The 142,437-nt window shown below is 35.9% G+C and overlaps 4 protein-coding genes across 6 annotated transcripts; 2 read left to right on the forward strand and 2 right to left on the reverse strand.

Moving 5' to 3' along the window:
* Positions 1-20,417: 20,417 nt before the first annotated feature.
* On the forward strand, positions 20,418-64,810 carry LOC149925351 (rho guanine nucleotide exchange factor 10-like protein). Of its 3 annotated transcripts, none has more exons than XM_090161129.1 (22): positions 20,422-20,705; positions 21,072-22,182; positions 23,983-24,114; positions 26,701-26,981; positions 38,273-38,372; positions 39,311-39,399; positions 39,550-39,627; positions 39,874-40,053; positions 41,172-41,288; positions 41,370-41,462; positions 42,319-42,543; positions 43,682-43,773; positions 43,857-44,035; positions 44,253-44,362; positions 54,552-54,768; positions 54,944-55,056; positions 55,484-55,857; positions 56,271-56,565; positions 58,824-59,013; positions 59,260-59,718; positions 61,599-61,872; positions 62,578-64,809. In XM_090161129.1, the coding sequence occupies exons 2-22, from the start codon at positions 21,189-21,191 to the stop codon at positions 63,059-63,061; spliced, it is 5,076 nt and encodes a 1,691-aa protein (XP_090017255.1). In that variant the 5' UTR covers positions 20,422-20,705; positions 21,072-21,188; the 3' UTR covers positions 63,062-64,809. The 3 variants fall into 3 exon arrangements, with proteins under 3 accessions (XP_090017257.1, XP_090017255.1, XP_090017256.1); XM_090161130.1 differs by having other exon boundaries at positions 38,276-38,372; XM_090161131.1 differs by lacking the exon at positions 23,983-24,114 and having other exon boundaries at positions 20,418-20,705; positions 62,578-64,810.
* A 13,706-nt stretch (positions 64,811-78,516) lies between these two features.
* On the reverse strand, positions 78,517-82,031 carry LOC149925352 (uncharacterized). The gene is made up of 2 exons (XM_090160425.1): positions 81,965-82,031; positions 78,517-80,961 (listed from the first exon to the last, which is right to left on the reverse strand). The coding sequence occupies exon 2, from the start codon at positions 80,930-80,932 to the stop codon at positions 79,127-79,129; it is 1,806 nt and encodes a 601-aa protein (XP_090016551.1). The 5' UTR covers positions 80,933-80,961; positions 81,965-82,031; the 3' UTR covers positions 78,517-79,126.
* A 1,345-nt stretch (positions 82,032-83,376) lies between these two features.
* ATP7 (copper-transporting ATPase 1) lies at positions 83,377-88,669 on the reverse strand. The gene is made up of 2 exons (XM_090159921.1): positions 88,298-88,669; positions 83,377-87,362 (listed from the first exon to the last, which is right to left on the reverse strand). Exon 2 carries the CDS (start codon positions 87,301-87,303, stop codon positions 83,626-83,628), a length of 3,678 nt encoding a protein of 1,225 aa, XP_090016047.1. The 5' UTR covers positions 87,304-87,362; positions 88,298-88,669; the 3' UTR covers positions 83,377-83,625.
* Positions 88,670-91,153: 2,484 nt separating this feature from the next.
* LOC149925354 (carboxy-terminal kinesin 2-like) lies at positions 91,154-100,470 on the forward strand. Its single transcript, XM_090160901.1, has 13 exons — positions 91,154-91,172; positions 94,485-94,566; positions 94,646-94,777; positions 95,854-96,096; positions 96,493-96,749; positions 96,892-97,027; positions 97,212-97,358; positions 97,415-97,540; positions 97,692-97,982; positions 98,044-98,229; positions 98,290-98,428; positions 99,436-99,572; positions 100,161-100,470. The coding sequence occupies exons 2-13, from the start codon at positions 94,510-94,512 to the stop codon at positions 100,356-100,358; spliced, it is 2,049 nt and encodes a 682-aa protein (XP_090017027.1). The 5' UTR covers positions 91,154-91,172; positions 94,485-94,509; the 3' UTR covers positions 100,359-100,470.
* Positions 100,471-142,437: the final 41,967 nt, after the last annotated feature.

The following is a 142,437-nucleotide window of genomic DNA, read 5'->3' on the forward strand; positions in this document are numbered from 1 at the left end:
AAAAATTATGTTTATTGTTAACGATAGTTACTTCACAAATTGGAACCAACACAATGATCATCGTCAACAACGTTGTTATTATGATATCATTTTTGAAACAAGGCGCCTTTGGAAGGGTTAGGGTTCGCCTTCCTATGGAGCTCCACCAGGCGCAGAAGGTACTGCTTCTGGGTCTCATCTTTTGTCATACTTTTATTATATTGCTGAATCAGAGTGACTCCCCTCTCGGCGCAGTCGTTTACCACCTTCATTTGTGCAGCGTTCTCTTGGAACAGCCTGTAGGTTGCATCTTCTGGCCACTGACTGGGTTCATTGAGCAAGAAACTCTCTGCGGACATGTTCTTGCCATTGTCCAAGACAACATCAAATATGTTGGCCGTTTTCTCTGTAACATAGGTATCTAGGGTGTTTGCAGGAACTAACAACTTCCCGTCCAGTCGTTTTAGTCCTTTGGATTTGGACGGCAGGAGCAAATTTTTCTGCATTCTCGATTTCGTTTCGACGTCGAGATCTTTGTCGAACAATGCTAGCCCGACAAGTTCTTCCGCAAAGTACCAGAGATGTCGTTTAAAACCTTTGAGTGCCACATCGGCCACTGGTTGTTCCGGGAACTCTGTTAGTGTAATGAGGAAGTCTCGGTCATTCCACGAAGCCTCTGCAGTAAGAGGAGCTTTATGCCAATATTTGGCATACATGAGTGCCACCAACTGACAGATCATTTGCAGGCCTTTCCGTTCACGAGAGGTAAGTATAATCTGATCCCTAAAGAGGTAGATTTTTAGAGAATAAATGGCCTTCGCCATCCATCTGGCATGGTGGAGAGCTCCAGGTGCTCTAAAGCCGATTTGTTTATTGGGAAACCCTCCGAGATAAACAAGGCTTTAATATTGCAGTACAGCGTCATCTCTCAGAAACCCTCCATTTTCGAGAGCAGTGGAGTAAAAACTAATGATTTCATCACGGAGATCACTTAGGACACCGGTGAATAGATCGTTTGAGGCAGCTACAAACTTTGTTTGATCGAGTGATATCCATTGAGTCCTTAAGCGTTTGAAGGAAGGATCTCCGCAATCGCCGGATAGTGCTACGTGAGAGAGAAGTACTGAGTAATAATGCTCCGCATGGCTCCGGCTCTGGCTCCGACTTAAACCCTTTCGGCTCCAGTTCCGGTTTAGGCCGGAGCTGGATCTGGAGCCACGGCTCCGGCTCCAAGTGTTTGTCTTAGCTTTGGGAGCGTCAATAAATTACGTGAGGCAAAGGTTAATCATTGCGTACGCAGTTTCTCAAAATCTCTGCGTTCGCAGTTGCTAGGACTGTCGAAGGGTTGGTAAAACCACCGTGCGACGGTGAGCGTTAACGGATTAGTTTGCGGTTGGGCTTGGTTTGGATGTTCCTTTACGTTAACGCTCACCGTCGTGACGGTTTTAACTCAGTTTGATTGGGTATTTCGTTATTGTAATGTTTATGCGTAGGTTGTGAATGTTGAGTTCGTGTTATGACGGTTGTGGGTGTTGAGTTTGTTGTGTTTGTGTTATGATGGTTGTGGATGTTGAGTTCGTGTTATGACGGTTGTGGGTGTTGAGCTTGTTGTGTTTTTGTTATGATGGCTGTGGATGTTGAGTCTTTGGTGTTTGTACGGGCTTTTTCTCTCCAACTTCTTCTTAATGACTTTGGGACGGACCGAGTGCTGAGTGTTATGCAACCTCTCAACGTCCAATGGTAGGGTTTCCACCAATTGTACACGGTATTCGTCTTAGTACCAATTTGCGATTCATTGGCGCCGGCCGGGAATCGAACCCGGGTCTGCCTCGTGCAAGAGATTTACTCTAACCAACGCTTGCTAAGTTACGGTGTTTTTCTAAAAAACAGCTTTGGCGAATGTCCTTTACAAAGTTATAACTTTAGGTACTATAATTATTCTACATCATTTTAAATATTTGTAAATTATGTTAATCTTATATTTAATTAAATATTTATAAATTATATTAATCTTACATTTATTTAATATTTATAGATTATATTCATCTTATATTTAATTAAATATTTATAAATTATATTAATCTTACATTTATTTAATATTTATAGATTATATTAATCTTATATTTAATTAAATATTTATAAATTATATTAATCTTACATTTATTTAATATTTATAGATTATATTAATCTTATATTTAATTAAATATTTTAGTATTTTAATGTAAAATTTGATCGTGATCAGGAATTGAACTCGGGTCGCATTGTAACAATGCGGATGGTTACCGTCGAGCCATTGACTTCCTTAGGAAAAATATTTAAGTAAAGGAACCATTATGATAAGGCGGGTTTTTTTAATAAACGGATTAATACAATATCTGTATATGGGTCATTCCACGTGAAATCGACAAGCGTTGTTGCTCGATAGTGACGGATTTCACCCATTTAGCCTAAATATGAAGTCGCCTGGAGTTTATTAAGTAACGAAACTCTAGCCAAAATGCATAAAATTTCAAAAAATCATAACTTTTCAAATTTTTGAAATTAGCCCGCTAAACTCCAGGTGACTTCATATTTAGCGTAAATAAACCATGGAAAAAATTTTGGGCGAAATCCGTCAATATCGAGCAACAACGCTTGTCGATTTCACGTGGAATGACCCAAATATTGTTTATTGAACTTTGTTTGTTTATTTTTTGGTACGGTTTTTTGTTTTGTTTTAAATTTTTGTTTAATTCTTAACAAAATTTCGTTAAAACACAAAAAGTAGTTCATTGTTACCTTTTAAAAACGCTTAGAAAAAGGATAATTATTCAAAACTCCCGCGGAAACTATATCAAAGTAATAATATAGCGCCACCGTGCGGAGAACTATCAATCAAACCGGGTAAAAAATATAATCTCTTCAATTTTTGAACTTCAGTCAAATCTCGACGGGTCAACAAAAAACACAAAATAAAAGTACATAAGGCCGTTGCCGTCAATATAGAAGATATAGTCTTTCTTAGTTCTTGGCTGTCAGACGAACTACTACAGGACAGGGTCCTGGTGTCGGTCAAAAGTTATGAGGTAACTTTGCGGTTTTAATTAGTATGTTCGGTCTTCGGTCAAGAAAAGAGTTAAATTGTGTTTCGCGTTTGGAACGTGAGTGAATGGACTTAAGTGTATGAACAGTGCGTGTTTAAGACTGAAAGTGTTAAAGTAATTGTGAACTAACTCAAGTCAGCTGTAAAATAAAATTGATTGTTATTAATTTTTGAATTGGAATAACCAAATTATACCCTTGAAATTATCAACTCAACCTGTGAGGCTAATTAAGTAGATTGGAAGAAATTAGTAGCGAACAGCTCTCATCTGTTAATTAAGACAGTTTATAGTTAGGTAGTTTGAATTTAGTTAAAATTACTCAGTATAATTTATGATATTTACTTAAGTGTAAGTGTGTTTTAGTTTATTTTTCAATCACGATGAACTAAGACAAATCTAGTCTTAGACACTTGAGTTCCAGTTCTGTACAATTACGTAGAAGGGATATATATTGTTGGGTTATTGATGAAAGTTAAATCTAGAACGTTCCATAGACTGTTCTGAATAAAAATAAACATTTATAATTTTGCATAATTCTGGTTGCCATTTTATTTCCTAATCACTCGCCCACAACATTACAATTCTGGAAATCCCGAATCAAATAAATTTTCGATATAACGGCGACGGGAAATTATTCTCGTAAATTTATCGCGCGGCCTTAGGGAATATTCTTTTAGCAAAATTTCGATAAACTATCGCTTAATTAAAATCGGCCCGATTCCGTTAAAATTATAAACCAAAAAGCGAACGGTCGTTATAATACCCTCTGTAGATATTTCTTTCATTAAAATTTGCTTCGTATTATATTCAACTGATAAACTTGTACTGTAAAAAGGCTTTAATTCAATTGTGCATTGTTATAGTACGTTGTACTGTTGTAACTACTTAACTTATGATATTCTGAATAAATTAAAATTGGTCGTTTCGTCTCAATTATTTATATTATAATTAAAATTTTATATAGAACTGGGATAACATTTTTAACAAATAACTCTAAATTGCGGAGATTTATCTTTAAGGGTTATCTCGAGAAATTAATACCACTAGGGACAATTCTTCCGAGGAGAAGTATATTTTGGCTTGCCAACTTGTTTGTAATGAATTTACGATTCCTAGCAGTAGCAGTGGTACACTGAACTGATTACTTGGTAAATACTAATGATAACTTTGTTATCTATCTTCTGTAAAAATAAAATAAAATAAAATAAAATATTTTTTCAGAATTGATGAATGATGATGTTGGGAAGTTTATTTAACGTTTTGATTAGCTTTTGAAACACAATAGTGTATTCTTTCACAGAAACATTAGTGTTTTCTTAATATATACATGCGCTTAAAAAGTAATTAGTGCAATCGGAGCCGGCTCCGGTTCCGACTCAAGGATTTTGCTTCCGGCTCCGGCGCTGACTTTTTAGGGGAGCCGAGTTTTGGCTCCTGCTACGGCTCCGACTTATCATCGGAGCCGAGCGGAGGCGGATCTGCAGAGCACTACTGTGTAAATCGTGTCCGAGAGCTTGGGCCGTTGCCGCGATGATAAACGTAGCTTTTCTGTCGCTGATGTGGACTCGGTCAAGTGTCATCGCCACTTCTTGGTCTGTTTTATATTGTGTGTAGCAGGAGAAGACATCGGTACTGACGGCTGGTATTAATTTTCATCTTCTGACGTCGACAAAGGGGAATTTGAGGAATTGACAGCAGACGTTGACGCAATTTTAAATAGTTGTTGATTTTCTACATCTGATTTATTCTTTCTGATATCTTCTGCCATAGATCGTTTCCTCGTTCTTGCCTCTTTTTCAGCTAGAATCTTGTCCTTGCTGCCAAAGCTAGCGCTGGATAAATCCTCTCTTTCCCCTTTGAACATGTCCTCCTTCATTCGGCAGCTGTCGTTCTGAACTGTCCTGCCCTTCTTCAGTTGCACATACCTTTCAAAACGTTTCTTCAGCTTTCCAAAACTTGATAACGGCTGTGACGGACAACTTCAGGCTTTCGCTTATGGGTAGCTTCTCCTCCATATGGTGGAACATAAACTTAGACAATGCATCTCCTTTTGATGGTAGCAGTGAGCCACATAAATCTCTATCAGGCTTCCCAATGAGCCAAACACTGGCGGAACTACGACGTGTTGTTTTCGCCATTACTCAAACGCTTCCACACTAACACCACCGCATAAAGGAGATATTATAGTTATGTGAACGACTGAAACGTACTAGTAACATTCGAATTTGGTTGCGACCTTAAAATATGGTCCGATTTGGCTGATTTTTTTTGGCAACATGTATATCAGTCAAAGGAACAAAGCCAAGCATAATCGGTCGACCGTTGGCCGACCTTCCTTTTTCTGTTCGAAATGCCCTAGCCGCATCGGGAGTGGCCGATGGTCGGCCGACAAATATTGTACGACCTTGACTGTTTGACCCTAGACCGATTACCAAAAGGCACTGGACCAACTGCCTAACGGCGTCGGGCCGACTTCCTTTTTGATATTTTATCTGACTGAAAAATTACCACGTAAAGTCGTAAATATAGCTATATATATATAGTTGGTGCAGTTCCATGAACGGGAGTGAAACAATGAATAACTGGTGGAGACCGATTTTTCGGAGGTCACGGAAGTGGGTAATCACTTCACTACATAACCGTCAATCGGAAAGCTCTAGAATCTAGGGTGCGGAATTCTGTATTTTCTTGGGATTTAGAAAAAGTAACAAATAAATCTTCATTCATAATATCTCACCTAACACATTTAATTATATGAATGTAACCTACTCGAGTTGAGAGATTTTTAAAAAAGCAAAAAAAATAGAGCTTCTGGAAGATGTTCCGTTAGCGACTATAGGCCGCGGATGTGGTTCTTGCACGATGGAGCACCACCACATTTCAGCCGTGCCGTGAGAGACCACCTCGATGCGACATTTCCTTTAAGGTGGATAGGACGAGGAGGAACTATTCCATGGCCAGCACGATCTCCCGATTTGAACGCTTGTGACTTCTATCTTTGGGGACATCTGAAAGACGTAGTTTATAAAACAGAGGTCCGAGATGTTGACGACTTGCGCCAGCGTATTATCGATGCATTCGAAACACACCAGACATCTGGTTCGTCAATCATTTTTACGACGTTGTCGTTTGTGCATTAGAGTTCAAGGTGGGCATTTCGAAAAACTCTTGTAAATAATGTGAACGGTGCGTGTAACCATGTGCTGCTGGTTTTTGTACTATCAAACACGACTAGGTTACAGTTAAACGTCGAAAACTATTACAAGTCTTGTTTTTAAAGCTTCTTCGTAAATTCACAATCTGGAAGGGCATACTTCCGTACGATATTGTAATAATCTTTTAATATTCGGCGATCCTTTTATCACTTTATCTCTAAACAAGTTGGCAAGCCAAAATATACCTCTCCTCGGAAGAATGGTCCCTAGTGGTATTAATTTCACGACACGACCCCCAAAGATATCTCCGCAATTCAGAGTTATTTACGAAAAACGTATTCTCGGTTCAAACCCTGCCCGGTATAAAATTTTAATTTTAATTTAAATAATTGAGACGAAACAATCGAGTTTAATTTATTCAGAATATTATAAATTAAGTAGTTACAACAGCGAGTTAGACTTACTAAAACAATGCACAATTGAATTTAACCCTTTTTACAGTACATGTTTATCAGTTGAATATAATACTAAGCAAATTTTAATGAAAGAAATATCTACAGATGGTATTTGTATTTTTCTCGCTTACGAAATACTTGCCGCATCTTTAACGCTCATTTTATTTCAACGCTCGTAGACTTCCAGTTGACGTTGACACATACCGCATGAAAAAGACCAATGCCGTCCAATTTACAATATCATATAATGACTCGCACACCCAGGAAATCATTGACTGCGTTAGAAATCGTAGATATCCAAATATCCACACCAAATATATTTACAAGAAGCAAAAACCTTACCATCAACAAAGCACAGAGAACCACTTGACTAACCGCCAGCTCTTAAAGCAATAAACGTTAAATTATCAGCTTTGAATTAACACAACTATATATAGGTCGTTAAGAATACCCGTAAATAAATAACAAAAAGTAACAAAGTCTACCCTTTAACCCTCTTATCTCGGCTGACCGCGCTAAAACAAGATTTAACCTTTAAAATTTCATTCGTAAAAAAACCAGATTAGGCCTTCATAAATTCATTAATAAAAAAAGACATTATTACCTATTATGCTTACGATGCGTGTCTTAATTTCAGTGAACCTAAGGAGCTATCGGTGGTTCTGTGGTAGAGCGCTCGACTGCCAAGCCGAATGGTCTGGGTTCGAAACCTGGGTGGCGCATTTGTTTTTAATCAATAGAGAAACGCTAAATTAGAATTTCTTCGATGCAATAATTTCAATTTCAATTCTATTTCGTACTCTATTAAATACGCTTCCGATAAAGCTGAAGGTCTAATTTTCAATAAGGCGTAACAAGTGTCGGTGGTTCTGTGGTAGAACGTCCGCCTGTCAAGCAGGAGGTCTCGGGTTCAAATCCCGCTCGATGCGATCGCAAATTGATACTAAGACGAATACCGTGTACAACTGGTGGAAACCCTGCCATTGGACGTTGAGAGGTAGCATTACACTCAGCACTCGGTCCGTCCCAAAGTCATTAAGAAGAAGTTGGAGAGAAAACGCCCATATAAACACAACAGACTCAACATGCACAACCATCAGAACACAAATACAACAAATTCAACACTCACAACCTACGTATAAACACTACAAAAACGTAAAACACCAAACCGTCACGACGGTGAGCGAAAAAACACCATCCAAACCAAAACGCAAATTAATCCGCTAACGCTCACCGTCACACGGTGGTTTTGCCAACCCTTCGAGAAACTGCGAACGCAGAGATCTCGAGAAACTGCGTACGCAGTGATTACACTTTGCACCGAAAATGCGAACGCGTTCGCAGGCCTGACAGACCCACAGACCCACAGACAGACACGGTGGTTGTATAACCCCTCCTAGGGGACTTTGTCCCCTCGGAGAGGTAAAAACAACCGATCATTTTAAGACCACAATTGTTATCAAGGCATAATAAGGATTTCACATTTGCGTGAATTTCGGTGTTTTTTTAGGTCAAATTTTGAAAGCTTGTATCTCCTAAACGGTACATTTTAGGACCGTGGTTCATTAGACATTTTCAACTCGTATTGACCCATAGAACACATTATAAAAGTTTCGGTACTCTTATCCGTAACACCCTGGATGTATATGTAGATATATGGATATATATATATATGGATATATATATATATATGGATATATATATATATATATATATATATATATATATATATATATATATATATATATATATAGATATGTATACTGGGGCTCTTAACAAAAGCCGATGAAATATAATAAAACGTCGTGTCTGAAAATCTACCGATACAGTAACTTTGTTATTGCCTGATAGATCTACTATTGATTTATTTCCTCAACACTATAATATACATAGAACTGATCGAATGACTCATGGAGCTGGTACGCTTATAGCTGTATTGAAGGGGATCCAGTGTATTCGTACACTAGGCTTGAAATAGGCCTAGAAAGCAAAAACAAATTATGAATTGGCAACATATATCTACCCCCTTCATATACAGTTGAACATTACTCCGACCTCTATCATAACCTTCCTTAGAAACACTCGTTCGTCCTATCAAGGAGACATAATTTTTCTGGGCGATTTTGATCTTCCAAAAGTATCTTGGTCTACTTGGAACGTTACTAATTGTTCGTATTATATAACTAAAAAAAGCGAATTCGTTTTCGACCTGGCGAATATCTGTAACCTTTCGCAGACAAACAATATTACAAATCATCAGGATAATATTTGGGATTTATGTCTTACAAATTGCAAGTCGTTTTAAGAGTTCACTCTCCAATTGTACATATAGACAAAAGTGGATATTAAAACAAAAAATATACTTCGTCACCCTTTCCTTGCTCCGTGTAACCTGAGAGATCCCTTCTCAGGGCCAAATTGCTTCCATCACCCTTTGCGTAAGGTTACTATTGACGGTCATCGCGCAGGAACATGCGAAAATAAGCTTTAAAATTGAAGAATATCTAGTTAAAGGACTTCCGAATTTATTCTTCTTTTCCGCGCCTTTAACTATTAATTTGGGAGAGCTACTTAATCTTCTAAACCGACTGAAAAATCTAGAAGATAGGTTATTATTTGGACTATCTTAATTTAGAAAGTACAAGATTTTGTATAAAACTTTGATTTATTTACTACGTGGTTACGGTGGTTAAAAGTTGACCCATTCACTTGAGTCCCGATGAGAATTCTGCCTTAAAGGCGTCGTGTAGACTACCAAGAAACATTTTTCCCTGGTGGCCAACATTTTAGAGAAAAGGGTATGGAAAGTTTTGGGGATTAGCGGGCGAGTACATATTAGCGCCAGAGAGGCTGGAGTATTTTTCGATGGGGTTTACTTTACATGTAGAAAGGGTCAGAGAATATAATATATCAATTTGTGCCGCTTGAAATCAGGAATTTTTAGGATGGGGAATTTTACTTTTGGAAGAGTTTGCTAGGGGCCATTTACAAATAATGGTTATAAAAATAAAATGAACACACAAACATTAATACATACAGTAAAACAAATTATACAATGAAACAAATTATACAAAAATATAGAGCCGATAGATTTTGCTTCCTAGGATAATTAAAGAAAAACTAAATCGCCTTTAAATTTAAATTTGTATTGAATCAGAGTTAAAATACAGTATAACTTTAATCTTTAGGGAATTAAAAAGATTTTTTTTTACAATTTTCTTTTAAAAAACTATTCGCCGATATTGGTCACGTATCTTACTTTTCAAAAATAATTTCTTTGTCGGTTACTATAAGCTAGGTGCAACAAACACAACACCCCACACAAGGAGAACGCAACCCGTCAAAAGTCGTGGATTTTCATGTGTACGTTTTTCATTGGCTAGACGCTTTAGCGCCTGCTGCCGTCGGAAGGGGAAAATTCGGAAATTGTCCCCCCCCCCGCCCGTAAAACATTCAGCGTAAAGGCTCGTGACGCTCGTCCAATGAAATTCGTGTTTAAAGGCTAGTTGCGTTCTCCTTGTGTTTGTTAGGATTTCGATTCGCGAAATTAATTTATATTAATAAAATGCCGCGGAAGAAAAGTTCAGATTGCAAAAACCAGCAAACACTTTCACAGTTTTTAAAGATTTTCGTGATGTAGGAATACAAATCTTTGAAACTAGGGCAGTCATAACTCATAACGTCAAATAGAAAAGGCTTAGATAAAGTTATTCAAACGGACGATATTGAAAAGAATCTACGCTGGGATCGCTAGTGTCGGATCTTACTATTTTGGAGAAAAAAAAACAAATGACGTGAGAAAGCGAAATCCTGATTGGTTAGTTCCAATAGGGAGAAGGGGAGGCCTCAGATTACAAGAGGTGTACGGCCAAAGGCTGGATTCGAATATCAAAGTATACTTTTTGTTTTAATATCCACTTTTGATATAGACCATTACCATCCCGCTTTCGCGGTTGTGTAATATGGTTTGGTCGAACGTATCACCAAAGAAATGGAAAAACACGTATCTTTTTAAAGAAGGTAATTATTTATCTCTGTATCGTCACCTAAAAGCAGTCGATTGGACCAGAATTTACCAAATGGAAGATCTCAATACTGCCGTTCAATTTTATAATTATGGTATTAAGGCTTGAGGGTTGTTCAGGTACTATATGCGTTCATAATAAGTGAAGAATAAAAGAACGTCGTCATATTTGCATATATAAAAATTTTATTATTTAATAATAAAAGCAATTAAATACCGTCTGACCTGTTTCGTCGGGCTTAGCCTTTCATAAAAAAGTTTTATACATGCAAATATAAAAACGTTCTTTTATTCTTCACTTAAAATTATATTATTATAAATTCAATGGATTTATCAATACCAAAGTGGTAACTCGACAACCAAGGTAACATTATAAAGGGTAAAAATAGTTGTGTTAGTAATATCAATATCAAGTCGTCGGTTCTATGTGCGGTAATGGCGCTATAAAAGGTCAAATATGAACCCTCAATTCAATTTGTAATATGGTTATTAAACGCGCTTATGAAATAACGCTAAATATAATTTTTCTTGAAAACCGTGCGAGGTAACTCAACAACCAAGGTAACATTCTAAATGGTACAAATAGTAGTGTTAATGGTTTTAATATCTGGTCGGTTCTATGTGCGGTTATGGCGCTATAAAGGGCCAAATTTGAACCCTCCCTTCAATTTGTAATATGGTTTTTAAACGCGCTTATGTAATGACGCTAAAAATCATTTTTCTTGAAAACCGTGCGAGGTAACTCAACAACCAAGGTAACATTCTAAACGGTACAAATAGTAGTGTTAATGGTTTTAATATCTGGTCGGTTCTATGTGCGGTTATGGCGCTATAAAGGGCCAAATTTGAACCCTCCCTTCAATTTGTAATATGGTTATTAAACGCGCTTATGTAATAACGCTAAATATCATTTTTCTTGAAAACCGTGTGAGGTAACTCAACAACCAAGGTAACATTCTAAACGGTACAAATAGTAGTGTTAATGGTTTTAATATCTGGTCGGTTCTATGTGCGGTTAAGGCGCTATAAAGGGCCAAATTTGAACCCTCCCTTCAATTTGTAATATGGTTATTAAACGCGCTTATGTAATAACGCTAAATATCATTTTTCTTGAAAACCGTGTGAGGTAACTCAACAACCAAGGTAACATTCTAAACGGTACAAATAGTAGTGTTAATGGTTTTAATATCTGGTCGGTTCTATGTGCGGTTATGGCGCTATAAAGGGCCAAATTAGAACCATCCCTTCAATTTGTAATATGGTTATTAAACGCGCTTATGTAATAACGCTAAATATCATTTTTCTTGAATACCGTGCGAGGTAACTCGACAACCAAGGTAACATTTTAAACGGTACAAATAGTAGTGTTAATGGTTTTAATATCAGGTCGGTTCTATGTGCGGTAATGGCGCTATAAAGGGCCAAATTTGAACCCTCCCTTCAATTTGTAATATGGTTTTTAAACGCGCTTATGTAATGACGCTAAAAATCATTTTTCTTGAAAACCGTGCGAGGTAACTCAACAACCAAGGTAACATTCTAAACGGTACAAATAGTAGTGTTAATGGTTTTAATATCTGGTCGGTTCTATGTGCGGTTATGGCGCTATAAAGGGCCAAATTTGAACCCTCCCTTCAATTTGTAATATGGTTATTAAACGCGCTTATGTAATAACGCTAAATATCATTTTTCTTGAAAACCGTGCGAGGTAACTCAACAACCAAGGTAACATTCTAAACGGTACAAATAGTAGTGTTAATGGTTTTAATATCTGGTCGGTTCTATGTGCGGTTAAGGCGCTATAAAGGGCCAAATTTGAACCCTCCCTTCAATTTGTAATATGGTTATTAGACGCGCTTATGTAATAACGCTAAATATCATTTTTCTAGAAAACCGTGCGAGGTAACTCGACAAACAAGGTAACATTCTAAAGGGTACAAATAGTAGTAAAAACGGAAAAATTATTCTGTTTCGAAAACAGTAACTCGAAAAGCATAATAGAGAGTAAGATTAGTTGTAGTACTATTCGAAAATTGAAGTCAGTTCTATTTGCGAACTATCATAGCGAAAATCGTTCTGCTAGGAGAAGAAAACACATTAATATATAAAATATAAACCAAAATAATAATATATAATTATCCTCATTTTTAAAAACGCTTAGTTTTTTTAAGTTTTAAGAGTTAGAAAAAACGTTTCATTTTTCGTTTATAAAAAAATGTATATTGTTTAATTCAGTCTTTGGTTTTTGATATTTTATTTTTGGTGCTGCAGGAGTCCAGCGATATCCAGAATATAAATATGAAAACGTCTCTTACTGCTTTCCCCCTTTTTTTCTGGCAGATTGACGGTGGTGAATTTAAAATATGAAAACGTCTCTTACTGCTTTCCCCCTTTTTTTCTGGCAGATTGACGGTGGTGAATTTTTTAACATTGGCCTTTTTCAGTGAATTTTCCCTAGGACGATTCTTTAAATTCCTAGATTTTAAAGCGTTTTGGATAACGTGGGGCTGATGACGAAAAAGAAAAATGTGGTAATGCAAAACAATACTAACTTATTTTTTTACTTTAGGTATTTTCGCCGTATTTCAACGCATTTTAGGGGTTTTGGCGGGGAAAATAGGTTAGGTTATCTCTATTACTAAGTTAGTTGGGTTAATATCGGGTTGACGATACTTGATGCGTCAGGCTTGGTGCTGTCCTCTAGGTTGCGTTATAGATGGCCCATAGCTTTTTTTAGTATGGGGTTGGGGAGGCGCCGCGCGCCCCCAGCGCTCGAGCGAAGTGAGTCCGCGGCGCCGTTAGGCGCCAATACTTAGAATAAATTCGACGTTGTATAAGTCAACATCACACAGAAGACATATCATATGACATTGTATGGTTAAGAAAAGCGTTGAAATACTAATTATCAACCCTTAAAAGTTAGTACTGGTTTGCATTTAAGCCTTTTTCTTTTTCGTCATCAGTCATACGTTATCCAACAAGGATTAAAATCTAGGAATTTAAAGAATCGTCCTCGTCCTCAGTCCTACCTCATCTAACACGTACACAAATCTCGAAATATGTCGTATTTTCCATTGTAAAAATTGCTGGCAAGGCGTCCGGGAGGCAGAGTTTGTGGAAGGCCGTGTGAGGACGACCACTAATCCCCCAACGGGTGGTTGTCATACTTCCGCCACGGGTGTCCCAACCCTATCCCCCAGTATCCCCCCCTTGGCGTGGCCGTAACACATATCTCGCACCTGATTAATCAAATGGACGAGCGGACTGTATTGTCCCACCCGTCACAATGGCTCATAACGAGCTTCTAAAAAAAAATAAAAAATTGCTGGCAAGTAACAATTTTACATTGATCATATATTTTAAATAATAAATTGCTAGTTAAAACTTTTTGCATTACTGTAATCCTTGACACATAACAAACCAAAAAAGTACCTATTGTTAAAAAATCCCCACTCGAATACTCAGTGCACTGCTCAATAACATAGGGAACAAAGGCTTAACTTTGAATTTCCATAACTCCACGAATAATTGTTTCCGACAAAAAAATATTTGCACCATTGAATCCCTAGCAATTTAACATTTTATTTAAAAATAAAATAAAAAAAATTGGGCTCAGGGACCTATAATTAAAAAATCCCAATTTTTGTCGTACGATAAAGATAAGTTATTTATTTTATTCTTTTATACTTGCACTTTACTTGGAATAAGATTCTAGGGTGAAATTCGATTTCTATCGTTTTCCCCCCCAAGGTATTTTCCTTAAGCCTAGGCAAATATTGCAGGAACTATAGGGTTATTTAAGCTTGGATTAATAATAGGACTACTATTAATATAAAACCCTTTTTGTCTTATTAAAAATTGCAAACTTATATTTTTTTAAACTTAACTTTTTTTGGCTTAAGATCTTTTAATATTTAAGTCTGAAGGTATTTTGCAATGTTGCAGAATGGTTAAAGTATAGCGACACCAGGGAACAGTCCACAAAATCATTATTTCCAACTGATGAAGATGTTAGAATGAAATGGGCAGAAGCGTGATAATGTAGCCATACAACAACTGGTGTTTTGCACAATACATATTTTATTAAAAAGCTAATGTGGTAGAGAGATATTTAAAAAAATTTGAGAAATCAGAATTTAAGTTTCGATTGTTTTTTTATTTTCAAATATTGTGATACTATGTACAAAATGAAGCAAAATAAAATATTTAGTTTTCCAAATGTATATTTACTTTAATAACTGGGAGCAACAAACACAACACCCCACACAAGGAGAACGCAACCCGTCAAAAGTCGTGGATTTTCTTGCGTACATTTTTCATTGGCTAGACGCTTTAGCGCCTGCTGCCGTTGGAAGGGAAAAATTCGGAAATTGTCTTCCCCCACGCCCGTAAAACGTTCAGCGTAAAGGCTAGTGACGCTCGTCCAATGAAATTCGTACACAACCCTTCGTTAGCGTGTTTAAAGGCTAGCTGCGTTCTCCTTGTGTTTGTTGCTCCTAGTTTAATAATAACTTTACAGAGGTGCACTATTACAATGAAAAATTCCTCCATAGGAGTTAATTATCTTGTTGGACCACGTTTAACATTCGCTATCTCATCAAGCACTTCTTTAGTTTTACCCTCCTGGCCAATGTATGATACGGAGGCTGCCTCGGGCAACAAAAATTGGTAGAAAGCACAAAATTGTTCATAGGATGGAAATCCAGTATAAAATGTAATTGTTTTATCGCTGCATAGAAATTTATTTTAAGTCAATTTCCCCTTTTTGCCTCAGTTTGAAAAACAAATTGGTACTTTAAGTTGCCAGTGATATAGTACTATAGTCAGATCCAATACATATTGGGAATCAATAATTGGTTCTTCAGCTTGTGGGATGGGATTTTCCAAGTCCTTGATAGAAATGTTTCCTGATCATCACTACTGTTCCATGGTTTCATGGACTAATTAATTAGTCCATGATGGTTTTATAGTGGCTTTAATAATTCTATTTCATGCATTATATGCCCAGGCTTAGGGGAAATATTTCGGGGGGAAAAACGATAGAAATCAAATTTTACTCTAGAATTTTTTCCAAGTAAAGTGCAAGTATAAAAGAATAAAATAAATAACTTATCTTTATCGTACGACAAACATTCGTAATGGAAACAGTCAAAAAACTGTCAAAACAAACGACGAGTGTAACGACGCCGCCATTTTAACAATCTACGATCAGAGACTACTCAATAATCGGTCAGAGCCCTCTGAATCTAATAGGCCCGCACAAAAACTCCATTGTCCCCCGATGAGCTTCCCCCTTTTCACCGCTTGGCGTAAATAGGAATATGGTCGGTTGTATATTTGTAGTAGGTTTACGTTTTGAAATTTGAATGAAATTCAATGAATCATATGTGCAGCTTTAATAAAGAAATACGATTGCTTAGAGGATTTTCAATATAATTTATTAAGATAAGATAAAAAGTTTTTAATTAATTATATTAAATTATTTTAAGAAAGTTCATATATTAACTATTTTTTATGTTATTTTAGACCTTTGTTACTTGAATCAGGGCCAGAGGTTAAATTAATGATCATTAATCCAAGGGTATTTCTGGGATAAATAATTGGAATATTATTAATCCAAGTATATGTTATCGAAATGGTTAACGACTAAAATTTTTGGTAAGTATTTGTTAATGTTGAACCTTAAGTAATTTGCGATCTAGATGTTTCTGGGCTTTGTCATACTTGTGGTTTAAATTATGTTTTTCCAATGTACTACGAATGAAAGTTGTACAAAAAAAATTATTATTTCTTTCAAGTAATCAACACATGGAACATGCTGATGGATCTCATCTTTTGAAATAAACCAAGATTGATCGATTGTTCTTGAAATAATTCTGGTAATCCTCTCTTTGACTTTATTCATTTGTATTACCATTGGGAAACGTTTATCAAACGTGTCCTTGATCTCGGATACGTAGCTCTGGAATCTTTCAGTTGGTATTGTCAAGCCACTGAATGTTGATGTATCACGAGACTTAAATGATGCTAATATATTTGACTGGTTGAGTGTTTGTTTGGTTTTGCATGATTCACAATTGTGATTTTTATTACAACCAGATAAGACATATCCTGAAATGTAAGATAGTGTGTTTTGTTTTCCAGGCCCTTGGCTTTCAAGTGAACTTTTACAAATTTGAAAGTCTTCCTCCGAACATGCCCTGGGATTATAATTATTTGCTTATGGAAGACTTTCATCATAATCATTATTATATGGGTCTTATATAAGTCAATGTTAAGAAGGAATTTGTCTCGATATTAGGTTTAGTAGCCTGCTGAATTTCAATTGTAGGAATTTCCACAGATAAAGAAAATCAATAAATCATGTTAAAATTTAATAGAGTTGTTTTGAATGAAACTGTTTACAATCCTGTCCTGTAGATATAGTTTTGCTGGAACTTGCTGCAACTGAAACACAGGTCCTTTTTGTAGGTCTATTGTTGCGCTCTTCAGGGGCGTAGGAACGTTCTAGAAGTTGGAGGGGGCAAAGTGAAACCAAAAGGGGTCTGGAGAATGTTTTTGAATTTTTAATGGAGTGTAGCTTTTCCGAATGCATTTGTACATTTTTTACTATATAAATTGGCGGGAAAAGACTGAAATTTAAACACAGTTGAGGTTCTATAAGCTTTATATGCTTTTAAAATGATAATTTGAGCCTTGCGAAGATTTCAACTGACAAAAATGTTGGAGGGGGCAATAACATTAGTTGCCCCTCACAGTAAAATTCTAGGGAGGGGCCTTGCCCCCCCTGGTTCCTATGCTCTTCCACCATTTCTACAGACCGTTTACTAGATTCTATTTGAAAATTGAGTTTTAACTTATGACCTCGTTACCAATGTAAAAATTTCATTGTACCAGTTGTTTTATGATAGTCCTTGAACCTTGATATAATTTTCTACTAAGTTCTCCGGAACCTTTACGTTTGAGCAACTAGCTAAATTATCATTCCCTTGGGAAATATGTTTCATTTAAATTAACTTATAAATAAACAATACTTAAAACTCAATTTTTACTTGTTGGCTTAAATTCATTCGAAAATATTGTTGGAATAGCGTTTGATGTCAGTCTGTTATTTGTTTTACTATTCATAAAACAAGAATCCTCAAAACGTAGGGCGCATATTTTATTATGATGTAAATGTATCGCATCTTTCAAATAAAGATAGCTTCTTCCGACATTATCAGCCATTTCTCAGAGCTAAGTTTATTGAAAAACCACATATTAAATATAGGCCTAAAAAAAGCTATAAATTAATTTTTCCCATCGTTCGTTCTTTTTTTTTGGAAACTTAAACAAGGAGATCCTTTGCTTTTCTTTGGAACTGTTACAAAATTTTACAGAACAATTACTTCTTTATTGATACAAACCCTCAAGATGATAATTTCTAAAACAAAACGCGTATATAAATTTTTGCGTCTGAAATCCGCTGTTTGGGATTTCGAAAAATACGCTTTCTCCCGGCCGTTAAGCGTCGCTCCGCTCAGGATTTTTTAAAACTCCGGAGTGTTAGTTCACCAGTGTGGCGCAGATGGCGTAACTTTCGTTGCCAGCCAAACGAAAAGCATGGCCCAAAGGCAGGGTTTTTTAAAAGTTCTAATCCGACCACGCGACAAAATTTCAAAAATCGGTCTAGTTTGTTATCCGATTTCTATTGAATTACCTAATCGAATTTGATTAAAGACGTGTAGGAGTTCCAGTTTGGCTTGAGGCCCAAGCGCTAGCAGACATTTGCCGTAGATATCATCTAACCCAGCTGATTTGCCCCGCTTAAGTTTCCTAAGGTACGACTAGCTCCAATTCTGCCATAGTAAATGCAAGAAACAGACTAGTGTTAAAAGGGTTGGGCGGAGCGGGAGGGGCTTTGGTCATAGAGATAGAAGAGAAATAGAGGGAAGATTACCGCATTAAAGGGAATAGAACCTCCAACGCGTTCTTTATGGAAGACCCCATCAATTTCCTTTATTCCCTTCACAATCAGCGATTATCAGCGCCGCATGTATGAAAAGCCACGGGAGGCAGCGGACAATATTGGAACCCTCGGAGGGCGACAGAAATACCAGAGGTTATATTCCCTTTAAGGCACCCCTGTTTTTGACCAAGGATATTCATCCCCCCCCCCCCCACGCATGTATGAAAGCAGAGATGGGCAGAATTTGCAACCATGGGGCTTGGAAAAAAGGTTTATTTCTAAACTGGTCTATTCGGACAGTGACTCCAAACTCTTGAATTATTTAAGTGGTCACGTACACCAGTTGGTTAATAATACGGTAGATAATTTTGAATTAATAAACTGCACACTGGACCAGTCATAGATATAAGAAACATATATAAAGGTCTGGATAAAATATTTCAAAGGGAGTGAATACGGAGGTGACAGCTATAGTCAGTTGCAGGCTAAGAAAGACCAAATATATAGTACAGTCGGCGCAAGGATACCTCAGACCATTTCCGGCCAGTCGACCGCGCGTAATTTAAATTTGACCACTTTACGGTCAAGTTCAAATTTCGTGAGTTTCATCGTTTTTTCGCGCCATCTAGGAACCGAAATTGGAATCTATTTTTTAATTTCATGTTGTCATGAGTTTAATTACTGAATGCAGCTAAAGAAGGTTCGATAATTGAAGCTCTAAATATTTTAAATAGCCCAAGAGGTTACTATAAAAAGCATGATAAAGGTTTATTGTTAACAAGTAAAGAGAAAAATATAATTTTAAACGTCTATAGCTCATTAAGACAACGTTACCCCCAAGAAAGCGTGGTAACTATTTTAAAAGAAACTGCCGATTTAAATGGTAAGACGTAGAAATAAAGAGAAATCAAAACGGACGGATTCCGGACGCCAACCATGATTACAATTTAAAATAAAATAGCAGACGACACTTACGACGAACTCTGCAGCCAAACAAAATCCATTCGTAATCCTTTACCCCTCCACAGCTTCCACAATACAAAATTGTAATCATGGTTGGCGTCCGGAATCCGTCCGTTTTGATTTCTCCTTCAGCCTGCATTTCAAGGAGGATGATTTCTGTTCAGGTTTGTACCTTTATTATGGAAAAAATTTCAGTCAGATAAAATTACAAACCGGACCTTTCTAAACATACAATATTAAAACTTGTTGAAACCTAAAATTATAATTTATTGCGCTTATAATATATTTTAACTTAATATTATTTAAAAAAAATGTTAAAATAATATATTTACCCTGAAGTTTCAGTGATCTTCTTTTCACTTTTTGTTTTATTTATTTATTTACATGTGTTTCAAGTATTAAACAGCAGCATCTAGAGGATGTTCTTGGTTTCTGTTTAACTCTTTTATAATTTATAAACACCGTTAAAAAATTTGAATCATGAAACAAAATATTGTACTATTAGTTAAATATTAACCTACATTCGGTTTAATTCAATGTTTTTCAAAATTTATTTAAAAATAATTGTTTTTTTGTGGATTTTTCCTTTCTGACTAACGTTAAATTTTGGTCGTAGCGAAAGCCTGGTGGGAAAATATATACACGGTAAATTCAGGCGATTTACGGGGATGCTAAAGCGCGGTACCCTTGATCGAAGTTGGCCGTGCCAGTGCTTATACCTGGCAACTCTGTCTGCGTTCTTTTAGGCATCTGGCGATTCTAATTTGGCAACATTGAAATTGTATTTATATTTCGAATAGGCGATATTATTTTGATTCAAAATGTATTTGGTCTGAAAAATTAAATTATTAATTAATAACGAAGACTATGGAATTGCATGTTCCTTTTTACCAAACTGATTCAACTATAAAATGATGATAAATGTGTAATCGGTGTCACAAAAAAGTTTAGTACAATTATCACTTCGAAGTTAGTAGTAGGACTTTGTTTGAAAGGGGCCTTGGTTTTTCAAAGCTCTATTTCTCGTGAAGCAAAGAATTGAATAGACAAGTTATTCAATTTTAGATAAACATGCGAATCTCCATCATTTGGATAAACGTAAGCCTTTTTTACACTTAGCTTGGCATTGTTATTTTCAGCACATATTTGAGTATGGTAGCTCTTCCAAAATCAGGAGCTTCAAAAAGCGAAATATGGTATAGTTTTATTTGGAACTTAAGAATAGTTAAGCAGCATTGTCATGATGACACTACTGTAGAAGCGTAGATGTATGTAATGTTGGGTGAATAAAATCTCCTTTTGTGTTCACAAGCAATTTCTAATATGGCTTACAATTGGGTTTATAATCTAACTTTATTTTTATTCATTATCAATATGTTTAAAGGTATTCTGCATGAAAATTTTAATAAACCAACCATATTTTCTTTTACCTTGACTTTAATTTTAATTTTTATGAATTTTTAGAGCTGTGATATTATGGAATCTCGCAAACTCACATCCGTTGATGTTACAAGGAGCTATGTCAATGTATTTTTTTAACTTCCCTCTGTGAGCAGTTACCATTACTGGTAGTGAAAAAAAATGGCAGGAAAAGTGCCGTACTATTACAGTGACCTAACTGGCAAAGCAGCAGCTGGAAAGAACCCTACTGAGGATCTTTTGGGTGATGTGGATGAAAAGCCACCACCAATAATTGAAGTGCCACCCACAAATATTCCAGAACCAATATACAGTGAGGATCCTGAATCTGGTGTTCCAGGTTTTTACAATCCATTGTTGTCTATTGAGCCTGACATTTCTATGGGTGATAGTCACGAGATGAGAAGAAAAATGTCATTAACGCAAAAGAAAAAGAAGAAGAAAAAGAAAAAACCTGGATATGCGTCGTTTTATAAGCAATCCAACAATGCCACCTCTAATGGAAGTTGTGATGTTAAGAGCCCTACTAGATCTGCACGTCTTCCTCTGCCTTCAGAACGCATCTATGGATTCAGAACACAAAGGAGAAATTCTGAACCTAACCTGTACGAAGAAATTCCTGAAAATGTTGTTGAGGAAGGCAATACTGTTTGTTATTCGGGGAGTTTAGCTGGCTTTGCCCAACATCACCATAGTCAACAACAACGACGAAAAAGTAGCGGTCCTCATTATTCCTCATCTGGTAGGCTACCTGAAGTTTTAGATGAGGTTCAAGAAGTACACCAGAAACACGCTTTAATTCTCGAAAACTTGAATCTCGATTTTGAAACAATGCTCATGCCTGAAACAGGGTCACAAACATCGGAAAGTTCCGTCAACCATAACTCCCCCAGTAACTTTCATAATAAGTTGTCTTTAGGTAAAAAAACGTCTTTAGCCTGCCATATTGGTAGCAAAGAAACAGCTAGTCAAGAATGTTTAGTTTCATCAAGTACTCAGTGGCCTACGGCTAAGATATACTCAGATCCAACCAATGGTTCTAATCGCCACGGAAATGAGTATACCATGAATCAATCTGAAGCCTGGAATCTCAATGCCTCATCTTCATCGGGAGAAAATGTCTACTATCAGCAAAATCGATGCCAAACTCAAAGAGGTACTATAAAAGTTTACTTTTGAAGATAACTTAGGGTGGTACTACCCTGTACTATCTCCCCAAAAACTTAAGGGATTTGGTATTAAACCCTGATTTGTAAATATGGCGAGGCTGTGTTGGTGCACTGAGTTTCAAATTTTATGTTAGTAATAGCCCTCTGCTGTATTTCTCTAGGCACACAATGTATTTCTGAGGGTGAATAGATTTCACTTAATAATAAAAGGGTTAATGTCAGTTAATATAGAGATGTCAGTAAGAAAACAGCAAGCAAGGGCAAAACTATATTTTCATTAATGATATTATGTATTCCTGTTTCCTTTTCAAAAAATTTTAAGCAGCCCTAATAGAAATTATCAAATCCATAAACGTACTTTGTTGATTTCTGTATTTAATATTGGTCAGCCAAATGTTAATGAATATTTTAATTTTAATTTAATTAATTCAATTAATATTATATAGATGTTTCTGTAAAATAAATTGAACAAAAAAAACTATGAAATGTTTCTGTTACGTCACAAGACAGATTTGTAGTATAACCGTAGCACCTGCACTAGAAAATCTGAAATTGCTTGCAAGTAAGAGACAGTGATGTAAAAGAAACATTAAACCAGAAGACCACCTTACTTTATAAAAAGACCTGTTTTGTTAGATAGGTCGCATAGTTAAATCAAAGGCTGGTAGGCACTCTCATTGTCATGTGGAAAACAAATTTAATTTCCTCATTAATGTATAGAAAATGGGATAATGTAATCACATTTTCTGTTCATGATGTGGGAAATGTAATCACCCTTTGTGGTATCACAGCTTTCGAGAACACCTGATTACGTTTATGGATTATAAATGTATAATGAAGCATAAATTACATTCTTTTAGGGTGCGTTATAGGGAAACAATAGTTGGGCACAGGGTGATTAAATAACTGTTGATTGGAATTAAATGTCATGGACTGGAGGGATTTTGATAATATAAAACCACAAAGAGGACCTCAGTGTCAAATGAATGGGATAAGAAATGTTTAAAACACATTCTTCTTCCAATAATTTTTCTCACCACTGTGCTTGACAACTAGGGTTGCCAGATGTACGTTCATGATTGTATTTCTAAAATAATTTTACTCCTGGTTCGATATAAGAGTCAAAGGTGGGATCCTATAATGTAAATACCATCTGATGACAAAATATAATCCAAATTAAAATCTTTATAAAATTACAACATGTACACAGCTTTATGAATGTTGCGGGTATCCTCGAATCTGTTCTACAGTAGCTTTGAGATGTGAAAACCCTTTATTTACTTTGTGTCTTAACTCACTTTATTTTCCAAATATGATCTATATAGAAACTACTTTCAGATTCCGAGCTCAAAATCTGGCAACTCTGTTAGAGGTTAGAGGGGCTAGACACTTATAGTAGGATTTTTTTTTTAAATTAGATTTTCCCTTCAAGAGTAATATAGCTATGCCAATTCAGTGTCATTGTTAAAACCCAAAGGTTCATTATCTCTGACCTAATAAACTATTTGTACGAGTATCTATACTCAAATGAGAAATTATTTGAATTTTGATCAGCTGTAATTTGTTTATATCTATAATAGCTTTACTCTAGTTTCTTTTGCTGCTTCCAAGCTGAGTCTCTTCAGCTTTCAAAATTCCTGCATTATAGTTCTTTAACACTCTGGAGCACCAGTAGCCACTTATTCTCGTACAAACTTTTACAGCGCAATTACAATTATTATTTGAAACTGCAATTCAAATCTATGGATCTCTTAAGCTATTCTTCACTAATCTTAAATTTCATGCAGGGCTTATTGCCAATCAGGCAAGTTCAATGGGTTCGTTACGTTCTCTTCGACAGCAGGGGGGATGTGAACCATTGTACATGCTCTATGATGATGCCCATAAACATGAGTGCAACAATATTTATTCTCGAGGAGGTTGGTGTTGGCTTGAGATTCACTTTCTATTAATTTGCATGCATGCGATTGCTTTTGATTTAAGCATTTGATATGTTTCATTTGAATGTGTTTTTCTGGTATTTCAGTTAGTAATTAAATAAATTTCAGCATGTTTTCAACATAATTTGTGACAATTTCTTACTGTATATTGCTAGATCTTTATCATTATAATCTGTCTGTTTGATATATAGTAATTTTTTCGTAACGAATTTGTAATAAAGTCTACTGTATTTTCTCACTGCCCCAGAAGTTCTTTTAAGGGACGCACCTATGACACACTATTACAAATACCTATCATTGGCGTTTTAAAGGCTTCTAATTAATAGAAATAACACTTACATTTAACTAACAAATAAATGCCGAAATATCATTGTTTCGGTTTTGGTATCAATCATTCCTAGCAAAAATTAGTCTCCACCTATTCGCAAGGTCACGCAATGAAAGACTAAAAAACTAACTTTATAGATTAATGCTTAGGCATGCCAGGTGTGTGGTTTAAGCTGGTTTTAATAACGCCCAACTAAAATTGTAGAATACTAGTTATTTGTAAAAAAATTCAAAGCAAAATGCACAGCTATCATTCAACTTCAATAAATTCAAACTTTGAAATTTCGTTTAAAAAATAACCATTCAATATTTATTCAATGCGGCTTCTGACATTTGACAAAACCCATTTGTAACTCGGCCACCTGAATCAATGGAATAAAAAGTTGATAGATAACTTGGGCCTAAGGTGGCGTTGCCTTGCGTATTAGCTTATCTGATTATTATTATTGTTATTATAACATGTATGGTCGTTCCATGAAAAATAAAACTAAACTTGATGGTGGATCTTAAATGGAAGGGCTTTGACCTTTTTTAATCAGAAGCAGTTTTATTTTTCTTTGGTGTATCCTAGTGTTAAGTGTTGGAGTTAAAGTTTACCGCATACTTGAACTTAAACTGATTTTTCATTTGCTAATAATTAATACAGTGTTTTTGAAACTTCATAGCAATAATAAATATTATTCTTGATTGGTGGTTGACTTATGCCTTAATTGAGATTGATGTAACATTTACAAAATTTGTCTTCAGAACATGAGTATCAAACTCGTTAAATACCCCCAAAAAGAATCAAAAGTTTATAAAATGAAGTGCACATTTAATGAGGCAATATTTTAGCTTTTTTCCAATGTGTTGAAAGTAGCAAGGATATTGCCAAAATGTACAGTTTTTGAATTTTTAGATTTGAAAATGCTTAAATAGGTGTTTCAATAAATGACGCTCTCTTTTTCATTCCCACATGTGCACGAATTAAGTGTTTATGTTAGTTTTATTTGTAAGGCTAAAGTTGATAGCGCGTGAGCATTTTTTTCTTTCAAGAGGCGTGATGATGAATGATTGAAATATTAAGCAGCGGGCGCTTTAAAATATAACACTTTTACATGTCGTGGCTCTGTATTACTATTTCTAGGGAAATCATTAGAGGTTTTATTTAAGCGTCTATTATCATTGGTAAATATAATTTTTACATTGGCAACAGATCACTTGTGTAATATGAGAAAAACTGCAGAAATTAAAGAAAAAATTATTGCTTCTTAAAAATTTAAATAATTTAGCCAGCTGCGTCAAAAACATGTTTTTTTTTAAAGTATGAGTGAGATAAATATTGCTAACCCATCCCAAAGATACATTGGCCCAATTTCATAAGAGCAATTACTATGTTTGGTGGTATTTATCATTAACTATTTATCTCAGACTGGAGTGAGCACAATTTCAGTGTTGCCACAGTACCTGGAGAAGTCAGGAAATTGGCTATATGGGTCCAAAAGTCTGAAAATTTAATAATGCTTGCAAAAGGTTGAGACTATCCCAGGGCATCATGTCCAGAAGACGGGGGAAGGAAAAATATAATTGGTGTATGCTTCAATCGTGGAAGCTTTAGGGAATAACCAATGAGATTTTAGGAGAAAGGAGCTTATTCTTTGTGAACATGAGTGGGATTGAGGGCAATGCTAAGAAATAGTCTTAACATAATGTTAATCAAATATTATTTTTTAAAAACACTGGTAAAGTGCTTAAAACCTTTTATCTTATTGAATTACATATATTTTTTTAAATACCAAAGCTTTTTTTGTTAGCGTATAATTTTTGGTAGCTGTAATAATAATGGTAATAAAAGCTTTTAAATTGAGATATAGTTTTTAGTAACTGGCACTGATTTACAAAAAGGTCTCGTACCATCAATTACATAAAATTAAAAATCTTAGCCTGAAATTTAAAACACACTTCATAGTCCTTTTATTACATCATAGAAACTAGCTAATGTGTTGTGTACATTTCGAGATATTGAGATTTAACTGTTCTTAGGGCATCAATAGTAATTTGATCTTTAGGGCAATTTGCCAGTGATACAACCTATTACAAACACCATGAAATTTAGTTAGTTAACTTAAAAACAAACGCTTATTCCCTCTAAATTGCATTAGTTAAATTGGACATTTCCTGAGGCTTAATTTCATGTTTTCATTATTGGGTTTAGAGATTTTACCAAAAAAATATTATTAATTTTAATGTTTTATACAGATTCAGTAAACAGTGGTGTCGTAGATGATAATATATATGAAGAAGTAGATCACATGGCAATACATGGGCATCATTTGGCAGAAAATGGGTCTTGCTGTCTCGGAGAAGAACTGGGTGATCATTTGAGTTGGAGTAGTACAAATTTCCTAGAGAACAATCTAGCTCATTCTGGCAGTGAACTTGAAGATGATGAAGCAGTCTCTAGTAGTCAGGGAGGCTTTGCAGCACGAATAATTAGTTTAAAAGGAGGAAAGAAAAGAAGCAAAAAGAAAGATTCTGATGTAAGTTGAATCTATTATGATTACTACATTGTATAGTAACTTATGATGCATGTTTCACATGACAAATCTTTTATCACACAAAATCTTACTAAGTAAATGTTTAACATTAATGTAGCTTCAAGTAAACTTAAATGAACAGCGCCATGCTATTCCAAATATCACCTAGTGTGCGATTATTTCACTTATTTACCCAACTTGTGCTATAAGATATCAGTATCGGCATAAGTTTATAATAAGGTCCTCTAAGTCTGAATCGAAAGCAATTTTTTGAATCGCAAGCGCCCTATATGAAGAGGAACGTACAAAATATATGCGTCTCCTGGTGGCATCCCTTGGTACCACATGTTTGAATATATTTTCCCCGCAAAGTCTCATAGCGATAATAGAATCATCGAAAATCTTTATACGCATGCTCGAGATTAGAAGAGTCAGATGGGATAGAATTGAATTAAAAGCGGGAAGGTATTTAACCAAATTAGAGTTATATTTAAAAGGAAAAGTAGTCACGGAATTACATATAAGTAATAAAAGAGGTGCAATATTTTCGGAATTAGTGGACAAAAAAGTGCATTTTAAATATTTCGGTTGGTTATTAGAATACCTTCTAAAAAGCATAAAAAATATTGAAAATGAAGTGAAGCCTACCCAGTTGAAAACACATTAAGAGGAACCCGCAGTTTCATTACCAGAGTCAGTTCAACGTTAAATTATTGACACAATAGAAAGTGTTATTAAAGAGAGGGTAATCATCTACGAGCATGAGAACATTCCAAGAGAAGAAGAGGAAAAAACCAGCTGTAATAAGTAGTTTAAGAATTGTGAAATTTAAAATTGAATATCTCACATTTGCCAAAAGCCTAAAACCTGAATTCCAGTTTGATCTAAAAAAAAATAACATTTCTTCAGTAGAGAGTGAGAAGATTTTTAATTTTATGGTTCCTTCGGTGCACGAGTTCAGTATGATGATTTGCAATGGAGAAGTACAACAGGCAAATGAAGTTTCACTTCTGGAGGTGGAATTACTAGAACATGAAGAGTTTGAAGAACTTCTCTCTTCTGACATTTATCAGTTAACTACATCCGCTGGTGAAACTAAATCCTGTAAAGATTTTCTTGTAGATCATTTTGCTACTCAATACGGAGAAGAATGGTTTCAGCAGTCAGAAATAGACTTTGAAATCACGTTGGATGAGGTTTTAATGGAAAATTCTATAGCTAGTAAAAATCTTAACTTTTCTGATGAAAACCTTTTCTCACTCTCTGGAGAACTGACTATACCAAAGAAGCTCACAAACTTGCCAAAGGGGCCATACAGTCAGTCAGCAAGCTTAACTGTGATAGGAAAATTTTTGGAAAATATATCAACTGATGCGACTCCCAAAAAAGGTCAAGATTTCAAGTAAAAATTGTAAGAAAAAAAGCCAAAGAAAAAACCTCTCTACTATATTTGAAGACTGTTAAATGAACCCAAAGACAAGCCCACCATTCTCACAGAGAAAAAGTTCAATTTTTTATTATTATTATGGCAAAATTAAACTAATAGTGAAAGGACTGGACAAAATGGTTAATGTAAAAACACATTAAGATTATTTTGAGTTTCTTTCCAAAAGCGCGTAAATTGATTTACTTGACCTTGGCTCTTAGGTAGTGATAATGGGTATACTGATAAACATGGCTTTTATCATAAGTAACATTATTATTCCCATAAAAGTTAAATAATTTCTAATATTATAAACCCATATAATCAAATATTTGTAATATTGTGGACTATCCTCAAGATAAGGAGATTATAAAATAAGAAATTCATATATAAAATAAACCCTCTTAGATACCCTCGCTTAAGTAAAGATAGGTGTCTCTAATGTTCTTATTATTTGAATTTCTGCCATGAATGTTTTTTCTTGTAAGCACAGCTTTCCTAGCAGTTGAATAGTTTACGCTTGATAGTTTACTACCCGTTGCATACTTCATCTGCGAAAATAAACTTTCTACAGCGCTACCATTAGTTCCAAATCAGCAAATAGTTTAGTGTCAATGACTTAAAACCTGGTTCAAGAAATGGTTTGTTGAAGGTTTTACACTACCTAAACTTGCATCGTTTCCTTGTGATGGGCTAATATCACGAACCGCTGGGCATTGGGTCCATTGATTACGCTGCGATTGCCGGTTAATATCATGAACCGCAGGGCATTGGGTCCACTGATTACGCAGTTTTCGGTTTGGTCAAAGTTGATAACACACTCTGTATATCTTTCAACACTTCACTTCCTCCCTCTAAATTACAACCTAAATAGCACTGTGTTGAAGCATTGGCTTTGTCAAAAATGGTTTGGCAAAGTTTTGACTTTTTGTTATTAAACTTGATACAAGGCTTAATAGGAATTTCGAAGTTGCAGGATACACTTTTGCTTTTTACTTGTAACTGAACTTTTTCTTGGAGAGATCACATTGAGTTGTTACTGATTTCTTCTTAGTATGAACAACTTGAGGTACATTTAAATTTCGATACATTTTCAAAGAAAATAGAACAAAGTGGAAATCATTGAAATCGCTAACCAGCCATTACTACTCCTAACTTCTGGTTATTTTTATAGCTATACACGACTAAGGTCCATTGTGCATCCCCAAACTGGGTGACTTAAATAAGTCTTATTGCTGACACAAAGCTTAAAATCTGCCTGGCTGTGATGTTAGAGACGTCATGAGTCTCCAACCGATGCATACCCAAATGCTCAAACCTCTGGGCTGCATAGTAATCGCAGCTACAGAGTACATGTGAGGCAGTTTCCTCCTCAGCTAGACAAGCTCTGCACCTTCCTTGGCCAAGGCGTCGACCCTTTCGTTCCCAAGATGCCCCTTATGCCCAGGTACCCAACAAAGTTGAACTTTATTGTGCAACCCAAGAGCACAGAGGAGATCTAAGCAGCTAAAAACCAGTTTAGAAAGAATACTAAATCTGGATAACCTTCCCATGATACCCCTGATGTAAACAGTAAGCAACACAGGTGCAAATGGCAAAAATTTCCACCTGGAATACACTAGTATGTATCCCTAGGCTTTCATAAAAGCCAAAATTATTAATAAGGCAATACATCCCCGCACCAGTGCCATAGTGGGCCTTAGACCCATCAGTGAACCAGACGATCTCTCCTCTGGTACCGAAGGTCAAGTTACTCCAATCCACATGGCTAGGGAAGTTGACCTCAAAAGGTTTACTAAAGTTAAGTTTAGTAACCATCATATGAAAACCCATTGTCAGAATCGGCATCTGATTGGAAATATCCCGATAGAGCTAGCTCTATCGGGATATTTCCAATCAGATGCCGATTGTTTAGTTATTGCCAGATTGTTCCTTTCACAACTACTATTCAATAGAGTTTTCAGTTCTTCATCTGTAATATCAATTGACATTTTTACCCTCAGCAGCCTCTGTCAGCAGATATAAATTGAATATAAAATGGAGACCGATAGGATTAGGATGCGCGTTTTTCAAGACAATGAAACTAATGCTTTCACAAGGTTGTGCAATACCAAGGAAACACGTTGGTAGTGTAGGGCTGCCAGATCTAGAAAAAGTGTATTTTTCATTATATTTTTCAGATCTGTAATGCCATAAAATTGTAAACTTTTGAGTACTATGAGGCGTATTCCACAATTTTATTAACCTTTTTTGGTTAATTTTGGTAGTATATTTTAATGGTTGTCCATTTTTATGGCACTGGGTTTTGGTTAATTTTCCATAAATCTATGGACTGGCAACCTCCATTATTTAAACCCCGCCGTTTTTTCTTAACTTGCCGATTTGCTGTATTATATATTTGAGATAAAAATTTGGTTTTACCATGAAAATTTCCAACAGAATAAAAAGGTGTCCAAGTTATAAAGATGGAAATATTTCAAGAGCCACGCGTTATCGTATGATTTCAAAGTTAAAAGCCCAAATGGGTACAAAGCTTAATCTGCCTAAAACAAAGAAAGCGCCTGGTAATAACATTACTGATTTTATTTTTAGCATAATTTTACTAAGACTTTTTCCCATAACTATAGTATTAACTGAAGCTGAAGAACATGCTCTAAGAGAGCCTATGGAGCAGGTGTACCACAAAAGAGATAATGAGAATGAAAGACATGTTATTGAGGTGCCGATAGCTAATGAGATGCAAGAGCAAGGTGGAGTCGAGTCACCGAGCGACAGTGAAGGAGGAGAGTCACCGAGCGACAGTGAAGGAGGAGAGTCACCGAGCGACAGTGAAGGAGGAGAGTCACCGAGCGACAGTGAAGGAGGAGAGTCGCCGAGCGACAGTGAAGGAGGCGAGTCGCCGAGCGACAGTGAAGGAGGCGAGTCACCGAGCGACAGTGAAGGAGGCGAGTCACAGAGCGACAGTGATGAAGAATCCGACGATGAACCCACTGATATTTTTTTAAATAATGAGGCTGGACCAATATACAATGGTGCTTTATTAACGCTAGTTGAAAGTGTATTGGCCATTTTTCTCTTTGCCTCAAGGCATTCATTAACTAACGAAGCAATAGGAGACCTTCTATTGTTAATTAAAATGCATTGCCCAAACCCAAATATATGCATAAAATCCCTCTATCATTTCAAAAAGTACTTTGAACATTATAATCCTTCAATGAAGCACCATAAGTTCTGTGCCAAATGTTTACATGAGTCAGTTAATAACCAAAAAAATTGTGAAAATTGTGCTGAAGATTTGAGTATTGATAATAATGTTTGCCACCAAATGGACCTATCAATAAAACACCAACTGAGGGCAATGATGAAAAGACCTAATTTCTATAATTTGCTGCAGACACGATTCGATGAGGTTGAAACTGGAAACATAAATAGCATTTTCAATGGATCTTTGTATAAAAAATATTATGACAACAATGGATTCCTTTCAAATCCAAATAGTATTTCATTTACTTGGAATACGGATGGTGTGCAGTTATTCAACTCATCAAAAAAAAGCATGTGGCCATTATATCTTTCCGTAAACGAGCTTCCTTATAAGGAGAGAATTCAACAAAAAAATGTTATTGTGGCAGCAGTTTGGATTGGTATGACGCAACCGGTTATAAATTGTTTTTTTACTCCATTGAACCAAGCTATCAAGAAGCTTTCTCAAGGTTTTCAAGTAACTTCGCCAGATCGAAATGAACCCTTTATTATTCGCAGTATGGTGCTTTGTGGCACTTGTGATGCACCGGCGAAAGCTAAAGCATTAAACATAGTTCAATTTAATGGAGTCCATGGCTGCTGTACATGCACCCAAAGAGGTGAAACGTTTTTTATTACAGAAACATCTCATGTCCAAGTATACCCATTCCAACATGCCATAAATGAACGTACCCATGATGAAACTATAGTTCTAGGGATCGAAGCAAACACTTTGGGTAGGCCTCTCTTAGGTGTTAAAGGCCCCACAATTTTAAGTAAAATAGTTCCTGATATCATTAAATGCACATCAGTAGACGCTATGCATGCTGTATTTTTAGGAGTAATGAGGAAACTTCTTTCTCTCTTGTTAGACAGCCAGTTCTCAGCGTTTCCATACTCACTAAATAACATTAGGGCATTAATTGATCAAAGACTACTTTCTATTCATCCACCGTCATTTGTTGAACGTCTCCCACGTTCAACCCTAGATTTAGCTTATTGGAAAGCTTCGGAATACAAGTTCTTTTTATTGTATTATTCTGTACCAATATTGCACGACATATGGCCACAAGTGTTTTTCCAACATCATTTACTTTTGGTCTACGCAATGTTTATTCTATGGAAGTTTGGTGCAACAATCGATGAATTACAAACAGCCAAATCACTGTTAATAGAATATGTTTCAAGCTTTGAGCAACTGTATAGTAGAAGAAATATGTCATCCAACATTCATGGGTTACTACATTTGGCTGACACATATTCTACCTTGGGTCCAATTATTGAAACTTCATGTTTCCAATTTGAAAATTTAAATGGGAAACTTACAAAAATGTTTCATGGAACACAATCGATTCACAAACAGATTGCATCATCGGTATCTGCTTTTGTAAGCATCCCAATTTGGTATGAAAAATTAACAGTGGGCTCAAATGCTCAAACCTTTTGTAAAAAAATGATGGAAAAGGGGAAGAAACATAAATTGTGTGATCAAATTGCTGAAAATGTGACAGTTGTCGGTCTTGCTAAAAGGGTTGAAAACCTACCATTTTATGTACGACAATCATTACTTGCACATATGGATATTATCAACACTTGTTATGTTTTCAAGCGACTTAAAATTAAAAATATTGTTTTTGAAAGTGAACAATATACAAGATGTAAAAAACGAAACACAATGTATATCAAGTGTTGTTTGCAAAATGAAAATATATATGGAAAAATCAAATATTTTGTTAAGCACATTCCTAGATGTACATGCCCAGCAAATTGCACATGCGTAATTACGTATTATGCCATTATTCAAATTTTTAAAATGTCGACTCCATTTCAAAGTGGCCCACTTAGGGAAAGGTATTTTATCCGTCACATAAGAAAAATTGATAGGGAATTGCGAATCCATGCATTCAATATTGCTAACAACTGTTTTTTGCCTTGTTTTTTTGTTACTCCTGAAAGAGAAGGAACAATGTTTTTAGTTGAGCCTGCTAATTTAGTAGAAGCAAACTGATAATTGTAATAACTGAAAAAGTAGTAAATTATCTTCAATTTAATTAATTGTCATTCATTATTTTGTAATCAATTGCCATTGCTTATTTCTATCTTAATCAATTAACCATTATTTTGTAATACAGCTAGACGAGCTAGACATGTATGATAATTTTCCCAGAAATAAAGATTGAAACTAATAAAGCATGTATCTTAATTATTAATAAAATAAGGTAGATCTCTCTACACTGATTACGCCAAATACCTTAACAACATCTTGACCAGGTAGAAACTCTGTTATCACCTTATAATTGAGTAATAGATTGTGTTTTGCACCTTTGGCTGTATTAGAGTTTAATAAGAAGAAACATGGGATTGACCTGGTACTTTTGGTTTGAAATTCTCCAGGTGTAAACTACCTTAACCAGTTTAAAACCAAATTACTACCATGTTAAAATCAACAAGAAAAACATGGGGGTGACCTGGTACTTTTGGTTTGAAAATCTCCAGGTGTAAACTACTTTAGCCAGTTAAAAACCACATTATAACCATGTTATAATCAACAAGAAAAACATGGGGGTTACCTCGTACTTTTGGTTTGAAAATCTCCAGGTGTAAACTACTTTAGCCAGTTTATAACCACATTATTACCAGGTTAAAACCAGGTAGATTATGACCATAAATCTTAAGTCAGCTTTATACCAGGCTAGTACCAATTTATAAAACGTTAAAAATAACAGGCTAGGTTGTACCAGGTTTATACTATTAAAAAAACATCTTATTTTAAGAAAACCAGGTGAAACCCACACTAAAACCAGCTTATTTTTTGGTAAGGGCTTGGTGTGGCTATGCTCCCAATTATTAGCCTTCCACCAGCCATTTTGGTTAAGCCTATAGGCACCTAAAAAGGCAGCTTCCTCAATAAGAAGGTGGAGAGGAAGCATATTCAGGAGAATTTCCTGAGAAGTACTTGGGGCTGTTCTCATGGCTCCTGTAATGCCGACACAAGCCAGCCTTTGTAGAGTGCGCAGATTAAACTGCACAGTCCTTAAAGTAACTCTTGGCCACCAGACCACAGCTGCATAAGACAGGATAGGTCTGATGATCATGGTGTACAGCCAGTACACAGCTCTGGGGCTTAGGCCCCAGGTCTTGCTAACTGTACTTCTAGTTCTCCAAAAAAGCATTTTGCCCTTCTTGACTATATAGTCAAGGTGTGGCTTCCATGTTAGTTTGCTATCCAGGATGACCCCGAGGTACTTCACCTCGGTGCTCTCCACTAGGTCCTTTCCAAATAAGGAAATACCCTCAAACATGCCTTTAATCCTTTTACGATAAAGGATAGACTTGTGGTAGGTGGTGAGGGTGCGTTTATAGGCATCCCAATTACGTCCCTTCTTTTCCCTATTATAGAGCCTACGAGTTTCTTTGTGCAGCCTGCCAATCTCGTTGTTCCACCAAGGCACTAATCTTGGCTGGTTGGCAGGCTTTGCCGGACAATTGCCGTGATAGGAGTCGATAATGCACTGCTGAATGCGATCAACAGCCAAATCAAAATCCAACACCGATGACAGCCGTGGCTTATCACCATTAAGGAAGAAACTTAAGTCTTCCCTGTAACCGGACCAGTCTGTGCCCCTAGGGCCACGAATAGCGGTACAAGCCCATACAGGTTTGACCAGAATATTAAAGCAAATGTGTTTGTGATCCGACAAAGACGGTTCGTTAGACACATGCCAGTTCTTGATTTTATCTGCGACATTCGCTGTACACAGTGTGAGATCAATGACCTCACTTCTGTTAGAAGTAACAAAAGTTGGTACATTGTTCTTATGTGAAGTCTTGTACTAACCAGATATTCCATTAAGTCATTACCATGCTGGTTGCATTCTGAGCTGCCCCAGATTTTGTGGTGATCATTAGCATCGCAACCGATGACCAGCTTCTTCCCCGAACTCTCACAGTAGTTGACCAATCTGACCATCCCCTGCGAGGGGGGTGGGAGAGCATCGTCGTACGGTAGGTATGGCGATGCCATATCCATCCGTGATGAGTTTTACCGTGGCAATATCCCTGGAGGTGTACATTGAGAGCGGAAGGGCATGAATGCCCTTGCGTGTCAGTGCACAAGCCCTGGGTGTAGCAGAGCTATAATCATACAATATATTACCTGCATTTTGGAGACCAAGAATCTTTCCATTGGCAGTCCATGGCTCCTGTATGAGAGTGACGTCGAAGCTCTCCACGGCAAACCTACTGCAGAGTACAGCAGAGGCTGCCTTGCAGTGGTGCAAATTGATCTGCAGCACCTTCAAACTCATTTTTTAGGTGGGGTTAACTTGGTTGCTGGCCAGCTCTGCCAAGCCGTAGCAAGTGGAAGATGTGGAGGCCACATCACTCCCACCGGCCCGATTAGCGTCCCCAGCCTACCCCCCTGTTGCTCCCTCCATATGAGCATCCTCCTTGATCTCGTCGATATCCGACAAGTCAATAGCAGTAGACACATCCGAACACAGGTAGTGTACTGCGCCTCCTTCTAGCTTAAAACTCCAGAATCGAGGTAGAGGGTATCCCATCTATCCTCTACAGAATCCTTCACTGGATGGTGCCCATCTCTTCTTCAGAGATGGTTCCCTTACCAAAAAATAAGTGGTCTTGTAACTTTTTAAGTTGGTTTTAAGTTGGTATTTGGAACAAATGCCAACTAAATACCAACTAAAAACCTACTTAAAAACCACTTTACACCAACTTTAAACCAACTAAAAGCTTTCTTAATAAAGACCACTTAAAACCAACTTAAAAATTACTTAAAAAGACCTCTTAATAAAGACCACTTATAGCCAACTTAAAACCAACTTAAAAATTATAAGTAATTATCTGACCACTAAAAACCAACTTAAAACCAACTTCAAAAAATGAGTATTTTCCAGCCAACTTAAAAACAACTTATTACCTCTTTAAATAGTTTATTAAAATATGCTGGCAACTTGAACCTACTTAAAACCAACTTAAAACCAACTTAAATGTGAAAACCTACTAAATACCAACTTAAAACCAACATAAATGTGAAAACCAACTAAATACCAACTAAAAACCAACTTATTTTTTGGTAAGGGTTTTCATGGGATAGCCATCAATAGTGATGGCCATCTTTCTGGAGTTTAAAGTCTCACTATAGGTCTGGTCGTGGACCTTAGACCTTTTGGAGACCTGAGACTGGGAGTCCGGAGTTTCGTCCCCCCTTGGTCTCTTGCCTTGCGTAGGAGGGGGGTCTTCCTTATTGGAAACCTCCCCTGACATTTGCTTCTCCCGGTGGCATCGATTCCGCCTTTGATTTTTACTGAGGGACGTTTTCGCCAGCTGGGTCTTGCCAGAGGCAGACCCTTGAAGGCTAGGCCGGGTTCTATTTGGGGACAGTCCCTCTTGCTTGTTTTGGTTTGGGTCGGGTCCTTTTGAACCCTCCCCCTGCTTTGGGTTGGGTCCTTTCGAACCATCCCCTTGCTTAAGGCTGGGTTCTTTCGAACCCTTGCCCGGTTTTTGGTTTTTTTGTTTATTTTGTGACTCCATTTTTGGTCCCACGCCCTTAATCCTCTGTCCGGGCGGAGGGCTAATTACAACGGGGTTTCGCCTGGTTCCCCGAGGGGATCGTTCATGATACCGTATTTTCGCTTCCCCGGTACCATTCAACCCTCAGCACGATACCTTACACCTTGGCTTAAGGAAGAAGCAGAGCCTTGGTTGGCCAGCATGGAGAGTTACCCCTCCACCTGTTACTCCCTTCCACCACGAAGAGGTACAAGGTTGAAGTTTATGGAAGGGTAGAATGATGATATGAGACCAATGCAGTCTACAAGGGAGCTTATTGGCGATTCAGACTTAGAGGGACCTTATTATAAAGATTTCTGAATCTCCAATATCGGTTTAATAATTGGTATTGCTATTGATACATCCTCAAGATCAGAATCGGTTAAATTACAATATTGGCCAACTCTAGTTATTTCCATTTAATTTTCAATCTTTTCCGTTTGACAGCCAATTTCTTCTAAAAAGGCTTACATACCTAACCCAACCACAGAGCCACACAGTAGAAGACGCTAAATTAAATTATATAGATTAATACTGAGGCGCTTTCCGTGTATGTGTGTGCTTTAGGTCGGTTGGCCTGGCGATGGATGATCGGAGGATCGATGCTAATTGTTTGTCAAAATTGCAGATAAGGGCGCAGCTGTCACTCCAACCTAAATAATCCAACCTTAAAATTTAATTAGAAAATAACTATAATATTTCTGCCATTTGAGAAAACATTTCCATGGTCCTTCTGACAAAAATAAAACTTTAAGCTAGTCAGGCATAATATATAGGTTGATTTTCTACAAATCTGTTTGTCAGACAAAATCTCCCTTTTTATTAACAAAATTCACTATCATACAGTGTTAATAAAATAATAGGCTAAATTTTTATTTTATTTACTATGTATTTTTAGCTTATTTTAAGTTCATTTTTTAATTTGACACTTAACCTATTCAGAAGTATTATAATTTTATAAATATTAAAATAAAGTGCTTTTTAGGAGTTTTTGGGGCCATAGTCTGGTTTACTTAAATTTGTAATAATTTTCTATTTACTTCTCCTTAAAATTTAGCAGAGCATAACAAGTGGCTTCACAAGATGGTTTTCCACTAGGAGGAAAGAATACGAACTTGAAAAGATGAATAAACTAAATATTAAACCACCACCAACTGGTATGAAACAATAATTTTTAAGAGCTCTTTAATAATTTTACATGGTACATAATTATCATGGTGCTGTCTGGAAAACAATCATTTTGACTTTAATTTTAATCAGAATGTATTTATTTATTTATACTTAGGGAGCAGGTCTTATTTGGAGACGGTTATTAGTATAATCCTTAATCCAGCTTATGCTTGGAGAGTAAGCTCCTTCCCCAAAATAAAATCCAATCCCCCCAAAAGAAAAAAAATATTTAATGATCTATTTGTTTTACGATTCAGCCATAGTATTGTCTAGTGTATGAAATACATCGTCATGTTCCTTTGTCCTAGTTTCTAAAGAATATCCCCTATTAAAATAGCTCTTTAAAATGTAAAAAAAAAATTGTACTTTCGAGAAAACAAGAATGGTTTAATATGTTTTAAGCTGTTATAGAAAGTTGAAGTAGTAGTGTTAGTATGCGTGAAAAAGATTTTGAGAGTGGAACAAAGCAATTCCAAAATTTAATGTAAATAATTCATTGAATTTTTTCAACAGAATATTGCATAGCATTTTTTTTTTAATCCTTAAGTTCCCCCATTGAATCTCAAACCAGTACTGGCAAACTTAATTTTGTGTACCGCAGTTTTGTCAGCTAGAAGCAACAAACACGCAAGGAGAACTTAGCTAGCTCTTACTAGCCCTAGCCCTTTCTTGCGTAAAATTTTTATTAGACGCTCCTTTTGGCAAAGCATTTTATGGACATATTCAAACTTTCCCCTTCCGATGGTGGCAGTTGCTAATTTAAATGCTTACGAACATGCATGTATAAAAACACATTGTGTTCGCCTTATCTGGGGTGTGTTTTGTTGCTCCTAGGTGTCAGGCAGTATAATTATTCAGTCTATCTAAATATGCTACCTAAAATTTCAGAAATATTGCAAATTTTATATCCATTTTCTTGTTTTAGAGGACAATTATGGTGACATTAAAATGTCCAAAAAGCAAAGGCCACCGTTAACGTTACCGCCTCCTATCTCTGGGCTAAACCATGAGCAGGTGAGTTTGATTTTTCTATCGACAAAAGAGGGCATGCGTTAAGAAAAAAGTTTCCCTATTGAGTATTTGATAATTCGAGTTTTAAATATGAAAATGTATATACTATGGTATTTTACTAATAAGAAAATTTTAAATCGTTTATTTTTAAAGGTTAAAAGGCGACTGATTATTCAAAGCATTGTAGATAGTGAAAATTCTTATGTGAGCTCACTACAAAGACTAATTAAAGTAAGTTTTAATTTTTTATCAACGAATCAGTCACTTGAAAATTGAACCTTATTTAATAGAAATAAAGATATTTAGTTTTTAAAGTGTAGTCACAGATCCCAATATAATACAATATTAGAAATATTGAAAAATATCACTTATTCAATTTATCTAATGACATTGATGTTGACCTTGCATGTATTTAAAGGAAATCTTCCAACTCATTCTTTATGGAAAACGCCTTTCTTTAACCCATTATATTTTTAGGATTATAAAAGACCACTAGAGGAGAGTAGTCCTCCGATAGTTAGTCCATCAAAACTCAGCCTCATGTTCTACAGAGTTGAACAAATTCTTCAGTGCCATAGTATATTTGGTATAGCTTTAACTCAATGCGTACGAGAATGGGACTATGCTGAGAAAATTGGAGATGTTTTTGTTGCTTCCGTAAGTTCATCATGGACATTCTATAGTTGGAACCCTCATACAGAATTACGGTCACTTTACATTTAATTAAATATACCATGTGTTAGCACTGTTAAAATCCCCACAAAAAAAAATCTGGAAAAAGAGTTCTTTTCAAGGGCATTAATTTGAGACCATTTTAGTTGTTTAATAATTCAAAACTCTACTTTTTGGTATGGGTATATATTTAGTGTCTTGTGGAGATACAAGCTAATTAACTGAAAAAAAATCAAAATCAGCATTACAAACAGTAAAGATATTCCACAAGGGAGGCACCCATAGGGAAAGTGTTTAAAACCAATGCATCGTGATTGTGATACGCTGCGTTAAATACTCAGTAGAACAAGATTGTCTAAAACTTGAGCATTCACAAAAAGTCCATATCCTAAATATATTTCATAGTGGCCAACACTATGCATTTTAATCCGACCACCTTAATTAAAAGCATTAAAAGTCGCTAGCTGACCTGGCAATAAGGCGGTGCCTTGGGTATTAGCCTAGCTGATTATTATTATTATTATTGTATTCCAATTGTATTACAATCTAAATCGATTCAATTTTGATTTGCGAATTAGTGCTACAATACCCATTATTTCCTCAATTTGTTTAAAACGAGTCCAGCTTTGAATTGGCTGACAAATGAAGGCTATTTTTAATATATTTAGAGGTTATTTTAATACAAAAATTTACCAGGCCAATTAATGTGAAAGTATTAGTTAAAGTTTTTTGCATTTTTAAGCTAGTTAGAACTAGGTCAAAACACTGTAGCCAAACTATTTTTGCTACCCAGTTTAAGAATGTCAACATTGCAAAGTGTTTAACATCACTTTAGCTAAACATTATATTAAAAACCTAGAATGCGAGGAAAACCTCTAAGTATCAGGTAATTAGATCATTGACCTAAAAAAACAGATATAGCAGCGAAACTCCAAATATTTTGTATAAATTAGAGAAATTTGAAGGCAGGGAATGTTTTATCCAAAGACTATCATAGAGGAATACTTTACATGTTGTATGAACCTTGCGTTAGAGCAAATTATTAGCTAGTTTACACCTTTATGCTATGTACCTAATATAACTTAAATAAATTTGTTTTTTAGTTTTCCAAAGCCATGGTGCTAGATATATACAGTGATTTTATTAACAATTTTTCAATGGCCATGGATACAGCAAAGCAAGCATCAAAAAATAAATCCGCTTTTGCTGAATTTTTAAAGGTATGCAGTAATATTGATGTTGTTTGGTTGGGAATACCTAGTAAGAAATTAATGCTTTTGCGTCAAATTTAAATTTCCTAGGCTAAACAAGCCACTAGTCCTGATCGGTTATCCTTCTTTGGTCTTATGGTGAAACCAGTCCAAAGGTTTCCTCAATTTATCCTACTTTTACAGGTAAAAATATTTTTACTTCTTTTTATACAATTATTAAAGGTATCAATCTTTTAAAACTTATGATTATTAGTAATTAAATGCATTAGATGATATAGGCCTGCATAGATGCTACAGTAATAAAATACCAATTGGTTAACAAATAAGTACACTTCATTATAATACCTAAAAGTACATATTTTTATACCAACAATGACCAGAGAATATCTGATGTCCCAGAGTTTCGAAGAAGGAGAGCCTTTACTCCTCGCTTATTGTAATGCGCTTGTACGGAAACTGTTGAACTCATTAAGTAAATGACGTTTTTAATTTAAATTATTTATTAGTCTGACATATATGATCCAAAACCCCGTAGCCAGAACTAGTAGACAATCTTAGCAGGTCTGCCAGGCATCATTACCGTGTAGGACATAGTTACAATATCTAAGTCTATTTCCTATAGAAACCAATTCCACCTGTGGTATTCTTACTTGTTGCTTAATTTCCAATCGGATATTCCCTATCTGTCACAATATTTATCTGTTGGGGCACAAGATAATGTACTGCCAATCTTTTAGCTATACTTACATGACAATTCTATTGATTTTTTTTTAAAAAGATAAAACAATTTGCGTATATATTTTTTTTGCGTCTGTAACTCTTTTTAAAATGTTAAAATACCCAGACAAGTTTCGATTTTAGACATAGTCCCTATCCAAATTTAAAAGCTGATGAAGGACCACGGTCGTAAAGCTCTATGTTTAATTCATGTTTTTAAGAAACTTAAATATTTTAAATCCATGAAGTAGTAGTGTTTTTAAATTAAACATAATTATTTTACGGTAGTCCTACGTTTAAACAAAATATTTTACAATTCTAGGATCTACTGAAGCATACTCCACCTGGTCATCACGACCGAATGTCACTACAACTAGCCTTGACTCAATTAGAACTGCTTGCAGATACTTTAAATGAGAGAAAACGAGAATCTGAACAGTATCATGCAGTTCGCGAAGTTATGAAGCATCTTGGAAATAAATTTGCTTTAAAATCTTTGAGTGATGGTCAACATTTTCTACTCAGGCAAGATGATGTAATACAATTGGTATGTATTTACTTAATATTTGTTAGTGTTGGTTTTGGTCACAAAAGCATGAATGAATGTAAATAAATAAAAACTTAAAGGCGCCTGAAAAATTTAATATTAGTTTTGTACTTTACGTTATTGAAGTTATAGTATTAAAGAAATAATAAAATTGGATACTGATTTGCAAAAATAATTTTTTTTTTCGAATTTGAAGTTCTCGTTCATTACTAGGTATACAAAAGAAATATACAAATACATTTTCGTACCTAAAATTCAAATTTAAAGAACGCGGATCGATAGGTCTTCGAGGAGGAGTTTTAACATAATTTGTTGTTTTTATTAAAAGTCTCGTTTAATGAATAGTGAAATAATTAAACCAGACAGCTTTGGGCACTATTACTATTCTACCTTGAATAATCTGTTTAAAATGAATCCATAACAGAGAAATGTATAATAAGTGTATTTACAGAGGTTCTTGAAATGTTTATAGATAACAACATTAGAGGACTAAATCAGCCTTTGGTTTTATGTGCCATTCGCACGCGTGAGACAGCACGTGTAATTAATAAAAAAAAAGTAGATTTGGTCCCCTAATGTTGTGCAGCTCCCCCTTTTATTTAAAACATTTCAAGAACTTCACTTTATTAAACTGCTATCGACCAGCATTGTAATTTAGATATTAATCCACTAGGAATGCAGAAAGTCTCCTAGTTCCAAAAAACGATTTTCAGCACACCTCTATGTCGTGTAAGCTTATATTGAGTTGCATGGACCTTCATAAATACCAAATTTATGAGAAAATCCATTGTTTGGATCAATGGTAAAATATTAAATTTAAAATTTTGGAACGTTGCATTGGCGAAAATATAATCCTCTATAATTAATATTCAATGTTATCATGAATGCATCCATTGCAACCATGAATATCGAACTGCATTAAGTAGTTTGCCTTGAATCGCTAGGATGGTAGGGGCTTTATTATTATGTTGACCTTTAATAAATATTTATTGTTATAAGCTGCTTCTGTTATATTGCTAACTCTTGACTCTTTTTTTTTTTGCTTTCAAATATGGACTGAGGTATCATTCTTTAGTCCTATAAGAATTTTGGCTAATTGGTCTCGTAATTTTTCTTATGATAAATTTTGCTATAATAGGATATGGATCAAAATGGAATGGTTATTAAGTCAAAAAGCCGACGTATTTATTTATTAAATGATCTATTAGTCTGCGTCTCGGTTACTCCAAGGTGTGTTGGAAATTCAAACTTCTAAGAATATATGTATTGGTTCAAAAAGCTATTAACTTAATTAACTGTCTATATTCATATAGGGCTACAGATGGTGTGAATTCAACTGAGAGATTTAGTTTAAAATGGGCAGTTTCCCTGAATGAGGTTGAAGTTGAAGAGGATGTAGCTCCTGCAACAAAAAATTTAATGGCTGCAACAGGCAGGAACAGAAGTACATCAAATAGAAGCAGTGGCGGTTCAATTAGCGAACGAAATTCTGGTTGGTATAAAATATTTATTTTTAAGGTTTGAAAAGAATTTGAGTACACCATTTAATCCAATATTCAATTTGTGATTATCAGTTTTTCCTATTCAAAAAGTGAAGTAGTGGAAGAGGGGTGTAGAAAATATGGGTTGTAGCCCTATGAGAATTACTAGTTATTTGAGTACGATTCTGTTACCCAAGTATATTTTGTATAAATTTATGCATATTTCAGGTTCATTAGCAGTTCAGGCTCTTTATGATGATCTTAGTGATTTAGTTCATGATTTGGAACTTATGAGCCGTATTTCATCTCTTGTTGGAACTCTAAGAAGGCCTTACATGGTTGGTAGCTTGTTTTTATTTTAGTTTAAAACATTTTGTATTTATAAAAATTCACAGAAATTGTTATTAAACCTTTGATTAATTAATATAGGGATGTTTCGGTGTCACTGAATTTCTATTGCAAATCTCAAAGCCTTATTCCATCCCTCTTATCAGGATAAATAGGTGAAACGCAAGTGCAGAGGTATCACAATTTAAAGAACAATAGACACTATATCATTTTAATTTTTAAACATTGTCACTTCTTGTGATGCCTTCGCACATGTGCATACTGAGTTAGTCATTTGTGTCAAATGTTTTAGTAGAGGCAAAACATCCTTTTAGTAATTAGCTCAAGATTGAAACAATCAGTTTAATTACTTGTATTCGATTGAACCATCCAGTTTAGTTATTTGTGTTCGATTGAACCAACCAGTTCAGTTTCTTTTTATGTGCTTACATAAATAGTTGTTGTTCAATTAGAACAAATCGCTACCTGCCAATAAAACAAAAACCCAAGTTTTGAGAAAAATAAAGTTTTTAGTTTTATATCTATAATAATTGCAATGGTAATCCAATAATTGTAATATGCTAGAAAGAATGTTAAAGCAACATAAAAAAAATTAATGTCTAATATAAAAATACTCAAGGATTCTAATTTCGCTTTCAGATAGCTAAATGTTGGGGGCTGTCATATCTTATATGGAAATAATCTGTGAAGTATTTTAATTCTAAGCATGCAAACTTGTGAAGGTTGAATTTCAATAACAATAATGAGTAGAGTTTAGGGGAGGCACTAATTTCAAAGATGGTATATCATATATCGTATGAATATCAACACAACAACCCACGTCCCATTTTTAATTTTTTGGGTACTTTAGAAGATACTCTACATTTCTGTGTCAAAATTATTTTGCGGAGATGAAAACACGCTGAGATATTAATTTTTTTAAATTAACGTTTTCTAACCCCATTTTCCATGTGTGGTATAGTAGGATACATGAATTAGCGATGTTCTATTTTTTCGCGGGAATATGTCCTCTAGATCATAATGCTAGACAGCTCATCATGATTATCAAGAATGGGGCCAACACTTAGTTTACGATTATATTTTGGTATTTGTCTATGGAACTTGGTAATAAACTCCCATATGGGCCTAAGCAAGATAGTGAGTTTATACGTCTTATTTTTAAATTTAGGGAAGACACCTTGATAGTTATATAAACAGTTTATCACTTCATACCATTACGGCTGCCACTGAGCTATTCTTCATTTGCAATTACTCGTAAGGCTTCGTTTCTGCTAGTCTCTCTGACTATCTAGCTAAGGGGCTCCTATATATACAGAAAATTATTGGCGCCAAGCCAAGGGCCTTCTACGTCACTGACTAGCGCCCCCTACATCTTCCCCCCTTAAAGATGAAGACTAGCTCAGTTTATACAAATCCAAATTATTACAAAAATATTATTATGATTACTTTCTTTTTGTTGAGTTATACAAAAATTATACAAATAAGAATTTAGCAATTTGCTTTAAAAATGTTTTTACTTGACTCTCGTCAATGTCTCACTGCAAGTCTTTAATTACGTGGTAAGGATATGGCATTTGATCTTGAGGAACATATGGCAGGGCATGACTACTTCGTTGTGCATGTGTCCTTGGTACTCATCTTTCAGCGGTGCAGTATCTCACCGGATGGCTATGTCCACACCGGAAGCAACGACCCCGGAAATGACGATGAATAAAACTAGTCTCTTCAACAGGACAACGAATACTTCTTGAGTGAGATCTGTGACGGTCTTCTTCCAAATACCTCCTGGACGTAGTCTGAGCAGTTGGTGTTGTAAAGTGAACCCGTCTCTCAGGTCTTGGTGGGGCAGGCTCAAAGAAGTCTACGAACCGTACCACTGGGCTGGCTTTTCTGTTAGACTGGTCGTCATGAACGTATAAGCTGCTGCGCTAGTCTGAAATTGAGTATCGTTCATTAGCTCGTACTCAGAAGTGCAATCCAAAAGTATAATATGATTGTCGAGTTTAATGGATATTCCTGTCTTGGTGGTGATGTGTCGATCGCCAAACGATATCAATATTGTCACGGTGGCCATGACTCCTGCAATGCCATATTTTTGTTCAAACTTTTCTTTGTCCACAATGGTTTCTTGTTCCCGATTCCTAGGAAGTTGGTGATAAATTTCTCTAGAGATTATTGGAAACGGTAGCTCTGGGTAATTTCCTCCTCTCCCAAAAAGAATATTGCAGGGTGCATCTGCAATAATAATATTATTAGTGATGGTTTTATTTCGCATTCCTTAACGTTTCCTGATCTGGAGTGGCCCCGGGTATTGCTTTGGGTCTAAAACAGAACATGTCAGTAGTTAGATTAAGTAACAACCCAAGATCTGTCAGCGGCTCCCACATTCTTTCCAGTTCCTTTTTAGACCGGATCTGTTTCTTTAACGGATTAGGGGCAATATAATAAACGTCCCCCAAACGACCCTTAGAATTACTATTAGGCTTGGGCTTTCTGATTACTATTTCTCTTATCCATTCAGCTTCCAAAGGGGCAATGTAGATTGATGGTGGTTCTTTGGTGCTTTCCTCTGGATCTTCAACTCCTTCACTTTCTGTGCTATTGGGCCCTTCAGCTTCCTCTCTACTGCTGCTGCTGTCTCCAAATGGTTTGGGTTCAATCAGACTGCTTTCAGCTAATTCTAGCTCCGATGTTTCCAGTACGGACGATTCAGCTGTTGGACTTAAGCTCTCAGGTGGTTCCTCTAGTTCAGCACTTATAGTATCTTCGTACTGAGTTCCATCATCTTGTATCATATAAAATTTCAATTGGTTAACATGCCATTTACCGTACCTTACCAGTTTGAAGTTCGTAGGTGACTGGCTACATTTCCGGATTACCTTCAACGGCCCTTCCCATTTGGGTAACAGCTTTGCCATTACACCTGCGGCTGTATTGTATAACTTGTGATTCTTTTTCCATACTAACTGTCCAACCTCCAACTCTCCCCCTTTATATTTCTGATCATAGTAAAATTTTTGTTTGTCTTGGGCAATTCTGGAATACCTATGAGCGTCGTCTAACGCGTTTTGTAGTTCCGTGAGAGGGCGCTTTTCATATACCTGTAGAACAGTGAGGTCCAGATAATCTGCTACTGCATGGATGTCGTCCGTATCCCAAGGTAAACGTACTATAGGTAAGATATAGAATGGGGAGTTTTATATGGTTACATGATGGACAGAGTTAATGGCAAGTTGATGTAATTCGAGCCCTAAGTCTCACTTGTTGTATTCATATCCTTTGCAACTATTAATTTAGGCTGGCAATCCTGCTATGTGAATGACGTCGTCTGCTAAAACGTTGTTAGTAAGTGAGATATGCCAGAGCACTTCCCCATTAGTTCATTGTCGTTTTGTTCGCCATGCAGCTAGTCACGTAATACTAATGTAATATTAATTATTTAATTTAATTCGTTAAATAAAAGAGTTTAATAATGTGTCTTTAATGTAACTTGCCACATCATTCAATAACATTGACATCTCTGCTGGGGATGGCAAGTGGACGTTTTAGACACAGTCAACGTGTTGTAAGACAAGGCTTAAAGTAGGCTTAGCGGAATTAGAGGCGATAAGCTGTGTTACGATGGCGGAAGGAGGCGAATTGGTTGCTGGGCAAATGGCCAAATTAACTATGCATAATTTCAAGAATTGGAAATATGAAATGCAGATGTCTTTAAGAAACAAAGGCTTATGGGAATTGGTTAATGGGACTGAGACTCCACCATCTGCTACAGCTAGTGAGGATACTAAACAGAAGTTCCAACTAAGGAAATCCAAGGCTTATGCGATGTTGGCATTAGCATTAAGTGAAGATTTACGGTGTATTATTGAAGAGGATAATACCCCAGAAGGAATATGGGCAACATTAACCAAAACATTTGAGCCAAAATCAAGGGCTCAAATTGCCATGTTACAAAGGGAATTCTATGCACTTCAATACCAAGACGGAGAATGCATGTCCGCCTTTATTGGTCGAGTGTATAGCATCAAGAAACAACTAGAAAATGCGGGACGACCAGTAAGCAACGACGATATATCATATATACTGATTGGAATGTTACCAGAATCATATGAGGCATTATCATACCAAATATATCAGTCGGATGATGTGGACTTTACGCCAGAACAAATAAAGAAACTATTGATAGCCGAACAGGGAAGACAATTACAGAAAGAGTCGACATATGATAACGCGGCAAATGCTTTTCCAGCCCAAGCAAAGAAACAAAACACCAAGTCAGAAAAGAATATAAATAAAAGGCTGTTTAATGGCGTTTGTTATGAATGTGGTCCACACAATGTCAAATTAAGCGGCATTGAATTAAGGCACCGGAGAATGGGTCATGTGAACGAAACAGACTTAAAATATATGGCCACTCATGAAATGCTAAATGGATTGAGTCCATTTGAGGCAAAGCTTGACACGTGCCTTCCTTGCAAGTTGTCCAAGAGTACCAGACAACCGTATAAGAAGACTGCCGGAATAAGAAGTGCTGAACTGCTTGATTTAGTACATTCGGATGTTTGGGGGCCATCACCAGTTACCACTCCAGGGGGAGCCAAGTATTTCATCACCTTTATTGATGACAAAAGTCGATTGACAACTGTATTTCTCATGAGCAAGAAAAGTGAGGCCATAGATTGCTTCGTAAGGTACAAAGCATCTGTAGAGAGACAAACAGGAAGAAAAATTAAATCTGTACGTACAGACAACGGTCTTGAATATTGTTCTCAGTATTTTGAAAACATCTGTAATAAAGAAGGCATTAAGCATGAGAGAACAAATGTTTATTCTCCCCCCATGAATGGGGTTGCTGAGAGAACGAATCGTACACTGTTGAATCTTGTCCGAACGCTGATGGAAGATGCTAAATTACCTACAAATCTATGGGGTGAATTCATTCAAACGGCAGCTTATTTACGAAATCGTTTACGAAAGGCACAATTAGACAAAGTACCACTTGAATATTGGATGCGTCATAAACCAATTGCCAAACACCTTAAACGCATTGGTAGCCTAGCATTCGTTCATATACCAGCTCAACGCAGGAGAAACAAATTTCAGAATCGTGCCAAATTGGGGGTCCTAGTAGGATATGCTGTGTATACTCGAGGCTATAGGATATGGTATCCGAAGGAAGGGAAAGTGATAGAAACCAAACATGTCACCTTTGATGAAGATAAGCTGGGCGTAAATAAACAAAGTCCCTGCAGGTAACATCGAATTACTGCAGTGGAATGATGATCAAGGAGAAAATGATCTACAGATTATTGACGAACTACCGGGAGCTTCCAAAGACAATGAAGATCTAATACAGGCTGATGAAATGGCGGACAATCTAGAGGTAAAACGGGAAACGTCCTTAGATGATAAACCAGTGGATAAACCAACAGAGAAGAAAGTAGTTGAACTACCAGTAGGATGGCGTAGAGAAGTTAAGTTCCGGCAATCAGGAGAGTCCAAGGGCATGGCTGATATATATTATCATGAACCTAATGGAACTGTTTGGAGATCCAAAAAGAGTCTAGTTGAGCACCTGAATAACAATAAGATACCGATTGATCCAGAAGTATTTGATTTTTCAAGAAAAAATTTAGCGACAACTTTGTTCACAAGTATAACAGAAGATGATATTGATGATGTATTCCAAGTCTATTGCGCTGAAATCAAAATCCCGAACAATTATATAGAAGCAATGCAATCTCCTCAACGATTAGAATGGAAAGCTGCAATGGATGAAGAGATGAAAACGCTAGAACCGAGAAAAGTCACTGAAATTATCCCTAGACCAATTAACAAAAAGATCATAGGTTGTCGTTGGGTATTTGCACTTAAAAAGAAAAGTGAAGGGGAGATCATCAGGTACCGAGAAAGAATAGTCGCACAGGGATTTAACCAGATCGAAGGAGAGGATTACGAGCAGAGTTTCTCGCCTGTTATAAATTTCTCACTGATACGACTCTTTCTTGCAATCTTTGTGGTGACTCTTGGCTGGATTCATAATCACATGGATATCAAAAATGCGTACCTATATGGAACATTAGATGAGGAAGTATTGATGAAACTTGTACCTGGGTATGAGAACGAAGATCCGGGGAAATATTGTTAAAAATTGCGGAAAGCACTTTATGGCTTACCACAGAGTGGCCGGCAGTGGTATTTGAATCTGGATGCTGCTTTCAAAGACTTGGGATTTAACAAATTGCTAGGAACAAATTGCATTTACTTCATTCCATACAAGGTAATAATCCTGGTTTACGTGGATGATCTGGTCGTGCTAACTCAGAGTGAAGATATAATGAAAGAAATCTATTAACTATAGGCAACCAAATACGACATTAAAACGTTGGGGCCAATTAAAACATTATTAGGAGTCAACTTCAATTTCAAGATAGAAGGTTCATTGCAAATGAATCAATCTAAGTATATCCAATCAGTCAGTAAGAGATTCCAAATAATTGGAAATCCAGTCAGCTTGCCTATCCCGTCTGGTGTCAATCTAACCAAAAGTCATTGCCCAGATAGTGAAGGAGAAAAAGAGGCAATGAAGGATATACCCTACCGAGAATTAATTGGGTGCTTACTTTTCATTGCGCAAAAGACAAGACCCGATATTTTGTATTCGGTTGTAGTCCTATCACAATTTAACAGTAACCCTGGTCAGGTCCATTGGATGCGGTTATGCCAGTTGATGCGATACGTGATCTCAACATCTGAATATGGGCTGTACTACCAGCGTAACCCGAATTCTAGTTTGACTGTATATAGTGATAGCGATTGGGCTGCGGACATTGATAATCGAAAATCCATGTGCGGTTATGTAGTATATTATGGCACATGTCCTATTTCATGGAGATCTATGAAACAAAAATCAATCGCTCTTTCAACAATGGAAGCGGAATATATAGCTATCGCAGAAGCCGTTAATGAACTGTTATGGTTAATTCCAATCATAAATGAACTTAAGATTTTCAAGATAATTACAGAAACACCAGTATTATATTGTGATAATAAGGCAGCCCTAAACTTTTTGCTGAATAATGTTGAGAATCAACGATCGAAACATATAGACATTAAATTTCATTTTATCAGAGAAATGTTATCACAAGGTTTGTTTATAATGAAGTATGTTAGATCAAATGAGAATGTAGCAGATATTTTTACAAAGGGCTTAGTGAAAACTACCTTTAAGAATTGTGTTAAGATGTTACAACTAAAATAATAGATTGTCAAAGAGGGGGAGTGTTGTATTCATATCCTTTGCAACTATTAATTTAGGCTGGCAATCCTTCTATGTGAATGACGTCGTCTGCTAAAACGTTGTTAGTAAGTGAGATATGCCAGAGCACTTCCCCATTAGTTCATTGTCGTTTTATTCGCCATGCAGCTAGTCACGTAATACTAATGTAATATTAATTATTTAATTTAATTCCTTAAATAAAAGAGTTTAACCATGTTTAATAATGTGTCTTTAATGTAACTTACCACATCATTCAATAACACCACTTATTATGTGCATTTCCTACGTTCATACTTAATTGCTCTCCCAGTACCCGGTTAACCCGTTAACTAAGATTTGTTTGTGGGTGGTATGGCGTGGTAAAGGTAGGGTTGATCTTCATTAAACGGCACATCTCCTTCCAGACTGATGAGGTAAACTGTGTTCCGTTGACTGAGAGAACACGTTCTGGGCATCCATGGCGTGACACATACTTCATGAAAACATTTGCTATGGTGCATGCTGTAATGTTGCGAATGGCAAAAAGTTCTACGTATTTAGTAAAGTAGTCTACTATCACGACGCTATACTTGTTTTGCCGTTGTGTTGGTAGCATCGGCTCCATCATGTCAATACCGACCAGTTGGCAGGGCCATCGGTTGAGGTGTTAGCAACTATCTTTCCCATAGGTTTTGTGTTACTAGCCTTGTAGTGCATACATGTGGAACATTTCTTTAACCAAGCCTAGATAATCTTTCTGAAGACTGGGCAATAGTATTTCTTGGTGATCTTTAATTCGGTGGCTCTGCGTCCTTGATGTCCGGAGATAGGGTGATTATGATACATATCCAAAATTCGTTCGTGAAGTGCCCCTGGCAACGCAGCTCGGGCAGGCCTAAAAGGAGTTGCCTTTCTGAAAAGAATATCGTTATGCAAATCGTATAAGTCATGCTCTGTTCCCTTCCTAAGGAGGTCCAGGATTTTGATCCATTCGTCATCAGCTTCTTATGAGGCTTTTACTTCTTGTAGCGTCACAGGCTCTAGCAGTTGGTTACCAGAAGCTAGGTAAATTGTCATTTGACTTTTCAACGGAATTGCTTTTTCTGTACCCAAGTCTTCAACTGAGCGTGATCGCGCGTCCGCTACTCGGTTGGTTTTCCCCGGTGTAAAGATTACATCAAAGCTATATTCTTGAAGTTGAATTGCCCATCGGACCAACTAACTCTTCGGTTTCTTCTGATTAAACAGCCAGGTTAAGGCCTGGATCCGTTACAAGGTTCTCGCTGTGACCTGGTTTAACAATTTTGCCACGCTGGTTTTTAACGCTACTATCTGTTCCCTGACTTGGGCCAGTTCTTGATTCTCTGCAGTGGTGTAAACATCGTCGACAGGAGTGGATATATTCGCTGTGACATCCGCGGTTGGTTCCTGGTGGCCGGAGGCATCCGCTGAAGCTGGCGATTCTGCTGATGTATCGGTACTGTCCTGAAGGAGATCCGTACCCAACTGATCGCCATAAGCCTCAACTTGTCTTCCATACCTTTAAACCAACCTGCCCAAGTGATTAAAAATTCTCCACATTAGTAATATTAAACAACCCAGATAAATAGGGAATACTTTCCATATAGTTATTCCACCTTTCACAATCGGCAAACTTGGCCAGAACCACAGAAGTATACGTAAAATTAAATAAAATACTGTCCAACATAAGCAAAGATAAATACCAAAGGCAAGGTAAAGCCCCCATGCTACACTAATATAAAGCCACGAAATCCATGACCAACAATATATTGCCAAGTCTTGAATCTGTGATGTAAAACCGCCGATAAGTTCGTTAAATTGTTCAAACTTCTCCATTGTGTTAAACGTACCAAAATATTAGTAAATGAATTATATATTAAAAAGAATGTAAAATTAACTAGTCAAAAACGAGATTACAATACCATTGAATTCAAACAGTTACGGCGTGGCTGCTACGGGACAAAGAGACTTTCAACTAGGGCGGAGAGGTTGTTGTTTTATAAAATAAAACACAAATGGCTTCTTCTCTGAACTAATTGGATTAATGAATCACGTGCCCGGGATTTTGCCTCGAAAACCGGCTGCTTAGAAACAATATGGCGTCGAGTGAAGAACGCGTGGTGCGACGTAAAAATACGAATCTGAACGCAAGTGAGGCGAGTTTCTACCTTATTCAATCGTAATTATATCTCTTCACAGGCATTCCCTTCATGGGCCACCATCTTGTAATAAACTCCCCTATGGGCCTAAGCACAGTAGTTAGTTTATACGTCTTATTTTTTAATTTAGGGAAGATGCCTTGATAGTTATATAAACAGTTTATTACTTCATACCATTACGGCTGCAACTGAGCTATTCTTCATTTGCGACTACTTGTAAGGCTTTGCTTCTGCTAGTCTCTCTGACTATCTAGCTAGGGGGCTCCTATATATACAGAAAATGATTGGCGCCAAGCCAAGCGCCTTCTACGTCACTCTGACTAACGCCCCCTACAACTTTTTTACATTTGTGTGTTCATAGCTAGGTGCTTTACCAAAATTTTCAGAGGGGTACGTGGGCAGAGAATCCTGTATCAGGGGTCCACGCGAATCGTATAGAAGGACTATAGGATCACGGTAAAAGGGTCCTTCCTCCTGTAAGGCCAAAAGGTGGCACCACGGAATAATAGTCGAGGTGGTGCCCTCTGGATCACTGGTCGTTCTATTATTATGCGGTGGCTGCCAGAGGTCAGACATCTAAATTTTCTAAAAGTATTTAAGAAATTTGGTAATTTGGGTAAAACTTGAAATCAAAATGAAAATCGATCATGCTCCAAAATCTCCCATATGAAAAATTTGCGTTGTGAATGTGATTTTCTGTTTTTATACATAATTTTGTTAACACATTTTAATTAATTTTAGGGTTTGACGTTAAATACCGTGCAAGATGTGTCATTGAGCATTCAAGAAGCTATAAGAAAGAAAGACGATGAGATAACGCTGTTAGATAGTTGTTGTCTACAGCTAGTGATTCCAGTGAAACCCAAAGGAAACAAAGAAGTTCTTTGCTTTCAAATGATGTCACCTGGAATTAAATTAGATTGGATCACAGATCTTCGCTTAGCGAAGCTTGCAATGGGTAATTACTTTGGTGTTCTAGTACCATTGATTTGGTTTATATTAATAATTTAATTTATATGCCCCTGGTATAGTTCACACTGTATGTTTTTTTAGATAATGTGACAATTTTAAAATTATTTTAAGTTAAACAGAAATTCTTATTATTATTGAATAATTAATTATAATGTTTTTAGATGCTAGCAATGCCCCTTCTTGGGATGTTCAAGAACAAGAGAAAAGACCCAGCAGTAAAATGCCTTTATTTGTGAAAACATTTCCAGTCCATTCCGGAGAAGGAAATTCCGAGGTAGGTAGTGTTCTTACATATTTAGTAGAAACATTTATTGACTCGTTGAGTAAAACCCAGTTAAAAAGGAGAGTTAGCACTGGACGAATATTTATTTAATTAACATAATACATTAATACATAAAAGAACGAGGGTCATCGATTTCACTTTAGCCTTCTATTAATAAACTCTGTTGATGGGAACATTCAGTTAATCTTAAGCATTAGTATAATAAGTGACATTCTTTTGATATTTACTATAATTTTGGGTAAATTGGTTGCAACGGATTATAAACCAAATCCTCCAAAAATTAGCCTAAATAGTTGCAAAGTACCGTGTATCGAATGGTGAATCGCACCCACATTTGTTTCCCCATATAAACCATTGTGAATGTGTTGTTGGTTTTTATTAATTTCCTTATGGTCGTGTATTTAATCTTTACTTAAAGGTGAAATGTGGCTGCTATTACGCTGTTTGTTCATCTGATGGTTCTGGTGGTCACTGCCAAAATCTTGTTTGCTTAGTAAGCGGTGATGGTATCAATAGTCACATTGTTATTATGACAATTCGTCTTACCCAAGTGAAAAGGATTGGTGGCGTTACGTTGAATGAAGTTTATATATTAGCTCTTGAGGCGGCTCCCTCGTTTACTACAGAAATTAGTAACATCTCTGCTGGAGTAGGGAGTTATCCACACAAAAATATTTATGGAACTTCAGTTCCTGAAAACCAACATTCATCAGATAAAGGGTTTGGCGAACAAAATGAAGCATTTGTTGGAGGTCTTGAAGAAACCCTTTGGGTTGGAACTCAAGATAGAAGGTAGATAACCAACAATTTTTTTTATATATCCCAAATTTTGGCCAATTTCTTCAAGTAAAATATTTTTATTAAGCTCATTCAAAGTTTAAAACAAACCTAAAACTCCATTTAGAAAAGTACAAATATTCCTAATATAGTAACAATTTTTGTGATTATGGGGAAATTGATAATAAATGTTTGGTATTGGGAAATTTGGACATTTATTACTAACATCTACCATTTTAAGCTCCATAAAATTGATTCTTCATTGGTTCTGCATGTAGTAAATAAAAAAAGGTTAGACTTAACTATTTCATACTAGCTTTGAAGCAGATCTGAATTTTATACCCCACTTTAATGTCATATTTTTTATTTACAAGTAATATGTAAACCGATGTAATAGATGGCTAAAATGTCTTAATATTTTGTTTTAGGATTTTACTAGTTGAAGGTCGTCATCCAGAAGAGTGGCAAGAACTTGGGGAAGTGTCTGTGGCAGCTCCTGTTCTTCACATTAAATATCTATGCCAGCATGTCTTTGCTGCCCTTTCAAATGGGTCCGTTCTCATCTTTCATCGAAATGCTGGTGGAATATGGAACATGGAAGGACCGCAAATTGTAACATTAGGAACAGAAGCTGTGACGTGTTTACTTCCAATTGGACAGTCTCTGTATTGTGCATGTGGCTCAAAAGTTTGGGTTATTGATGCACCTTCTCGAGAAGTTCAGGTACAGATTCTTTGCAGTTTCTGAAAAAGTTTTCATTTGTTAACTTTATCATTTAATAAAAATAATCTTAAATACAAACCTGATGATAAACCAAATTATGTTTCAATAATCTAAAATCTGTTTTTAGAATGCATAAAATAATGTCAATTTAAAGATTTATCTTACATAATTTTGAATTTTTGACTGTGTTCAGTAACTAAAAATGAAGCTCATATCTGAAAAATTACTGGATGGGCTTTTGGCTTTTCATCTTGATGTATATGGCTCCTTAAAGTAATGAATCTAATCTGATGGCAATCAGAAATAGTGATGTCACACTCATTTAAACTAAAACCACTATTTAAAATCGCATGGGAAAAATAAACTGTACAACAACTTTTGACGTAATAATTATGATGCTCATAAGTGAAATCAGAATCACTTTTTAATAAAGAGCTTTTTAGATGATTTGGAGTTACTGAATGCAGCAGTTGTAAAAAGTGAAACATTGCAGTTAGCATGCAATTACTATGCTTTTTTATCATGGATCACTTATATTAAATCATAAATACATTTAAACTATATGACCTGCCATAATAATAATAATAAAGCTTTTTTATTGGATATCTCTTATCAGTTTGTAACTGGTTTACATAGAGGTCCATTGAATTAAAAAATTAAGTTAAAGACAATCATATATATATTTTTTCAGAGTTCTCTGGAACGCTAAGAGCGTATCTTCGTTTTTTAATGTTAGAGGTAGTGAATTCCAGAGCTTGATACCACTAACTCTAATGCATTTCCCACTATATTTGTTGGTTTTCTTGGAGACGTTGAAATTGATTTTCGAAGTTCTTGTGCAATAGGTGTGGTTAGTGTTGAGTGTTTGTATGAATATGTCGGTAATGTAGACTGGGCAACTTTTATGATAAATTTTATACATAAGGATTAGCGTGTGATATATTGCTCTTTGATTTAAGTTCATCCATTCTAACTCAGTCCTGGCGTTTGTGGCAGATGATCTGGAATGTTTGTGTAGAATGGAACGGGCACTGTTGTTTTGTAGGATTTGCAGCTTTTTTAATTTAGACTTTGATGCGTGGTTATAAAAAATATCACCATAGTCGAGGACTGATTGTACCAATGAGTTATATAAAATACAAAGATTGCTTTTACTCAGGCTATTGAGAAAAGGTTTAAATATCCAAAGCTTTTGCTTTGCTTTGTTAAAGGTGTAGTCGATATGATGTGACCAACTAAAGTCCTCATCAAAATATAACCCCAGATATTTGTAGGCAGAAGTTCGTTTTATGCTGGTGTTGATAGATTTAAGATAGGAGCAGCAGTCACCTTCTTATGTTTGTCGGGGGAGAAAATCATTAGAGCGGATTTGCTTTCGTTTAGGATAAGGCCCTTAGCCTGTAGAAGATCTCGTAGCGCGAGTACATCTGTTTCAAGGTCTTTTAGTGCAACCTTGAGATTAGCATTAGAATTCAAGAGTGCGTCATCATCCGCATATTCTATAGAGATTGAGTTATTGATAATTTTATGGTTGTCGCTTGTGAAAAGATTAAACAAGAGCGGGCCAAGGATACTTCCTTGTGGTACTCCCGACTTAATTGTAAGTGGGTGTGAAGTTTTGCCATTAACAGATACAATTTGCGTACGGTTAGTTAAATAGGATTTAAACCATTCGAGTGTAGCTGACTCAATTCCATTAAGCTTTAAAATTTCAAGTAGTAATTTATGGTTCACCCTGTCAAACGCTTTAGACAGATCCAAGAAAACAACTGCCACAAATTTACCCTCTTCAAGGTTGCTAAGGATGCGCTCATGAAGGTTTAGGATGCCTGTTGAGTGGCCAGGAAGAAATCCTGATTGCATAGAGTAGAAAATGTTATTAGTAAGGCTATACTCTAACAGTTGATCATTAGCACATCTTTCTCCTGTTTTAGATAAGCCCTGGAGATTAGAAATTCCTCTGTAGTTGTTCGGGTCTTTTTGGTCGCCGGCTTTGTAGATTGGAATGACCTTAGCCTCTTTCCATCTTGTTGGGTTTTATTAAATGTCTGAAATTTTTTGCCATTTCAGAAAAGTCTCATCATAATTAAGATTTTACACATTCTTGGTAGATATTAATGTTAAAAAGCTATAGATCCCCAATTTGATAACGAATATACTGTAATTTTGATTGGACTCTGTAATAATTTTTAATATAAGTGTGGAATTATAATTAAATGTTATTAGTGTAAAATATGTTAAAACTCTTATAATTACAGCGAAGTTACTCCTTGGGGCAAGGTCATGATGGCGAAGCTAATCTTTTAGCCCATTCTGGAACTGGTCTGTGGATATCTCTTCAAAATTCTGCAACAATTTGCCTGTACCACACTGAAACATTTCACCATTTGCAAGACATCAATATAGCTTCTAATGTAAACAGGCTTTTAGCTGGCAACCCTATTTATGGTAAATATAAATTTATCTTAAGTTTTCCTCATTTTAATATCGGGAATATAGACTGCATTCCCTAAAAATGAGTGTAAAAAAAGAGTTATGAGGTACATAAAAACCTTACCTCAAAGTATTGCTTGTGTTCAAACTATAGGCTCGAAATTTTGTTAACACAGTGTGTTTGGTTTGTTTCAGTATTTGTGCCTCAGACACAATCTAGATATTCTTATTCTTAATGAGACTAATTTTATATATTTTTAGCACATTTGCAAGAAACACCTGTAAATCTTCCTGAAGTTCATGTAACATCTTTGATGGCTACAAGAGGCTTGTTATGGGTAGGGACCAATGTGGGAGTTGTGGTTACCATTCCAATGCCACGATTGGAAGGAGTGCCAATAATCACTGGGAGAAGCAACGTGGCCTATCACGCCCATCTTGGCTCAGTTTCCTTTTTGTTGAGTCTTCAGCAGAGGACAGTCGTTACATCGTCTACAATACCTCTTCTGCCTGCTGATAATGAATCTAGTGCTCCTGGTTCTCCCGATGGAAACCAAAGCCTTGACAATGAGGCGCAAACTACTAGCCAAGATAATTCCCATATCAAGACTGACACAGACGACCAAAAACTTTCTGAAAGTGACCAATCACACTCCAAGGTTCAAAAGCAAAAATCTGATTCTTTGCTGCCCTCAGGTTGGCTAGGAAGGAAAATTATGGGTGAGTTTACTACCTACCTACGAAAATTATACGTAACATCTATTAGTTCTTTATCCCTTTTTATACCTATTGTATGAATTTTGTATGTATTTTGGACACACTTTGGGGTCTAGTACTGTCAGATCTATTTTTAGTCTCCACCCACAACTCTAAGCTTGTTTAAAAACACATTTTTTAGACAATATACAAATTATTAGACTTTTAGGTATTCGTAACAATTTATTTTGCCCGCTTAAAATAATAATAATAATAATAATGTTATACTTATAGCGGTAGTAGCACTTATGCAAAAAATCAAATAACTACTTAGTGTATAATACATTTAATTAAATACACCAACAATTGTAAGTGGTAACCTGTTATTTGGTATTTCAAAAATACTTGGGAATTGGGTATATATTTTATCATAAGTTTATGATACCTCTAAGTAGTCAAATAAGCCTTTTTAAGGTAGAATCTTTGTCTAGAAAACGATATGTCAAAACTTGTCTCTTCAATTCCCGCAAAAATGAAAATTTAAAAAAATCTGAGCCAGTTCTGCTGTGTGGTCGAGAATGAAACTATATTGAGAGGGGCTAATTTTACTATGCGGAGCTTAGTGGGGTGGAAGAGGAGAGAGGGTTCGTTATGGTTATTTAAGTGTCGTTGGCTTGCGTGGAGTAAGAACCGTCTTTTCTCTTCATCTAGTGGGCGTGAATGGAATAAGGAAGTTATATTGAAAGGGAATTGGAGAGCCAAAATTATTGATTAAATACCACATTTAATTAATGAGAGATTAAATCAACTTGGGATGATTTTTCCCAACACTTCATCTGCAAGATTGCACTGAGTTAGTTTTACACACAAATTAGCCATAGTAAAATTATTATAACTTGAGAAATTTAAACTTCGAACACATCAAATATAAACACCTCTTCTGTTCGCTCATTAAAACTGTTGGCTATTTTCATTAGCCAATAACCATCACTTTTTAGTTGAGTCATATCATGAGAAAAATAAATCAATAGAAAAAAAATTATTTTTTTTCTATGTGAGGAGAACAAATTTTCCGAGGGAATATCAAAATTATCTATTTTGAGGCAGTTCCAACTAGCCTTAAGGATTAGAGAAACGTCGGCTTTGGCAGTTCAGGATTATACTAAGACTACGTTGACATAAAAAATAAGTTGGCTAAAAACAACTTAAAACACCATTATTTCAACTTGGTTTTATAAGTTTGTATTTGGGCCAAATAATACTTAATAATAACTTAAATCATCTTTAATAACCAACTTATTTCCAACTAGACCAGAATCAACCCCTTACTTTTAACTACCTAAAACCAACTTAAAAATAATATGTGATTTTCTGACTACTAACTAATTTCAAACTTAAAAAAAGAAGTATTTTCCTATCAACTAACTGAATAACAACTTATTACCAAGGGGTCGGACATTTACCAAAATCCCGTACACTTTGTCTAAAATCGCAAAATCTTTCAACTCTCTCTTTAGTAAATTAACTTTGAAATCCCAAAATCACTTAAAAAAGTAATGATAAAATCGCCAAAATCTCTCTGAAATCCTGAAATCCCGTACAAAATAATGGCAAGTGTCCGACCCCTCGCTTATTACCCCTTTAACTAGTAACTTGAAATATGCTGATAACTTGAGCCTACTTAACACCAAGATAATATTAACTAATAATGTGTATGCAAACTAAAATCCAACTTATTTTTTGGTATGGGTATTTTGACAAGCATATCCGCCAAAGGCAGCATAGCCATTTGACTACTTAGAGGTATCATAAACTTTAATTTTTTTTGTTTCCTCCAACAAACAATTTCATTCAGTGAAAACTTAAATTTTAACTGGTACTGTTTGTCTAATTTAAAATCATAGGACAAGGTCAAAAACCAAATTTTCCCGCAACTACAGGAGAAGTTCATATGTCTGGAGCTAAAACACTGCCTCGTGGAATGACATTCTGTCGGCCAAATTATGTAGCCACACCTCATCAAACTATGCCAGATAGTGATAATGATGTGTATGGTCTCTACGCTGACTTAATGAACGTACAAGACTATGAAAAAGACAGTCAAGAAAAGCTTTATGAAAGATTAAATCACAGTGATCCAGAATTGGTTCATTTTCATCTGACCACTTTAGACCGAAGGTAATAATAACTATTATAGCATTTTCATTAGAATCTTTTTTTTTCTGACTTGAAAGGCATTATTTTCTAAAAAAAAAATCACCCTCTCTTATATTGTTTCAATATATAAAAACCTGAAATTTAGTGCCGTATAAAACCTCTTTGACACCACCGAAGTTTTGCTTAAGACAAGGTTCTATTTAAAATTAAAATTCTTCAAAAAGGAAAAATACTTTGGTGAAATAATGAAAAATAATTGAATTGACTGTTAAAAACACTATTTCACATAAAATGGTTTTCTGCCAAAAAAATAATTCAAATGCTAGCTTAAATATTTTAAAATTTAAATTTACTTAAGATCATTTTTATTTAAGTAATTTTATTGGTTGTTCCCATAGTATATAATGCAGTGGCATAGCGTCAAATTTTGGTCCCGTCCGTATAATATTACAAAGGACCCTCATTAAAAACCAAACTTGTCTATTATTGTTAAGAAATGGCTTAGTTGTCATATTGAACAATGAACAAGAATAACTGAATTCATAGAAGTGATTTTAAATTGTAGTTTTTAGCACTAAATTTTCCAAAATTTAAAATTGTTGAGTATTGATTGAGCTGCCACTTGCTTTAAGGCCCCCAGTATAGCGAATAATAAAGGCCCCCGTGGTTGTGGGGTCTGCAGGTGCTTAGTTACAACACTGATATAATGTTTTATTTTGAAATTAGGTTGAATGGCAAATCAGGACGGCCAAGGTCTTGGGATCTCTCAAATATGGCAGTATCTGAAGATTCAGATTCATCTGCAGTTTATGACATTTCTTCAGTGGCACCCTCCAGCGTGTCATGTCCTGAAGCTAGAACAATACAACAGCAAAGCGGGCAACAATCGCAGCAACCAATTTATCACCAAAATCTCCGTGCCACTCATCATCATCTACAGCAACCAAAAATTCAAATTCAAAATCAGCAAAAAGCTCATACAATGGCTATGACAAACACTGCTGTGAATGCTGCAATGGCGAAGAGCCATACTGCAAGAGCGATGCACCGCAGATTACCAAAACATTTGATTGATCCCGCTCAAAAAACTGTGTTAGTTTTAACAGGAGGATCTGGTTATGCTAATTGGAGGTGGTGCGAACGGGACCTAGCATCAGATACCAATAGGGGTGGTGATTCGCATGTAATTCTCTGGGAGATGAAACTTTGATAAAGTTTCAATTTACTTATATACAATCAAATAATGGTATTTCCAAAATTATTTCGCACAGTTATTTAGAAAATCATATAATTTGTTCTTATATATTAGAGATTTTGTAGAGTTACAGATATATCTATCTATCTACTAGATTAGTACCGGTTTTAAATATTAGTTTTGTCGTAAATATATTTAAAAATATATAGAAGGCAAAATTAACTATATAAGTTTTAGGCTGCTTTAGTAAGGTACCAGTATTGATTAGTGATTATTAGAGGCAAAAACTTTTTCATTTACATTTAAAATTCTGGTATTTTCCTTATTTAGATAAAGTAAATTATAATTCCATGGTGATGTTTAGACAATAACTCTGGTCCAACATTGAAATCACCATTTTAAACACTAGTTTTACTATTATAACTGTCAAGGTAATTCTAGTGATCTGTGATTTTATGCCATGCCCGGTACCTTCTGCCAGTTGTTATATTTTTTCTTAAAGTATCTTTAAAAACTAAATAAAAATTATTTATGTGAAACACTTAATTCTTTTTTCTATTAGTGCCATAAGTTTAAAATTCTACAATTAGCAAAAATTACTTTAGGCGACTGGTGGTTAGTTTCTATGAAACGTTTGGCACATGTTTTGAACCATTTAAATACTGATACTGGTATCAACTGAAGCATTTTGTATAAACTAGAGGATTTTGCCAAAGATTACTTGAAACAAACTTTTTTGTAAAAAAAATAAAGTTTGAATATTGATTGTATATTTTTTTGTTATTTTGTAAATTAGAATTATGTGAAATACCGTTAACTCATTGGGTACTATAAATTTCTCATTATTATGGAATTTGTGTAAAAATATATCATAGTCCCTAATGGGTTGAAAACTCTCGGTAACTGTGTATTTTCCATTTAGTACTGACTACTGAGTTTCAGTATCTGATTTCAAGTAGCTTTGTACACTTTTTGTCTTAAATAGTTTTAATTTTAAAGGCTTGGTATGTAACACCTGATAGTTGTACCTATAGTCTTCTATATAATGCTAAAAGAACTATTTAAATTATATAGCAGGCATTTATATAAACATTTTTATGAAAATGTACACTTTTTTACTGTCTGTAAAATAGAAAACACGTATAGTACCAAAGTTTAAAAAATTATTTTATAGCACTTTCCTAATCCTAAAAATATTAAAGATTGAATGACCATAAAAAAGCAATATATGGGAAATCGTATATAGAGTAAATGAACCGGGTTATGAAACTTAATATGTAATTAAGGAGGCCTTGTTAAGGTCGATTTCTATAGCCATAATATCTAATTCTTTGAACTGCCAAACGGATCTATTCATGTCTTACATCCACAAATGTCTATTTTTCTTTATTTGACTTTTATTTTAAAATTATTTGTGTCATGCAAAAAATAATTTTATAGTAGCTTGAATTAATCTTAAACATGGTTACGCTAATCAAGTTAAGCATATCATTGTTACTATATTGCAATCTAGTCTGTGCCTATTTTAGAGTTTGCCTTTCTATTTTTTTCATTTGCCGCACAATATTTCATATTTATAAGTATTCATGTGTATATTCAAGCACGAACAAATTTTACTGGCCAGATATTTCTTACTCAAGATTTTATAAATTTCTAAACTTTTTGTAATATCATTTTGGTCAGGCCAATTTTACGCATTATTTTAAAGCTTTCTTAGTGATATTTATATTCATTCCATCATATTTAATTGTCCCTCTTTTATCTAGTAGATAAATCAGAGCACTATATATTGATATTTATTTTAATAATACAGTAATTGGTTACCTCTTTAGTTAAAGAAATTATTTCTGAAGAATTAATAGATTGTTAATTAAACAACATATATTTCCTTGTGAAGAATAGTAACTTTTAATTTTTAACTGACAAAATTTTGATAAGCCTGTAGTATAAATTTTTACTATTAGTTTAGTTAATAATATCAGTAGTATATAATCTCGGATGAGAGAAGTATTAATCTACCTAAAAAAAAACCTGTTCATTTTCCAAAAAACATTTGGTTAGAACCAATAGTGCTAGGGAAAGATTGTTATATATTGATTTTCTAATACTATTTTACAACCATACATAGTGTAATTTTTACAATTTGTATCCTTCAAAGGTACATGTTTTATTTTAATGGCCTGGATGGAGACTTCTCTTGTAAAAGATATTATAAACTTATGATATCAATACTTAACACATTTGATTTACTCAATCACCTTACTTTAATATAAGTATATTATCCAAAAAAGCTAAGTACTAGGAATATAATTGCAGCTTTTAAATTAAAAATTTAACTTGTCATATTGATACTCAATATTTTTAGTTTATACTATTTTCTTTTATATTTTTTCACAACATATAAAGAGCAAAACAGGATTGGGCAAACCAAAAATTAACTTTAACATATACCAGTAATTTACTTATAATCTGTCTTATTTAGTTATTCGCAATCTTAATTTGTTTTAAAATAGTTGAAACAACTTTTGCTTTTTATTAACTTGAATTGTTGTGCATTTTACGAGTGTATCTGGCACTAGCAGTATAATACAAATTATTTCAACTTGCATAATCTACTTAAAATTGTTGTGAATAACATATTGCAAGCTAATACTAAACAATATATTTTATTGATTTTTTACTTTAGAGAGTATATAAAAAAATTTACTATGGTAAAAATTGTTTGGCAGCTGCTGTGTATTTAAACGTGAAAACTAAAATTCAACAATGATTTATTTCTGATCTGAATATACAAAAGTCATAAAAATATTTTTTTGGAAATACTGGTAATAACTAAATTAATTTTATATTCTGAAATAATACTTTGAAAATGATCTTTATCCAAAATATTTTAGTATGATTTTATAAAACGATTAAAATTATGGAATAACAAATTATAACTAATTTATCATCAATTTATAAATTATGGCTGTTATACCATAATGTAGGATTAATATTACGATAAAACGTTTTGAACAGTTTGTATCTGAATACCGTAAGGAAAATTTTTGTACCTTTATTTGTATAGATATTCTTTGGAATAAAATATTCGCTGCTGAAGCACTTGATTTTATTTAAGGAGATGGGTACAAATTTGGCATTACCACCTTGGCGCCACCACTGATTTGGAGACACAAGTGGTAGGCTGGACTGAGTATAGCCTACCTTGCCCAAAAATGTTTTTAACAATGACCACCTTTTGGGGTTAGCTTCAAAATTCGGTACATTGCAAGTTAAAAACTTGTCAAGGTTAACAGTAATAGTTAGTGTAGGGAGCTATTGGCTTGCGTGGCATGAAGGGCTTGCCACCACCATCCTACGCATTGTAACCCGGCCACCTGTTTACAGGCATTATAAGTTGCTAGTAGACTTGGGCCTAGCTGATTATTATTAGTTTTTTTTGGTACAAGATGATGAAATGCGTGATTGAACGAAACAAAAAGAAACAAAACTCTACTTCATGCTTACTATTTCGCCTTCGTAATACAATTTATACCCTTTTTGTGTAATTGGGGGTCATTGTGTACCATGCTTTACCGCAAAAGAAACTAAGCTAATATTGACCAATTCGTAAAAACAGCCCATTAAACAATATAGATCCCAATTAAAAATGCACATCAGTTGTCGTTCGCTACTGTGCTTTCAACATTTTCTACAGAGTTTCCAGTGTAACAATGATTTTTTTAATGTATATTTTGGATAAGTCCAAGTTTTTGAACCTATTTATTTTTCTAGTGGTCCCCATGCCCATTTTAATTATTATTACTAGACAGTTTCAGCTAGGAGCAACAAACACAGCACCCCACACAAGGAGAACGCAACCCGTCAAAAGTCGTGGATTTTCTTGTGTACAGTTTTCATTGGTTAGATGCTTTAGCGCCTGCTGCCGTCCGAAGGGGAAATTCGGAAATTGTCTCCCCCCCCCCGCCTGTAAAATATTCAGCGTAAAGGTTCGTCCAATGAAATTTGTACACAACCCTGCGTTAGCGTGTTTAAATGCTAGCTGTGTTCTCCTTGTGTTTGTTGCTCCTAGGTTTTAGCAACTCATAAAATAGGTGTAAACAAAACGTCTATGACTTTAACTAAAATTGGTTCCAACTGCGGGAAAAGTCGTAGACATTCGCCTTTTATGCCTGTTTTACGAGTTGCTGAAACTATATTATTATTAGTGATGTAAGTCGGGTAAATACCCAGTGGGTAGGGTATTTTTAAATAGGTATTTACCCCATGCACGGGTAAATACCCAAAACTAGGGTTTTTATGATTAGGGCGTTAGTTAGTATCGGGTCGAGTGGAGCTATCTGTTATCCTCCTTGTCTACATCTTTTGCTTGGTTTGGGCTTATTCGGTAGGGCAATTTGGGCAAACTACATTTTTAAAAGCACTTTTATATTAGTCAATTTTATTTCTAGCCTGGGAGTTATTCAAAGATAAAAATAAAGGTGTTGCTTTCATATATATTGCTGTAAGGAATACAAACATTCTAATGTCAACAAAATGACAAAGTATATCAGGAAATGTTTTAATGGCCCACATGAAATGAATAAAATCTTTAATTGCTCATGTTACTGTTAGTGTTAAGCCGGGTAATAAGATAGTCATGATGAGGAGTCTGAGGAGAGCCAGGGGCAGCAGAGACTTAACTTTCAAGTGATCATCCAGATAATGAATAAATAATATTTAATAGTTATCTCATGTGTAATATTACTATGTAAAATTTGCAAAAAAAGTAAAAAAACAATAATTAATATTTAATATGAGAATAACTTGATGTGTTTGTGGGTTTTTCAATTACCGTATTCTTAATTGAATAAATTAAAAAATATTTAACAAAGAAATTAAAGGTGTTTATAAACACCTGGGTATTTATGTATTTTGGGTATTTACCCGGGTAAGTACCTAAGGTATTTACCCTGCGTTATAAATACCCGGGTATTTTACATCACTAATTATTATTATTACACGTTTCAACCCCTTACCAAAAAATAAGCTGGTTTTAGTGTGTATTTCACCTGGTTTTCTTAAAATAAGGTGTTTTTTAACAGCATAAACCTGGTACAACCTAGCCTATTATTTTTCACTTTTTATAATTTGGTACTAGCCTGGTATAAAGCTGACTTATGATATATGGTCATAATCTACCTGGTAATAATGTGGTTATAAACTGGCTAAAGTAGTTTACACCTGGAGATTTTCAAACCAAAAGTACCAGGTCACCCCCATGTTTTTCTTGTTTATTTTAACATGGTAATAATGTGGTTTTGAACTAGTTAAAGTAGTTTATTCCTGGAGATTTTCAAACCAAAAGTACCAGGTCATTCCCATGTTTCTTCTCATTAGACCCTAATACAGCTAAAGGTGCAAAACACATTCTTTATGTCGATTTTCGCGCCGCGTGGCTCATATACTTCTCGTAGCAATTTTTGATATTTTAGTGATAAAGTTTTAATTATATATCAATAATGTCTGAACCTTCAGATGAAATATCAATAACATCTGAACCTTCAGATGAAGAGATAAAAGCTTTGTTAAATAGAAGTGTTCCATAACCTTTAAGAAATAGAAATGCTAAGGCTTAGCATTAGTTTTTTGGCACAAAGACCAAAAAACTAGTATTGTGCCTTTAACACATTTAAAAGAAAAGGATAGAAAAGATGGGAACATTTGCCACAGTAATTAAAATTGGACTTGGTAAGCTATATTTTTGAATTATGATTTTTCACTTGTTTATTAGTGCAGTTCATTTAGACATGAAGTTCGCATTAAATGTAGTAGTAGGTTTCACTTTTTTATGTTCTTAGGTTCGGTCCCAGTAGTATATACTCAATTTTGCAACTTCGAAATCCCTGTGCTAACTCTGGGGTACGCTAAAAACCGCGAGTTTTTTGGACTTTTTTCCATTGTTTCCTCATAGCTCCACAGTTATGCTTTTAAGCGCATAATTCCCTATCATCTTTTTAAACTAGAGTACATGTTCTACAATTTGAGCACAAAACGAGCTCTGTAAGTCTAATAGTGTCTGAGATACAGCTCTTCAAAAATAGGCAATTTTTGCCATAATTTTGGTTTTTAAACTATCATCTATGTTTTGAGCCAAATGTTGCCATAACGACGTGTCCTACGACCCTTATGTTACAAAATAGTTTGTAGGAAATTTAATTAGCTTTCATTGAAGCACAAGTACCTTCCTGTAGGCCTACTAGTTCTCGAGAAAATGATCAAATAGTTAAATTACTGTTTACCGCTAAATTAAAGCAAGTGTCGGCCCTAGTGTAGTTGTGTTCTGGCTCATTAGATGTCGCCGGAAATTTTTGCCAAAAAGGTTTTTTTTGAACTACCGTCCATGTTTCGAGCCAAATATCACTACAACGACGTGTCCTGCAACCCTTCTAGTTTGTAGGGAATTTAATTTGCTTCATTTAAGCACAAGTACATTCTCGATTCTTATGGTTTTATTTATTTCCTTTGATATATTATTAGTACTACGGTTTCCGTTTAATATATCTTATATATATTATAGATATTTACGTATATTTCTATATGTTTTATTTATACAAACTTTATTTATTTTATATTTTACTATGATTTTTCTTTTTGTTTTTGTTTGTGAGTTTTTGAATAAGAACATACAAAATTACAAGAACAAGACAATACTCTAAGAATATTTCGGTTTCTTTGATGGGCCATGTGTGTCCTCAAAATCTTCGGCATGTTTTGACTGCGCCAATTTTGTAGGAGGTGCTAGGCTTAGGTCTTCTTCGTCAGATTCTTCCATCTCGATGGCTGGTACGTTGACGCAGATAGGATCTGCAGATAGCAGAGCATTTCAGCCCTTCTTTATGGAATTTACACCTTCCACCATCACAGCCTTTCTTGCAAGTGTGTCAGAATTTATATTCCCGGTGTACCTAGTAACAAAGACCATACCACCGGAGGTCTATCATCATAGTGCCCTACGCCAGCGTCCACCTAGCCCGAACAGGTGACAAATCCAGCATGGGTAGCAGAACTGTACTACTGATGGTCGCACCTTTGACGCAAGCCACTCAACCCAGCAGAAGGTACAGCAATTGTAGCCAACTTAGTCAGTGGCAGCCATATTTGTTAGTAGGCCAAATGGCCAAAACCCATTATCTTATCAGGCCTAACTCCCAAGGGCACCGGTGGTGGCGCCAGTGTGGGAGTTAGTATAAAAGGAGGTAGGAGAGAGGCATTAAGAGCATTCAAGCAGAACTGTAGAGTCAGTAGTTAGAAGCAGTCAGGAAATAGTATGGGAGTGGTTAACTCCCAGCTAGCCCACTAGTCAGTTGTAGTTGGTCCCCCAGTGGCTGCCTGGTTGCATTCTCTTCCCTTGGTGGGAATATCTCATTATAATAGGATAATTATTGTATAGTTCGCTCTAAGGCCTCCGAAGGCACGTTACCAACCCTCGAGAGTAGAGTGGCTATACAATGGGCGGACCAATTCCCACTTCGCACACAGCAGTGGGATTAAGAGTGGATGCTGTAGCAACTCCAGCCGACACCCTACCTACGGAGAGTCAAACCCTTTGGAGAGAGCTCCTAAAGATATAAACGACGGGCACACAGCAGCCCAAGTAACCTGGCACAGCTGGCATCGGAGATCCCGGTTTGACCCCAAAAGGCCGGGAAACAGGACCGCCATGGCCTCATACGGAGGCCCGCCGCCCCACAGCAGGCTACCCAATCCACCGAGGCAGCCAGTTTACACGGACCCTCTCCGTTAGCCTGAGCCGAAGCTCAGTATCCAGCCCAAACCTAACCGAAGTCAGAGGTGGAGATAGGACAATTTGATCAGAGAAATAGCGCAAATGGAAAATATCTGCGCAAGGGGTTGGGAGAAGAAAGAGACCAAGATGGATGGGGATGGGAGAGAATCCAACAAGGGCTGATGCCTACTACGATGAAGAATGACCCTGCCCCTCAGAAGCTCCTCAAAGGGCTCTCGTGCACTTGCAAGAAAGGCTGTGATGGTGGAAGGTGTAAATGCCAGAGAGCAGGGCTGAAATGCTCTGCTATCTGCAGATCCTGTGAAGGGAAGCGTTTCGTCAACGTACCAGCCGTCCAGATGGATGAATCTGACGAAGAAGACCTATGCCTAGCGCCTCCTACAAAATTGGCGCAGCAAAAACATGCCGAAGATTTGGAGGACACACCCGGCCCATCAAAGAAACCGAAATATTCTTTGTGTTATGTCTTTTTCTTGTAATTTTGTATGTTTTTCATGTCCACATATGTTCTAATAAAGATGTAGTTTTAAATGGCACAAAAACCACTTTGGGATTAATTTAATTTACAATACTTTTGTAATTTTGTTTAGTTATGTACGTTTTCAGTAAATTGTAAGTACGTATATCGTCTGTAATTAGCTAATGACTGTACTTGAATAATTTGTTTTTAACACTATTTTCCAAGTTTGGCGCATTGTTCTTATTCAAAAACTCACAAACAAAAACAATAAGAAAAATCATAGTAAAATATAAAATAAATAAAGTTTGTATAAATAAAACATAGAAATATACGTAAATATCTATAATATATATAAGTTATATTAAACGGAAACCGTAGTACTAATAATATATCAAAGTAAATAAATAAAACCATAGGAATCGAGAACGTACTTGTGCTTAAATGAAAGCAAATTAAATTTCCTACAAACTATAAGGGTCGTAGGACACGTCGTTGTAGCGATATTTGGCTCGAAACATGGGCGGTAGTTTAAAAAAACATTTTGGCAAAAATTTTCGGCGACATCTAATGAGCCAGAACGCAACTACACTAGGGCCGACACTTGCCTTAATTTAGCGGTAAACAGTAAATTAACTATTTGGTCATTTTCTCGAGAACTAGTAGGCCTACAGGAAGGTACTTGTGCTTCAATGAAAGCCAATTAAATTTCCTACATACTATGTTGTATAATAAGGGTCGTAGGACACGTCGTTATGGCAACATTTGGCTCAAAACATAGATGATAGTTTAAAAACCAAACTTATGGCAAAAATTGCCTATTTTTGAAGAGCTGTATCTCAGACACTATTAGACTTACAGAGCTCGTTTTGTGCTCAAATTGTAGAACATGTACTCTAGTTTAAAACTATGATAGGGAATTTTGCGAGTAAACGCATAAGTGTGGAGCTATGAGGAAAAAACTGAAAAAGTCCGAAAAACTCGCGGTTTTTAGCGTACCCCAGAGTTAGCACAGGGATTTCGAAGTTGCAAAATTTAGTATATACTACTGGGACCGAACCTAAGAACATAAAAAAGTCAAACCTACTACTACAATTAATGCCTTTTTTTTGTCTAAATGAACTGCACTATATGGCTTGAGATTTCAATTGAATTGTTCTTGTAATTCTACAAAATTTGCGTGCTTCACTAGATAACCTTCAAAAATGTTACAATAAAAAAATTGGTCTAAATTTGGTTGGTAATCATGTATCTGTCGAAGTACCAAATAAAACCAAAAGGAAAAAACTTTTTGAGAAAAAAGAAAGTGATCAAAGCAGCTAAAGCCAAAATAATCACCAAAAATGGTCAGGATATTAGTACACTTCAAAATCCATGGGAACATATATCAGAAACAGCAACTGCAACCTCAGGAAGTGTAACTGTACCTTACTCAAGAGAAGCAGTTGTTACTTCACAGTCATTAGTTCCCGCTTCTACTTCATTTCCCTCGAAAGCACTTGCTGTCTCAACTGCGGATTAATATTCAGCGGAACCAGGAATATCATGGTCAGCGCAACCAGCAATATCATGCTCAGCGCAACCAGCAATATCATACTCAGCGGAACCAGCAAATGCCTACTCATCAGCTCCTACTATTTCAACTGTCATTCGATTACCCACAGAACCCGCAATGTCATGCTCATCAGAACAATCATCAACACGTCGATACTCAATACAGCCAGCTTTACAGGAATATGCTGGGTCGAGTGAACCATCCCAACAAAATTTTGGTAGTTTAATACAACAAACGCAGTTACTGTTAGATTGAGGCTCAGATTTTCATGTAGTTATTTAATTTTATATGATAACATTTAGTGTTTAAATTAAAGTACTTCAATTACTACAGGAAACAAATGCCAATTTACATTTAGTAGAACAAGATTCCGAGATGATGGAGAAAGGTATGTAAAACAATTAATTTATTTTTGAGCACTGACGGGACATTTTCTTAATTGCATATGATTCAACTAAAGCTACATACGTCTTTAAACAACTATTCAATACTGTGTAATTATAGTTAAATATTTATTCATTGATCAACAATTATAAGTACTATTTTGTTTCTAGCACCTGACACAAACAGTAATAAAGAAATACATTCCGAAGAAGAAAGCCCTAACAAGTATTATGTTCATTAATTCTTGTTTAGAATAATTTAATTTGAATTTTTCCTTTACATCTTTAGCTGTAATACGTTTAACAGACTGAAAAAAATAGGTATGAAAAATTAAATTTTTTATTTTATTAATATTTATTTATTTGCAATATTAGCAGGAGATATGACAAGGAGTTCACAGCGTCTTTCCCTTCTCTAACTTTTACCCCCCAAACCGTGGTATCTCCAGTCTGGGAGACGGAGCCGAGATGAAATATTTTAGTGACGCTCTCTAGCGAGGATTGTGGGAACTACCGCTGAAGAAAAAACCAGTTCTGACTGGGTTGTAGAGCTGCCTCAACATGAGCCCGCAAGAAGGGTTTTTTTCTCCTAGAGGGCGGGATGTTGATAGTATAGTATCTCACGCGACGGCCAAGAAAAAAAGAGAACGCCAGAGAGAAAATTCGAGGGGTGGGTAGAAAGCGGGATTTATTGGGAAAAACGGGATTTGTGTTCACCACGCCGAGGCCCATTCACTGCGGCAACCGCTGTCAACTCCTAGTCATGTCTCCTGATATTAGCTATACCCAGTAAAATTGGATTTTTGGAATTAATTCTAACAAGTTTAAAAGAGCCCTTACCAAAAAATAAGTTGGTTTTATTAAGGTTTTAACCTGGTTTTCCTTAAATAAGAAGGTTATTATATAGTATTCACCTGGCACAACCTAACTTCATACTTTTTGAACTATTTGTTAATTGGTATTGAAATGGTATGAAGCTGAATTTTGATTTTTCCACAAAATCAACCTGGTTTATACCTAGAACTAAAATCATCCTTACCTAGCCAGATAAATCTTTAAATTTATTAGGTGGAACATTAATGGTTTTAACCTGGTTTAAAAACCATCCCATCAAGTTGATAGATTTCGACATGGTAATAACGTTTTTCAATTGGTTAATGATTTTAGGTCAGAAAATTACTGTATGAAACTAGTTTTTACGTAGTATTTGCACCTGGTAATTTAAAAATATTTTATGCCTGCTGATTGCAAGAAGGTATAAGCATATTGCAAATTAAAATTTTATTTTAAAAAATGCGTACATAATTAACTAAATTTAAAATGTTATTTAATAATAAATATTCCCTAATCGTATAATGTTAAAAAATAACTAATTTTCTAATAAAAAAAGCATGACATAATTAATTTATACATATACACTTGATTGATGGATTAAAATAAATTAAATTAATCTAGAGCCATATTAATTAATATTGCTCTAGCTTAATTTAATGAATTTTATTCAAAGTGTACGTATTAATTGCATTTTTATAGAAAATTAGTTTCTTAACATAAATACAATTTGGGAATATGAAAAATAAAATTTTAATTTATTAAAATTTTAATAATTATAATTATATGCATTTGATTTAAAGGAAGTTCATATTTTATTGATGGATAACTAAATACAATTAATTTGCTTCAATTAAATTGGCAGGCTCAACCAAAAACATTGTTCCCTCTTTTTCAGGAATTATAAAAAAACATGGTAAAAAATTCCAATTACCAGCAATATTGATTGCTTGTATTGTCAATTCGCTATCAATCTTTCTTATGTGATTTACAAAATATCTTTCCCTATTTGGACCATTTTGGAAAGGTGTTGACATTTTTAGTAGTTGGATTATTGCATAATATGCAATAACACATATGCAATTTGCACGACATGTACACTTGGGAATGTGTTTTACAAAATATTTAATTTTACCAAACACAATTTCATTTGGACTACTACACTTTACGTACATTGTGTTGCGTTTTTTGGATCTTACATATTGTTCGCTTTCAAGCACCACATTGTTAATTTTTAGTCGTTTGAAAACCTGAAAAATATTTATTTGATCCAAATGAGCAAGTAGTGCTTGGCGAACATAAAATGGTATATCATTAACAATTTTAGCTACACCTACAACTGAAACACATTCTTTAATTTGATCAGATAATTTGTGTCTTTTTCCTTTTGCTAACATCTTTTTGCAAAAATACTGGGAATCTGAGCCAATAGTTAATGTTTCATACCAAATTGGTATGCTGACAAAAGCAGATACAGAAGATGCAATCTGCTTGTGGATAGACTGCGTTCCATGAAACATTTTGCTTAATTTTCCATTTAAATTCTCAAATTGGAAACATGAAGTTTCTAAAAGTGGACCTAAGGTAGAATATGTTTCGGACAAATGAAGCAGCCCATGAATGTTGGCTGACATATGTCGTCTACCATATAGCTGTTCAAAGTCTGAAACATATTCTATCAGTAGTGATTTGGCTATTTGCAATTCATCGATTGAGGCTCCGGACTTCCTTAAAATATACATTGAAAACACTAGAAGTAAATGATGATTAAAATAAACTGGTGGCCATACATCGTGCAAGACAGGCACAGAATAGTATAACAAAAATAACATAAATTCGGAAGCTTTCCAGTATGGAATATCTTGGGTGGACCGAGGAAGACGTTGAACAAATGAAGGTGGATGAATGCAAAGCAATCTTTCGTCAATTAATGGCCTTATATTATGTAAAGAGTATGGTTGTGCAGAATACTGACTGTCTAGCAATAGTAAAAGAACTTTCTTGGTAACACCTAAAAATACAGCGTGCATGGCATCTACTGATGTTGATTTAATAATATCGGGAACCATTTTGTTTAAAATTGTGGGACCTTTAACCCCTAATAGAGACCTTCCCAAAACGTTTGTTTCTATACCCAAAGCTACAGTATCGTCATGAGTCCTTACATTTGTAGCATGTTGATATGGATAAATGTGCACATGGGAGGTTTCTGTGATGAAATATGTTTCACCTTCTTGTGTACATGTAGAGCAACCAAATGCTCCATTATATTGAACCATATTTAATGCCATAGCTTTTGCTGGCAAGTCACAAGTTCCACATAGCACAAAACCTTGCATTATGAATGGTTCATTTTGATCTGGTGATCTGACTTCAAAACCATCAGAAAGCTTCTTGAAAGAATGGTGCATTGGTTTAAAAAAACTGTTAATAACTGGTTTTGTAACCCCAATCCATACACCTGCAACAATAACATTTTCTTGCCTAATTCTCTCCTTATAGGGGAGTTCATTGATAGCAAGGTATATTGGCCACATAGTTTTCTTTGAAGAGTTGAACAATTGAACCCCGTCTGTATTCCAAGTAAAGGAGATATTGTTTGGGTTTGAGAGTATTCCATTATTTACGTAATACTTTTGATATAAAGAACCATTGTAAATAGCAGAAATATTTCCATTGTCATCCTCCCGAAATCGATTCTGCAGCATATTATAAAAGTTTGGTCTTTCAAGCATTGCTCTAAGTTGATGTTGTATGGATAGGTCCATTTGATGACAAACATTGTAACAGGCCTAGTATGAAATTGGTATCAACCTGGTATATTACATGGTTATCAACCTGGTTTAGGTATAGTATAGGCCTGGAATGAACTGGGTATCAACCTGGTTTAGGTAGGGAATAGGCCTGGAATGAACTGGGTATCAACCTGGTTTTGGTAGGGTATAGGCCTGGAATAAACTGCGTATCAACCTGGTTTAGGTAGGGTATAGGCCTGGAATGAACTGGGTATAGGCCTGGAATAAACTGGGTATCAAACTAATTAATGATGAGTATAAGCCTAGTATAAATTTGGTATCAACCTGGTTTAAGACTAGTATTGACCTAGTTTAACTGGGTAGCGACCTTGTAATGTAAAGGTTATCAAATAGGTATTGACCTAGTTTTAAACCAAACTATTTTGTCAATATGGTATGAAGCTGGTTATGAAAGGTAGTATTTACATAGTATTATTATGGTACTTGAGACATATCCAAGGTTAAAACTAGGTACTAACCTAGTACATATAAAGAGCTATTTAAACCAGCTTATTTTTTGGTAAGGGAGCCAGAAAATGGATCCCAAGAAATGAACTCACTTGTGGTTAGTTTACACCAAAAAGGTTAAGAATTTAATATTATAATATATAATAATTAAATTATACTAACCAAATTTACAGGCTAGCGCAAAAAACAATTAACTTATGCGTCACCAAAAACGATCCATATTACTCAGTCAACCAAAAATGGTAAAAACTATGCCTGTAATTATTTTTAACTGAAATTAATATACTGTTATAGGTTGAACTGGTTAAAGGAATGGGAGTAATGGTCTCAGTTTCTTTTTTAACTGAAATGTCATTTACTCAAATTAAATTTCATTTAAAACAGTTTCTTTTTTAACTGAAATGTCATTTACTCAAATTAAATTTCATTTAAAACAGTTTCTTTTTTAACTACTATTATAGATCACTGAATTTCCAATGACCTAGTATCGAAAGAGTATAAGCCTTTTTTAGGTAGGGTATAGGCCTGGAATAAACTGCGTATCAACCTTGTTTAGGTAGGGTATAGGCCTGGAATGAACTGGGTATAAACCTGGTTAAGGTAGGGTATAGGCCTGGAATGAACTGGGTATAAACCTGGTTTAGGTAGGGTATAGGCCTGGAACTAACTGGGTATAAATCTGGTTTAGGTAGGGTATAGGCCTGGAATGAACTGGGTATAAATCTGGAATAAACTGGGTGTCAACCTAGTTTATGATGAGTGCCTAGTAAAAATTTGGTATCAACCTGGTTTACGACTAGTATTAACCTAGTTTAACTGGGTAGCGACCTTGTAATGTAAAGGTTATCAAATAGGTAGTGACCTAGTTTTAAACCAAACTATATATTTTGTCAATATGGTATGAAGCTGGTTATGAAAGGTAGTATTTACATAGTATTATTATGGTACTTGAGACAAATCCAAGGTTAAAACTAGGTACTAACCTAGATTTAAACCAGCTTATTTTTTGGTAAGCGGCTCTTTTAGTTCTTACAAATAAAGAGTGCTAGAAACGAGTACAAATTAATGTTCAAGTAGTTAACTTTATTTTCTTATATTAGCAATAAAACAGGTAACAAAAACTTAAGGAAATTTAATTTTCCATTAACATTTAAAAATTAAATGTTAAGAAGATAAAACTTCCATCTGTTTAACTACGCATCCATACGTTTTTAATTATAGTAAAGCATTTAATTTAAAATTTATTAATGCTTACTTGTTCCACACTGACATCAAAATGCATTTAAGACTACATAATTGCCCAAAATTGACATTGTGACTGCGAATTTTTTTCATTTTCTATCTACTGAGAGCTAAAACAGATATCAAGATTGGAACCGATTTTCATAACTGAAGTATTGATGAATGTAATTTATACTTGCCACCCCAGCAATTGCTGAGAAATCCAGGCTAAATTTTATTTTTACCTGATTTAAATCATTTTCCTCAATTTCTCTGCTTAATAAGTTTAAAATTAATTGGAAAACTAATGAATAGAAAATATTTTTTTGGAACACAAAATTTGAGGTCAGGGTTGAAAATCTGCAGATACACAACTTACAGGGTAAAAAGTTTAATTAGGCTTGCCCAACTTGTTAATTTTCGTGCTATTTTCTTTTCAATGATGCCCTACAACATTCATTTGACATAACTGATCTAGCACCTGATGGTGAAAAAGGAATTTTTTTTATAAAAAGTAAACATTTTCAATAATAATAATGCCATTTCAGTAAAATACATTACAAAGAAACTTAATTGCAAAACTATCCATGATATTCAGACATTACAGTTACAAATTCATTTAAGAGATCTTGAAGGACTTTTTCGGTTTCTTCTTGGGGTAATCCACACCATATTAAAAATCCTTTGGCAACAGTAAACTTTTCATTATTAACCAGTTTTGCGCAATAACTAATAGCAGTTTCGTTCTCAACTATTTCGCGTTTAAACCGTTCTATGCATTCGCCTGAATTGTTAAAACACCATGAAATGAAACTGTCCATTGTCTCTAATGAGTCATGGTTGACCAACAACACCTTGACTATGAAATAAACTTGTCCTTCGTCCAATAAATTAGTTTTATAAAGCTCTATATCTTCCTCTGAAACGGTTGACCATTGCACAAATTTTAAAAACAAATCAAATTTGTTTTCAAGTAATAAATAATTACTGAGTGAATCTTTAGACTGAAACAAATTTTTACGAAAATTGTCCTTATCCTCATCAAAAATTAAGGCTCCTTCTAAAAACACATCCAAGTACTCAAACTGCCCCTTCATTATTAAATCACTACATCGTGCCACACCAAAATTTGAATTAATAATCTCATTTTTCTCACTAGCATTAAGTGTATTTAAAACTAATTTTAAGACACTACTATCCTTAACTGCCAAAATTTTCCAAAAACCTTTGCAATTTGCTATTAATATCGAACGTCTAAAAACTGCCGTATTTTTCTTAATGAAAATTTCCAGGGCAGCTTTGTACTTTATGATTTCTTGGGATGAAGGATGCTTATCAATTACACCCATCAACAGCGCTTCAATATCCCCATCTATAAAATCAACCCAATAAGTAACAATCCTTACGAAATTATCATGCCATAACCAATGAAGGTAAAAACTCATGATAAAATTATAAGCATTATTTGTCAAAATTTCTGTTAGTTGATGATCTTGCAGTTGCAAAAACAGAAAAGCATTAATATTTGTGTACAATTGTGCGTAATCATTGGCATACAAATAACGTCTATTCCTGTTAATTTGAGCACCTCTACTGAAGCAGTTCATGGAATTGAAGGTCGAAGACACATTGATGAAATGCACAATGTTTTTGTACCTCTCTTCCTCAGTCATCTGTGCCCAGAAAAAAAGAAAAGCATCTTGGTTGTTGTTCATAATCGACCACAATGCCAAATACTCATTTATGTTTTTATCATCCTCATGCCAAGCAGCAATTTTGCCAGTTTGTCCCACAAGTAGAAACGTCCAGTACACAAACAATGGGTTTATTTTTTCCCCAGATAAATCTAAACTATCCATACCAAATAAAGTTAACAGAGATGACCTCTGATCCACTGTTAACAATTGATTCCATAATTCTGAAAGTTCATTTTGGCAACAAAATATACAAGCTAATTCGTATCTTTTAAGAGTAGAAATTTGTTTGCACAAAATTATCTGGCTGGCGGAGAGCTTTTTGTTAATTGTGCCTAAGTTTGTCCATGCTAAATGATTCAGGAAATACTTCTTGGTGTATATAACCAAATGATCTTCGGTACTTTGAAACTCATAATTAAGAAAGTTAACCCAGTCCAGCAGTTGCCAGCCTATTGGTTCAACCAATTGATTTAGAGTTACATATAGAGGCCCTGGTACTGCAAGTGACCCCAGATTATTCCTCACAGCTTTGGCAATATTTTTTAATTGTTCCTTTCTAAACTCTTTACCACTATTTGGCACCGGTATCACCTCATAAACAGAATCAGAGATACTTTTGGAGTTCCACAACACTTCCAATAATCTGGGAATGCACAACTGTGTCAATGAAGTGGTTTCAAAATAATACATGGCCAAATTTATTTCGTGGGGTTGCAAAGCTAAAAAAATAAAGAGAATTACAATAAGTAACATAATACCAATAAGTGACACTTCGTATTATTATAATCCAAAATTTTACCGAAACTATCTTTGACACTAATACTATAGACCAGCTAATTTAGCATACAACCTAACTGAATAGTATACTATCATCCTTGGTAGTAGTATATTTCAACACTAGGGGGCTCTGTGATGAACTAAACATCGATTGTGTAATAACTCTGAAAATCAGTTGGGTGATAGTTTTTACTAATTGTCAACTTATTTAAACTATGTTACTCAAGGTATTATGAAAAACAATTGAGTTTTCCAGGTGTTTTTATAGCATATAGCTGTCAGTTAAAATTTTGCCCGTTATAATTTATTAATTAGAATTTTGATCATTGTTGACCAAATTGACCAACATAATTTTTTTTCAAATATATTATTCCGATAACCAATAATCTATTTCAATCAATTCCTAAAAATTACAATCGTTTTAGATCAAAATTTATTGTTTTTTATTAAAAATAATTAATTTATTAATATTTTTCAATTTTGAAAAAATAATTTACTTCAAACAATTTTAAAATAATTTTTCAATGTTTGTACTTTAAATTTTCTCTCACATTTTTCCAATTTTAGCCATTTTGGTTCATTTTCACCCATTTTGGTCAAAAGTTCATCAATTTTTATCTATTTTTAGCATTTCCAAAATTTTGAAATTTGCTAAATCTTTCACAGGTCAGAATCCCATGTTATTTAATTTCAATGGAAAAATTCCAATTTGTTGTTGTCAAAAACATTTTTCGTTGCCATGGCAAAACGGTTGCCCATTTAAAAAATAAGTTACATGAAGGTCTATCATTTTGATCAAAATCGGTGGGTTACACTTCGGGATATCTCCTTGTAAGTGATATATAACACAAGAAAAATTAATCAATGGCTCAGCATAATAACAATATAAAACTTTCATAATTTATAGTATTATTACTATAAATTTCAAATAAAAAAATTACCAACCCAAAATTGTATATACCACAGATGACCAACTCCAGAACGTTTTGATCTTTAAATACCACAGTAGCTGTAACTTCTAGAGTCATAAAACACACCTATATTATTTTGTTGGATAGTTTCCCAAACCAAATGCTTCAAATAACCCAGCAGCTGTAAAAGATACATGTACATGTACTTTATCTTTTTACACACAATCTCTAGAGATTTAAGTATTAGTGTTACGTACAGTGTAGTAGTTGCTGTATCAGTCATAACATTTAAAACCTCTTAAGCCATTAGGATTAAAAAGATACGTCAATCTACAAGACAGTGCAAGGCCTCGATATAACCATACTCATAACTTGGTTGTGAGTGTGGCTTGTGTCCATTGCCACGGTAATGCATATAGGTCAGCCACGACATATATTATTATTTCACAGGATCGTGATGTGAAATTAAGGTCATTGCCACCATTTCAAAAAGGGGCTTAGCTACAACACATTTCAACAACGCTACATACATTCCTAAAATCAATTTTAACTTACGCCTTGACAATCCGGTCAAGTAGATGACGCATGTATTGTGTGTACCCAAATGTCCTCGGCATCTTGTTATTCCTCCAAAAGAGCTATTTATATAACCAGGACGTTTTGATGGATCAACGGGAAATATATCCATAAACTACAATGTTTCCAGATCACTTGATTGTCAAAACACTCTTAATTAATAACACTTTAAATACGTTAACTTTTAATTATTTTCTTTGAAATTGATATACAATGTAAATCATAAAACAAGTTGAGCAAGCTAAAATATTACTTTTTCATAATTTACCAATTTAAAAAAATTGCAATGTAAAATTGACCTCATTTAATTCTTCGTTTAACATTACATTTAAAATTAACATTTATTATTAGGGCAGCAGTACATAAACCTAATACAATTATTTATGAAGAATAATGAACGATAGTAATAATACTAAATGCTTTGGGTAAAGTCTAGAATAGCTGCCCCCCCATGAAACTTTCCCAAAGTAGTCACAAATTATTCCTTGGTACTTCTTCTGTGCTAAGCAATAAAATTATTTTTAGCAACACTTATTATTTCACAGAAATTAATGGTTGAAATAAAAAAAAATTGTGATATTTCAAGTGATTTTAGAACTAAGTAGGTTTAGGTAACTTAACATAAAATGAACTATATCAACATTTAATTTTTTTACAACTTTTTTTGGAATTTGAGCCCGAACGTTGCTACATTTTGAATCTCTTTACTGTCATCAAACTAACCTTTCAGTGACAATTAAGTTTCCCGCAGTTCTTATTTTATCAGAAATCTGTTACTAGTGATACTAGTACCGCTCAGAAAAAAAATTGTAGCGCTAAAGCAGTGAAAATATAAAAACACATGTAATTTCAGACAAGCCATATTTTATTTTCATTAAAAATAAAACACAAAATAGTCACCAAAACGGACATAAGTATAAAGGTTAAAGTGAACATATTTAAAAAAGGTTACCCGTACTTTAAATGTATACAGTCGTAAAAATGAATGCAATAGAGATTTAGTTCATTGTTGAAATAAAAATTTGATTTTTTAAACACTTTAGTAGTATAAAAATATTCTAAGTCATATAATGTTAAGTTTCCCCACGACAAAATTAAAGATCGGGTAACTCATGAAATTCAAACCCTATATTGTTCATTTTGACTATCATTACCATCATCTGTACAATTAATATTGGCACTTTGGTATCCTGATTTCGTGTGTCGAATATTAAATATGCGACTCAAATTTACACTTAATATAGAGCCCATTGTCTCTCTTGGTGGGGCTATATCGTTAAGTCCAACGTGAATAGATAAATCATCATTTTCAGTTGATTTTTTCAGTTCCTCAAAATATTCGTTGGTTTCTAACAAATTAGAGTCTGGTTTGCGATACATTTTAAGCATTAATGAAGAACAGACTACAGAAACTGAAGAAAAAGCCATAGCAGCTGAACCCATCCAGGGTTTTAGGACAATACCCCAGGGTAGGAAAACTCCAGCAGCTAGAGGGATACCAAGTAAATTATATATACTAGCGAAAAGGAAATTAAGTCTAATTCTTTTAACAGTCATTCGTGATAAGTCAATAGCACCAACTACATCTAAGAGATTGTTTTTAATAAGTACAACATCTGCTGCTTCGACAGCTACATCAGTGGCATTTGCTATAGCAATACCAACATCTGCTTGGGCAAGAGCTGGTGAATCATTAACGCCATCACCAACCATAGCTACTTTCATTTTTTCTTGAAGTTGTTGAATTTTCTTCACCTTGTGGGATGGCAATACCTCTGAATACACGTGATTAATCCCAACTTGTTTCGCAACAGCAGCAGCTGTTTTCTTATTATCACCCGTAAGTAATATCACATCAAGCCCCATTTTCTTTAATGTATATACAGTGAGATGGGCCTCTGGTTTAATTTTGTCCGCAACTGCTACCATTCCAACCAAAACATTTTCAATCGCACATAAAACCGCAGTTTCACCACGACTTTCATGATCTTCCATGAAATTGTTTATTTCTTCACCAATGTAGATTGAATTCTTAGCCATCCATGCTCTGTTGCCAATTAAAACCTTGATACTTTTGGGACATGAATCATTGTCAGTATTTACTAATGGACCAGATATTTCAAGGGTGTTCATTAAAGTGGAAGCTAAATTGGATGCGTTACTTTTAGCATTTTCAATTTGCCATCGTTCTATTAAAACTCCTTCACTTGAAACGATATTAAATTCCTTTCTGTGCTTCTTTGTAGAGACAAGTCCTTCTAAGTTTTCATTGTTTAATACAAGGGATTCATAGTTTTCAACAGAGCAACTTAGACCGTATCCAGGAATTGTCAAAAAATCTTTGCATTGACCCAAAACATTCATTTTAAAGGCTTCCTTAGCAAATTTGGTAATTGCACTTGCAATAGGATGCTCGCTGCTACCTTCAGCAGTTCCGACTAAAGCTAAAAATTTGGCCAACGATAATGCTTTCTCATCGACAAATAACTTAATACTGGTTACTGAAGGAACACCATGAGTCAGTGTTCCTGTTTTGTCAAAAACCACAGCCTTAACTTTGTGAATAGTTTCTAGAGGCTCTGCTCCTTTTATAAGAATACCATTCGTAGCACCAACTCCTGTTCCAACCATAACTGCTGTAGGAGTTGCTAGACCCAATGAACAAGGACAAGCAATAGAAAGAACAGTAAGTGCACACTGGAAAGCAAACTGGAAAATTATCTCAGAGTTTGATGTGTCCTTCCAACGTACTTGATAAAATCTTTCAATAATTGTTACATCTGCATATCCAATTATAACCCAAACTATGGTAGTCAGACTAGCAATAACCACAACAGCTGGTACAAAATAGCCAGCAATTTTATCTGCCAATTGTTGAATTGGTGCTTTGGTAGTTTGGGCCTGTTCAACTAACTTCACAATTTGAGCCAGCGTTGTATCTTTCCCCGTATGCGTTGCAATCATCAGAAACATTCCATTAACGTTAACAGATCCCCCTATAACTTGAAACCCTGGTTTCTTTGCAACTGGAAGAGATTCTCCAGTTATGAGGGATTCATCTGCCATCGAAGAACCGTGAACTACTTTTCCATCAACTGGTATCTTTTCTCCAGGCACTACTTTAAGGATATCGCCTCGTTGAACTAACTCCACATCAATGAACTTTTCTGATAAAATTTGGAAGTTTTCATTTACAGTTACAAGGGTTGCTTCAGTTGCTTGCAAGGACATCAATTTTGCTAGAGCTTCAGATGTTTTTCCTTTGGCTATATGTTCTAGCCATCGCCCTAATGAAATGAATATTAGCAACATTGGAGGAGTTTCGAAAAATGTCTTAGGACTGTGTTGAGCACCAACAATAATAAAATAGACAACAACAGCGATACTATAAAAATAAGCAATGTTGGTAGCCAACATAATTAGTACATCCATATTTGCCATTCCATGTTTAAGGGACTTATACGCTTGTATATAAAAGTATCTTCCACCAATAAACTGGACTGGTGTTGCTAGTAGAAATAAAAATAGGTTTTCCGCAGATAAACCTGGTATTACGCAACACATTTTAGTCATATTGCGACTCATGTGCAGTGCCATAAAGTACATCATTACCACCATGGATGGAACGCCAAATATTAAAGACAGTAAAAATGAATTTCTCCATTTCTTAACTTCTTCTTTCTGGGATAAATAATTGATGTTTCGGGAATGGTCTACTATCACATTTGCTTCAAAACCTAAACTTTTTAAAAGTTCTACTATATCTCTAGGGCCAATTAGTTCTGGTTCAAATGAGAACTGTCCTCGTTGAGTTGCAAGAGATACACAAGCGGAAGTAATACCTTCTTTTTTCATAGAGTTGCTTTCAATCGCATGTACACAACTGGAACAGGTCATACCCCTAATATGAAGCTCAACATTTCCATTATTAGAAGCAGACTCTGATATGACAGTGGAAGGAAAACCTAGCTCTGATATAGAATTGGCTAACTGATAAGGCGTCACTAAACTGGAATTATATTTTATTTCCGCTTTCTGGGCCATAAGAGCTATTAAAATATAATTAACACCTTTCAATTTATAAACATGCTTTTCAATGGCAGCCACACAACTAGCGCAGGTCATCCCAGACACAGTTAAAAAGCAGGTTTCTAAACTATCAGCATTTCCACTTGAACTATCACTGTGGCTTGTTTTAGATTTTGCAGATATTGAAGGAGATTTTTGATTTACAAAATCATTTTCATTAGAAGTCATATTAACCATAGGTATATAATTTTCGTTGTTAAAATTATTAGATTCTGATTCTTGTTGTAAGTTTTTCGGTTCTTCAAAAATCTTGCATTCAAAGCCCATGTCATAAATAGTTTTAATTATTTCGCCAACCTTTACTGTGGAGTTATAAGTAACAATACCATTGTTCTCTTTCAAACTGACTTTTATATTTTTGACACCATCCATTTCACCAACACATTTTTCTATGCTTTTCACGCATGACTGACATGTCATCCCCTCAATGCTAAGTTTACATGATTGTATTTCTTCTTGATCACCAAATATCTCCTTTCTTGAAAATTCAGCGTCAAATCCCATATCAAAGATAGCTTTACAAATAGTGTCTGTCGTGCATTTTTCATTGTTGAAATTAATCTCAGCTTGTCCTTTTCCTAGTGAAACTTTGATCATGTTGATACCATCCATTTTTGAAATTTCACTTTCTATACTTTTAACGCAGGAATTACATGTCATCCCACTAATGTTGACAGTCACCATTTCATTTGTTATATCTGTCTTCATTTTGATAAAAAAAACTTTAATGGAGCAAGTATGAATAGCCTTTTCAAGTTATTTGATACCTGAAATTAAACATTAAACAAACCTTTAAAAACTAAAATAAAAAACTATTAATAGGTGTTCTTAGAAAGAAACGTCGCCTTGTTTGAATGTAGTTCTTACAACCCTGTCTTTAGCTTTTATGAGCAGTAGTATCGTAATTATTTTCTAGAGCAGGTGCGAATCGCATGTGTTAAGACTTAAGACAAATAAACAAAGCTCCGTCTTGTGACATCAGAGCAGAGTTTCATATAAGTTTTATTAATTTCATTTTATAGAAGCCTTTATAAAACTATAGGCACCAAATGTTGATTAAAATTACAAGCTATGCCTATTCAAGGAAACTTCAAATCCGATAAGCTCTAAATGAAGAATCTCTTTGGGTGGGGAAAATAATCAACATTTTTAATTATGGGACCTTATCTCGCATACAGTGTAGATTAATTAAAGTTACAGGTATATTTAAAAATAATAATCGTCTGGTCTAATACCCAAGTCATCGAGCCACTTTTAATGCATTAATTCAGGTCGCCAGGTTACATTGCATAGGAGGGTGGTGGCAAGCCCTTCGTGCAATTTGTTAACCGAAAATGAGACAGCAGGTTTTGGGAGAATAATGGAAGCAGGTTTAAATAATCTTGTCTGACCTATAAAGCCAAGGTTGCTATAAAGCTACCTACCTCCATTTCTAGGAAAGTTCATGCATGGACTAATTAATTAGTCCATGGTTCATGTAAAATAAATTACGTAGGGCCTAAATAATTTTGGATGTATGAATATTCAAATGTTAAAATAAGGGGGAAATATAAAATAATGGGGCAATTAATTATAGGTGAGTACCTGCCACTTCGTCATTTCTAAACCTAAACAAAGCCTTGACCCTTAAGTGAATTATAGACAAATGTATTAACCAAAAAATAAATTATTATTTATAAAAGAACAAAAAAACTATAAATACCTTTCTTTTGGAAATATTTATATCATAAATGATAAAACAACTCGACCTCTTGCATTTGTTTAATGAAATAGTGAAAATCCTCCCACCATGACGTTATCCAGTTCCCCTCTAAAATTTAGAGTGAAATTTAGAGAAAATAAAAACACAACACGTTTAAGAAAATAATACGGAAGTTCGCTGACTCGCTGAGTTTCCGGCCGTAACTGAGGCCACTTTTCGCTTTTCTCTCTAAAAGTAAGGAGCAAATAGTGGTAAAAGTGGATAATAGTGGTGAATAGTTTCTAATAAAGTAATATTATGCATAAAATCCTTAAAACAAATTTAAGAAAAAATTATTTTCAAGTAGTAACATCGTACTTCAGTCTATTAGCAGAGTACAGGGCCGGACTCAAGGTTATTAGAGAAAATGCACTGGGCCGGGCTGGCTAGTAGTTGGCCCCACCGGCTATGCAATCGTTTGGGCCCCATTTCCCATTAATGCCAAATTTTTCCTCTTTGGCCCCCAATTTGAGTTGGCCCCGATCTGACCGGTGATCGCCGGTTAGCCGCCCGGGTTAGTCCGAGCCTGGTAAAGTACAACAAAATAGTATAAGTGGGATTACTGTGATTCAGAAGAAACCTGCTCTCAGACTGTTCCTGAACGCAGCCATAATCGAGACCGAATTAAGTATTCGGTCTCGGATTCCAAATCTACATTACAAAACTCTAAGCCCCTTTCGTCGCGTTATTTACTGATTCTCATTCGCGACTCTAACGTGGCATCGCCGCGGGTACCCGGAGGTACACACCGAAGGTATGCCTAGTGCTTCGCCTTAATACTAGGTCATTGAGCATATTTCAGAAATCGGGTCTAACGTGACATCGCCGAAGGTAATTTCTCTGTGTAAAACCCGCGGTCGTTGCGCTTCGCCTTAATACTCAGTCAAGTATACATTTGGTCATTAAGTTTGTTTTTCGAATTTCGGATCGGATTTCGCGCTGGCTCGAATTTCGCACTGTAAATCGGGACTCAATGACGAGCGTATTTTAATTTGTTCGTCATGAGAGTAATTCAGCCATTGGATACCAAGGTAATTATCATATCGGACAAGGGGGGAGGGGTACCACGGTAGTTATCACATGGGAAAAGGGGGGAGGGGTCCCACGGTAGTCATCACATGGTAAACGGGGGAGGGGGTACTACGGTAATTATCACATTTGAAAAGGGTTGAGGGGACACCACGGTAGTAATCATACGGGAAAGGGGGATGGAGTACCAAGTTAACTATCGCATGCGAAAAGGGGGGAGGGGTACCACGGTAATTATCACATTTGAAAAGGGTGGAGGGGACACCACGGTAGTTATCATACGGGAAAAGGGGGATGGAGTACCAAGGTAATTATCGCATGCGAAAAGGGAAGGGGTACCACGGTAGTTATCACATGGGAAAAGGGGGGAGGGGTACCACGGTAATTATCACATCATGGAAATTATCCCCTAGGGAAAAGGGGAAGGAGGCCTTATGGGGTAAAGGATACCACGGCAATTATCGCGTGGAAAAAAGGGTCGGGGGCCTTACTACGGTGGTTCGACTATGGGGTAACGGGTGCCACGGTAATTCTCGCATGGGAAACAGGGGGAGACGGCCTTACTGTGGTGGTTCGTATATGGGGAAAAGGGTGCCTCGAAACACACCACTAGCTGAAGGCCCGCCTGTAATGCGGCCTTCTCAGCTAGTTTGTATTAAAATTCATTGACATCTGAGTGTGTTCATTGCTCCTTGCTGCCCATAGACATATGATTGTCTATGTCATAGAGATAGAAAAGAAATAGAGGCACTATTGTATCTGGCGAAGTTGACCGCGAGTGCCGACCCCCTTTTCGCCAATGTAGGAAGCCATGAGATGGGCAGATTACGTGGCGCCATCGATGCGCGGTGAAATGAAATACATTATGCCTTTCGGAAACTCAATTGTCATTTGATGTAAGCAAAGGAAGGATAGATGGCGCTGCAAATTCTGCCCATCTCCACTTTCATACATGCTTAAGGGGGGGATGAATTTTCCCTGTCAAAAACAGGGGTGCCTTATCGCGGTAATCTTTCCTCTATTTCTTTTCTATCTCTATGGTCTATGTTGCTGCCTTGGCTCTGAGACTGTGTCCATACACAGTAGGGTATATACTGTCTATGCTGTGTTCAATCCAAGTTGCCAGTTGGACATTTTCCCGGCCTAATAGGTGTTTCTATAAAATACGGGAGGTCACGTGTAAATGTTTTTTCTAAGGCACTCTATCTCTATGAAGTCACTAGCTATAGTTATTGAAGATAGAGAGCGTGCGCTCGAGTCGATAAAGATTTTGGTATTTGAATTTGACGTGCGAAACGCGCGTGCCAATAAAGCACTAAAAAGCTTAAGCTCGTGACGCGGGGAAAAACATTTTATACATTTAATTTTTTTATTGATTTATGTTATAGTTTTTTTTTAATAAAAGTACGTTGCAGGTGGTTTTTTCCGCTTGTTTTGGAGTACTTAAATTATAGCCATGCTTATCTTCTAATACAATTTTTTATTTAATGGTTAAAATTTTAAATCTAAATAATTCGAAAAATTTAATTATTTTTAAAATAGTTTTATCCCGCTGGCTACATTTTTAGCTAGTTTTATTTCCATTTGGGATAGGGACGTCACTGATACCTGCCAACACTGCGTCCAATCATATGCTGGGGGTGCTGTTTTGAAATGTACTTAAACCGTTGTCGAAAATGAAATCTATTTTTGAATTTTATGCATCAGTTCGCTCTTTCTTAAATATCGAGTTTTTTTAGAGTATTTTATTATTTTCGTGTATTATTTATGAGTATTTCTAAATATAAGGATAAACCGTATCTTGAACGTAAGTTTAAACCGAAGTTTTTTTATTTTTAATAACCAAGGGGGAAGCATGGAACTAATAAATAGCTATTTATTAGTTCCATGGGGGAAGCAAAGGATACCAGTTTATCTCATTGTAATTAATTTCTCTTACTATTTTTATTTCGTTCAAATGCCCTTATGCTGTGAGACACAAAAGGGTATTTAGGATGGTCTTAATAAAATACTAAAAAGTACTGACCAACATTCTGGTAGGTTACCCAAACATTTGCGCAATAATTTTTATAGCTGGGGAGTATTGCATTCAAGAATCAATTTTAACGACTTCTTTCCATTATCATGAGACCAGTATCAACACTAAATTTCTTGATTTGATTATTTTGTTTAAAATTGATCCAAACCAAAGTTAATTGTAAAATAAAATTTTAGTTTTTATATTTAAAATTGATTTAGAATGAACCTACAATTGTCTAGTAAGCAATAAATTAAGTAACCTTCTTTTTAATTTTCAATTTTAATTGACATTGAATATTGTGGCTTATGGATGGGTAAATTTTGAAACTGGCTTTACCATGCAACACTGGATGCTTGATTTTGTATGTGCCAAATTTGGCAGTTATTGGTTGAATGGCTTGCAAACTTTGCTATAATTCCAAACATGTTTAGTAGCTAAAAAGGGGAGTGTTGTCATAATTAAAATTAATGGAGGGTGTTATTATTCCTGGAGTAAAACATTTGGCTACAAGACGTGCTGACACACGTTAATTCATTCAGTCAGTGTTCAGCGATAGATACTTTTATCTATAATTTGAAGTATCTAAATGCGGATCTAGGTATTTTTTTAAAGATAAATAAAAAATTTAAAATACTACCTTAATTTGTTTATCAATTTTTTTATATATACTCAATTTAAATAAATAATAAATAAATAATTATTTTTCTTGATACATTTATCTTATTGTCCATTTCTTAAGATAACTTTTACTTATGACGAAAATATTATCTGTACTTATCTAAGAATTTTTTTTTTGGTAGCTATTTGTCATTTAAATTAGGTACAAAGATTATTTAGAATTTTACCAAATGGAATATATACTTTACACTTAGTTTGAACACGCTTTGTACGCATTGGAGTACGTGAGATAAATCCAAGTATGGCGGATGCTAATAATATCAGAGTCCTTAAAAACGGTAATATTAATGGTGAAAAAAGTGCTGGTAATAAAGACGAATGGACAAGTACAAATGAGCTCGAAAGCAATGACCAGAAAAATGGTACCCTTCCTTACCTGTTGGACGGTGAATTTTTTGTTACGGACGGGGAATGCAGTGCTGAAGATGGTCCAATAAGTGTACAATGTTTAAGTTGTTCTGGCACTAAAGTCTTGAAAACATCAAGGACATCTACTGGCAACTTACTCAAGCAGCCTGCAACGCCGGTGACCTAACCAATATATATCCACGGCCTCGCTTAATTGTATTTACACTTATTAGTTACTTCTGTGGTCACACGTTGAAAGTATCGTACTTATTTCTTACTTTTTGGTGGTATCACATTGAAAGTGTCACACTTATTTGTTACTTCTGTGGTCACTCAATGAAAGTGTCACACTTATTTGTTACTTCTGTGGTCACTCAATGAAAGTGTCACATTTATTTCTTACTTCTAGTCATACGTTGAAAGAGTCACACTTATTTATTTTTTCTAGTCATACGTTGACAGTGTCACACTTATTTATAACTTCTAGTCATACGTTGAAAGCGCCGAGGATTATTTGTTACTTCTGATCACACTTTTTTTACTTCTGGTCAGGCATTGAGTGTCAAACTTAAGGCTCATTCGCACTATCTAAATTTAGTCAGCTGACTAAATCAGGCAGACTAGTCAGTCTGACTTTTGCATTCACACTATCCAACTGACACGTTCACATTACCCGCCTTGTTCGTCCGACCAAAATCATTATAGTTGTCAGCTGACTAAAGTTGGATAGTGTGAAAGAGCCTTTATTTTTTCTGGTCATACCACGAAGACTAGTTCGATCAGTGTCATACTTAATTGTTACTTCTGGCCATACATTGAAAGCGCGGCCTTAACTTTCATGAAAATTGGACTAAAATTAAGTAACGTTGTGCAGACTTTTAGGCGAAAATATAAAACCACAAAAATTGGGGTTCCATAAATTACCCTGGAAACTATACTTAATTTTAATATTTACTGATGTAACCGAAAGTGGAGGTCCACTGAATCCTAACCTAACCAAAATATTTTTTAAACGTTATCGGACTTAACACAATATAAAATAATAAATTAGGCAAATGCCCAACTTCTATAGGGCTCGAACGAAATATCATTGACTTTTCTAACTCTAACTGTTAAAGAGATATGCGCGACACGGCGGCATCGGCATCGACATTGACATCGGCTACACTATACGTAAAAATAATACACACAAATCCCAAGGATTGTGTATAAAAACTTTCAAATTCGAAATCAGTATCTTATTGCTATTTTATCTAGTTACAAATATTTATATCTAACGGTAATGTGTCAAATAAAATAGATAAAACTATTTTCAAGTAAAAATTCAAAAAGATATTTTCCAATATTCTTATTAAAAATAAATAAGTTTCTAAAAATAAAAATAAAAATTGTTTAGATTTTCATCGATTAAAAAAGTATCTTTTTAAATTTTACTGGTAGATACCTTCGATAGTTTGGCATTACGTAGTTTTATCTTTTTATCTACTATCTGATATCTTTTACCTAGATACCGAATCGCTGATCACTGCATTCAGCGTAGCATGTGTGTGGCTTTGGAAATCTAAGGGCATCGTAGACCTGTTATTACTCTCTCATATAAAACACTGTTTAAAAATGTGTAGACAAAACTCATTTAGTACAATGAACATGTATGTGCTCTAACTAAACACTCCTTTTTTTCTCAATGTTTAATCTATCGCGAGTTAATTGGATTGTGTCACTTGAGATGTGTTGCGTGCCATTATAGAATTTGAAGCAGGGGCGCTCTTCTGTTTTGTACAGTGGCGTAAACCAGGGGGATCTCTGGGTCCAGACCCCTCCCCTGTGGGCCTACCTTTGACTACTAAATTTTGACCCCTTCTCGACCCCCCCCCATGACAAATTTCTGGCTATGCCACTGGTTGTGTATTTCAATCTTCAGCATAGTTAACAGTAAAAAGTTTCGTCACTGAATTTTTTACTTCGTTATAATTTTAATATATTTCAAATGAATTAATTTTTGATAAACTTTAGTGAATAAAGTTCACAGTCGAGAAATTGAAATTTTATTCATGATGGATTTTCTATCAAAAGATTAAGATTCATTCCTGATTGTGATATGAGTTCATTGAAAGCACCTGGTATACCAGTACTATCTAAATTGCCATCGTATACTGTAAGTGTAGCTTTATTCTGAATTTACTTTAAGTGCTTGTACTATGATTTTTTAAAAATTTAATTGATCATGGTTTTAGGGACAAAGGACAACCAGAGGTGCGACTTGTACTATTACAAAACCAGATTCCCAGTCTGCCACGGAAACCGGTAGAAAAAGACATGTGGATGAAGCTGACATACAAAACAATTTATTTGGTCTTCCGCAAGGGGTAAAATTGATAAATAATTTTAGGAGTTTATATGGGAAGATTTTTTTTACTAGGAAAATTTAGGTTAATATGAGGTGATAATTAGCACAAATTAGGGTAAAGTTAATTTTTTGTAATTTGCTACAGAAGTATTTATTCGAAAATAGATCATCAAATTACCAGAATGTTAAAACAAAAATTAACCCCATAGGAGAAAATAAATCAAGGAGGCAATTGCATTATTTGCCACTCAGTGACATTTGGGCCCCTCTCTGGTTTGTGTTTTTGTCTAGACTTATATTCAGCAACTTTCATCAATTCAAATTCTAGCATATTATAGCGAACTTACCAATATGAAAACTGTGAATTTCTATGAAATATCATTTACTAATCCTTTCAAATTTATTTAACCGTGTTCTTTAATTAAAGGGTTAAAAAAAACATACGCCCCACTGGAGCTGCCCCATGGCAAAACCTTATACCCAAAAATTTCTGAATTTTTTATTTTTACGCATCAGTATTACTAAGAATGTATTTATTTATATTTAGGAAGAATTATTATGTTGCGGCTATCGCCGGGCACGTTGAATGCCTTTCCCCCATCTCGCGCGGAGGGAAAGACAAAACGTCACCGGCGTTTGATTACTATCACGCTAGGTGACATAAATTTTAAGCAGCCAATGAAATACCGGGACTATTCGTTTTATTTTAAACGGGGGAGCGTACTGGGGGGAACAACGGTTGGATTGAGAGAAAGGCTAAAAACTGTCTCGCCATAGACATTCTCCCTAGGTATAAACAAATACATTCTTGGTATTACTAAGGCATGTACAAAAGTACTGTAAAAGTTTCAGGTAAAAGTCATAAATATTTAACTATTTATGACTTAAAAAATGGTTTTGGATTTTATAATTTTCGCATTAAAAACCATGTTAAAATCTTTTAACTTAGGTTTTGAAAAAGTCAAATATCTCTGTTTCGATAGTGTTGGTTAAAAGGTTTTGCCATGGGACAGCCGTCTGGTTCTGATATATATTTACTCCTACCGATTTGAAATAATCTAACTTGTCTCTTATATTAAAGATTTTTTTTTTCAGGACATTCAAGTGAAACGTTTGAAAGTTGATGGAGCTACTGCAAAACCAGTGGTTGCTATTAAAAAGAAACGAGTTTCAATGGCTCGTAAAATGATTAAAGCGTCTCAAAGACCCAGAATCACTTCTAACAAGGGAGCAACTGTTTCAAAACTCTCGCCAAAGAAAACTGCCAAGCCAGTACCATCAGCTTTGAAAGAAATGAAAAATGTAGTGAATGCCTCAAAGAAAGATGCGCATCCGCAAGTAAATACAGTTTCTATATATTTTGCATGAGAAAGTACGTAAAGGTCGCAATGACCATTAATTTTCTTTGACCTCGGAGAGTTTCATACAGCGATCCCAAAGGTCTGTGTGAGGAAGGGCAGGTGTGCCTTTTTTTTTTTAAAAACTGAAACTAAAATAATAATATAAGAAATGAAGTATTATAATTTGATACTAAAACAAAGATTTTAAAATGACTGAATGTAATCTAATTACAGGAAGCAATCGTTTTTCTTGACTATGAGTGAATTTTTTGGCTCCTAATGCCCTTAATACCTTTTTAATTGTTGAAGCAACCTTAAAAGTTGGGAATGGTCAATTACAATTTCAATAAGATAAATATTTAGAGTTTGAAAAAATTATTTTCTTTCATTACAGGCAAAAGCTACAAAGCGAGCGCCGTGGGATTTAAAAGGGAAATTACAAGACTCCGAAGAGAAGAACCGAAAACTGATGCAGGAGATAAAAGATTTAAAATGTCAGCTTCAACAATTAGAGAAGGAAAAAGACAGCATAATTGAGGAAAGTGCTAGCTCGATTCAGGATAGAGATAGAGCTATTGAAGACAATAAAAAGAAAACTGATTCAATTCATAGCTTGGAGTTAAAACTTGAAGATACTCAATCAAAACTAAGGTAATTTTTAAAAGCTGTTAAACTAAATTTAGGTAATTTAATTTTTTGGTATTATATTATTTACTGTTTAGAGTATTATAATTAAGTGGCTGAAATAACAGGGTTCTTGTGTGTAACGATCTTTTAATGTCTAATTTCTTAGTGATCTTGAAATAGAAATGCCTGTGTTGAAGAGCAAGATTGCAGAAGTGGAATCGCTACTTGGCAGCAAAAATACCGAGCTTCAGTCTGTGAATGAGAAATACCGTCTTTTAATAAAAGAGAGTGAAACGTTAAATGTAAGCACATTTTGATCTTTAGTATTGTTTTCTTCTTTTGTGGTTTTTTGTGTACATAGGGAAATAGGACCTTTATGTTTTGATAGGAAGAGTTCGTTACTTTCTTCCTAGTTAAGAACATTACTGTTTTCACAAGATCTTATTTCTATTAAATGCTATTTTCATTTTGACTTCTTATTAAAAGGTTTTCTTAGAAGATTCAACAAATAAAAATAACAGATTAGAAACTGAAATATCCCTGTTAAAGACAAAGTGCACAGTCATGAATGAAGATCTGCAGAAGTTAGAAATTTTGAGAAGGAAACTCCATAACACGATTTTGGAATTAAAGGTACTGCATGGTTTAATGTACAATTTGTTGAAATACATTTTTAATTTTCTCTTTAGGGCAATATTCGTGTTTTTTGTCGTGTACGACCATTTATTTCATCAGAAACTGACATAGAAAACATGGAGCACATCCAATTTGTTGATCACAACACTCTTTCGCTTATAAAACCCAATGAAGGAGAGGTATGTAATTATTTTCAAGTATTTTGCGTTGGCTCTGTAAATCAATGCACTCTTAATTAAAAATTTAATACAGTTACTACAATCTTAAAATCTTAATTTATGACTTGGCTGGTTTGAATCGCTATTAGAGCAATATTTTGAATTTTTGCAGACTAAAAAGGTTGCGTTGGAGTTTTCGCTAGACCAAGTGTTTAAATCGTCGGTTCAGCAAGATGAAATATTTGAGGAGATTTCGCAGCTAGTTCAAAGCGTACTTGATGGCTACAATGTGTGCATTTTTGCATATGGACAGACTGGATCAGGGAAAACCTTCACTATGGAAGGACCGGCTTCCATCCATGATTTCAATGCAGATTCAAACCACCCAATGCTTGGTGTTATTCCCAGAGCAGTTCAGCAAGTGTTTTCTGTTGCTGAAAACCTAAAACTTAAGGGTTGGCAGGTAATATTTTTTCATTCTTATAATGAAAAGGCAAATTGAGTTAACTTTTTTTTATTCTAAGTATAAAATTGAGGTCAGCGTTGTAGAAATCTACAATGAAGTCATCAATGATTTGCTTCAGTCGAAAAGCGAACCTTCCAACTTGGCTCACCATTCATCGCAGGCATCGATCAAACTAAATGAAACCAAAGATGGGAACACTATGCTGTCGAATTTGGTTGTCTTTACCGTGCATTCAGCCAGTGATGTAAATATATAACATATAAATATCAAAATTTAATTTTAATTTTACTTGTTTTAAATTTAGGTTTACAAGTTATTAAAACAAGCTAGAAAAAAGAGGGTTACAGCCGCCACATTAAACAATGACCATTCATCAAGATCACATTCTGTTTTTATGCTACATATTACGGGGAACAACATTTTGACAAGTGAAAGTTGTGAAGGTATATTGTTTTACATAATTTCAGCATTTCTTTTTTACATAAATCTGTAATTAGCTAGCATAACAAAGCCGGAGGCGTATTTCTGACATTGTTAAATTTCAAGATGGAAAAGGCTTTTATTAATCCATATATTTAAGAGAGTACTTATCATGAATCTTAAATGTACTAGAGCGTTAAAGGGGGGGCATTTTTGTTTAAACTATTCTAAAATTCAGGGAAACCATTGTAGGCTTAAAATATTTATACATCTGCTCAAGGACTGTTTACAAAAAGTCAAATCCGAGGATTAACAATAAATATTTCCAACATAGTACATAAGGTAGTACCACAAGCTTGGTAAGATTATTAAATTATTTAACTACCAAGTCAGTTTTGGAATTTAATTAAAATATTGAGATCATTTTGTTATACATTCGTCCCTATTCGCTTCATATTTAAAAAAAATTTGGTCCCTACTTTACCCTACTATTGTGAAAAGTTTTGTTTTACCCCTAATTTCTTAAATTTTTGCGGGAGCCCGGTTTTAATGAAACCTTGTTCACATGGTATGTCATAATTGAAATCAATTTGAAATTTCCAACTGGTGGTCAAATACACTTCATCGAATTTATAGATGGGAAATGCAAGTGAAAGATGTGCATTTTTAAAGCTGCCAAATTCATCAGGCTGTTGTTATCTATAATTTAGTTTCTTTTTAATCAGTAGTTTTCAAAGGTAGTGTCTATAATAGCACATAGAATAAAGGAATTTTCTACTTATTGTCTCCTAATTGTAAGTTTTGTGTAAAACAATATTTTAATGAAAATATTTTCTATGGAAATATCATAGAGGCAAGCTTTTGAGTAATTATGTTAAATACGCAAATACTAATCATATACCATCTCAACAATGGCATTGGGAATCATTCAATAGACTTAACTTTTTAATACTATAAATGTAATAAGTTGATATGCATATTTGTACTTTTCTGAATTAACTCTGGTTTGAATTAATTGCTCTTCTTTTAGGAACTTTGAATTTGGTCGATCTAGCTGGCAGTGAAAAGTACGAGAGCAACTATGAAGCCGACAGAAAAAAAGAGACAATAAGTATCAACAAATCTTTGAGCAATTTGGGGAATGTGATAATGGCTTTGTCACAAAAAGTAAGTTCAGTTTTGCTTGTAGTATCTTCTAGTGATGTACCATCAATAATAATTTATATAGATATATTAGACTAATTTGATTATGAGATTGTAAATTAAAACTATGATAATACTGATACCGATACCAATGTTCTTATGAGATGGGTAGTTGATACCCATAATTTTGTACCGAATATCCAACAATTTTTGCAATGCAATGGAAAAAAAAGTAAATTGACTGCATAAGTCAGTTCAAAGTTATTAGCTATGACAATGTCATAAATCCCACTTAAAGGGCAATTAAAGTGGAATTGGAAAAACTACGTGGTAGAACCTGCTTAAACTACAATGTCACTCAACCTAGTACGTTTTGGAGTTGTAGGGCATAGCGCCGGGTGGATTCTTGTGAAAATGAGGCATGATCTGTTTCACTTTTAGCCTGTGTCACGGTGTATGGAGGAGATTTTGCAACGTCACTTTTGTTGTTTTATAAGTGGCTTTCAATGAAAAGATCAATCAAGGTCTTTAATACTAAGCAAAAGGAAAATTTAATTTCTAGGCAATATTTTTCTTTGTAACGTTTATTATAGCAAACAATTTTTATTGCAGACTGAGCATGTGCCATACCGCAACAGTAAGCTGACACACTTACTCAAAAACTCTTTGGGGGGAAACAGCAAGACACTCATGTTTGTCAATATATCACCGCGTATTGACTGCCTTGCTGAATCCATTAACTCCCTACGATTTGCTACCAAAGTTAACTCCTGCAACATTGGCACAGCTAAAAAAGTTAAATGTTTTTAAAGTTTTTTTTTAGTTCAAGATTTTTAAGCCTTCCAAGTATTTTATTTTTTAAAATGTGAATTGTTTTATTTTGGTGAATAAAAAATTTAGTGTTCTATATTGTACAAATATACATCTGAAAAATATGGTTTATAAAAGAATAAATAATAAATGTCTTCAAGCATTTTGATGGTTGGGGTAAAATTGGGGAAAACATTCTGACCTTGCTCATGGTTGTGGCTGGTCTTTGTTGCCATGTTATGATTTGGTTGTCCTGTTATTATTAACATTGCAGGATGTGGTGTTAGGCCTTGTGATCTGACATGACTTGTTGCGAGTTATATTCCTAAAATTTGTGTCTTGCAATTATCAACTGTTAGACTTACTTTGACCTTAGGTCCATTGTGCAACCCCCATCCTGTGATTTTGGGTAAAATGTCCTATTTCCGACACAAAGTTAAGAATATTTGGCCGAGATGTTGAAGAAGTCATGCGTCTTCAACCGATACATACCAAGATGCTCAAACATTTGAGCCGCATAATATACACAGCAACTTAAGACTTTGAAGAAATATAATTGATTTAAAAATATACCTGCTTTGTTTGATTCTTTAGGTTTGGTTCAACTGGTTAATCTTGTGTTCTGTTTATATTTAATTGTAAGTATTCCATGGTTCATGTGCAAGGTCTTATAAAGTCATATCAGATTAAGATTTCAGGGTTCATATGCAAGTTCTCACCCTAATGAAACTTTCAGGGTTCATAGATGAGTTAAATGGATAGGTTGAGTTTCTACTATGCATATTATTATTTATTAGTAGGGGTTAGATCGTTGGTGCCTGATCTAACACTTCGACCAGAGGTCCATTGTGCTACCCTAGCCAATTAAACCTAGAAAAGGCTGTCTCTGAAACGAAGCGCAAGATCAGCTTTTTCCGAGCTGTTGGAAAGATATCTCATTTCCTACCTGTGTGTACCAAGACGCTCACACCTTTTGAGCTGCATAAGAATCACAGTCTCCTACTCTGCAAGGCAAGCCATGCACATACAACTCTCACTGATGTCAATAAGATGCAAGTTTATTTTAAGCTGTCAATGACCTAAGGTAACACCCGTAACCCATCTGATAAAAGGCAGTAGTAGGGCCAAGGATAAACTCCTTGGTCTGCCTCTGACCATCCAACCTGTTCCTCAGCCAGGAAGGCTACCACATGGCTGCGAAGCACGCCGTTGGAAATAGGAATGGTAGTTTCAGCACCGAAGAACTTAGCCTTCGCACACTCCTGAGCCAGAGTGGCGGCCTTCCCATGACCCTGATACCCCCTATGACCAGGCACTTAATAGAGTTAAGCCTTGTTATGGTTGACTAGTTCTGAGAGGAGATTCAAACAGCTAAGAATGAGCTTAGAAGTAGCAGAGAGAATTTAGATCTAAATTATCTCTGGAAGTAGTGTTGTAAGTCAGGAAAATGACCGAAGCCTATTTTCCCCAAAAAATAAAAAAAGTTTTCATTTCATGATTAGTCTAACTAATCTATTTGGCAAAAGCTCTTCCCTCATATGTACTATACCGCTCGGATCGTCCGACTTCGACGTCCGCGGGAGGTACCGCCATCTACGTCTCCTATGATTATCGATCGTGCCCAGTTCCTGATGTATTGTTATCGAATTCCTGCTCATCTTGCAAAACTAAACCTTATAATGGTCTTGACTACACTGCTATTGAGCTCCACACTCTGTCGGCCTCCTTTTTGGTCGTGTGCGTCTATCGCTCTGGCTCGTTCAATAACAAACCAGACCTTCTACACCTTTTACAGCACGTTAACAACTATGCATCCTCAAAAAATGTATGCCTACTTTTAATGGGCGATTTCAACTATCCCACTATAAACTGGTCCAACCCTGAACCACCACAGACCACTGCGCAAGCAGACGACGACTGCAGGGTCTTCACCAATTTGTATCCGTCGCCACTCGGTTTTCTAAACATGACGATAACAGTTTGGACCTGATGCTCTCAAATGATCCGCTGCTCGTCTACGATGTGAAATGTGTCTCCCCTCTGGGCAAGAGCGACCACCAGGTGGTCTCTTTTAAGCTTCCCAACTCCCTGTTGCGCGAGTGGACTACTTCAATTCTGACTACGGGAATCTGAATGCCCATCTCTCCGGCCTCGACTGGCCCACTGTCTTTCACTCTCGGTCTGTCTCGGAATGCTGGGATATTTTTTGCGCTGAACTACTTTCTGCCGCTAGCCAACTTCTCCGCATTAAGAGGTCTGGTGTTCGAAAATTTCCGTCGAAAGAGCTCCGTCTTGCCAAAGGCGCCGAGGAAAAGACTTGGAAAACTTTCAAAAAACACAGGAAGCTACAATCCCCCAAACTCGCCACTCTTCATGATAACTACAAAAAGGCAAGAAATCATCTTTCGCACCTGTCCCGCAAAGCCAGACAAAATGTTGAAACCGTCACCGTCGACAATATGAAAACAAACCCTAAAGCGTTTTTCAAGTTCATCAATTCGAAACGCAAGAGTCAAAACCTGGGGTTCAATGCCTTAGACTACATGACAAACCAATCACTGCTGATAACGACATTGCGTACGCGTTTAACGCCTACTTTGTATCTGTATTTACTCCATCACAAGAACCAATACCAACTCCCACTGACAAAGCTAGCGAAGCAGTCTTATCACCAGATGACTCTTTCCAAGTTTCCTATGTTGACGTACTGAAAAAATTGAAAGGCCTAAATTCAGCTAAGGCACCTGGCCCTGATAACAATCACCCCAACCTTTTAAAACGTACTGCATCCAGTATTGCCGGCCCTTTGACGTACATATTCAACTTAAGTTTGAGCACGGGTCTTGTTCCCGAAGACTGGCGCACGGCCTACGTCACTCCTATCCCAAAGAAAGGGGATCCAACCAAACCGCAAAATTACCGGCCCATCAGTCTTACTAGTCAGGTGGTAAAACTCCTAAAATCACTTGTCAAAGACTCTCTACTGCAAAACCTGATGGCTTCGTCATTCTTCTCGAAAAATCAACACGGCTTTCTACCCAAACGGTCTTGTACCACGACCCTTTTGGAAGCATCAAACTCTTGGACCTCTGCCCTGGAATCTGGGCACGCCGTTGACGTGATTTACCTCGACATACAGAAGGCCTTCGATACCGTCCCCCATCACCAACTTTTCCGGAGTCTCCAGGCAGCGGATATCTCAGGCTACCCTCTTCGCTGGATACAGGCCTTTCTGACCCAACGTTCTCAACGGGTTGTCATTAGAGGTGCTAAGTCCTCTTCTCGTCCTGTTACCAGTGGGGTGCCGCAGGGCTCGGTATTGCCCCCCCCCCTGCTCTTCCTCGAAACTGATCAAAACTATCTTCAAAACCTTTATCCTTCCACTACTGGACTTCGCGTCACCAATTTGGTCCCCACATTTCAAGAAGGACATTACCCTCATAAACAAATCGTTAAATAGGCTCACTAAGCTTGTCCTTCAGCTGCGCGATGTTTCGGCTGACGACCGCCGACAGTTCCTTTCCATTCCCACGCTACAAAAAAGACATCAAACAAATGACCTAACCGAACTATTCTCTATTGTGTCAGGCTCCAGTTTCCTTCATGAAGAAATTTTTCGAGCGCCCACATTTGACTTCCACCCGCGGACACAACAAAAAACTATTCCTACCTCGCACCCTCTACATTTGGAATTCTCTCCCTCACGACTTAGTGTCTCTACCCTCAAAACATTCCTTCGCCCGTATCCTATCTTACCCCCTCCTGTGCTTAACGTTTTTACTGTATTCATATTAGGTTTTTCTTTATATAACTCAAACGTTTGTATGCTCTGTAACCGAAAATTTTGGAGTGCCTATTAAGCAGACAGTGGCAGCTTTGGTGCGTAAATAAAGGAAAAGAAGAAAAGTGAAGAACAACCCCCTCACCTTTTTTGTTTGGGTTTTTTTAGATGAAAGCCCAGTGTGTAAGGAGTACTATGGTATTTTTTTAGTTACCGCAAATGAGAATTAGTGAAGTGAACGCGTTTTGAAAATCGCCAATTTCAATGCATTTCCGTAACTAGTTTAATGGAATTTCTATACTTTTTTCCCCGAGATAGAGCAGGAACCGTGAAATCAAAATGTATGTTTGGTGTGTACTAACAAGGAGACTACCCGAGGTGTAACTCATCGATTTTGTTTAAATTCAGGGATTAAGTAGACCTTCATGTAACTTAAAAAACTCCAAAGGGAAAAAATGCGATGGGCTTTAATTTTACCATGGCAACCGAAAACGTTTTAGATAAAATACGCGAAAAAGTAGATTAGTCCATAATTAAAAGGGATAATATATCTAAATCCTAAACAAATTTGAAGAAATTAAAAAACTTACTAATAACTCGTACCGATAGGTCTTCGAGCGAATCTCGGATCAAATAGATCTTCGAGTAATAAACTACATAAAAACTAAATAAAATAGCCAGAAATTCCAACGGTAGACCGGTTTCGTTCTATTTGGAACTCATAAGTACCGTGCGGGAAATCTGGCCGGCGACTGTTATATCGCAAAGAGAAACTAAGCCTAAACATTAAAAATTTCAAAACGCGTTGCATAGCAACGGAAAGCCGAAAAGGGGGGAGTGTGGTGGAGAATAGTATATACGATAAGTTAAGTTAGGTGGTCTCTTCTAACTTAACTTATCGTATATACTATGGACTAATCTACTTTTTCGCGTATTTTATCATCCTTCTCACAGTCCTTAGGTGGTCTCTTCTAACTTAAGAAAACGTTTTTGACAACTAAAATATTATATTTCTCTATGTAAATTAACATGGCAAAATCGAAGATTCGAAGGAATTACTCAAAATTTCAAAGATTTTTTTATTGTAAATATCTAATTTTGGGTAAATATCTAATTTTGGGTAAATGTCTAATTTTGGGTAAATGTCTAATTTTGGGAAATATCCAATTTTAGTAAATGTCTAATTTTGGGTAAATATCAAATTTTGGGTAAATGTCTAATTTTCGGTAAATGTCTAAATTTGAATAAATATCTGAATTTGGATAAATATCTGAATTTGGATAAATATCTGAATTTGGATAAATATCTGAATTTGGATAAATATCTGAATTTGGATAAATATCTGAATTCGGGTAAATATCTAAATTTTGGTAAATGTCTAAATTTCAATAAATATCTGAATTTGGTTAAATATCTGAATTCGGGTAAATATCTAAATTTTGGTAAACTTCTAAATTTGGGGTCATTCCACGACAAATTGACCAAATGTTTTGGAATTTTCCACCCTACCTTTTAGACTTGGATAAAAATTAGTCATAAGGGTTATACTGGGCGATAAAGCCGAATAAATTGGGGTAAAAATCTAAATTCAAATGGGTAAATTTACTATAAATATCTAAATTCAGGTAAATTGGGTAAATTCATATCAAATATCTAAATTTGTTTAGATTGATCAGGTAATGTAAATTGGATAAAATTTTATCAGGTTATTTAATTCGAAAAGCTTTATTAAGTACGTGTAAAATTTTTAATTTAGGGTAAATATCTAATTTTTAGACATAAGATATGAATTTATCCAATTTTCAGTACCTGATCGATCTACCCAAATTAAGACATCTAATATGAATTTACCCAATTTACCGGAATTTGGATATTTATAGTAAATTTACCCAATTTACCCATTTTAATATAGAATTTTACCCAATTTACCCATTTTAATATTGATTTTTACCCGAATTTATTTACCTTTATCGACCAGAATAACCCTAAGGCTAATTTTTCTCCAAATCTTAAAGGTAGGGTGGCAAATTCCAAAACATTAAATTAACATTAAATAAAATTGATGCGTAGAAACATTGGGTCGATTTGTCGTGGAATGACCCAAATCTAGAAGTTTTCCAAAATTGAGATATATACACAATTTAGATATTTACCCGAAATGAGATATTTATCCAAATTACAATATTTACCCAAATTTAAATACCCAATTTTAAATACTTACTCAAATTTAAATACTTACCCGAATTTAATTTCTTACCTAAATATTTAAGTATTTACCAAATTTAGATATTTACCGGAATTTAAATATTAACCAAAATTTACATACTTACCTGAATTAAAATATTAACCAAAATTTACATACCTGAATTAAAATATTAACCAAAATTTACATACTTACCTGAATTAAAATATTTACACAAATTTACATACTTACCTGAATTAAAATATTAACATAAATTTAAGTACTTACCCAAATTATTACTCAAATTAAAATAATTATCCAAATTTAAGTACTTACCCAAATTATTACTCAAATTAAAATAATTATCCAAATTTAAGTACTTACCCAAATTATTACTCAAATTAAAATAATTATCCAAATTTAAGTACTTACCCAAATTATTACTCAAATTAAAATAATTATCCAAATTTAAGTACTTACCCAAATTATTACTCAAATTAAAATAATTATCCAAATTTAAATACCCAAATTTAATACTTATCCAAATTTAAATAAGCAAATTTAGATATTTACCCAAAATTAGATATTTACCAAAAATTAGATACTTACCCAAAATTAGATATTTACCCAAAATTAAATTCTTTCCCAAAATTAGACATTTACCCAAAATTAGATGTTTATGCAAAATTAGACATTTACCCAAAATTAGACATTTACCCCAATTAGACATTTACCCAAAATTCGATATTTACCCAAAATTAGATGTTTATGCAAAATTAAATATTATTTACCCAAAATTAGATATTTACCCAAAATTAGACATTTACTAAAAATTAGATATTTACCCTAAATTAGATATTTACCCAAAATTAGATATTTACCCAAAATTAGACATTTACTAAAAATTAGATATTTACCCTAAATTAGATATTTACCCAAAATTAGACATTTACTAAAAATTAGATATTTACCCTAAATTAGATATTTACCAAAAATTAGATATTTACCCAAAATTAGATATTTACCCAAAATTAGACATTTACTAAAAATTAGATATTTACCCTAAATTAGATATTTACCAAAAATTAGATATTTACAATAAAAAAAATTGTTGAAATTTTGAGTAATTCCTTAGAATAATGAGGAAGTAAGATTTAAACCACTTATTGTACAATAAAAGTTTTTATTAGATAAAACAACGACTAGTTTCGTTTCCCATTCGGGAACTTCATGATGAAGTTCCCGAATGGGAAACGAAACTAGTCGTCGTTTTTTCTAATAAAAACTTTTATTGTACACTAACGAGGTAAGTGGTTTAAATCTTATTTCCTCATTATTTAAATGTACAAGTGTCGTTTAATTTTTTAATTCATTTTAATAAATTTTAAAATATTCAATTCCTTAGAATCTTTGATTTTGCCATGTTAATTTACATAGAGAAATATAATATTTTAGTTGTCAATAACGTTTTCGGTTGCCATTGTAAAACTAAAGCCCATCGCATTTTCCCTTTGGAGTTTTTTAAGTTACATGAAGGTCTACTTAATCCCTGAATTTAAATAAAATCGATGAGTTACACCTCGGGTAGTCTCCTTGTAAGTAGTAATACTGAAAGGGAAAATTGTAGTGGTAGTAGGTTACATGACGTAGAAATAAGTGTGTAGACTATACTTAACTCTTACAAATAAGGGGTTTCGGTGTTAACTGAATATGTAAATGATATGTACCTCAAAGTACTTCGTTTTCCGCGTTTTAAGCACTTGGAACTCGTTATGCACGTGCCGTTTTTTGAGCATCGACATTTAGCTGGCATTTTTTTAAATTCCCGCAAATGGTTATTAGTGAAGTTAACGCGTGTTGAAAATTTACAATTTCAAAGCATTTGCGAGGGAAATTTTTTAATTTTTTATTGAAAGAAAATTTTTAGCCAACGAATTAATGCACAACAGTGACAAAGTAAGAAAAAAACATCTCAACTTGTGCAATCGAAAACAGAATATTGGCGCCTGACTGCGCCGCGCACTCACTTCGCTCGAGCGCTGGAGGCGCTCAGCGCCACCCCAACCCCATTCTTGCTATCACGATGGGCCGTCTATAACGCGACCTAGAGGACAGTACCTAGCCATAACGTATCAAGTATTGTCCAAATTCCCTATAAAGTTTTTAATTGCTCAATACGCGGAAAACGCAAAGTTCGAGATAACTTTTTTAAGTGCTCAATACTCGGAAAACGAAAATAATTCATTGATGTTCAATTCTTCACATTGGCCCAAATAATTAATTTGTGTTCAATTAATATAGACCAAAATTAAATTTTGTATTCGTGTGTCCTACTCTATCTCGGGGGCAGAAGTATAGAACAGCCAGTGAAATCTGCGTATAATAACAGTGAAATCTCAAATGGCCGAAAACGTTTTATTTACATGTTTGCGGATAATAATTAATACACCATTAAATTCAGCGTAAAAAAAATGCTATCAATAAATCGTTAAAAAAATGAAAAATTATACTGGGGGGGGGCTATTCTTCACATTGGCCTTTTGTTTTCAAATTGAAATAAAGTGGCATTTCGCCTCATTTTTTCGAATCTATAAGTAAAATTAAACATCTAAACTAGTTTAAACCGATGAACAATGTAGCCCTATTATTAGTGTTTTGTAGTATGTTTATTGATATTAGACATTTTATATCGATAAAAAGTTAAAAACATTAAAAACCCTTAAAATTAATTTTTCCGGAAAATTAACAACACTACTTAGAAGTGATTCTAAACTGATTAAGAGCAGCCTGGACAGTTTTTTCCCGATAATACTTCTTAAGACAAGTCTGCACAGAAGCGAATAGCAGAAATCTGCCTCAAAAACCATGGCCAAAACATAAATGCTCTCATAAAAGCCAAATTTATTAGTTTGGCAATAAGCCCCAGCTCCCACCTCTGAGTGATTCTTGGAGCCCTCCGTGAACCACACAATTTATTTCACCTTTGGTTCCAAAAAATGTGTTGCCAGTCCACTGTAAACGACTTAGAAAGTGAACACTAAACAGTTTTTCTAAGTGTAACTTTGCATACATGTTGTCAGAATCCATCAACAAGATCGGTAGCTGACTAGAGTATTGCCCAAACAATGTTGTGTGGCTACGTTCCCAATTAGTAGACCTCCACCAACCGTGTAGTAACCTATAGGCACCCCCATATTGCAACCTCCTCTATATAAAGAATAAGAGGAAGAATATTCAGGAGCACCTCTAGAGAAGCACTTAAGCCACTTCTCATAGCTCCTGTAATGCCGACACAGCAGCCTTTGTACGGTGCGTAATTCCGCTGGAACCGACTTAAGCACTGCGCTCGACCACCAAACTACTGCTGCATATGTCAGCATGGGCCTGTTGATCATAGTATAGATCTAATAAACAACCCTTGTGCCAGGGGCGCAACAACCCCCTAGAGTCCATCGGAACCCCTTCCCAAGGTGTCCACGCAAATGTCTCATGTGGTTTTTTTAGTCATTAATGTTGCAACTTGATGGACACCCCCTAGCTTTTAGAGGTTGTTGCGCCCCTGCCTCGTATGGTACTTCTAACCCTCCATAAAAACATTTTTCCCTTCTTGATACTAGATCGAGATGGGGCTTCCATGTTAGTCTACGGTCGACCATGACACCCAGGTATTTCACCTCAGTCGACCAAGACGGGCCCAAAGAAGGAAAAATCATCAAACCAGTCCTGTACCTTCATCCGAGTAAAGGGAACCAGACTCGTCTTATCAGGATTGACGGTGCCAGCATTCCACAGAGACGAGAGCTCTTCTGATCATAGTTCCTGGGAAGTGGGAATCTCCCAGTAATAATAATTGCAACATCTTCAGCATAATCGAAGTCGCGAAAGTAACATTATTTCCTCCTCTGAGATAGGATTGTTCGGAAAGCAATCTTTTAGGAAGGCCATCTTAGGCAACCCTACTGCGTCGCTATAGGACAGGAAGCGAATGATCCCTATCCTTTTTGGAGCCAGATTGGGAAGTCCCAGAGGATGGATCTGAGTCCTCTGAACTGAGCCTATTGAGTGCAAGGATTACTTTGTCATCCGTAGGTGACTGAACCACTTGCTTAGCGAGCCTTGCAGCCTAACGGCCTTCATTGCGTGGCGCCGTATTAGAAGTACCTTCCAAGGATGACCCAGACCCAGACGCCCCATAGAGCCGGTTACTGCAGGAAGCAGACCCTTTACCGTGGTTTTGATTTTTGTTGTAAATTTAAAGAATCAACATAAGATCCCACTAGCCTTGAAAGCGTATTCTCTCGAAGTACCTTTCTTTTCTTTGATGAAATTAAAAGTATCTATTATCGCTCGAGGACCTTGGTATCGAGATTCGCTTGGCAATAGGAGAAAGGAAGAGGGTTGAATGATAATGAATAGGATTTTCAATGGATGCATGATATAAAACAGTTCTTTATTGACATACACAAAATAATATACATTACCAATAATTGTTAGACCAATAAGTATTGGATACCATTTGGGAGAGGTTAAACAAACCATTTTCTTAACTAGGGGTTTGGATATTTAAAGGAACACTTCCAATATTAAAGGGAATTTGGGGTTTCATTCTCTTAACATGATTTCTAGGGATCAAGACTCAACCTTTAATAGGCCCAGAGGATGCTTTTCTACAGTTCTTTTTTTTCTACTCAGGAGAAGGAGGTTAAGGAAACGTCTCTACTAGTGTTGTTAGTTTGGAAATGACCGAGGCTTTTTCCGTAAAATTTTCCGTAATTCCATGATTAGTCTAATATATTGTTTGCAAATTGAAATAAAGCGGTATTTTAGCCTCATTTTTTCGAATCTAAATGTAAAACTAAACCTCTAGACTAGTTTAAACTGATTAATAATGTAACAATATTAATGTTTTGTAGTATGTTTACTGATATTAGACATTTTATATCGATGAAAAGTTAAAAACCCTTAAAAGTAATTTAAGTTTCAATCGTTTTTTCCGATTTGCGGAAATTTTCGAGGGATCGGTTTCTTCTGGGGACTCTGTCATTTCGGTGTCTTAAAGAACTAGGTATCTCAAAGAGTGGTCTAATTTTGGAGGCACCGTCTTGACCGGGATGATCTCGTTGACGGTTCGGTTGATTCAAGGGGGATTCTCTTTTATTAACTTAATTTTCTCTCTCTCGGATAGTCTTACACGAAAAGTTAATAATTTTTAGTTCCACGTACTTAATCGAAATTATTTGTGCTTTGCATCTTTTATTTAACTAGGAATATTCGCGGCAGGGCCGTGCTTTCCCTATGGTAAAATTTAGTGACCCTGGGCGATCATCTAGCTTGTACCCCCTAAGCACAGCCCTGATTCTACGTGACTTCAACATTTCTCGGGTGAAGATTGTTTGAATTTTCCAGTTTGAATTTTCCCGGTATCTAGGCATTATTATTTATTTTCTTGCCGTCTTTCGGTTTTGTTCTCCTTCCATTTGGGGAGGGTTGAAGCGTAGGGTGCCGGAATTGTAGGCTTTCGGGTATCAGTTACTTGTGGTTTCGATTTGGAGTGACGTGAAACTATAACCAATTAGTTTCTGATTCGTACGGTTGATTTATTTATGGTTAATCTTTGGGAAACCCCACAAATATCAAAATAAAAAAAGTATTTCGTAGATATCGCCGACCGGGGGTAACATACTTACCATTCGTGTCATTCTGAATATAAACTTATCAGAATATGGATTTGATATCAGTGCCACGCAAAGAAATTTCGGGTCCCAAGGCAAACTATGTCGTAGCAGGCACTTTGTAACGGGATTATTTTATCCCATTAACAATTTATTGTTACTCCGGGTACTCGCATAACTGACACTATTGGGGTTAGCTAGATAATAACTTTTGCTTGGCTCAAAAATCATAGGGATGTGTTTCGCCTTAACTACGAAGGTAATAAAACTATTCATTGAGAATTGCCATAGGTAAAATTTAATAGTGACTCCAGAAATAATTTCATTCAACAACAAAACAAGAAATGGCGCAAAGGCCGTGAAAAGGTTATACACTGAGATACATAACAAATTAACCCGTAGGGTTAATGTCAGAGGCATATAAAAATGGTAACTTGACCAAGATACTAAAATAGCATAATTGATACAGCTTCACTAACAATGTTCTACGCCCGAAGGCCATTGAAAGTCTTTGGGTGCCATATTATCGGCTTATAACCCGATTACACACCGCTAACCATAGTTTGTGGTTAACGCGGAAGTAGCGACGAATCGCCATTATGAGTTAAAAGTATACTCAAGTGAAATTAAAGGCAGCGTCCAACGAGGTAGTCCGTCGAGATGGAGGATCGCTGGCTCCGGTTATCGCGGACCGCACATAGTTAGAGTTGGTGTCGATGAACCGCTACCGAGAAGCACCGGTGAACACTTTGATGACTTTATTTTAACTTTATTTTGGAGCGGTTGGTCGGTCTCTCTTGGAGAGAGAGAGAGAGAGAAACTCCAACTTCAGTTCTAGTTGTCGTTCTGATTCTCTAAATCACTGATTTCTGGCTTTAATCAAAAGGGGGCCGTGACCTATTTCATCCGGGTCGGATATAGTGTCACTTGGACCCAATAACCTCATGGCATCCATATTAGAAATGCCCAATAGGCCGAGGTGGGATGTGCCAAGTCTAATGACCAAGGGGGCACTTAGTCTTGATTACCCCAGGGTCAGAGGTCGGGACACTTTCACTGGAAGTCGGTAAGGCCCGCACACCTCGCGCAAGATCCAAGGTCAGAGACCATAAATAAAAATAAATAACCACTTTAATTTTGACACATTCAATTTTTAAAAGAAATATAACAAAAAAATACTTTAACATGAAAGCATCGATACCGATGCACACATTACTGGTTTTATGGCAATTCTCAATTCTTGGAATAAGAGTTCGAAATGAATAATGAAGCTAAGAAACTTTATGGGACTAACATTTTGGAACGGGCGGCTTATGACAATGCCTCAAAAGAAAAACAGGGGAAGGGCTATCGGACCAAGGACAAAAACAGGGTCGGGGAATAGAGACTATGCGCACTAGTCTTCTAAACCAGCGGTTCCCAATTTATTTTTGCTATGGAACCCTAAATTATCCACCTAATTCTGGCGAAACCCCAACTCATTTTTTTACTTATCTTAAAAGACTCTTGACACAAACAAAGATGGCCGCGCTGCGAATTCTCGGAACCCCTGTGACCCTTTCGCGGAACCCCAGGGTTCCACGGAACACCTTTTGGGAACCGCTATTCTAAACTAATTTAGGGACGACTCTGCTACAGTGCCTGGGTGCACCTTCGCGGAGCCCAATTGAGAATATAACAATCGTCAGAAAGAACGGCCAGCATTCAAACTCAGGAAAGATATTTTAAACGAAACTTAAGGGGGAGAAGCGTGAGAGGGATAATTGTTACTAAGAAAATTTAACGAAAGAGCAATATATTCCAAAACTTAGTATTTGTGGCCTTCTTGTTGGGAAAGGCTACCTTAGAATATATATGCTTCCATTTGCATTCCCACCAAAAAGCCTATGAATTCATCCACAGCCTTTAACTGAACTATTTCGTCGTCTCATTTTAACAAGCTGGGCCGACCTTATGCATTCGTCTATTCAATCCATTGGGCAAAAAACAGCATCCCACACGAGGAGAACGCAACCCGTCAAAAGTCTGCATTTTCTAGCGTACAGTTTCCATTGGTTAGACGGTTTAGCGCCTGCTGCCGTCGGAAGGCTAAAATTCGCAAATTGTCTTCCCCCCGCCCGTAAAACGTGCAGCGTTCGTCCAATGAAATTTGTACACAACACTGCGTTAGCGTGTTTAAAGGCTAGCTGCGTTCTCCTTGTGTTTGTTGCTCCTAGGTTACATGATGTTTCTGCTTTAAAGAGCTATAATATTTTATATGGTATTAATTCATGTCGTTCAGTTATTGAATATTAACATAATCATAGATATAGTTCAATTACTTATCGAGTTCTAACAGTTTAAGGACCTGCGGCCATCTTCCAAGATGTCGTTGAAATCACAATGACTACAAAAACAGAATATTTATGTACATTTATTTACTTCATCTCGTCTCTAATTGGTTGAGAACTAAATAAACATAAGCTAATTTAATAGCAATAAAACATTCCAAATTAATCTCTAGTTTTTCATTAAATTTCACATAATGATATAATTCCGCTTATATTGTTTCAATTACGCATTTAAGATATGACGTGGACACCACTTTGAAAAGCTACGATTTTGAGAGTACGTAATGTAATTTGGGAGATCCTGTTGTCTTATCTATCAACTATGAAAATTTCGTCTGGCACCAGCTGATGAGACCGAAAGCCGCTACACATCGAGATATACAGGGTCTTTTTTTTGCTCGGAAAAGTGTTTTTTTTTTCAAAAACTATTTATAGTACCGATTTCAAATTTGGATGGTCAATTCTCTATACCGGGGGACATCAGTTTGAGAAATTTGAGCGTTTTCGGTAATGTTTTTCACCAATTTTGAAAAATTATTTTTCGACCACTAGGTGCGAGATAAAAAATTTCTATTATAAAGTTGTAGGCCGTCATCGAAAACCCTTAAAAATTGTTAACTCGACGAAAAACAACTTATTTATCAGTGAAAATTCGAGCTTGAAAAATTTACAAGTTGGTGAAGCCAAATTACGATTGTTTGAAACGATAATTGAAAAGGGAACAAGTCTAATACAAACGTAGTAGAGTTTTCACACTTGAAAAAATGTACACGTTTGGTTTTTAAATGCAGATATTTTATTCACATAAATTTTTACAAAACATTTTCAATAATATCACCATTGGCTGCAACACAGGTTTGTGCGCGGACAATTAAGTTCTCAAACGCTTTCTCTACCATTTCTGGTGTGACGTCTCGGCAAGCACTGATTATTCGTCTAATGAGTTCCTCCCTAGTTTCAATGGGCGTGGCGTATACCTTTGCTTTAACGAATCCCCAGAGAAAATAATCCAGCGGTGTTAGGTCAGGTGACCTTGCTGGCCAATGCACTGGACCATTTCTCCCTATCCACCTTTCAGGAAACTCGTTGTTGAGGTGCTCAGTTACTTGCCGGGGAAAATGCGGAGGGGCGCCATCTTGCTGAAACCACAACTGACGTCTTTCAGCCAATGGAAGGTCGTCGATTGCGTCACTCAGTTCGTTCTGTAGAAAATGTAAATACCTTTGGCCGTTGAGGTTCGTCGGCAGGAAAAAGGGACCAATCAAACGGTTTCCAACAAGTCCAACCCAAACATTGACCCGTTCAAATTGAACCTGGTGATGATATTCAAAACCCCAATGTGGGTTGATGTCAGACCAAAGATGGCTGTTTTGATGATTAAAGGGCCCATCTCTAGAAAATGACGCTTCGTCGGAGAACAAAACATGGCGCAAAAATTGTCTATCTTCTTGGACAGCATTTAGTAACCAGTTGCTAAATTCATAACGTCTTTGATGGTCTCCGTCAATTAGTCCTTGGTGGAGCGTAGCTCTGTATGGGTGATAGCGATTCTTACGAAGAATTTTCCACACACGATTTGCAGAACAACCCAAATCAGCAGCGGCGTTAGCGCAACTGTGACGAGGATATGCCACAAAGTACGCGAGTACATTGTTCTCGAAGTCTAAATCCGGTTGACCCAATCCGCGAAACCTAGGTTGCAAGTTACCAAATTGATTGAAATTGTGAATTGCTCGTCTTACTGTATTTACAGATGGTGCTCCATTTGGATGTCTTTCTGCGAAGATTTCAGTCACTCTTCTAAGGTTTTGCGCTGCTTCTCCATAGTAAATGGCAACTATCTCGGTACGCTCAGCTACTGAATAACGAGGCATTGTTCGAATTATTATCAAACACTGATAATAATCTCCCAAAGTTTTCCTTTAAATACCCAATGCATGTTTAGGATTGACCTATAGCCTCGTGTTTTTTAAATCCGGTCGTTTTTTTAACCAAAGTTTCAACTGGATTAGGTAATTCGGTTTCAATTATCGTTTCAAACAATCGTAATTTGGCTTCACCAACTTGTAAATTTTTCAAGCTCGAATTTTCACTGATAAATAAATTGTTTTTCGTCGAGTGAACAATTTTTAAGGGTTTTCGATGACGGCCTACAACTTTATAATAGAAATTTTTTATCTCGCACCTAGTGGTCGAAAAATAATTTTTCAAAATTGGTGAAAAACATTACCGAAAACGCTCAAATTTCTCAAACTGATGTCCCCCGGTATAGAGAATTGACCTTCCAAATTTGAAATCGGTACTATAAATAGTTTTTGAAAAAAAACACTTTTCCGAGCAAAAAAAAAGACCCTGTATATATATCGAAGTGGGACTATTGCTATGGACGGATTGTCGTTAAGTGTTGTGTGTGTGTTTGTTTGTTTGTTTGGTGTGGAAAGCAACGACACGGCAGATGGCGCTGCGAAAATAATTTGCAGTTTTGGCGAAACCGGGATTCGAACTCATAGTCAAAAACTCCGATTATTGACGCCTTTACGCTCTCGGCCACTGGAAGCTTACCAAAATTTGTTCGGAACTTCTACTGTATTCTCGTCAGTTTTAGCGACGCGGGGGGAGTTGGCTAGTTAAGTTGTCGAAATTCTCGTCCGTTTTTACGCCTTATTTTTCGTATATTTTCGGAGTTTAAGGTCAAGTGAACCTCAAACTTCGCGTCGGGTGGTGGGTGGTGGGTGGTGGGCATACTCGCTTAAGATGCCTCGCTCGAAAGTGAGTACTCGAATAAACGAACTTGGAAATTTTATATGTTCGGGTGGTGAGCAGTGGTAGGTGGGCACACTCGCTTAAGATGCCTCGCTCGAAAGTGAGTACTCGAATAAACCAGCTTGGAAATTTTAAATGTTCGGGTGGTGAGCAGTGGTAGGTGGGCACGCTCGCTTAAGATGCCTCGCTCGAAAGTGAGTACTCGAATAAACGAGCTCGAAAATTTTAAATGCCCATATGTACTTATAAATGCTCTAAAAGCCCCCCAATGAGATACTTATTTTCTTATTTAAATAAATCAACAAGAGACATTAAAAAACTTCATCACTCGTTACACCAAACAAAAGGTTCAAGACAAACTACGAGTTCAATCCACACTGACGAACTTCCTTTTATGTAATAAAAGCAATAGAACCATAGAGAAACAATTATAAATTGAAGTCACTATCGGGAGAAGGTATTATATTATTAAGAACACGCGTACGCTTAAAAAGTTAAAGCATTGAAGACTCTATTTCCCTTCACACACTTACGTACCGCCATTATTAATTATTGGACTCCCATACTCATCCAAAAACTAGGGGCATTCGGGCATATGTAGTTTTATATCTATGAATGTAAATTTTTATTTCGATAATCTTTGCCGTATACCATTCGCAAAACGTAGGTATATTAACTTACAAGTTCACGTAAAGATTACCCGTTTATAGCTCTACCACAAATAGATCGAAATTTAAAATATAGCTTTTTGTCAAATTACCTTGCAAGTTAAGTCAATAAATGACCTCAACAGCTTATGAATTGGTTTGCCCACCCGTGTATCCTGAGGGTGGGCGGTGGCCTCTCTTTAACATAGGATGGTAAATAGTATATCTAGCTATAGGAAATCACATGGGCTCAACAGTTTTTATATTAGTTTGCCCACCCGGGTCTCCTGATGGTGGGCGGCATCCACCCTTTCACTTAGGGTGGCAATTTATATATCCAACGATAAGAAATCACAAAGCCTCAAAAGCTTTGTATTAGTTTGCCTACCTGTGTCTACTAAGGGTGTATGGCTTTGCCCATTCGAATACACTGATGTGGAACTAATATTACGGCCTGGGCCGACTTGTTAGTTCCACATCGAGATATATATATCGAAGTGGGACTATTGCTATGGACGGATTGTCGTTAAGTGTTGTTGTTTGTGTGTTTGTGTGTTAGTGTGTTTGTGTGTTTGTTGTGGAAAAGCGACGACACGGTAGATGGAGCTGCGAAAAATAATTTATCAATATAATTTAAATTGCTGGCCTTGTCGGGGCTCGAACACAGACAGCCGCTCGCCGCGCAATCTCTAAAAAACCCCACGGCCTACCAACCTAGCCAAGCCGTCTTCATTAAACATTCGCTTGAAATTTTACCGTTGAACAGTTTTTTTCTTCCTTTGGGGGCGGGACGAAATTTTGCGTTTACTCAAAAGCGGGACAAGTAGATTGTTAACTAGTAGTGCCCGTAAAGGCAGGAGAGCGCGCCACTGACGGTGCAGTCTGCGGATCGGACTGAGGATTTGCGGACAGCCATATTCCGTTCTCTTTTCGTATCGCATAGGCTTTTTCGCCCGTCCATTTTCTCCCTCGCCCCTGAATCGCGAAGCCCCGCTGACGGTGCGGTCTGCGGGTCGGGCTGGGGATTTGCGGACAACCATATTCCGTTCTCTTTTCGTATCACATAGGCTTTTTCGCCCGTCAATTTTCTCCCTCGCCCCTGAATCGCGAAGCCCCGCTGACGGTGCGGTCTGCGGGTCGGACTGGGGATTTGCGGACAACCATATTCCGTTCTCTTTTCGTATCACATAGGCTTTTTCGCCTGTCAATTTTCTCCCTCGCCCCTGAATCGCGAAGCCCCGCTGACGGTGCGGTCTGCGGGTCGGACTGGGGATTTGCGGAAAACCATATTCCGTTCTCTTTTCGTATCACATAGGCTTTTTCGCCCGTCAATTTTCTCCCTCGCCCCTGAATCGCGAGCCCCCGTTGACGGTGCGGTCTGCGGGTCGGACTGGGGATAATAAGTGTGGCACTTTCTTAAAGGGAGAGTGACCGGAAAAAACAAGTTGGTTTCATTTGATAGAACTCTTTAACGCGCACGCAGTGCCGTTAATTTCCGCCCCCTCCGACCAACCCCCTTAAAGGGAGAGTTACCGGAAAAAAGTTGATTTCATGAGGGTGGGCGGTGGCTACTCTTTAACATAGGATGGTGAATTTTATTTCAAACAATAGGAAATCACATGGGCCCAACAGATTTTTTATTAGTTTGCCCACCCGGGTCAGCTGATGGTGGGCGGCATCCACTCTTTAACTTAGGGTGGCAATTTATTTATAAAAAGATAATAAATCACGTAGCCTCATTAGCTTTTGTATTAGTTTGCCTACCTGTGTCTACTAAGGGTGTATATATTTGTCCACTCTAATACACTGATGTGGAACTAATATTACGGCCTGGGCCGACTTGTTAGTTCCACATCGAGATATATATATCGAAGTGGGACTATTGCTATGGACGGATTGTCGTTAAGTGTTGTTGTTTGTTTGTGTGTTTGTTGTGGAAAAGCGACGACACGGTAGGTGGAGTGTTTGTGTGTTTGTTGTGGAAAAGCGACGACACGGTAGGTGGAGTGTTTGTGTGTTTGTTGTGGAAAAGCGACGACACGGTAGGTGGAGCTGCGAAAAATAATTTATTAATATAATTTATATTGCTGGCCTGGCTGGGGCTCGTACACAGACAGCCGCTCGCCGCGTATTCTCCAAAAACCCCACGGTCTACCAACCGAGCTACGCCGTCTTCGATAAATATTCGCTTGAAATTTTACCCTTAAACAGTTTTTTCTTCCATGGGGGGCGGGACGAAATTTTGCGTTTACTCAAAAGTGGGACAAGTAGATTCGCACCTCGCCCCTGAAAAGCGAGGCCCCGCTGACGGTGCAGTCTGCTGATCGGACTGAGGATTTGCGGACAACCATATTCCGTTCTCTTTTCGTATCACATAGACTTTTTCGCCCGTCAATTTTCTCCCTCGCCCCTCGCCCCTGAAAAGCGGGGCCCCGCTGACGGTGCAGTCTGCGGATCGAACTGAGGATTTGCGGACAACCATATTCCGTTATCTTTTCGTATCACAGACTTTTTCGCCCGACAATTTTCTCCCTCGCCCCTGAATCGCGAGGCCCCACTGACGGTGCGGCCTGCGGGTCGGACTGGGGATTTGCGGACAACCATTTTCCGTTGTCTTTTCGTATCACATAGGCTTTTTCGCCCGTCAATTTTCTCCCTCGCCCCTGAATCGCGAGGCCCCGCTGATGGTGCGGTCTGCGGGTCGGACTGGGGATTTGCGGACAACCATTTTCCGTTGTCTTTTCGTATCACATAGGCTTTTTCGCCCGTCAATTTTCTCCCTCGCCCCTGAATCGCGAGGCCCCGCTGATGGTGCGGTCTGCGGATCGAACTGAGGATTTGCGGACAACCATATTCCGTTCTCTTTTCGTATCACAGACTTTTTCGCCCGACAATTTTCTCCCTCGCCCCTGAATCGCGAGGCCCCACTGACGGTGCGGTCTGCGGGTCGGACTGGGGATTTGCGGACAACCATTTTCCGTTGTCTTTTCGTATCACATAGGCTTTTTCGCCCGTCAATTTTCTCCCTCGCCCCTGAATCGCGAGGCCCCGCTGATGGTGCGGTCTGCGGGTCGGACTGGGGATTTGTGGACAACCATATTCCGTTCTCTTTTCGTATCGCATAGGCTTTTTCGCCCGTCAATTTTCTCCCTCGCCCCTGAATCGCGAGGCCCCGCTGACGGTGCGGTCTGCGGGTCGGACTGGGGATTTGTGGACAACCATATTCCGTTCTCTTTTCGTATCGCATAGGCTTTTTCGCCCGTCAATTTTCTCCCTCGCCCCTGAATCGCGAGGCCCCGCTGACGGTGCGGTCTGCGGGTCGGACTGGGGATTTGCGGACAACCATATTCCGTTCTCTTTTCGTATCACATAGGCTTTTTCACCCGTCAATTTTCTCCCTCGCCCCTGAATCGCGAGGCCCCGCTGACGGTGCGGTCTGCGGGTCGGACTGCGGATAATAAGTGTGGCACTTTCTTATCGAAACCGTGTATGGTCAGAAGTAATAAATAAGTGGGGCACTTTCTTATCGTAACCGTGTATGGTCAGAAGTAATAAATAAGTGTGGCACTTTCTTATCGAAACCGTGTATGGTCAGAAGTAATAAATAAGTGTGGCACTTTCTTATTAAAGGGAGAGTGGCCGAAAAAAACAGTTGGTCTCATTCGATAGAACTCTTTAACGCGCACGCAGTGCCGTTAATTTCCGCCCCCTCCGACCAACCCCCTTAAAGGGAGAGTTACCGGAAAAAACAAGTTGGCTTCATTCGATAGAACTCTTTGACGCGCCCGCAGTGCCGTTAATTTTCGCTCCCCTCCCACCAACCCCCTTAAAGGGAGAGTGACCGAAAAAAAACAAGTTGGTTTCATTCGATAGAACTCTTTGACGCGCAGGCAGTGTCGTTAATTTCCGCCCCCTCCCACCAGCCCCCTTAAAGGGAGAGTGACCGGAAAAAACAGTTGGCCTCATTCGATAGAACTCATTGACGCGCACGCAGTGCCGTTAATTTCCGCCCCCTCCCACCAACCCCCTTAAAGGGAGAGTGACCGGAAAAAACAAGTTGGTTTCATTCGATAGAACTCTTTGACGCGCACGCAGTGCCGTTAATTTCCGCTCCCCTCCCACCAACCCCCTTAAAGGGACAGTGACCGAAAAAAACAAGTTGGTTTCATTCGATAGAACTCTTTGACGCACACGCAGTGCCGTTAATTTCCGCCCCCTCCCACCAACCCCCTTAAAGGGAGAGTGACCGGAAAAAACAAGTTGGTTTCATTCGATAGAACTCTTTGACGCGCACGCAGTGCCGTTAATTTCCGCTCCCCTCCCACTAACCCCCTTAAAGGGAGAGTGACCGAAAAAAACAAGTTGGCCTCATTCGATAGAACTCATTGACGCGCACGCAGTGCCGTTAATTTCCGCCCCCTCCCACCAACCCCCTTAAAGGGAGAGTGACCGGAAAAAACAAGTTGTTTTCATTCGATAGAACTCTTTGACGCGCACGCAGTGCCGTTAATTTCCGCTCCCCTCCGACCAACTCCCTTAAAGGGAGAGTGACCGGAAAAAACAAGTTGGTTTCATTCGATAGAACTCTTTGACGCGCACGCAGTGCCGTTAATTTCCGCTCCCCTCCCACTAACCCCCTTAAAGGGAGAGTGACCGAAAAAAACAAGTTGGTTTCATTCGATAGAACTCATTGACGCGCACGCAGTGCCGTTAATTTCCGCCCCCTCCCACCAACCCCCTTAAAGGGAGAGTGACCGGAAAAAACAAGTTGGTTTCATTCGATAGAACTCTTTGACGCGCACGCAGTGCCGTTAATTTCCGCTCCCCTCCGACCAACTCCCTTAAAGGGAGAGTGACCGGAAAAAAACAAGTTGGTTTCATTCGATAGAACCCTTTGACGCGCACGCAGTGCCGTTAATTTCCGCTCCCCTCCGACCAACTCCCTTAAAGGGAGAGTGACCGGAAAAAACAGTTGGCCTCATTCGATAGAACTCATTGACGCGCACGCAGTGCCGTTAATTTCCGCCCCCTCCGACCAACCCCCTTAAAGGGAGTGATCGAAAAAACAAGTTAATAAATTCATGGGTATTTTGTTTATGAATTTGCGAATTTACATGACTTTTGGTGCCTAAACTACCCAAATGTTTGATATAAATTTCCTAAAATAAACCCATTTTAATCCCAGTTTAAGAATTTCTTTATATCATATTTCCACAAATTTCAATAATTTAAAAGAATTATGTTCGTCGTGTTTTGCTTACCTATTTCACCTTTGATACTTTCCGTTTATCTAACGATAGGAAATCACATGGCCTCAACAGATTTTTTATTGGTTAATTTGATTTGCCCACCCGGGTATCCTGAGGGTGGGCGGTGGCCACTCTTTAACATGGGATGGTAAATTATATATCAAACGATAGGAAATCACGTAGCCTCAACAGCTTTTGTATTAGTTTGCCTACCTGTATCTACTAAGGGGGTCCCTAAATGGGTTAGGGTGTGCAATAACTGGTGGCTTTACCGGGGAGTCGGGGTCCGGCTCTTGTAACCCATAAGGGCGGTGGCTCACTGGGAGATGTTAGCTCCGATCAAATGGTCCTATATCCACCTCCGACTTCGGTCAGGTTTGTGCTGGATACTGAGCTTCGGCTCAGGCTAACGGAGAGGGTCCGTGCAAACTGGCCGCCTCGGCGGATTGGGTAGTCACACCGAGATCTCCGGTGCCAGCTGTGCCGGGTTACTTGAGCTGCTGTGTGCTCGTCGTTCCCCTTTAGGAGCTCTCTCCAAAGGGTTGGACTCTTTACCTACGTAGGTAGGGTGTCGGCTGGAGTTGCTACAGCATCCACTTTTACTCCCACTGCTGTGTGTGAAATGGGAATTGGTCCACCCATTGCTGCACTTTCTGCTGGGTTGAATGGCTTGCGTCAAAGGTGCGACCATCAGTAGTAGGGTACTACTACCCATGCTGTATTTGTAACCTGCCCGGGCTAGGTGGACGCTGGCGTAGGGCACTATGATGATAGGCCTACGGTGGTATGGTCTCTGTTACTAGGTACACCGGGCTATAAATTCTGACACACTGTATTTACTAAGGGTGTATGGGTTTGCCCACCCGAATACACCAATGTGGAACTAATATTACGGCCTGGGCCGACTTGTTTTCCAATGGAACACAATTTTGATTTTGGAGCACTCCGAGAGTGCTCGAAGGTTCCCAATGGAAAACGCTATAAGAGACGCTAGCTAACTTATTATCAGAGCATTATTAAGTTTCGCAATTAGAATGCAACCCCTCAAAAGTCGTGCGTTTTGTTGTGTACAGTTTTCATTGGTTAGACGCATTAGCGCCTGCTGCTGTCGGAAGGGAAAAATTCTGAAATTATATTTCCCCCCTGCCCGTAAAACGTTCAGCGAAAATGCTCGTCCAATGAAATTTGTACACAACACTGCGTTAGCGTGTTTAAAGGCTATCTGCGTTCTCCTTGTGTTTGTTGCTCCTAGGTGGAACGTCTCAATGTATAGACTTTATTACGTGCAGAACAACATACCAAATTAATTTTCATAATATTACACGTTTTAAATTATGTCAAGTGTTACACATTAATTATTTAAAATAACTAAGTTATTTAAGTTAAAATTATATAAATTTAGTTTTAAAAAATCAATTTTAACATTTATAAACTTTTTTGAGCGATTTACAGTAATAGAAAGTTTGATTTGTTTCAAAGTAGTCTAAATTACACGTGAACTTAAGTTATTTTGTAAACCGCTCAAAATTTAAAATGTTCCTGGCCAAATCTGGTTAATCGTTCATTCAAATGTTAGAAAGAGAGTGAATGAGGTACGTAATTAAACTACTGATTTGCCAAGGTTTAATACTATCGTTCTCAAATTGAAGGTTATCCGATAATATGTGGAGATATATTTTAGCTACTGCTTTAATATCAGATCGATGGTAATTCTCGTTATAAAACGGGTTCACGTGAACCAGACAAAGGTTTATACAATTTCATTAAGAAAATATATAAATCATTTTCATCGGTTATTTTTTTACATAATTACCATAATCATACCGTAAAAATTTCAACAAGTTTTTATAGCCCATTAGTTGAAAAATTGCCCGTGTAACATTTTTGGCGATTGCAAGCACGTTTTCCAGTTTTTGTTGGGTTATTAATAAACAATTAAGCGACGTCGGATCTTTTGATATTCGTTTGACGCCGTTCGTAATCGTCTGAAGGTGTCGAGTAACGTTTTGCACTATATTGATAGCAAATGTTAACATAACTCGTTCTTAGGAGCAAATGGCCGAAAAACTAACGAAAATTTCCGAGATTTACCTTTGCCGGTGTTAAAATTAAGGTACTTTGGTAGAAGTTGGGAGTCAGGAAATCATTTTTGTGACCATTTCTCTTCGTGCGTTAACTGAATGTGTGAAAGCGCTCTGCTACTCTGCATAACAGCTGAAATCCTGGTAACATTTAAATAGAAAGTCGTCCGCTATTTCCTCAACGCAATTTTTTGGTTTCCTAAAACTAACGTCTTCCGTAGAAATAAATAAATTCTTGATATTAGATTATATTGAAATTGTTTCGGAGTCACATTCAAAGGTTCACTTCGAAATGTTGGTTCCAATTGGTTTCCTACATTCGTTATTACCGTTAACCTTCAGAAGTTTTTATGGAATAGGGAAAACGAACAACGAAGAACTCGAAAGGAAATCAACAAGCATACCCAATACCAGAGACTGAGATCTAATCATGATCCTCTTTCTGTAAGCCGGCTGTGCTAATCATTCCGCTATGGCTTCACAAAGTTCACAGTCTATGGTTAGAATGCATTTTGTGTCCTTTTCGCCGAGTCACTTTTGAACGAATCATTTTCTAGAAGGAACAGGCGAGCTAGTGGTTCATTTCTTTCTAAAAATCAATGAACAACGCTCTTTTGGGAAAAAACGTAAAATTCGTTGCTCCACCGCGTGGAACATCCTACATTATACTATTTTTAAAATGTCACAGAATTGTTTGAATTACAGAAATAGAGCTTCAAAAATGCTGTCACGAGGTACGGAACGGAGGATCTAGCTGAAATTGTAACCAAATTTTTCAAATGATTCTTTAGCACTTTATATGATATGTTTCACGTCGTGTTTCTTAATCCCATTTCTACCTTTGAGCTATGGCTGCCATCTTGGTGAATCTTTTCGAGAAACCTTCTATCAGTAATGCACGACACGTGATTTGAAAAACGTGTATTAATCCCTGCTCAGTCACGGTGGTCGTTTTCTAATCAAGTGTAACTTATATCATCAATCATACGTCTTTGAGATAAAAATATTTTTACAACCATATATCTCACTTAAGGATAAAAATTACCATTTTAAAATTAAAAAGCGGTATTTCTATTTTATATCAAGGGTAAATGGTGTTGTAAAGAGAGATTAAACATTCAGTGGAATAGAGAAGTTGCTAAAACAATAGGTAAACCCAGAAGTACATAATATCTTAGGCAGAAATATTTATAGAAATTATGTTTAATTCAGAGAAAACGGCATGGTATTAGAAGATAAAACTTATTTTATACAAGACGTTTCGAGCCGAGGCTCTTCTTCAGTCGTTCGTTAGTTTTAATTTGATTTAAAATTTTACCACGCGCCATATTCAAGTTCTAATATCACGCGAGCAGAAGGTCAGCGTGTTAAAAAATAAACAAAAGTTTTACTGATTTTAACAATTTACGTGTGTAATAGAATCAATGTAACCGATAAATCCAAAGTATATGTAAGTCAGTGTGAATTATTAGAAGTTAACCACGAAATTCCTTTTTTAGACCTATTTATTAAAAATGTTAATGGTAAACTAACCTTTTCATTATTCCAAAAGCCTACTCATTCAAAAACCTTTTTAAACTTTAATTCAAACCACCCCAACCATGTAAAAACATCAGTCGTAAAAGGTTTAAAACACCATATTGAATCCATATCTGATAACCCAATTGCGGATAAATTAAAAATTAAAAATCAGTTAATTGAATCAGATTATCCAAAAACACTTATAGAAACCATATTTGACAGAAACTTAATCAGCATGCCTTCTGATATGAAAAGTAAACCTAAAGAGGAGGTTTTAGTTTTACCCTATATACCTAAAACCACAGAGAAACTTAAACGTATTTTGAAAAATTATAAAATAAACTTAGTATCAAAAACCACTAATATACTAAAAAATCAAATTTCTCATTTAAAACCTAAAATAGAAGATTCCGCCATTCGAGGCGTTATTTATAAAATCCCTTGCTCATGTGGAAAAACGTATATTGGTGAAACAAAACGTTCCATTTTAGACAGGATACGTGAACATAAATCCTGCGTGGCTAAGGGCGATATGAATAACGGAATTTCAAAACATATTTGGTCTACGTTAAACCACTCTATTAAATGGGATGATTACAAAATTTTAAAACGGGAAACCAATTGGTACAAAAGAAAATTCTATGAAGGATTGTATATTCGTAAACTAGGTAATTTAAATTTAGATAAAGGATGTCAAGAAGTAACTAATTGGGGTAATATTGTGATTTAAAATTTTATTTTATTTTATATTTATATTTTAATAATTCACACTGACTTACATATACTTTGGATTTATCGGTTACATTGATTCTATTACACACGTAAATTGTTAAAATCAGTAAAACTTTTGTTTATTTTTTAACACGCTGACCTTCTGCTCGCGTGATATTAGAACTTGAATATGGCGCGTGGTAAAATTTTAAATCAAATTAAAACTAACGAACGACTGAAGAAGAGCCTCGGCTCGAAACGTCTTGTATAAAATAAGTTTTATCTTCTAATACCATGCCGTTTTCTCTGAATTAAACATAATTTCTACTAATATTCACCATGGTAAATAATAAGTTTAATATATAGAAATATTTATCTCCTCATATTGTTAATTTTATTCGCTTGAAATGTGTGGCGGATTAACTACCACTTGGGCCAGTGGCGTAGCCAGGGGGGGCACAGGGGGCACATGCCCCCCGAAACGTATGGTCGTACGTACAAATATTTTTATTTTTTTACTTTTTTTTCAATGGTGTGCCCCCCCCCCCGAATCAAAATCCTGGCTACGCCACTGACTTGGGCCCCTAGGTTTGAGCTTTATTAGGATCTCCGTGACCTAATTCAAGACTCATCTCGGGCGCCCTGTACCTCTTGGCAAGTTCCAGACCATTAGGCTTAAGCCTTTGTTCAATTTAGTATACACCAAAGAACACAAATAAGTAATTAAAATTGTCCCCTGCTGCCATAAAAATACGTCGGGTAAATGCAAAAGTTCGAAATATTTTCTCGGCTCGGATTAAAGATTAAAGAATGATAAGATTGACTGAAGTATTATAATTCATAGTTAAATTATTAAATAATAATAACACTACACTATAAATATTAATTATAACTTAAAGAGTCCATTGTCCACGATCATATGAAAATGTAGACACTAGAGGGCGACTGTCAATTTCCTCAGTTTGAGAAGTATAACTTCGTGGCCCCAGCATTTATTATTTTCATAGTTCTTAGTTACTTTTACGCGTTATTGATGTAAAGTAAATTCAATAAAGGCTTACGGCCAAGAGTGTGTTTATTTTTACTTAGAGAGACTATTTTGAGCGTTTCTCGCAGTCCATCGCCTGGCCTGCTTCTATGCTCCTCCACCTTAAAAATCAATTAAATCGCCTTGGTATCTCATTGGTTCCTCAAAACAAAGTCATCCGACCAGTTCAAGGAACGTCTCGACATACTCATTCTCCCTAAGTAGGAATAAATACATAGCACGCTGAAGATCCTGATACACTTATGTGAAACGTACTTATAAACTTATGATAATTTTGAGATAAATTGAACAGGAAGAAACAGCTTCAGCCGTTGGAGGTCTCTGTTGAACCTAGAAAAGGTCTATTTATCCATCTACCCAACCGATGGAGGATGGTCACGCGCTGTTAGAACATAGGGCTAATTGGTAATTTATTCATTAGTTATTCCCTTTTCATAATTTATGAGACACATTTTGTAGCAATCGACCACCCACTAACTGAGATCCGTTTATATAATCAGTGTTTTTATACTTCATTTTTTTAACTCTTTTGAAGAAAATTGGCGCCACTAAATGATTAAAAACTGTGCCGTTTGAAGACTCGTAAACTTTCGTAGGCCCCTTCGAACTTCGTAGGCCTCTTCAAACCTTCGTAGGCCCTGGGCACAGTGCCCATCGGTCCCAGGGTTGCCAGATTCCAAGCGCTAGGTTATCGTATAGTTTTGATTCTGATCGTACTAGATTAAGAAGGATCGTGTACGGCTGAAAACCAGTCAATTAAGCATAACACCTTTTCAAAGATAATAACAAACAGTTTGTTAAACCTTTTATGTCGTATATGCAACTGGGGCATTGATAGCTTCATTATTTAGTGAAAGTGAATAAAAACCACCTATCGCCATCTAGTAAACAGATAGGCTATAGACGAATAAAATAAACCATTCAATTATTGTAACCGTCACTTAAGTTGAAAAATGTTCGCAGCCAAGAAAAAAAAAATAATATCGACCAAAAGTTTTTGTTTGCGGGTAACTATTACCATTTTTGTTGTAAGACTTTTAAGCTAATGAACTAAGATTTAACCTTGTCCCTTTACTGAAACTGAATTTAATGAAAAGTTTGAGATAATTTTTCAAGATGCAAAACAGAATTTAGAAACATTGAGAGACGAAATTCCTTCAACGAAAAAAGAAACTTTTAGCCTTAAATCGGCTATTAAAAATAACCAACATCGATCCTTAACTAAGTTAACTTAACAACAACCTAAGATCTCATTTTAGGGGTTTATTTACCAATACAAAGAATATGAAATTTGCAACGCTTTTAAGTAGTTGCATGGCATTAAAGATATACCATTTCAATTCTATATCAATTTTCAAGACGTTAGTAAAAGTTATTAATTTATCATAAATAAGGGGAAACAAATGACTCGATTATGATTTCAGGACATCACTGACCTAACAACTGGAGAAAAAGACTCTGCCATCTCTAATTTAATGGATTTCATTTATCAGGCGGGAAGAGTGATTAGCGTGATACCACCTACTTGTAGATAGTCTCCACACCATCTTAAGGCAGCGAAAATGCTTTATACTAGGTTATCGGTACTATTATTAATAAACTAGTTAGGGCGAGAAAGATCGAAACCAAGAAAATAACACTCGGAAAGCAAATTTGAGAAAGTATGAGAGAAAATAATATTGAAAATATCGTACTGAATGTCGAGAATGGATGGAGCAACAAAAAAGAAAGAACCTAAGGTACGCGACTGAAGAAGGTTTTGGAATGTTTCAAGTTATGAACACAATTGTAGAAAAGTTTTACAATGAAAAGTATATCGAGTATAAGGAAGAATTGGCTTTCAACGCTGTAGAGAAAAACGAAGATTTTGTTACAAAATGGGCAGTTATTTGTGAAAAGGCAGGAGTAACCATGGAGGAAGCTAAAGTCATTTTGAAGCTTACTACGAAAACATTTAACAATACCATCGGAAATGGCCATACTTACCACTTCAAAAATGCACGTAAAACCAAACGCAAGGAAAAAAGTTTGGACTCTAAAGCGACAACCAAAGAAAATTTAAAAGAAAAAAATTGGAAATGAAACCAAAGAAGAAATTAAAACTGGAGATGATTCAAAAATATAATATTGTGATTTAATGTTGTGAATGTTCCAAAACCAAAACAATTTCAATAAATTTAGTTTAAAATTTACTTTGGGAAATTCTTCACTTTCTTGAGTATTTGATTTAATTATTAATTTACCTTCTTGCAGTGCTCTTTATGTTTGGGAACTTCTAAAGTATAAAAAAAAAGTTAGGGCTTTGACCAGCCTTGCACGATAGTCGAACCTTGCTGAATAATTGTTCGAGTGGGTCTTGATTCATGTGTGCAGTTTAAACGAAATTAGCTCCCTTTTCAAGCAGCAAAGGAATTAATTCCAATACGCATTTTTCTATTTAACTAAAAGAAAAAATTTACTTCACGAGTATTTAGAACTTACTTGCGACTGTCTCTATTGAGAGTAGTATCTTTTTCTTAATTTATTGATATTCGTCCCATTCATCTAGATAAGATGGGAATTGTAACGTTTTTCTAGACCCATAACAAAAGAGGGGCCACAGACGAGGCTTAAGTGAGACCTTTGGACGGAACATCCTGTTTGTGACGTTTTGAAATACGTGACCGCCATTGAAATGTACAGGCGGAAGTAAGGAAATGGATGTTCCGTCCAAATGCTGAGTTGCCAGGTAAACTTTCAACATGGTCCTATTACCTACCGCGACCAGCGTAGTCAATAACGTTAACATTAAATTAAATTAATTAATATGCTAAACTTAATAATTAGGACAATATTAAAACGCAAAGGGTTCTAGTTAATGGAAAACATTTAATATTTAAAAAGGAAATTAAAATTACACGACACTAAAATATAAGCCTCAACGCTAATTGGCCAAACTCCCTACTCATAAAGACTTTTTGGGTTAGTTAATACACTTGAAATTAGAAATACAACAGACACTTAAATGATGGGCAAATACAAGTAAACATTAAAAAGGAACACTAAGTTATTAAACACTAATAATAGATTGGCGGCGAATAATTAACGAATAATTATTAATCAAAGTTTCTATTCAGTTTGTAGTGGAAATAGTTACAGGGGTACCCCACTCTATCGCGCGTAACTAAATGACCTCGGAGACGAACTCCTAATTGAACACGAAGTTCAGTTGGCGCCAACGAATGGCTTACGCGGCTTAGTACGGGTATCCCGTAAATTGTACTTAGCTTCACAGGCTCATTGGTGATTCGGCGGCTGGGTCTCCGTTGGCTTCCTCATCGGTTCCGATGACCGTAGCTTGCGTTGACGGTTGACGCTCGAAGGTCTACGTTGTCGACGAGGCTAATGGCTAGCTACATAGCCCGCGACTTTTGACTGCTCCGGCACGACACGACTTTAGCACCACACGAATTACGAGACTTTTATATCGCGACTATAGCGTTCTTGACCTTGGTCGAAAGTTCGGGGTGAACTGTTGCTTCGGACGAGTTGTTTCTGTTCTGGGGCCCTATTCTGAGGTTATCGTTACGACCCGTACCGAACAAAAATTGTCGGTAAGGAAAAATATTTTCGTTAAGAACAAAAGTGGCGATTCTGAGGCGTTCGGCAGAAAATTTGATCGGTAAACACTCCCTAAAACGTTCGTTACGCTAACGAAAGGGTTGTAGCTGTCGTTAGTATGGCTATCGAACAAAAACTGACTTTTAAAATGGCGGCCTATGTGCTTCGACTCGAAATTTTACGTTTAGCTGCTGCTGAAGATGCACTTCCTCGTCGTGATTTAAGGCGACAGCGAGTATTTAGAGATAGAGCACAGCCGTTTGAATTAGATGACTATCGTTTCAAAAGACTTTTTCGAATTAGGAAAGAACTTGCTTTAACTTTATGCGATAGAATGGAGGAACGTCTATCCTCTCAAAATTCACTAGGAATCCCGCCTAATATTAAGGTAAGCTATAACCCAAATTATTACCATAGTATTGCTTTATTTTAACATTCGTATATTAAAATATTCTAGATTTTAATAGCATTGAGGTTTTACGCAGTAGGGTGTTATCAAATGGCAATTGGGCAAGACCTTTTTCTTGCAGTGAGCCAATCAACTGTGAGTCGATGTGTCTCTAGCGTAAGTCAGGCAATCATTGACATTTTTACGCCAGTAGTAATAAAATTCCCTATTACCGACGAAGAGGAATTGGAAAACAAAGTTGGGTATGTATAATTTAAAAAAATCTTTAAAATGAATTTTAATTAATTTTTATTTGTCTAGTTTTAGTAAAGTTGCGGGCTTTCCTGGGGTTATTGGAGCGATTGATGGTACTCAAATAGCCATCTTAGCCCCAGCCAGCAATGATGAGCATTTTAGAGAATATTTGTATGTCAACCGGAAAGGATTTCACTCTTTGAACGTTCAAATTGTAAGGTTACAATAATATAAATATGTTATATTCTAAAATTTCTAGAAAATGTATGTTTAAACTTTATTTAGATTTGTGACTATAAAAAGAAAATTTTGAATATTAATGCCAAATTTCCTGGATCCTCCCATGATTCTCATGTATTTCGTATGTCGCAAGTTTCAACATACTTAGAACGCGCTTATTTAAATGGACGAAATAACTCTTGGCTTATTGGTGATATTTAATATTTGAACTTGGTTTACTTGTTGATTTTACTGTTAACCATTGTGCAATTATTAAAGGGGACAGTGGCTACCCTCTGAGACCTTGGCTAATGACACCAATAACGCAGACCCCCAATGGAAGCCCGGAAGAAAGATTTGATGAAGCTCTAACTAAAACAAGGCAATTAGTGGAATGCACAATAGGAATATTAAAGCAGGTGTTTAGATGTCTCCTTTTGCACCGCACCCTACACTATCATCCAACTGCGGCAGCTCGAATAATTGTGGCATGCTGCACTCTACATAATATGCGGAGAGATGCTAACCACAGAGACTCGGATGATGAATTTACAGAGACATCTAGCGATAGCGATGATGAAGTTTTAGATGCAAGAAGGAGGCAGAGGAGGCAAACTCGTAGGGAGCGCAGGGCCTTAGTTTTTGATGTTCCAAATTATCAACCCCAACCTAATGAAAATTGGCTACGTGGTGGTCAAGCTTTAAGAGAGCACCTTGTCAGGCGCTTTCGCTGAAATAATTATTTTAATACTTTGTATAAATGCCAATCTGTTCCATTAGTCAAATTTTATTTCATAATGCACAATAAAATTATTTGTTTTGAAAGTAGTTTACACTTAATTCTTTAAGAATGTTACAGTTGTCAGCTATAGACTCAAAGGCTGAAGCTATTCTATCCAAAGAGCTAGCTTTTTCACGTTCAATTACATTTCTTTCTTCCAGTGCAGTTTGAATGCCCTTTAAAAATTCAGCTTTCTTACTTTCCATATCTTTCAAAGTGGTTGTTGCGTGTTCAAAGTTTTCATTGTTCACAGTTCTAACATTTCGCTCTAATGAGAAAATAAAAATAAGTTTTTTGTATCCAAGCAGTAGTGTAGCGAGGATATTATTTTGGAAGGTAGCACACTTTATGAATAAATTACCATATATTCAGCCGCCCCCCCCCACAAGCGGGAAAATCAGCTGAAAGGTATCTTAAATTTAAATTTTCCCTCTAAATTAAAAATTTAAATTTTCCCTCTAAATTAAAAATTTAAATTTTCCCTCTAAATTAAAAATTTAAATTTTCCCTCTAAATTAAAAATTTAAATTTTCCCTCTAAATTAAAAATTTAAATTTTCCCTCTAAATTAAAAATTTAAATTTTCCCTCTAAATTAAAAATTTAAATTTTCCCTCTAAATTAAAAATTTAAATTTTCCCTCTAAATTAAAAATTTAAATTTTCCCTCTAAATTAAAAATTTAAATTTTCCCTCTAAATTAAAAATTTAAATTTTCCCTCTAAATTAAAAATTTAAATTTTCCCTCTAAATTAAAAATTTAAATTTTCCCTCTAAATTAAAAATTTAAATTTTCCCTCTAAATTAAAAATTTAAATTTTCCCTCTAAATTAAAAATTTAAATTTTCCCTCTAAATTAAAAATTTAAATTTTCCCTCTAAATTAAAAATTTAAATTTTCCCTCTAAATTAAAAATTTAAATTTTCCCTCTAAATTAAAAATTTAAATTTTCCCTCTAAATTAAAAATTAGTTACTTCTTTTTTTGCTTTGCCTATTTGCCTGCTCATTGGCACATTCAGTATCCTCATCATTCGGGTTATTCTGCTCTGCTGCAATATCTGTAAATAAGGATGATTCATACTAATATTTAAATGAAAATTTTTGCAAAATCAACAAATTAATGAACAACTTACCAATTGCCTCGCCAATAGAATTATTTAGTATATCTACTGAATGTGCAGTACTATTTAAATTTGGCATATGCAAATGTGAATTGCTATGGTTAGGCATGTGCGAACTTATAAAATGTTCATTTTCCAAGTTATACGGCTCGACTCCTTCCTCTCCGAAGTGGGTCATTGGCAAGCTTGCTAGTTCAATAACCCTTTCACGTACCAAACATGAAGGCCCCGGTACATTTGTGTTCGCATTTGAAGGCACAAAAATTTGAGGCTTAACAAAGTATTTTACAATAAGTTAGATGGTTTACTAAAATTAGCTAAATATTCACCTCTTGAACATTTTGTTGAGCAAATCCCGCTTCAGCGATGTCAGTATTGCCCTCTACACTTATATGCCCCATAATGTTAAGAAGGCGCATTTCTATTTCTGTTAATTCCATTGGTGACTTTTCTCCTCCACCTGTGGCACCCGCTGACTTCTTAATGTGGGACGCTTTAGCCTTTGTGTCACTTTTCCAGTCAGCCCAACACTAAAAATAAAAAATATGAGTGTCATTAACTAAACCAAAACTTGTCTCAAAACGCATGAACTCACCTTCTTCCATTTTTTAAGATCTTTAACCGCTCCAATGCCATCAGCATTTAATGAATTTGTCAATTGCTCCCAAAGTCTATCTTGGGCGATTTTCGTAAATGTGGCAGTCAGACGGCCGGATACTAACTCAGGGTGTTGTTCTAAATAGTCTAATATCATTAGACGTTGTCTTGTAGACACTTTAGGTCCTCGAGGGGCCATTTTGGGTTAAAAATTCCAACTTCTTAAGTTAAATTAACAATAACTAACTAGCAAAGGCTTAGATAGATGTCAGATTCGTTTCCACAACTTGTAATCTAAACAAAGTATAACGTATTTTATAAACAATTTTTTTCAGCGATAAAAAATATTGACTTACCGTTAACTTCAATTTATTTTCTTCAATTTTGTGGTTAATTTGAAGAAAATAATTTCAACCATAGGTTAAAACACGTGCACTTTATACCACACTAACTTTAAAAATTCCTAACATTCCTCTCTCCTCTCTCCGATTGGTCCACGTGACCCTTCTCGTGACCCAAGATGATAGTAGTTTTTGAGAGAGGGAAATATTCCGCCGTCATATGAAAAAAAATTGTTAGCTCTACCGAACGGTTAACGAATGGCTAAAAAACTACTCTTAGAATACCAAAAATATTATCGTTGCATATTTGTCGTTAGGAGTCATTCGGTGGCACTTTCGTTAAGATTTTTTCGGTAGGTCCAGCGAACGTCTCAGAATAGGGCCCCTGATCCTGGAAGTCCGAGTCTACCTCTTTTTAACAGATTCGGTGCTAATGCACCAAACAACGACGCTGGGGCTCGCGCCTATTTTCCACTACGTCACACTATACCAAGCGACCAATTTCCTGCCAGGGTTTTTACGTTCGCCGCCAAAAATACGCGCGTACGAAAAATGCACACAATAGAAAAGAGTCCTTTGCGTTTGAAAAGGGATTATGGGCAAAACCCGCTGGCCACGGCTAGAAACCAGTAACCTCTACAGATCTAATTTTCCAATAAGTTTTAAAATTACAAATAAGCCTATATACAATATTTACAATAATTAATAATTTTGATATTACATAAAATATCATCACAGAATGTGTACTTCAACTAGTGTTGTTAATTAAAATAAAAAATTGAAACATAAATTACCTTTTAAGGGTTTTTAATGTTTTTAACTTTTTAACGATAAAATAAAATGTCTAATATCAGTATACATACTACAAAAAATTAATAGTGTTACATAGTTAATCAGATTAAACTAGTCTAGAGGTTTAGTTTTACTTTTTGATTCGAAAAAATGTGGCGAAAATGCCGCTTTATTTCAATTTGCAAACAAAGACTAATCATGGAATGAAAACTTTTTTTATTTTTTGTGAAAAAATACGGAAAAATACGGAAAATTTTCCGACAAAAGGCCTCGGTCATTTTCCGCGGAAAATTTTCCGATTTACAACACTAACTTCAACATCGTTGTTACCTACCGCCCCTACTGGTTCGTTTCATAGTAATACGTTGTGTAGAAGTTTATAATAAACCAAACTAGACAAGACAATGCTGTATGAAGCATTATTTGGCTACTTTCCTCTAAAATTCGGAAAGTTTGAACTATTAATTGAAAGTGCCAAATATTTATTCATTAGAAGATACAAACGGATTACTTGTTACGATTTGGACTAAGTCAAAACTATTCTTAGTTAAATAAAGCGTGGGTTAAAAATATTCCGCTATAGGACTGGGAAAGTTCGCATTCGCATATAGATAAATATAATTCTACCATATCATTTCGTAAACATTTTGCTTTAATGAAAGCGTGTGATTTAATTTTTGAGTCCTTGTTAGTTAGTGTTTTAACTGTGTTTAGTCAGAAGTAAAGTAACTATATTTTCCATATACAATTCATTTTCCTTACGCGATTCTTGCCGTTTTCAAAGCCAAAGTTTTACTATCGCCCTCAAGCGATTTTTTTTCAAATAGATGAGAGCGTTTTTTCGCGGGGAAAGATCTTAACGTCAGCATCCATTTAAAGGGAATATAACCTCAGGTATTTGGTGTGGAACACCAAAGCTTGCAGCTCTGGCCGCTCTTGCCTTTCGCTCTAAAAATGTTTGGCGCCACTGTACAGGGAAATTTGAAAAATTGAAGGGGTCTTCCATAAAGATTGCTTTGCAGGTTATATTCCCTTTAAGAACTTTTCAATAGGGAAAATGATTTCTAGTTTTCGGGAAGCTTCAATAACCACATATAGAGACACCAGAATTGCAAGTGATGCATTCGTGAGATTAAAAACCGGAATTTTCCCTTCGAAATACTTATTGAAAAATAAAGCAAAACTTGAAAGGTCGACACTGTCTTTCCCTCCTAACGAAGACTAACAATTTGGAAAGACCCACAACACCCTAAATTACGTCATAAATACTTAAATCCCCCTTAAATATTTTAGCACCATAAATCTTAAAATTATTAAATTGGTTTCTAATTAAAGCAAACTTATTTTTTTAAGTCTTGAATGTTGATGTATTTTGTTTTACTAAAACAAGGGGAATGTTACCAGATTCATTTAGGCTTCTCATTTACTTATGGTAAAAGTATATTTTGATCTTTGACATTTATCGTCCTTGGCGTAATCACAGATTCTTTTATTTTCACCTAAAGCTAAATATGCAAATTGTTTTTAAATTTATTTTTGAGACAAAACAACTGCCGGCAGAATTTAGGAAACTTAACAACTGTCACTTTAAAGAGAGCGTAAATTGATATTCATGGAAAATGGTGGGAAAATGTAATTTGACACTTTGCGAAGAGGGGCTCCTATATGCGCTACCGAATTCTCCAGACATAGGCGCAACCAAATCCAAATAAAACACAGAAATTGAAATTTGGGCTGGCCATGTATTGTTAATTATTTTATTTTACTTTATAAATTATTTTACTTTATAAATTATTTTACTTTATAAATTATTTTACTTTATAAATTATTTTACTTTATAAATTATTTTACTTTATAAATTATTTTACTTTATAAATTATTTTACTTTATAAATTATTTTACTTTATAAATTATTTTACTTTATAAATTATTTTACTTTATAAATTATTTTACTTTATAAATTATTTTACTTTATAAATTATTTTACTTTATAAATTATTTTACTTTATAAATTATTTTACTTTATAAATTATTTTACTTTATAAATTATTTTACTTTATAAATTATTTTACTTTAAAAATTATTTTACTTTAAAAATTATTTTACTTTATAAATTATTTATCTAGCGAACTTCAGATAGTACGTAGGGCAAGACCGTCGGACATTCATGGTCAAGTGATTGTCTAGATTACAATTTTTACATCTTGGTAAGTTCGTTGATGATAGGAAGCTTCGTTGCAGAGCAGTAGCGTAGGAACGAGGGGTACATGGGTACAAAAGTTCAAACTGGAAAGGGGTGCTTAAAGCTAATCCAAAACGTTCATCCGCACCTGTTGCAGAGATGATCCGTTGTCGTTCGTGGCCTCGGAGCTAGTTGATTCTCCTGTTGACTCTGCTTTCAGCTGCGAGGCTAATTTGGTCCATGTACGATAATGTTGATATCGCCTCCTTTTCGAGATGGGATATTTCTTTTTGGTTAATTTCCTTTTGAAGGATTGTCACTTGGCCAGCCATTCCTCCAGTTGATCGAGCCCTTGCATTGTTGAGGTCTTCTGGTAATTGGCGTTTTTCAATTGTATCACAATCAGAGAAGCCCATTTATCTAACCATCTGCGGATAACTACCGTAATCTGTATAAAACGATTAAAATAAAAATTCTTCATTCCTACAAGATTTCGCTAAAGACGCTATAGTCTAAAAAAAGTTTTTGTAAATTATTTTAAAATCTGTAGCTGATAGCTGTTTGATTACCTTATTTTTTTTTATATAATACCAGAACATTTAAGAAATTCAGATAAGTCGAACAGATTTGATCTGATCAAATAAAAGCAAGGGGTTTCTCTGCTACATGATCTTGTTCATGGGATATGACTAAAAACACGCCAGAAACTTTATAGAAGTGAAAGTTGGTGAAATAGATTTCGGAAACACGCAATACCTTCTCGCGTAAGCTTTTCAATTTGTGACACTTTTAAATATATGAATAACAATTAGGGTCAGGTTGTCTAGGGGTATTAAATGATCATAAAATAAAGTGTCAGCATTAGAGATAATACACGATAATGAAACGATCAAATTAATATTACGCTGGTAACCAAGTACAAATATAAAAGTTATTGCCCCACTAATGAAGACAGTTTATGGAACATGGCTCTTGTTTAAACGTGTTGTTCTTACATATAGAAAAATAGTCCTTCGATGATTCAATCGGCTGAAGTTCCTGGGCTCCATAACGAAACGCGGAACGCGATACATTAATGCGTAAACTATTCGGACGCGAATTAAAGTTGTCGCCGACACATTACTCGTTTCGTTTACCGCGAAACAGTAAGATGGAAAATCACGAACTGGGGGACCGGCGAGCCGGTCGCCATTGTCACGAATTAGCGAGAGGACAAGTTGTGGTCATCTTCGTGTGCCATCGCTACTACGGGATCTAAAACAGTCTTCCCAAAACTCGAGAGTTGCTACAGGTGAAGCAATACTCCGCGAGAGTCGAACGCGCACTTGGGGAAAACCATGGCCAACCGATGTATTAAAACACGGGGGACACCCATAAATATGTATAAAGTTCAATATACGAATTATTTTCGTTACAAATTTCACAAGGAATATAAGAATTTTTCATTTTTGAATTCACTTATCGTATTTTCCGTATGAAAGTAGATCTCATCATAAGAAACATAATAACAATAAGTAATAATAATAATTTTCCGAGCTATTGAGAAATCTAGATTTAGTTCGGAGCACAAAGCCCCCAAGTGTCTAAATATGCCTAAGTGGAAATATACTAATACCAAGGATGATAACACGCTACTCAGTTCGATAAATTATCAATAAAACAACTGGTAATGTGATGCTTATTGTTATTATGTTACTTATTGTCTCTTCAATTCATTTTTCTAAGGAAATGTAATACAAATGCATACTTATAATCAAAAGTAGCATAAGACCCAAAAGTGTGTCAGAACGGTTAAAGTAGTTAATGCGAGTTTGTTGCAAAGAAAAAAAGGGAAACGAAGAGGCGGTCGGAAAATACGTCATCAACATCGAATTACTCCAGCGCCGCCGAGTGAGCCGTTTTAGAACGTATGTCTACGGGCGAATAAATCGAACAGAGAAAATCGCGCCAGACTAAAGACTAAATGTAAAGTTGCTAGTACAATTCCAACTAGTAGGTTTTGTAGTCTATAGTGTGACTAGGTCTCACTAGAAATGTTAATAGGCGCGAAGGTACAGCTGACACACTTTTGGGTCTTATGCTACTTTTGTTATAATTGATTATGTTCCATTTTTGACAACATATTTCGTCCAAGAAAAATAATACGCCCTTTATAAGTTGATTATTTGCCTTAGCCCCAAACAGTGATTCAGCAGATTCAATTAAATATCATCATCAAATAGCAGACAGAAAATATTCGCGTAATAATAACGTGACCCCCACTGGCGTCTTAACGTCACGGCGGACACAAGCCCGTTACCATGGCACCCACACGTGAGCAATCTACTAATAGAAAACACGAATAAGCCGACGCTTAAGTTGATATTTATTAGTATATGTTTTTACTCGAAAAGAAAATTCTTTAGTGACATATTCTGATAAACAAACCTTTCCGCAACATTCCATCAGTCCCCGAACGAGAGTAAGAACACGTTTATTTTCTTATTACTTGCTATAATTCTTGCTATAAGGTTAAATTCATTTCGTGAAAAACAAATAACATTCGTAATATATCTACAACCGAAAGAGCTAGATTCAGCTACATTTCGCGAAACGAAAACCTAGCGTGCTTTTTCGCGAAGCGAGAATCTTTTTAATATCTCTCTCGGGATTAGCCGTCTTCTCCACTTGCATTCGTGATCCCCCCATCGTAGCCTCTCAGGACTGGGCCATACTGTCCTTTGAAAGTTGAAATATGCTCAGATTTTCTAAGGATACAATATAAATTGTAGCTTAGTATTTAACTACCACTCTTTTAGTAAAAAAAAAAATACAGTTTCCGATTTCAGTTCGTTATTTGAGCAGAGGTTAATACATATTTAGCTTTTTACCTTAAATCGAGGGGTCGGACATTTGCATTTTGAGCTACGGAAATTTGTATTTTAAATAGTGTTTTAAGTCGGAAAATTTTACACGAAAAACTTTCCGGAAAATGACTGAGACGTTTTTTACGGAAAATTTTCAGTATTTTTCCGAAAAAAAAGTTTTCATTCCATGATTAGTCTAATATTGTTTGCAATCTAAAGGTAAAACTAAACCTCTAGACTAGCTTTAAACTGATTAACAATGTAACACTATTACTGTTTTGTATTATGTTAACTGTCATTAGACATTTTATATCGATAAAAAGTTAAAAAAATTGAAAACCCTTAAAAAGAAATTCATGTTTCAAATTTTTATTTTTTCGATTTGCGGAAAATTTTTCTTATTTATTTTTCCGGAAAATTAGCAACACTAATTTTAAAAAAGTACTATTTTGGATTTGAGGATTTTTACCCAATTTTTCTACGGGACCCCTCGCCTTAAATAGATTTGGTTATATAGGTCATGAAAAAATGATAAAAAAATTATATCAACTAAAGGTGTGCAAATACCATTTTTTGGTGATCGAATCGAATATTAGACCTTTTTTTTCTAGCCACGTCATATGGCAAATCGAAGTTGTACAACTTCGAATAGTTTAGTCGAATATTTGCGAATGGAAAACAGTGCCAGTTAACTTTTAAATATTGTAAATATTAATACGAATAACAGATAATTTAATGTATTAAGCTTTACAGGTAATCCAGAAAAACCTCAAACGGTTATTCGACCAGTTAGCCAAACTATTCGAAATACCAAATATTTTCTAGCACGCCTTTTGGAATATTCGACTATTTGAGCAACCAAAACGAACATTTTCAAGGTCTATTTTAATAATAATTCGAATTATTTGGTGTAATCAAATATTTAAAAAAAACCTAATATTAGTGATAAAAATTAATATATTCACTTTCCTGCC

Source organism: Leiobunum rupestre, chromosome 10, assembly GCF_980474605.1.
Source record: "Leiobunum rupestre chromosome 10, qqLeiRupe1.1.hap1, whole genome shotgun sequence".
In the NCBI taxonomy this organism is placed as follows: domain Eukaryota; kingdom Metazoa; phylum Arthropoda; class Arachnida; order Opiliones; family Sclerosomatidae; genus Leiobunum; species Leiobunum rupestre.

Excerpts from the sequence above, each read along its gene's own strand:
- ATP7 (XM_090159921.1), bottom strand. The coding sequence starts at position 87,303 with ATGAAGACAGATATAACAAATGAAATGGTGACTGTCAACATTAGTGGG.
- LOC149925351 (XM_090161129.1), top strand. The coding sequence starts at position 21,189 with ATGGCAGGAAAAGTGCCGTACTATTACAGTGACCTAACTGGCAAAGCA. Across the intron at positions 26,982-38,272 it reads GCAAAAAGAAAGATTCTGAT|CAGAGCATAACAAGTGGCTT; the intron begins GTAAGTTGAATC and ends CTTAAAATTTAG. Across the intron at positions 61,873-62,577 it reads CTGACCACTTTAGACCGAAG|GTTGAATGGCAAATCAGGAC; the intron begins GTAATAATAACT and ends TTTTGAAATTAG.
- LOC149925352 (XM_090160425.1), bottom strand. The coding sequence starts at position 80,932 with ATGTATTATTTTGAAACCACTTCATTGACACAGTTGTGCATTCCCAGA.
- LOC149925354 (XM_090160901.1), top strand. The coding sequence starts at position 94,510 with ATGAGTTCATTGAAAGCACCTGGTATACCAGTACTATCTAAATTGCCA. Across the intron at positions 98,429-99,435 it reads GACAAGTGAAAGTTGTGAAG|GAACTTTGAATTTGGTCGAT; the intron begins GTATATTGTTTT and ends CTCTTCTTTTAG. Across the intron at positions 99,573-100,160 it reads TAATGGCTTTGTCACAAAAA|ACTGAGCATGTGCCATACCG; the intron begins GTAAGTTCAGTT and ends TTTTTATTGCAG.